This window comes from Scophthalmus maximus, chromosome 4 (genome assembly GCF_022379125.1).
Source record: "Scophthalmus maximus strain ysfricsl-2021 chromosome 4, ASM2237912v1, whole genome shotgun sequence".
NCBI classification, from domain to species: Eukaryota; Metazoa; Chordata; class Actinopteri; order Pleuronectiformes; family Scophthalmidae; genus Scophthalmus; species Scophthalmus maximus.
This window is the reverse complement of record NC_061518.1, coordinates 15,939,985-16,080,145: the sequence shown is the minus strand read 5'-3', so window position 1 is coordinate 16,080,145 and position 140,161 is coordinate 15,939,985. Positions and strand designations below refer to the sequence as shown.

At 41.7% G+C, this 140,161-nt stretch overlaps 15 protein-coding genes across 23 annotated transcripts in view; 8 read left to right on the top strand and 7 right to left on the bottom strand.

Annotated features, from left to right (window-relative positions):
• Positions 1–16,975, bottom strand: part of galnt2 (UDP-N-acetyl-alpha-D-galactosamine:polypeptide N-acetylgalactosaminyltransferase 2) — a 42,833-nt gene extending 25,858 nt beyond the window's left edge. The window contains exon 1 of one of the 2 annotated variants that reach the window (XM_035629095.2): positions 16,567–16,975. In XM_035629095.2, the coding sequence (XP_035484988.1) occupies positions 16,567–16,662 (96 nt within the window). In that variant the 5' untranslated portion in view covers positions 16,663–16,975. The remainder of the gene's footprint in view (positions 1–16,566) is intronic. The other variant, XM_035629096.2, reaches the window with a different exon arrangement.
• A 5,273-nt stretch (positions 16,976–22,248) lies between these two features.
• On the bottom strand, positions 22,249–35,003 carry urb2 (URB2 ribosome biogenesis homolog). Of its 2 annotated transcripts, none has more exons than XM_035629092.2 (12): positions 34,841–35,003; positions 34,260–34,405; positions 33,849–34,025; positions 32,504–33,654; positions 32,257–32,395; positions 29,560–32,059; positions 28,927–29,087; positions 28,701–28,811; positions 27,026–27,268; positions 24,969–25,065; positions 24,020–24,153; positions 22,249–22,953 (listed from the first exon to the last, which is right to left on the bottom strand). In XM_035629092.2, the coding sequence occupies exons 2-12, from the start codon at positions 34,383–34,385 to the stop codon at positions 22,756–22,758; spliced, it is 5,037 nt and encodes a 1,678-aa protein (XP_035484985.2). In that variant the 5' UTR covers positions 34,386–34,405; positions 34,841–35,003; the 3' UTR covers positions 22,249–22,755. The 2 variants fall into 2 exon arrangements, with proteins under 2 accessions (XP_035484985.2, XP_047187453.1); XM_047331497.1 differs by having other exon boundaries at positions 34,260–34,424; positions 34,841–34,934.
• Positions 35,004–35,344: 341 nt separating this feature from the next.
• On the top strand, positions 35,345–43,544 carry abcb10 (ATP-binding cassette, sub-family B (MDR/TAP), member 10). 2 transcript variants are annotated; one of them, XM_035629093.2, is made up of 14 exons: positions 35,345–36,158; positions 36,521–36,727; positions 36,857–37,059; positions 37,735–37,869; positions 38,308–38,454; positions 38,967–39,102; positions 39,260–39,355; positions 39,915–40,124; positions 40,264–40,343; positions 40,521–40,701; positions 40,981–41,024; positions 41,315–41,349; positions 41,531–41,589; positions 41,730–43,544. In XM_035629093.2, exons 1-14 carry the CDS (start codon positions 35,783–35,785, stop codon positions 41,921–41,923), a joined length of 2,103 nt encoding a protein of 700 aa, XP_035484986.1. In that variant the 5' UTR covers positions 35,345–35,782; the 3' UTR covers positions 41,924–43,544. The 2 variants fall into 2 exon arrangements, with proteins under 2 accessions (XP_035484986.1, XP_035484987.1); XM_035629094.2 differs by having other exon boundaries at positions 36,007–36,158; positions 36,909–37,059.
• Positions 43,545–47,926: 4,382 nt separating this feature from the next.
• Positions 47,927–52,061, top strand: acta1b (actin alpha 1, skeletal muscle b). The gene is made up of 7 exons (XM_035628114.2): positions 47,927–48,080; positions 48,957–49,093; positions 49,647–49,971; positions 50,308–50,469; positions 50,943–51,134; positions 51,245–51,426; positions 51,568–52,061. Exons 2-7 carry the CDS (start codon positions 48,965–48,967, stop codon positions 51,709–51,711), a joined length of 1,134 nt encoding a protein of 377 aa, XP_035484007.1. The 5' UTR covers positions 47,927–48,080; positions 48,957–48,964; the 3' UTR covers positions 51,712–52,061.
• A 1,027-nt stretch (positions 52,062–53,088) lies between these two features.
• ccsapb (centriole, cilia and spindle-associated protein b) lies at positions 53,089–57,201 on the top strand. 3 transcript variants are annotated; one of them, XM_047331417.1, is made up of 6 exons: positions 53,178–53,243; positions 53,927–54,058; positions 54,195–54,537; positions 54,630–54,728; positions 55,077–55,297; positions 55,405–57,201. In XM_047331417.1, the coding sequence occupies exons 3-6, from the start codon at positions 54,207–54,209 to the stop codon at positions 55,585–55,587; spliced, it is 834 nt and encodes a 277-aa protein (XP_047187373.1). In that variant the 5' UTR covers positions 53,178–53,243; positions 53,927–54,058; positions 54,195–54,206; the 3' UTR covers positions 55,588–57,201. The 3 variants fall into 3 exon arrangements, with proteins under 3 accessions (XP_047187372.1, XP_047187373.1, XP_035484009.2); XM_035628116.2 differs by having other exon boundaries at positions 53,179–53,243; positions 53,927–54,094; XM_047331416.1 differs by lacking the exon at positions 53,927–54,058 and having other exon boundaries at positions 53,089–53,243.
• Positions 57,202–58,270: 1,069 nt separating this feature from the next.
• Positions 58,271–65,600, bottom strand: rab4a (RAB4a, member RAS oncogene family). 3 transcript variants are annotated; one of them, XM_035628120.2, is made up of 8 exons: positions 65,464–65,600; positions 63,602–63,682; positions 63,170–63,284; positions 62,783–62,845; positions 62,521–62,675; positions 62,055–62,150; positions 61,468–61,613; positions 58,271–60,701 (listed from the first exon to the last, which is right to left on the bottom strand). In XM_035628120.2, the coding sequence occupies exons 3-7, from the start codon at positions 63,214–63,216 to the stop codon at positions 61,498–61,500; spliced, it is 477 nt and encodes a 158-aa protein (XP_035484013.1). In that variant the 5' UTR covers positions 63,217–63,284; positions 63,602–63,682; positions 65,464–65,600; the 3' UTR covers positions 58,271–60,701; positions 61,468–61,497. The 3 variants fall into 3 exon arrangements, with proteins under 3 accessions (XP_035484013.1, XP_035484012.1, XP_035484011.1); XM_035628119.2 differs by lacking the exon at positions 65,464–65,600 and adding an exon at positions 64,394–64,551; XM_035628118.2 differs by lacking the exon at positions 65,464–65,600 and having other exon boundaries at positions 63,602–63,719.
• Positions 64,824–74,584, top strand: phf10 (PHD finger protein 10). 2 transcript variants are annotated; one of them, XM_035628113.2, is made up of 12 exons: positions 64,824–65,004; positions 65,877–65,986; positions 66,653–66,783; positions 67,114–67,197; positions 67,311–67,435; positions 67,576–67,725; positions 67,849–67,958; positions 68,480–68,627; positions 68,796–68,948; positions 72,458–72,566; positions 72,981–73,169; positions 73,383–74,584. In XM_035628113.2, exons 1-12 carry the CDS (start codon positions 64,933–64,935, stop codon positions 73,478–73,480), a joined length of 1,479 nt encoding a protein of 492 aa, XP_035484006.2. In that variant the 5' UTR covers positions 64,824–64,932; the 3' UTR covers positions 73,481–74,584. The 2 variants fall into 2 exon arrangements, with proteins under 2 accessions (XP_035484006.2, XP_047187371.1); XM_047331415.1 differs by lacking the exon at positions 64,824–65,004 and adding an exon at positions 65,573–65,703.
• A 526-nt stretch (positions 74,585–75,110) lies between these two features.
• On the top strand, positions 75,111–77,397 carry psmb1 (proteasome 20S subunit beta 1). Its single transcript, XM_035628117.2, has 6 exons — positions 75,111–75,298; positions 75,653–75,760; positions 76,006–76,087; positions 76,236–76,365; positions 76,605–76,711; positions 76,879–77,397. Exons 1-6 carry the CDS (start codon positions 75,198–75,200, stop codon positions 77,062–77,064), a joined length of 714 nt encoding a protein of 237 aa, XP_035484010.1. The 5' UTR covers positions 75,111–75,197; the 3' UTR covers positions 77,065–77,397.
• A 1,159-nt stretch (positions 77,398–78,556) lies between these two features.
• Positions 78,557–80,842, bottom strand: psmc3 (proteasome 26S subunit, ATPase 3). The gene is made up of 2 exons (XM_035628109.2): positions 79,858–80,842; positions 78,557–79,013 (listed from the first exon to the last, which is right to left on the bottom strand). Exons 1-2 carry the CDS (start codon positions 80,800–80,802, stop codon positions 78,675–78,677), a joined length of 1,284 nt encoding a protein of 427 aa, XP_035484002.1. The 5' UTR covers positions 80,803–80,842; the 3' UTR covers positions 78,557–78,674.
• On the top strand, positions 80,832–86,729 carry LOC118302172 (TATA box binding protein). The gene is made up of 9 exons (XM_035628111.2): positions 80,832–80,971; positions 81,465–81,651; positions 83,137–83,299; positions 83,486–83,663; positions 83,982–84,069; positions 84,302–84,393; positions 84,533–84,700; positions 85,042–85,136; positions 85,464–86,729. Exons 2-9 carry the CDS (start codon positions 81,601–81,603, stop codon positions 85,541–85,543), a joined length of 915 nt encoding a protein of 304 aa, XP_035484004.1. The 5' UTR covers positions 80,832–80,971; positions 81,465–81,600; the 3' UTR covers positions 85,544–86,729.
• A 1,203-nt stretch (positions 86,730–87,932) lies between these two features.
• Positions 87,933–91,976, bottom strand: pdcd2 (programmed cell death 2). The gene is made up of 8 exons (XM_035628110.2): positions 91,639–91,976; positions 91,089–91,197; positions 90,787–90,843; positions 90,210–90,398; positions 89,687–89,845; positions 89,380–89,480; positions 89,134–89,247; positions 87,933–88,421 (listed from the first exon to the last, which is right to left on the bottom strand). The coding sequence occupies exons 1-8, from the start codon at positions 91,834–91,836 to the stop codon at positions 88,242–88,244; spliced, it is 1,107 nt and encodes a 368-aa protein (XP_035484003.1). The 5' UTR covers positions 91,837–91,976; the 3' UTR covers positions 87,933–88,241.
• Positions 91,977–93,067: 1,091 nt separating this feature from the next.
• rhoua (ras homolog family member Ua) lies at positions 93,068–100,931 on the top strand. Its single transcript, XM_035628112.2, has 4 exons — positions 93,068–93,699; positions 94,258–94,316; positions 95,419–95,607; positions 96,125–100,931. Exons 1-4 carry the CDS (start codon positions 93,441–93,443, stop codon positions 96,407–96,409), a joined length of 792 nt encoding a protein of 263 aa, XP_035484005.1. The 5' UTR covers positions 93,068–93,440; the 3' UTR covers positions 96,410–100,931.
• An 11,064-nt stretch (positions 100,932–111,995) lies between these two features.
• ppm1g (protein phosphatase, Mg2+/Mn2+ dependent, 1G) lies at positions 111,996–119,904 on the bottom strand. Its single transcript, XM_035628251.2, has 14 exons — positions 119,744–119,904; positions 119,314–119,450; positions 118,496–118,565; positions 118,119–118,204; positions 117,756–117,885; positions 117,503–117,614; positions 116,776–116,981; positions 116,366–116,547; positions 116,139–116,270; positions 115,918–116,020; positions 115,231–115,362; positions 114,908–115,037; positions 114,606–114,705; positions 111,996–114,061 (listed from the first exon to the last, which is right to left on the bottom strand). The coding sequence occupies exons 2-14, from the start codon at positions 119,422–119,424 to the stop codon at positions 113,864–113,866; spliced, it is 1,692 nt and encodes a 563-aa protein (XP_035484144.1). The 5' UTR covers positions 119,425–119,450; positions 119,744–119,904; the 3' UTR covers positions 111,996–113,863.
• An 831-nt stretch (positions 119,905–120,735) lies between these two features.
• mis12 (MIS12 kinetochore complex component) lies at positions 120,736–122,476 on the top strand. The gene is made up of 2 exons (XM_035628252.2): positions 120,736–121,174; positions 122,098–122,476. The coding sequence occupies exons 1-2, from the start codon at positions 120,755–120,757 to the stop codon at positions 122,365–122,367; spliced, it is 690 nt and encodes a 229-aa protein (XP_035484145.2). The 5' UTR covers positions 120,736–120,754; the 3' UTR covers positions 122,368–122,476.
• Positions 122,477–137,452: 14,976 nt separating this feature from the next.
• dld (deltaD) overlaps positions 137,453–140,161 on the bottom strand; it is an 8,736-nt gene continuing 6,027 nt past the window's right edge. The window contains exons 10-12 of the mRNA XM_035629260.2: positions 139,729–140,161; positions 139,223–139,550; positions 137,453–139,105 (exon numbers count right to left, since the gene is read on the bottom strand). The exon at positions 139,729–140,161 is cut by the window's right edge and continues 297 nt beyond it. Of these exons, the coding sequence (XP_035485153.1) occupies positions 139,100–139,105; positions 139,223–139,550; positions 139,729–140,161 (767 nt within the window). The 3' untranslated portion in view covers positions 137,453–139,099. The remainder of the gene's footprint in view (positions 139,106–139,222; positions 139,551–139,728) is intronic.

Genomic DNA, 140,161 nt, shown 5'->3' with positions numbered 1-140,161 from the left:
AATATACATATTGCATACATTTGTCCAAATTAAACTTATTTTCGTAAAACAATGACCTTTGTCGTGTTTGACCAAGTCATGACAATTAATAAGTAAAATGATTCGTGAGGTCTGTTCACCAAGCCCAAGAAATTCATCTGCCTCCCCGTCGATCAGTGATGGTTCAACAGGCACAATAAATAGAGCTCAGGTTCATGGTGTCAGTTACATGTACCGTTGTGTCACACACACACACACACACACACACACACACACACACACACACACACACACACACACACACACACACACACACACACACACACACACACACACACACACACACACACACACACACACACACACACACACACACACACACACACACACACACACACACACACACACACACACACACACACAGGTTCAGAGGGGCAGAGATAGGTCCCTCTGTGTTTCTGTCGAGGAGTTCACAAGGACATGAAAGAGATGGATAAAAATTGGGAACAAATTCAATAGAATAGAAAATGGAAAGCTGGCGAGAACAGCTGATTGTTGACAGAACCACTGAGGTAGGAAGAAATGGGGATGGGACACAGCCCAATAAGTCACTGCAGTTATCATGTGCTTTTCATCATTCCAACTGAATTAAAATATGATCCATTATATGCTGAAGACGTAGCACTCTGACCAGACTAAAAACAAAAATGTCCAATTTCCGTTCCTAAAATCGTTTGTCAAATTTTCACCTGGCGGTAATAATGATGATTCAGCATTGTGGAAGCTGCTCATTCCCCTGCTGTTAGACAGCAGGAGATTGAGATATAATTTGAACAAATGACTCCATATAATTGGCCAGGTTCAAATTCAATTTTCATAAAAGGAGGGGAGGCGCTGCTGGAGACACGAAAAGAGGAAATCCAAAATGAGATGAGGAAAGATGGGGGAGGAGAAAAAAAGTGGGGGGGGGTGAGTCAAGTGCTGAATCATCTGAGTGGGTCAGCAGAAGCAAAATGTAGATCAGGATGGTGACTCCTTCATCAACCATAGCAGTGGTGATTACTACTGCCAGAAATGTTCCTTCTTTCTTTAAGAGAATCTAAATGATGGAAGTGCTTTACTTTAATTGTTTAGAACATGGTAATGGGGATGACTTGGGAAAATTACAGCTCCTGATGTATTTTGAAGACAATATGAGGGGGTTTGAACAAAAAAAGGCACAAAGATCAAAATAACTTACAGGGCTGAAACCGTTACACTGCACATTACCTCATACCTCATACCGTGTGTGTGTGTGTGTGTGTGTGTGTGTGTGTGTGTGTGTGTGTGTGTGTGCGTGTGTGTGTGTGTGTGGTACAGGAATGAGCTTTAAATCTATAAATATTTTCTTTCCCATACAAGGTTTAGTGCAAGCCAGCAGGAGGGTGCATTTTTTTCGTGAATGGGTATCACATGTGGATGTGGGCAATGGTGATAAGCAAACGCTGCAGTGTGTGTGTGTGTGTGTGTGTGTGTGTGTGTGTGTGTGTGTGTGTGTGTGTGTGTGTACGTGTGTATGTGTATGTGTGCGTGTGTACGTGTGTGTGTGTGTGTATGTGTGTTTAGGCTGAACCAAAGCCAACATTTACAGTCTCTCAGTTTCCTCTACATGACCATGTTGAATGTGTTGCATCATTGTTTATGTAAATTCAAGACTGAATGTTGAAATGTAGACATGTAACCTTTGCTCTACATTTTAAAAGTCTACATACACATTATTACTTCTCATACACATCAATTGCTAAACTGAGCACACGTGCAAGCGCTGGATTCTAACTCGCACTGTGGGAGGATGAACTAATGGATGTCGTCACAATCCTGTTTGGACATAAACAAGACTTGTTCCATCCTTGGCCCAGCACCAATAACATCCTCTAAAATCACCAATGCAGCCTTTCAGTCATGCAGCCTGTACACAGTGCTACAGATCAGCAGGTCAGATCTATGATTACTGTTGGAATAAAATCTATGATTATCCAATGGGAATTATTCCAACAGTAATGTACGAATGTTGGTGACAAAACTTGACTGCTGAAACATGCTGCAGGATGTCCTGAAATCAAAGTCACGTACTCATTGAGAAAGGGGGAGTGTGGAGATGCAGCATTGCGATGATATGATACATTTGGTGGGACGAGCAAGAGACAGATGGAAATCAAACCTCAGGTCTTTAATCAAAGACCATATCTTTTAAAACTGTCTGGTTTTCTGTTTTTTCCAAGCCCAATCTGAGATGATACCCTGATGACATCACTATGGCATTATCAGGGTTGCTTTCTCAGACTTGATAGTACCAAGTGACAACAAGTGAACTGGTCTTTATGTGTAAATGAGGTGTAAGATTTGATGGACTGCTCCTTTACTCAACAAACACTGGTTTCTAAACACTTGTTTTTTTGTGCGTTGGTGTAGTATTCTTTTTGTCCATCATGAACACATCTGGTACTGGTTGTGCTGTTTGATGCGAGTGTGTCATGTTTCTGTGTGTTATAGAACAGACTTTCAGCTGGAAACATGGCAGGTTTGTGTCACAGAAGGGGAGCAGATGTGAGACTTTTAATGAAGGTTAATTACACACTCAAGCTCTTGTTCTGCAACTTTTCTGAAACCATTTTGTATCTATTCATGTATGTTTAGTCATGGCAGAGGGCCTCTGAAACAGCTTTGCAAAGTGCATGTCTCATTTTGAGACTGTTTAAGTAAAACAGACGGTGACATATTATTATCGAGCCATTGTTATGGACGGTCTGAAAGTACAGGGGTGTGCTCTGGTTTCAAGGTGCATTGTACATAGTTATATTCAATAATCATAAATGGTTGGCAGTGGCACATTTGAAAAGGATGCTTATCATTGTATTATACCTGTGAAATGCAAAAAGCCAGAAAAATGGCTTAATATTACATAGGATAAGTAAAGAATGCAGCATGATGCTGCACTATGCAGCACACAGAACAACTGCAAACAACTGTATTTCTTTGAAAGGACGGTCCAATTACACTTAAAAGTGTAAACCCAGCAGAATAACTGCTGAGGATATTGTGGTTCCTGCTCCAACAGTTAAAAAAAAAGAGTAAAACTCAGCAATGTAAATGTAATGTGATGCATATGTTGGATCTATTAACAGTCTGCTTCCCCCCCGACAGTGCCAGTACAGCAAAACAGTCCAAACAACAGACAGCAGAATCAGACATTACTACACTGGGTGTGTGCTGACACGAATACAGTCCATATGTAGCCAAATGTCTGACTGCGTGGATGTGAACATTACTGGAAATCTGGTTGATTTAGAATTTTGAGCTGTAGTTAAGAGCTGATCTTTACCTTAATCATGCCACAATGTGTCACAACAAATAAAGGCAGCAAAATACAAGAATCTAAATCTGCTACAAATTGAGTTATTAAGTGAACAGTCACAGAGAAACACAGAGCAACAGTGCAATAACAGAGTTTGATCCCATTTCTAGCGTGTCTCTGTTTCTTGGAAACGTGAGAACTGTAAGTAATAGAGTGTGAGAGCTCAGTTATCTGCCAACAACAGAAACAGAAACAACACAGACTTCAGTTCAGCAGGAATACAAATTCTCTGGTGCCACAATTTATCTCAATCCTGCCATTTCAGCTTAGAAAGTTTGATTTCATTTGGCTTCGGTCATACATTTTAATCAGCTGGCTGACACGAAGCATTGCACGCAGCCATCGTTACTCGCTGTTTACGGCTCCGGATCCTTGTGCTGCTCTTACACATTGGTGGGTAATTCATTCACGGGCAGGGTGCGATGGTGAACTCTGACCTGTGAGAATCTCAAGACGCTGAGGTGAGATGCACTGTCAGGAACACACAACGCTGACAGAAAGCAGACTGTACAATGTCACAGTCCATGCATTTACAAATACAGAGAGTGATACAAAGCCCGACAGTCTATCATACGGTACTCTTTCACGAAGTTCCCCTCGCAGCTGGCTGTACCTGCGTGTGTAAAGTGTATGATTGGCCGCATCTCCAGCGTGACGTTACGCTCCAGGTCATAATGACATGCAGCAGAGAGAGCATGAAACAATCCATTTTAAAACCAAACCCAAGATTAGTTGTCGGATGGTTTAGCTATTCTTAGCCCATCTTGATGGGGTCCAACACAATCACTCCTGCTCCACCCCCACCAGGAAGAAAGCACAGATAAATCAAACCTACCTTTTAAGGCAGAAATGCAGAGCCACAGAAAAAGGCATGAGGCCCTGTTGGCCCGAGAGCACATGATACGCTGTTACTCTCTTTATGTCTGTGGTTTCTAAAACTGTGGGTTAGGGCCCCAAAGTGGGTCACAGGCCTGTTCCTGGCGTATCTGTACATGACAAGAATAATGCGTTTCGGTTACTGTGTTTTCCTAATTGGCTCCCTGGGTAATCAGCTGACTGATTCAAAAGAACGAGCTATCTAAATTTAAAATATAAAAAAAACAAATAGTTTAACAAAGCAAGAATGACCAGCGAAGAGGGGGAAAAAGTGTGCTTGTGAAAGACAGGAACACACAAGAAAAAGCAAATAAGCACAGGAGAAGGGAAATAGAAGGAAAAGAAAGGGTGGAAGAGAGGAAGGGTAAAAGTGCATTACCATATGGCCTGTTGGAGAGTTTAACATAAATAAGCCCTGAGTCAGGGGACTGAACACACACACACACACACACACACACACACACACACACACACACACACACACACACACACACACACACACACACACACACACACACACACACACACACACACACACACACACACACACACACACACACACACACACACACACACACACACACACACACACACACACACACAGTTGGTTTTTTTCAATACGGATGTGAGGGATGCATTCATGATGTTGATGTGCTAAAAGACTGAGGCTTAAGCTACAAACCCAGACAAGCCAGAGCTAATCACACTCGCTGAGGGTCCATGTAGAGAGAAAGATGAAATAGAAAGAACGGCATTGTTCTTGTATTGCAAAATAAAGCTATTTAGTCGCAGTTGTATAATACAATAAATAAAATATTAGACTTAATTAACTTAATCATAAACAGCATGAACCCTTTATTTATCTGCTTAGCTTACACGACCTATACTTTATTTTTTTATTTGATGTGCTTTGTGTTTTTCTTTTTTTTTTAATACCGTCGATAATTATATTTAATCAATTATTAGTTATGCACTTTTTTCTTTAAAGCTGCTTCAGTGCACAAAGAGAAATGCAGGGGAAAATCTTACAAACTATTAAAAAAAATGTAAAAAAATAAATAAAAACACGGGCTGCCGGTTAGTTCAGTTGGTAGCACCCGCGCCCCACCGGAGGCTGGAGTCCTCCTGCAGCGGCCATGGGTTTGACTCCGACTCTGGCCACCGACTCTGGCTCCGACTCTGGCCACTATGTCCTCCCAACCCCCCCCCCCCCCCCTCCGCCCCCCGTTTCCTGTATTCACTATGAACTATCAATAAAGCATAAAAAATATCTCTAAAAAAAACAAGTATAGTGAGGTTAAAATAGAGAGGTTTGATGGAAACGAGGGCGGCGCAATGAAGAGTGTCGTGGTGACTCACTTTCGTCCGCTGCTGCGACACTCGGCTCTGGCGCTCAACATTGGATCAGTACTTCTGAACCAGGCACTGCTGAGACCCTGCTGCCCGGCATGACTCAGTCTCTGGCCAACAGAATAATGAAGTATGAAAGGGCCCCTTGCCTGGTTCCTGCTAGTTAGGACGACACACTAATGTCCTAACTTACCTCAAGACAGGAGCACACAATGAACTCAATTTCTTACTCATTATCATATGGCCAGTATAGGGAACCTAAACACAGTCAATTATCTTTAAAAATGTCGCTATAGTAGAGAAGTCCGCTTTGAATACGTTTCAGTATTTGCCGCTAAGCTGCAAACTGCTCATTGGCAGCAGTGGTATTCCTGAGTGAACTGACGGGTGCAGCTGCTTATTTGCAGTAACAAAGAATTTCCTACCATAAATCACTTTACATGAAGTCATACAATTACAACTGGCGCAGGCTCTACAGTCCTGAGGCAGCAGAATTAGCCTGGCATTGGAGGAAACACTGTTACACATAAACCTCTGCACAGAGGACGTCTGGACAGAGTCGGAGTTAAAATGGAGGGTTTATGTTAAAGCAGAGGCGGGCATACTTTACTTGTATGTTAAATTTGTAAATGCATGTGTCTATTTTTACAGAACGGCCTCGACTGAGGTTTCTGTCACCGGGGGAATATGCAATACAGTAGCAGTCTGTTTTTAAACACCAGACTATTCGCTGACTATTTACTTCTGCAAATGATTTGACTCTTAGGGTTTTTTCCAACAGAATTTCAACCACTTGGACAGATGTCTCCTACTCATGGTGCACTCAAGCTTCTTTTTTCCCCACTACAGATATTCGAGTCATCCAGGTCCGACGCAGCAACTTTTAAAAATGTTGTGTTGCCAAATACAGTAATAAGTTGGCATATAAACGCTTAACAGTCTGAGATGCAAACACAAAATTCCTAAAACTGCTGACGTGTCCCTGAGAGGAGAGACGAGGCCACAGGAAAAGCTGGCAAAGTGGGAGGACATGCTGTGGTCAAAAAACACCCACACACACGCACACACACACACAAACACACCAAGGCACTCTAATTATTTTATCCACTTGTATCCATTTGGTTGTGATGCTTACTCATACAGAATGTAAATCGCTGATCATGTTCCAGTGACGAGTTCGACTTTAGACAGTAAGTCATTCAAACCTCCATTCACACTGATTCTTCCTTGTTGTAAACTGGAAAAAGCCAGTAGAGCTAAGTCTGCAACTCTGCAACTCTGCTTCCTGAAACCTATTTCAACATCTTGTAAAAAAAAAAGAAAAGAAAAGGAGACTTTACAAGCTTTTGCTTTACTAGTATTGGCCAATAATATTATTAACTTATCTGTAGATTTGGCAACTTTTTAAGTGTTTGGAGTGTTTTTTTATTTCAGTCAGCTGTTAACAAGAGTGAAAAATGGTGACGAGGCAAAAAAAGAAAATCTTTGCTCATTTATCCTGACAGGCGGACACCAGAACCTGAGGTTTATGATTAATACCACCAAGTAACAGAATAGGCTGAGGAGCCATGCCAAGTTTATGCGGCCTCTAATCACTTCAATGAAAAATTGATGGTGCAACTGGTGCAGAGACTTCATAAAGCAAAGAAGAAAAGGCACATATGAAACTGAAGAAACGTGTGGAAGACAAAGTAGATCACAAATAGCGTGTGTTAACTGTGTTTTTTGGTAGACTAATCTCACAAGATAGCTGAAACAACCAGTTCATTAATGAATGGACAGGATGAGATGCAGTGTGACAAGTTAACACCTCCCACTAGACCAGTGTTAAAAAAATCTGTCTTCCCACCACTTTGGCACAAGGCCAGACAATATTTGGAAATTTTTTCCATTTCAAAAATCACTTAGAGTTGCTGAGTTTCATCTCCAAAGTGAGTTTGCGGTGCTGCTGCGATCACCATTAAACCCACCTAATGGACTGGCCCTCGTCCATACCTTCTCTGAAGCCTTTCAGTATTATCTTTCATGAATCATGTATGAAATAATACTTAACATCTGAAATAAAGTAGAGATTGTGTCATGCACCAAACATTGTATTTTACCGTTTGATTTCCTTTGTTGGCAGAAGTGATTATATACTAAAGTAATTTCTTACTATTGTGTTCTAATTTTTTTTATCCAGCCCAGAGGGAATGTAAAAAAAAGAAAAAAGAAAAAGAGATAGAGTATATAAAGATAAACCTATATTGACACGGAGGCCAGTGCACAAAGTTGTCATCGGGATTCTGTGGCCCACATGTGACACATCCACACACATCTACTGTGAATGTTTCCGGGGGAGGATGAGGTTGGTGGACAGGATGCCTGTTTTCATGTGCCTCAATCCACTCTACATTGTATTTGCTTTGTCACTTTGCGATAACAAATAGCTGAGAGTAGGGTGGATGGAGCATCCAGACAGAGACATTGTATCCTTCAAAAGACAGGTTGATCAAAAGTATTCCCTGTAGAGCTTATGGTGAAATAGGCTGTTTGTATTCAGAACTTTAAAAATGTGAAAGATAAAGAGCAATTTCAACTTCAAATTATAGCAAACGCAACATTCTTTTTGCTTGGCCAGCCCATCATCTCTTGCAAGGGTAGATCTTAACTTTTTTTTCCTTATTTTTTAAAAAGAAAATGAACATTAAAAAAAGGATTAGAGTAGTGAGTTCTGAAAATGACTTTCGGTTTGGACCTAAAATTGTAAAAAGCTTGAAGAGTCCATGTTACATTACCTTGCTAATAATACAAAAATAATTACACTATAACAAGCTTTATATTTTGTAAATATTACACATAACACCTATTTTATTGTCTCCCAAATGTGTGTGTATTGGACGAATCGAGTGGTCACACCTGCACTAAAAGTTCAGCTGGTTTAATTGGCTCAAGATGAATAAAAACCCTGAGATTGCAGAGCCACCGGCTACATTCAAATCAGCAGCGTGGGAACATTTTGGTTACACTTGTCATTTGTTTAATGATTTCAATGTCCTTGCCACAAACAGGGCACATGCAAATCACCATGACCACCTCTGCTTCACATCAGCCCTCCTTTAATATTTTTGCATGATAACCGGAACACAGATTTCTGCCGACCTGAGTTCTGAGGACAACGACTTCCAAGTTATAACACAGCCACAATAGTTTGTCTCAGTGACAAATTGAATAAAAGAGGGCTGCTCCGTTTTGCTCCGTGTGAAGGGGGAAAAAAACAGATCTTTGAATTGCTCGTCTCAGCGCTTGTCCCTTGAACAAAAGAAAGCTTTATCCATTTCAACTTTTCTATGAATGCACGTCGTCTGACAGGGAAGAAAATCATCATGAGAATAAAATAATGCAGTTTGCCGCACACGCACAGATGCATGTATGTTTAACCACAAGGAACCAACTAATGACCAAAAGAGACGGAAAGAGACTAAATTAACTCAGTAAAAACTGGACTTCTGCTTTCCACAGGTGAGCATGAAGTCCAGCAAAATGACAGCTTCATATCAAAATATATAAACTATTTTATAAAGGCCAACCTAAACATTTTGTCTTCATTCTTGGCAATGTCGCAGTCTATTTGCTGGTATCTCCACAGCTGTCTGTCTGTTCACCACGGCTGGTCAGTCATTTGGATTCAGGGCTGGTAGATCAGAACTAACTCCCTCTGACTGGAGGAAGTAAACGCTGCCAGACCCGACACAACTCACCACTCTCCCATTTTGGATTCAGCCACTCTCTTTTTCTAAACCCCCCCCCCCCCCCCCCCCCCCCCCCCCCCCCCCCCCCCCAGATCTCATAATGTTCCACCTTTACTATCGCCAGTCCCATACTTTCTTTTTCAAAATTACAGTAATTGATTTTGTTTCCTATGCGCTACCGTCCTTGTTGCAAGGACTGTCTAGACTTATGTTCTCGAGTGCCATAGATACTTACATACCTGCACAAGCAGGAAAATGGTATGCTTTACTGTTCATTTTTGGTGCAAGAGAAAAAAAAAGGCTCTTTATTTGTGCTTGACACCCCCCACCCCACTTCACTACGTTACTGTTTTAAACTTCTAGTTTAAACAAGCAAATTTCAATCAACATGAATAAACCATCTTGGATTTGGGGAAGTTATAGAGAGCAACTGTCCCTATTTTCCGACATTTCATGTACAAATCAATTAATCCATCCACTGAAAAAACATTCGGCAGATTAACCAATGGTGAAAATAATAAGAACTTGCAAGATTACTGTTGTAAATGGCTAGCCATCAAATAAACACATTAATAATATGTTCCATACAGTCTAGAAGGTGGGCTTGTGGTCCAAACTCTTTAAAAATTACAGTATCGCTCTAACTGCAGTCCGATGCACAGGACTGCAACGTCAGAGATTGACAGCTTTCCCCCCAGACACACACGTACTACTGTCCTTTGAGCAAGGCACTCCCCCGCCCGAGTGGAGCAGCCCTTTCTGAACAACACTGCCTTTCTCCTGGGCCTCCCGGCCATGAAATTGTGCAACACTAAAGTGACAGTGAATCTGCTCCTTGGTTTAAAAGAGGGTTTTCATTAAACTACAACCCTTGAAAAACAGAGACCCAAATATTTTTCGTATCCCTAGCTGAGCATCTGTCAGATTTGATCTTTATCAAAAACACTGTTAATACAAAACTAAGAATTCAGTACCTGGGGGTACTCCAGCTTAATTCAAGCCTTTTATTGATTAAGTGTTTTGCTCTGTGGAGCTGCATTTAGTTAGTTAGCAATAATGGATCTGCTTGCTGGCTGAAATGACAATGTATTCTGGCATTATAAACATATTGACCTGCCAAGGCCTCAAGTGGTTCCAAAGCCACAGGTTTATTTGCTAGATTACCGTACTGTAGTTACACAACTTGAGTAAAACAGTGTGTGGGTGTGTGTGCGCGTGTGTGCGCGTGTGCACGTGTGTTTGTAAGCATGCATGTGCAGTCCTGACTTTGCTGAAATCATGCAGATACAGAGACGTGTGCAGACTCCTGTGCTCCAGGAGCAGGGGTCAGCATTCACCTTGTTATGGACACTACACATTGAATAACAGGTCAGAGACAAAGCAGAGTCTAATCTACAACCATAATGCAATATCATCATTCTGCAGTCACTAAATGAAAAATGTTATATTCAAACATTTCAACAATTTCTGCTTTTACAACAGCAAAATGCTTTGAGGCAGTAAAGTCACACTAGGGTTCTCACACGATGAGAGACAGATGTATTGATAAAGCCATAGTTTGAAACATGCAGGGACAGGCAGAAGCTGAGCGCCCACAGCTCCAGATAACAGAGACTATAACTTTCACTCGTGATTTCTGGACCAGCCAGCATAATCAACTCTCTGAATCCCCCACTGAGACGATCCATTTTCTGCTCCTCCGCTCTTCAGCTTGCTGGAAGGAAAGCGCTGAATCATCTACCACCGACTAGAAACCAATCCAAACCTCTGGCTAATAACAACACACTGACAAATACTTGCAATTCAACACTGAGATCCACCTTTGGATGAAAGCTGAGCTCTGAATGTGTTTACTCCTTTCCTCATATACATTTTTATAAGAGACATGTGACACAGGATATCTCGACAAAAGCAGGCAACACACCTTATCCTAGGGGAAAAGAACCACACTGTTAACTACTTTGATAAATCCAATTATGCGTTAATGTAATTAACAGTCTATCCAGGGGCGGATCTACCGAGGTGGCATGGGGTGCCAGCTGCCACCCAAAATAAAAAAATGCTTGCCAATTCAGTTTTGGAAAATCAAAAAAGTTCAGAGAAAAGGACTTTATCCTGGAACATTGGCAACACTAAAAAGTGTAGCTTCAACAAGTATAATTGACACCATTTGTGAATGTAGTCTTTAAAGGTCTCTTACTTATGAGGCAGTTGTAACCATTAAAAAGCTTGCACTGACAGAATTACTGATGGCTTTGAATCTTATTTCACAAAACCTGTTGGGAAACATTGAGTTTGAAGCAAAAAAAAGGTCCATCCCTGCAACTATATATATAGCATTGCTCAAACAGCTGATAACTTTCTTAATAGAGTCTGTGTTTGTTGGTTCAGTGCCACCCTGCTCTAACTGCCATTTAGCTCCGCTCTCACACCACTGATTAGCAGGAAAAGTACACTGAACAGTGGGACGTTGGCTTCTTAAGAGCAGGCAGGAAAAAATCCCTCTGAGGTTCGTCCAACAAGGAAGACTTTAATGAGGCAACAGGCTTGTGTTTGCAACATTATCCTCCAGTGTACAACAACGCACTTACAGATACGTGGGTTTGTACCGAGTCCAGCTGCTGGGTGTCTCCCAAAGTTTTCTGTCATTCGAGATACCCACTGTGTGCTTTGTATGGAAGACGAGAAGAGGGGAAACTTCTCTTTCAGCCCATTAACTGTCCATCTGTTAGCTATACTGCTTATCTTTTAAGGGTCGGGGTTGGATGGGGAGCTGGAGCCAATCCCAGCTGACATTGGGACCTGTCCTTGGTTTACACCAATCTGTCTCAATATATCGAGATACAAACAACCACCCACGCTCACATTGACAGTGATGGGCAATTTATAGTCGCCTATGAACCAAACCTGCATGTCTTTAGACATTCCACACAGAAAGACCCAGCCTGTCCACCTCGTCTATCAACTACACATATACATGTACAAAATACACATTATGTGATTACATGAAAGGAGCAGACTCTTAGCAGTTACCATCATACAAATGTAGAAAGGTACAGTATTTCCAATTTTGAACCGATGCAAGGGGTTGAGAATATGAATTCATTTGACTATCATGAGCCTTGTTGCAAAGATTTCTAGTATGACAGTGACTTTATAAAATACCCATACTTGTGCTGAGTTTATCATATGAGAGAATGGACACATGGAAGCTCAAATCATTTCTTTTTACACGGCACATCAGTTAGAATTGAGGCCAGTAAACCTCAAAATGCGCAAGAACACCTTGTATCACTGTGTACACTAATTAAAGAGATACTTTCTCACTTATTGAAATTTCAGATCGAAGATATGTGAAAGGTTTTGTACAAAAGGTTTGCTCTTGACCGAGGGAGACACATGACATGTCAGTCCTTGTTTTATTGCCCTACCAAAAAACTTAAAGGAATATGTCAGGAATGGCAGAGTTCCTTTTTTGTGTGATGGCTTACAGGTATGGATACTGTGTTCAAAAAGTGTCTCTGAAGTTGGCACTCAGACAAGAGGGACACTCTTCCAAATGGGATACTTTTGAACTGATAATGCTATTTGGTGAGAGCTTTGAACTAAAGAACCACCACGTCATGGGTGTGTGCGTGTGTCAGTGTGTGTATGTGTGGGAGGGCCTGAATACATTGGTTGAGAGACTGAACTATGTATTTCAAAATACTGAGGGCCCAACTCCCCACTTACAAAAGCATCATAGCTGCCCACCGAGACTGCTTATTTATAGGGCCAAGAATTTAGTGCTACACCCCTGGGTAGAACCAACCCCTGGTACAGTAACTGTCCTTCAAGATTATTCATAAGTGGGAATTTGAATTAGCTGCCATGATAGCTCAGCTCAGAGTTGCTGGACTCTGAATTCCCCAAAATGCTTGTGGGGCAGAAAGGCTACGACGTGTAGCTTTGTGTGGTGTAAAGCTGGATTTCAGCAGTATCTGTGAACAGTAAGTGGGGCTTGTTGCTGAAATGTGCGCTACAAGTTTCTCTGTTAAAAATCCAACCACTGCTCAAGATTTTCTTTTTTCCTTTGCACCACTCAACACTAGGCAAATCGTCATAGGTCTAACTAATGAATGAAAGAACTCGTGAACCACACTTGGAACATGTTTGTCCATGTGTTGAAACCTATCAACATTGTTCCATAATTAGATTCACATAATTTCCAAATTTACATATCTGTCATCATGAGAAGTAACAAAATGAAAAGGGAAAGGAACAATAGGGAGGTCACTGAAGACCTGTGCATGACATTATTAGGAGATGATGTCAAGGGCACTAGCACTCAAAGTGTCCGTGGCAGTCGATTAAGTAGCCACTTACTCGACCAGCAGGACAGTGATTACGATACATGTTCAATAATAAATCATTCAAGTGATTTATTTATTTTTTAAATGTCACAAACATTCTCTGGTTCCAGACTCCCGAATGTGAAGATGTACTGTTTTTCTATAACAGTAAATTCTTTTGGTCAGATACATCAAGCAATGTGAAGACAAATTCCTTTTCACTAGCTTTAAATAAATGTTGACTGCAACCCTAAAAGGCAGAAAAAGAAATATCTGTAAAAAGGATGTACAGAAGCATAGGTATAAGGCATTGTTTAACACCTTTGAATTTGGTTTTACAATTGTCTCATTGGGTCTAGGTCCAGGGAATTGAGTCCATCTACGTTGAGCCTTGAGTGCTTTTGACAGGTTCACTAAATTATAGCTTCAACGTTTGCTTATTGACTTAAGAGAGAAATTGTTCAATGGGTCTTTCAAAGAAGAAGAAGGTGAGGTTGAAAACAACACTTTACCTGTGGTGCAGAACCACCTTTGTTTAAACAGATTATATCTCCCTCTGTGTAAAGACACTAGCCAGGTGCATCCGATCATCCCAACACCAGATTAATCCTGCCCACAAACCCACTCCAGAGAAAGTTGTTTATCACGAGTGTCACTTTGACCCCCTTACCACGCACGCACGCGCGCGCACACACACACACACACACACACACACACACACACACACACACACACACACACACACACACACACACACACACACACACACACACACACACACACACACACACACACACACACACACACACACACACACACACACACACACACACACACACACACACACAGCTATCAGCCTAATGGAAAAGTAAGAGGGCTGCTCTGGTTGACTGGAGCAAAGCAAACAAGGGGCAAAGATAGGGGCGAGACAAGAGACAGGTGGAACACGCACATGACCTTCTCGCACACCAACACATGCAAACACAACCAAATCTAGACGGGTTAATTGGGCAGTGTACACAACTGCTTGTGCAGAGGACGTCATACAGACAAACAGCAGGATACACACTGACATTTAGCACAAGCTGGATGGGCGCACACACACACACACACACACACACACACACACACACACACACACACACACACACACACACACACACACACACACACACACACACACACACACACACACACACACACACACACACACACACACACACACACACACACACAAACACACAGAGAAGATTGTCTACAACAGCAACATGTCTAACTCCTCTGATTAAAATTCACATATGACACTTTAACATGTGCAGGCCTGACATATAAAGATTCAAATTCATACCTTCATATACACCCCCAAGTCAATTTTACCAGCTACTATCATTATTACTAGTATAATTACTACTCTACTACATTATCACTAACTACTACTCTACTACTTGCAAACTTCTACTGACTTCTGGTACTTGTAGCGCGACAATAAAGTCCTATCAGTTGAAGAAGTTGCAGCAAACCAACTAATTGACACACAAACAGACAACAAACAAGAGATGTAGGAATAAACTGCTGTGTTGCTGAAGAAACAAATTGCTGGTGCACGCAGCTGAAACTGATGGTCTAACAGAACAGCGCCTTGCAATCCATCCAACCTTGGTGAAGTTTAAATGGTTCAGTTAGTGTCAAAACTGTTTAGTGGTGAGCTGTGTGGTCGTTTTGTGAGGCAGCAGTTTGTGATGCAGTTGAATTGTGCAGTTTATACCGACACGTGCCAGTAACAGGGCTGCTACTCACCTGTCAGGTCATTCTCAATGAATCATTTGCTCTATAAAACATCTGAAAATAAAGATTATTATAAAAAAACATGCTCAACAGTCTATTCAAAATAACAAATGTACTATCATTTCATAAAAGATCATAAAAGGAAAGGCAGATTTGTGAAGCTAGAGGCCTCACATGCTTAAACATTTAATCAGTTAATATATTTTTTTTTGTCAATTGACTAATTTGTTGCAACTGTAGTTTTTAATTGCAGTCCCTAATGATTGGTATAAATGGGACACCTGAAATATTAAAAACAATAGGTTGAATCTCTGAAACAGTTCCAACAGCAGGATGGTTTTTGTTTGCAGGACTGTTGAGTTACACAGTTAGTTTGAGCTCAGTGACGCGTTTCAAACGACTGAATGATTCCCCACAGCATCAGACACTCAACCTGGTCGCCACCACACTGAGTGTAAACCGAACCAAGGTTGGCTTTCCTTCCTCAAGGCAAAAGGAACAACAAGCGAATGTGAACTGGTGTCCTGACAGTCGAGCCGGCGTCTATCGGCACCACCACTTCCTGATCTCTGCTCGTGTCTAGGCAGCAGCCGCAGCTTGTGCTGACGCGCTCTACGGGCGACCCCCCCTCACACACACGCCCCCTCCACCCCCGGCCCTGCGAGCCAGGCCAGCTACCAATATTAATAACAATCCCTCGGCTTGCCTTCACTTCAACGCTGCTGTCGCATGAACCGGGCGCCGGGCGGCGGTTGACAGTCTGCCCGGTGCGGACGCGCTGCGCCCCGGGAAAAGGCGATCGCCGGCGCGGCGGGAGGTCTGTGCGCGCCGACCGGCGGCCAGCCTCGACAGCCCGCTGCCCTTGTCCGCACTCATCGCCAGCGAATCAATGCCTGCCCACTGATACTAGCAGGCCCCTTCATCTCGCCGCTCACAGCATCGGTGCAGCCGAAGAGGTAAAAGCCCCGAGGAGAGGCGAAGAGGCATCGCAGCCACAAATCACACCGCTGCATCTTCGCTTTGTCCCGCAGGGAGACGTCCACACGGACCCGCGGACGGAGCGCGGCGAGGGACACGGGGGACACGGGGGACACGGGGGACACGGGGGGGGGGGACCTACCTTTCGACTCAGCGCTGTCCCCGAGTAGAAGTAGTAGGCTATTCCCAACACCCACAGCACCGCAAAACATAACAATATCCTCGATTTCCTCCGCATGGCTGCCTCGGTCTTCGCCCGCCCGCCCGTGTGCGTGTGTCGGGTGGCGCTCCTCGGCTCGGCTCGGCTCCGGTCGGGCTGTGTCCGTGCGGGGCGCTTCGCCGTGCGGCTTCGGCAGGCTTCAGTCGGTCGGGGGGAGCGGAGGGAGCAGGAAGCAGCCAACCAACATCGGCGAGGTTAGAGGGCAAAGGCTAGCCGACTCTAATCCAATCAAACGCCGGCTCACGCAGCCCTGGAGGAGGGCCCGAGCTGGCTCTGCCTGCGAGTCGAGCCGTGCCGTGCCGTGCCGTGCGGCTCCGCGCTGCAGCCGAGGGGCGGGGGGTGGGGGCTGGGGACGGTGCCTGGAGGAAATGTGAAGTTGTAAAATGTCAGTAATGTGGCTGTGGGAGAGGAACTGTGATCATCGTGTTGTATGATTTCGCTGTCTGCTGTGGAGCCGCGTGTGCTCAGAGGAGCCACCGGGGGCGCCAGAGACACTGTAACCAGGGTTACATGGGATAAATCAAAGGCTTTGTCTTTCTCTGGTTCTCCTATCTAAACTAGATAAGGTACTTGTGATATTTTAGTTTCCTTTCCTTTTTCCATTTCCTGCCTCTTCCTGTTGCTTACTCTCCTGTTCAACCATGTGGTCAGGATGTGGCAAAGTAAACTTATACTGGGGAAGAGATATAAATCTGTATATGATATAAATATATAATTCTGTACATAAGTTAGTCTGATATGTTTTAGTATATATATATATATATATATATATATATATATATATATATATATATATATATATATATATATATATATAACTAGAGAGAGAGAGAGAGGTAAATCATATTTACAGTAATTGATCAATGGATTACTTATCGTCAGACAAATCTGCAGCTATATTGATAATCAAATTGTTCTTTGAATCAATTTGGATCAAACAGCACACAGTCCTGCGCTCCAACTTCTCAGCTGTGATCATTGGCTGCTTATCTCATGTGGACATCTTAATTGGACCAAACAAGAGGTTAATTGAGAGGAGTGTCAGTGGAGTCATGGAATTATAGATGTCCACTTGTCCTTGTCTCTCAGCACTTTAAGGGCTGCTCACCTACATTGACTCAAAACATGAGACTCAATTCTTGAGACTGGAAACAATAGTTGACAAAACATTCTCAGTTCATTTAGTATCTTTTGGTTTTTCGAATAAAGACAAAATGAGCATGACATTGCACTGAGGTTTAGGTGGATGGTGGGATGGATGGGCTTTTCGCCCTCTATTTAAATGATTCATCAAGAAAATAATCAGCAGAGGAGTCAATAATAACATGAAATGTTAGTTAGCAATAAGTAAAAGAACGAACCAAACTTTTACAAACTCGCAGCAGTCAACAGGAGCTTCTCAGCTCTTGATGTATGTACCACCTCTTCCTGAAGTGGGTCTGCTTATGCAGAGTCTCAGCAAATCATCTGCGTCACACTTCTGTTGTCAGACCAGTCTGGATCACACATGTCGGGTCCTGGAGTTGATTCGACAATTCAACTATTACCTCAGAATTACTGGACTCCCTGGGTTGGAGGGAAAATCTATGAATGTATAAGTAACTGTTTAGCAGGTGGTTGCTGCAGTGCAAGTTTTCTTTAAATGTCCTTTCCAGTATTTTGATTAGTCTTGATTTTATTCCAAAAGTCAGAGAAATCATTAAAGATCACTTACAGATGCGGTGTCTGATGTGGGCCACGCCCTGATCTCATTAAGGTTTATAATATGGGATACCATGATATGGATATTTATTTATTTTTAGACAAAATAGCATATGATACAGTTTATGAGTGGGGGTTCCCTTAGCAATGAAGTAAAGAAAACACAATATTGAGAGTAATGAAAAAATTTAGGTTATGGATTTTCTTTAAACTCACTGAAAATAAAAAATAAGATTCCGAACCACAGTCAATATTTAAAGAAAATCTCATATCTAATAAGCAAAACTGTCCTAAAATTGTCACTGTGTATTTATGTGGGACCAGAGCAGTTGACTTGGGAAAAAAAGTGATTTTAAATAATCACTAAATATCAGATATAAAGAAGAATAAGCCTTTTGTTTCACCTAAATCTGGTCCAGCTCATGTTCACTTTGCCTTATTCTGCCTCTGAAATTTTCAATTTTAATGGCGACAAAAATGAGTTTGACTGGAAAGCAAACTGCTCTGCAGTCTGGGAAAAAAAAACTATCAATACACACTTTGTGCTGTTCCTCCAGTGTCCCAGTAATATTACACACACACACACTTATTCATTGCTGCTTACACTACGGTGGTCTGAGGGACACTCAGTGTGTTTATGTTACCTACAGTAGTGTTAGAACATGGATGGAGGGAAGTCAAGCTGACGTTTGAGAAAGAGTGTAGGAGTCAGAGGCACAGAAACAGATGTTGAGCAAATTTAGGCGCACAGAGGTAAAAGAGGTTTTTATCTTTTGCCCTTTGCCCTGGATGTCCTGAACAACTGTTACGAGGGCCTCAAATTACCCCGAAGAGGATCTGTTTGGCTTTCAAGAATTCAACCCCTCTTCCAGAAATAGAGACCAAAGGTAACAAGTCTGTCTCTTGGCTTGTCCAACATGTCACAGGAGCAATAAAGAGGTAGTTTAAACAAAGTTAGGGTGTGTTTCATTACTAAAACGTTGTATATTATAAGCATATAATCAAAAACAAATTGCAGCAGCCTTTTTCTCAAAACTACAGGGAGGGAACATGTTAACATAACGTAGGCTATGCCCTCAAACGCAGAAGGAATGTTTGCAAAATGAGTGTGAAAGTTTTGTTTGTAACTGCACTAAAATGATCTGAAAAAAAAACTGTGTGATGACCTCTCCCCTTTTTTAAGTCATCCTGCTTCTGTCTGTCTACATTTTTAGGGTATCCTCTGGGTGAGGCAGGGCCTTACCTGTGTTTAAAGGTGACACATTATGCTCATATTCAGGTTCATACTTTTAACTTGGGTCACCACTTAAAAAGGTTTACATGCTCCAATGTTCCGAAAAGGAATCAGTGTTCTCATACTGTGCATTCCTGCAGCTCCTCTTTTCACCCTCCGTCTAAACACACCTGGATTTCCTCCCGATAAACTCGGGATTGGCCATCTGGCCCAGTCTGTTGTGATTGGTCAACCAATTTAAAATGTGTAGGGAATGTCACGCCCCTTCACCAGAAAAGTGGAGATTCTCAAATTGCAGACGGGGTAAACCCAAAAGAGTCCAACTGTGACATCACAGTGGGCGAGAAATCTGAAACAGTTATTCCGAGCCAGGCTGTAGGGTTTAGCCAGCTCACAAAATAACAACAGGATGGTCTATTTTCACAGTTTGTGGGCCGACAGGCTCCACAGATACACACATGTATGTATACAAACACTGAAAAAGTGATTTTTGCATAATGTGTCACCTTTAAGTCTCTGGTTTCAGCAGACAGTCACTCTCGCCCTTCCTGCGAGCAGCCGCTGGGTTATGTGCCTTTAGTTTTCAGTTGTTCTTTTTCTTGTATTTTGCTTTCATGCTCACACAACAGTCACACAAACACTTCATGCACATTCTAAACTTCTTATTCTATACTGACATGCACACTCCATGGATTTAGTTAAGTAAGTTTAAATTACTTTAGTTTTTTCATTAAATTGAATCCACTGCTGAAAAGTGTCTCTCTCCCACATTTGTCATGGCCTTACGAGCCGGGTTTTGACAACTGTCAATTTAAACTTTGATCACAAGGAAAGGTAGTTTCATAGCTGAGCAAAGAAAACGCTGCTGTAGTTGAGGACATGGTCTGTAGAAGCTGGCAGGCAGCAGACGTAAGACTTGAATAATAAATGAATTCAAGTCTTATAAACCTATGATGAAGTGTCAGTGAAATATAAGCCTGTCCACTCTCAAGCGCCGGTGTTTCAACATGAGCAAAGAACTGCTGCCAAGAAAAAAAAAGATATTTAGAGAGCAGGTAGAGAGCATCAATTATGCATTTATGTTTCTAGCTGACATTTGTGTTACACCAGGTCCAGCGTAGTTGTCGTACCACATACCCTCTTTCTAAGATAACAGAAGCAAACTAGAGGCTTCACTTAGCTGACGCATCAACAAGTCAGTTACTTTTATCATTAGTTGGTTATGAGATCTAAAAGAACATATAGGACACATTTTCTCATAAACTCCCATTTAGAAAAATATTTTTCCAGTTTCATAGTATTAAATTAATATTTTATAGTTACATTTTTGTGCAGAAGTGATCTGCCAAAGAGATGAGATAAAGCTCGACTCAAACTAAAGACCTCAACTACTTAAATCTTCTACAGTCTTAACATTTCAGACCAGCACAATTTTAATAGACACTTTTGAGGAACCAGTTTTCAGATACTTTGCTTACTCATTCTGTAAAATCAACATATTTTTCTTTAACTTTTTGACAATTGAAGGTAAAACACTGTTTTCAGTCTAATAAAAACCCCAGTAACAGTAGTATGAGAATATCTATACAGTATTGTAAGTGGCCAACAATCCTTTTGATTCATTTTTATATTTTTTTACTGAATTAATACTAATCAGGTTAAAGAAAAAAAACTGTACCCATATAAATGTGCAGTGGGGTTCAAAAGACCCCACTGTACATGAATCAGCTAAAACTGCACCGAGGAGTGAAATATCCATATACTCTTATTCAATAATATGAATGTGGACTTCTATTCTAAAGGAGCTTCAGGAAACCATATCCCCACATAATTAATATATTTCGTCAAGTACAGTAATAGTGTAAGTCACTGTAGTTTCTTCAAGAGCTCAACTTGATTCTGAGTTTTTGCATCAATGCATACAATGTCAGTTTATATCATGAATTTACAGCACAAAAAGCTGCAGTTGTCACTTACTGCCAGCTCTTGCATCAACAGCTGTTAGTCCACTCGAAGTAAAATAAAACAAATGTCACTTCAATTTATCTAGAAATAAAGCAACTGCTATTGGGCGACAGGTTTTTCCAGCAGGCGCGTCACAAATGACAGATTTACAGTAGGTTTTATAGACCTTCATTGGTAAATAGGAGAACTTTCCACTCATTAGATTAATTTGACCTTAAGGCTTGCGCATATACAGTAAATTGAAAAAGTTGCTGAGGTTGGCAGGATGTGAGCTGCAGATATTTACTGCCCCACTGGTGTAACTGAAGCACAAAAGATTGCACACAGAAATGTTGTCGCTTTTCTTCAAATCAATGAGTCTGTTTGAAGGTGGAGGGAATAGAAACCACAAGCTTCAGAAAGTAAACGCCCCAAAACCCATCAAATCTGTACAGGACTCTAAAAATCCAATTCATGTGTTCTCCATTTTTGTTTTTGCGGTTGACCTTTTCTTCAACAAAACAATATCGGGGGGTGTCGTGAGAACCTGGCCTTGTCAAAAATGCATATCGTATACCTGTAACATTTGGAATCAGTTTATTTGTTGCATGTCTTTCTCTAATCTCCCCTAATATTTCCTGTCCAATCACCTACCGTACTCAATCAAATAAAGACAACAATAACATGAAAACAATACTGTGCACAAAAAGAGGCCGGTGAGAAGGTTTGAGTCAGCAGATACATTTATCACCGTTAAATCATTAAGATCTGGTAAAAAACAAAACTACTAATACAGAAAAGTACAATTTACATTCATATTTCCTTCAGCATTTTAGTCAAATATTTCTCATATCTCACTGAAACCAGTTGATTTCAATATAAACAACACATTTTACACACCATTCACCTCAGTGAGCAGTTCTCATATTGACCCCATCCCACAGTGAGTGTTTCTCCTGTCAGCCATGTGGTACAGTAGGGTGTAACTAAGGTAACTAAGGTAATCCACTTGTAGAAAGCTTTGGTCTTCAATGTCCTTTTGCAGACAACAAATATTAACCAGTTATAACAGGCAGCACAATTTTGCCAGTGGGTCAACCCTCTCGATACCTACTGTGAGCTTCTTCAGCGACAACTGTTTATGTCCTATGATATCCACAAGCTGTTATGTCTCATTCAAATGTAAAAATATCACAGAAATATAGTCTATCTATGAGGGCTGTTGTGACAGTTCAAACGGTGTACTTGTCCTCTCCTTGCCTCTGTGCTTTGTGGTAGTGGGTGTAGCTGCCGTACAGATCGTTGAACACCTCTCTGACTCCCATCTGTAGTCCGCCCATCAGAAACTTGATATCCTGCTCCACGCACAGGTCCAGAATCTGATAGATCCCCTCAGTCAGATGCAGCTTTATGTCCGGCCGCAGGGTAACCTGGAGAGGTGAATCAGAGGGCAGTTATGAAAAAGGAGGAGAAAGATTAGGGGATCTTTGTTTCCCTGGTTGAAATCCTATCAATAAGTTTAGTTACGCCAGGAGGCAGCGATGAGGTTATCGGTTTTACTTGTTACACACACACACATATTTTAGCTTCAGCTCCACCCTAATCTAACAACACCTGGCTGCTGCCTGGAAAGTTCAAGAGCCATTAGAAACCATTCAACAGACACACCGAGAGACAACAGATTAAAGGCACAATTCAAATCCAATTCTAGGGATTGTTAGATGACTCACACAGAGCTCAAAGAATCCCAAACACATCTTCTGCACCTCTCTGTCTGAATGGGTACTTTCATGTATTCCTTTCAGTGTGAGACTCTGTGATGGAGACTGCTGAGTCAGGTTGGCATCATGTTAAATACAGTCTGGTTGCAGAGAGGAGCCACGTTCACAAACCAGACGTGACTCACTGCTCTGAGGGGACATCCAGCCCCAAACTTTCACCACAGTGACTTACAGTAATCCTGGACCTGTTCACTGGGATGTGTGAACATTTGCAATCTGGCCAATGGCAATACTTCCCATCTCTGCTCCTGTGCGTCAGCGCCTCCGTCACTCTGCTCGACTAAATCTCTCCAGCTCAGTGCTCACCACCAGACAAACTGGACGGGATCAAAGGATCAGCTGAGATGCTGCTGCCTTATTCATACATGTACGTGTGTGTGTGTGTGTGTGTGTGTGTGTGTGTGTGTGTGTGTGTGTGTGTGTGTGTCTGTGTCACTCACAGCTGTGAAAAATTAGTATCTAGTATAACAGATGGGTTGGAATGAGGAACTGTGCTGACTTTGTATGATACTATGCCTGCATGCCACTGAGCGTGTAGGTGTCCCTGAACATTTTGAGGACCAGTATGACTAGTAGACCTTACAGAGTGAGGACATTTTTAACCAGTCCTCACTTTCTGACACACCATCAATGAGTCGTTTAAGGATTAAAGGTTAGGTGTGTGTGTGTGTGTGTGTGTGTGTGTGTGTGTGTGTGTGTGTGTGTGTGTGTGTACCTTCTGGAGCTCTGTGACGTACTGAGCCACCATAAAGGCCGACAGCGTGGTGAAGCTCTCAGCTGTAGCAGCAATGTGAGAGTACATTCTCTCTATCAACCTGGAGCACTGGAGATACACGTCACCATCCGAACCTTCAAGAAAAACAGAGACTGGTGTTATTTATTCACTTGATTATATGTGGCACTTTCTGTTTAGGGATTTAGGGGTTAAGCTGCAGCTTTCTCTGCACTTAGTGTACTGCAGCAGCAAGCATGGAAACTTTCCCTTACGGCCCTGTAAGATGTTTTGGTTCCAGTGCCTGTTGTGCTTTGCAGCTGTCCCAGTTTCGCTAACAATGTTGCTACACAGTACTACAATACTGCCTTATTGAGACTCAAATGTTTTTAAGCCAAGACAACAAATTATACTTTAATTCAAGTTAACTTACAGCAAAAAAAAGTTGAATGTTTCTATATCATGCTTAAACAGCACTCTTGTTGCCGTTTAAAGAACAGTTTCTATGGTGACTAAGCAGAGCTTCCTGCACAAGATGTCAGCAGTTTGCAGTGGGTTTGAAAAATTTACTTTTGAGTATATTTTAGAAACTGCCAACATTGTTGACATGCGACTGGGTATGACACTGAGTCGCTGTCAGACCCAGCAAGTAGTAAAAGGGGAGAAATTTAATGAAAAAATTTAATCCAGCATTGAACTGACTGTAAAGTTAATTTAAATGAACCTGTTACATTTCAAGGTCCAGCAAAAATCAAACAATATATGTACATTTCCCTTGACACGCTGGGAATTTTAGACTCATATAAACTTTCCTCCTGCTTTCTCTACTGTACCTAGAGTTTTTCTTAATGTGCTCTTGAGTGAAACCCCTCAGAATAATAATGAAATCATAGTTTTTTTCCCCAAATGAATTAATGTAATGATTCTACTTGTCCAAGTCTGTAGATTTTACCAGTGTCACTGTTTCCTCTCTGCCGACCCTCCTGCATGATGGATGCCACCAGATGATAGAAGACATTTAAGAAGGATGGAGCTGCATTCAACATCGCCTAGACACACACAGACACACAAACACTGAGTAATGTATCACTGTATGTACATTTATCAGACCGGGAGGTAAAACTAATCTATATGATATGTTGGATTGTCATAACGTTGTCAACTTTTATTGTATTCACCGGTAAAAGACAGACAACCACTTGTTTGAAAACCTCTATGTTAAGTGTCTATGTTCAGTTACTTGGAAAGGTGGTGCATTTATTCTTGAGGATATCCAACTGACTTCAAAGTATATTACTGCTGTTACTGAAACAGCCCATTTTCTCATAATTCTGAACCTGAGCTAATGGCTCCATCAAAAAGTGCTTTACATCCTCAATAATTTAAATTCTCTAAACAGAGTGAGTTACCAAAATAATATCCAAGATTAAAGACATAGGACATTAGAAATTGAACAGAAATGCTTCTGACAAAACAATGCTGCAATATCCATCTATTACATAATTGTCACAGCCTGAGCCTCAACAGAGCAGGTATAAACTCAGCAGTTCAGTAACTGACTGGGGTAAAGTTGGTTTCCCACAAGAGCTACGTTTGCATCCCCCCCCCCCTCCACACACACACACAGTGGATAGAGGGGGGGATGAAGGGAGGATAAAAAAAGAGGGGGGTGACGCCACCAGCTCTGGTTGGAGCACAGTAATGGTTTCCATTGACTTAAACCCGCTCTTTGCCAACCTACACCGCATTCCAACTCCCTTACCTCTCCTCTCCACTTCCCACACCTCTCTCTACTTCACTCCTTCTCTAATCTACACTGTCCTGAAACTTTCTTCACTTTCTTTCTTTTGTTCTCCATCTCCTGATTCTTCCCTCATCTCTTTATCACTTATCTTTTATTTCCCTCTTGTCCTCAAGGGTTTTTAGTCCTCCTTCATATTCTGCCTCCTCTCAGTTTTACCTCCCACCCTCTCTGCTGCTCTCTTTTACTGCTGTCTTTTGTCCTAACAAACATCTGCAATCAGTTAGCTGACTCTCGGCCTGTTTCATTCAATGCAGCTGCCCTGTTCCAGTCCCACTCTGTCACTGTCTCTCAGCAAACAACATTTTAGACAGGGAGAAACGGAAACATTATCACATTAACACCAGTTATACAAAGGTGCAAACTAGAATGTAAAATCCCTTTTAAAATGTATTAATTTCCTGTAAAGTATAAGGAAAAAGGGGTTGTTTTGTTTAACACTGAGAAAAAAAGCTGAAAATGTAAATGTTATGAAATTTTCGTGCAGCTGTGACTGGTGAACTGCAATATCCTCTGGTTTAAAGCGACATTCCTCTGGGCATCCTGTGGACTCAGCAGCACAGATTCAGGCACAAGTCGCATTTTCTTCAAATCTTGGAGCGAAATCAGCAGCATTGACCTACAACAAACTAGGTCTGGTTTCATAAGTGGTGAGAGAGAGGTGGGGGTGCTAGAATTATCTGTTGCTATGGTTATGGTTATATGTATTTACTCCATTCCACCACTCTGTTCTTGTTATTGTCTTCTTGTACTTTGGATTATATCATATCCTATTGCAGAGGTCAAATGAAACCAACCATATCTTAAAAGTCAACTAGTGCTATACTAATAAATTAGCGCTACTAATATTAGCTGATATTACATTATTGCAGATATATTGGTATTGATAAGCAACAATAAATTGTAGTACAGATATGCCATGCTAGGTTTGATGATAGGCTGTCCACCAGACAGCACAGACAAGGTGATTTTTACACTGTAACATTTCTCACTTGGTGTGAATTTAGGTCACATTTCTTTAAAACGACAAATCTTGTATATCTATATTTTCGTTATGAGTAAATTTTAAGGAAACTAAAAAAGTTACACAATGCACACTTTATTGTAATCTGACTTATTTCATACTCCAAATACTCAGCAAACCTCTAAAATACAGTATTGTTGGGGCTATACTCTCCTGAAAGTGCATACAATCCATCTCTTCGTACCTGAGGATGACACTGAATGATGGCAAACAGCGCCTCATGAACAGCCAGGAATGCTGACTGGTAGACGAGTGAGGACAAGTGATCGAGGGACACCGACTGCAGCGCCCCAAGCACCAAAATCACATGGTGGGGGTTGGTGATGAGCCCTTCTCCCTGGCGCAGCAGTGACGTCAGCGACGTCACCGTAGGAACGGTGAAGGGAAGGGTCAGAGAGGTGTCCCGACCAGACGATCTTACCAAGAACTGTTAACATGGAGAGATAACACACACAGAGAGCAAGTTAAGAGAGATGAACACATGTATACAGCTACAAAAAGACACACTTACACACAAACGGGAAGTGAGATAACTTTTTTTAAAGCTTTCTGGAAGTAATAAACACTGACGACACCATCGGGACTCTTCCAGACAGTTTGACTCGTCACAGTAGGAAAGACACAGCTGTTACTAATAACATTAACTACGGTTTTGATCTGTTCAAGTGTCCCAGTGCCACGACAGTGAGAGTGAACCCGCCTTCACCAGGTCTCAGGACCTGAACCAGCTATATGGAATATATAATTGTTTTATTTATACCCGAGCTGATCCAACTGTCACTTGTCACTATTTATTTTGTGAAAAAAAATCCTCTTCTATTCAAACAAATTATGATTAAACAATATTGGGGTATTATACTACTTTGCCTAAGTCCACATTCACCACAGACCACCAAGAACTGCATTACTGCAAAATATAAGGACCTATAGAAATATTGTTTTGCCTATAACACATCAATATTTTTAAGCTATGAAAAAATCTGATGGCTTTAGACTTTTAAGTGATTCTTCTCACACATTGTATAAAGAGTGTGGAAGAAATGAATCAATGACATATGGACACTGAGAGATGGTAAAAGAGGAAAGAACAGTATGGTTAGCATATTAAAGTACTCTGTGTGTGTGTGTGTGTGTGTGTGTGTGTGTGTGTGTGTGTGTGTGTGTGTGTGTGTGTGTGTGTGTGCGTGTGTTTGTGTGTGCATGTTTGTGTGTGTACAATATGGTTAAGCAGATTGCTGTCTGTCTGCTCCACCCAGCAGGCCTAATTAAAAGCATATTGACCAAAGGAGCCTCAGTGGAAATTACAATGAAGAGGCATTCCGGTGGAAATCAGCAGATTGTCGTTTGGCTGCTGAGTCACTCAAGACAGCTGTCACATGTACTGTACTTCCAGCTTAAATATAACTGATGCCTGAAGAACAAATTCAAAATACTCTCAACATGGGACTATCCTTGTCTTGACACTGCAGTGCTGGTTACACTGATCCTTCTTTTTAAGCTTCTGATTCTTTTCAACTGTCTTAACGTCAATATAAATCTTTAGGTCCCAGGATTATCAAAATTTAAAGGTTAGGATTTGCTAAAAACTTTAAACAACCAGCATGTATACGGTCTGATGATTGGTTTAATGACGATTACAAAAAGACTGGATTGATACAAACATAATTTCAACAAAATCCACAAATCTTTTTTTCAGATAGGCAATATCTGTGTGCATATCTGTCTATAAGTAAGGTGTATTTTTGTGATGCTCACTGAAGCCTGCTCCTTCCTTTGCTTGCGGCATATGACTTTGTGTGGGTTTGTGTTTACGTGTGTGTGTGTGTGTGTGTGTGTGTGTGTGTGTGTGTTTTTCTCACCACCATAGCAGATATAATCTGCGGTGCAATGAGCCACAGAGCTTTAGCGCAGGGCTCAGGTAACTGACAGCAGAACAGCAGCTTAATGATGGTTACTGCCGATAGAACCTCCTGGGGAACAGAAGAGGTAGTGAGAAAAAAAAATGAGACAAATTTGAAACAGATTCTATTTAAACATGAAACAATAAAAGTGTATGTGATAAGTGGAGATGGAGTTTGGCCTCACCCTGTGGTTTCCAGCCCTCAACTTGCCAGCGTTCAGCCCTTCTCTGATCATCAGGAGCAGCAGCTCCAACTGACCTGTTGTACTTTTCTCCACAAGGTGGCGCAGCAGCTCCTGCACAGCTGACTGCAGCTCACAGACGTCTTCTGAAGACAGCCAAGGAGCTGCAGGCAAAACAAGTGTTTAACATTCAGTATAATGCTGAGTGACTAGAGTAAAAAAAAAAAATCAGCAGATCAGTCTTTTTGATAAAGAGGTGGGACCCACCATCACAACATAATCAATTAAAAATATCTAGCAATAAATATAATGATTACATTTTTTATAATATTGTTTGGTCATAATGCATCATCATAAATCTAATCTGATGCCACATTTTATGTAAATTTGTGTTGTAATATGTGATGAGACTTTGTGAAATATCACATCTCCTTTTTAAACCCCCCCACAATTAGACTGTCATATTCGTTTGCCATTTCAAGACAAATGTTTGTTATTTGAAAAAAAACAGGCATGGAATAAAATTAAATGTTACTGTTGTAAACATATGCGAGTATGTGCAATATGAAGAGGTAATAAATGAAAGGACAACACTGACTGTTTGCACAGGCGAATGATGTGTTAGTTAACGTGTACCTGCAATCAGTGTGTACACATTCTGCAGTATCTGAACATACAGTTCATCCAGCTCCTCTCCTCCCTTCTCCTCATCTCCTCTTGTCCTCTTCATTGCTTTGTAGAAAGTGGACAGGAAATTGAGAGAGGAAACCAGGGAGTCCATGGGCCTGGAGGCAGAGCTTATTTCTCTGAGGATCTGCTGGCACAAGCTCTGATAGAGGGGCATGTGGCTCAGGGTGAGCCTGGTGCCATCCTGCTTGTTGTCATCCTCCACTGACAGCGAGGAGAGCTCACAGTGCAACATGACGGTAACAACTTCAACCACAAAGGCCTGATCGAGTGCACTGGCTGACGGGACAGCAGCTCCGCTGACAGTCTGGGTGCTCAGGACCGACTCGATAACTGGTCCCAGTGTAGCAGTCACTCTTGTGAGCATTTGGGTCAAAGTTTGATCCATTGGTTTACTCCTTCCCAGGTTAGAGGTCATCGCCTGTGCGAAAGAAGTTAGCGATGCCAGCTCAAGATGAACTGACAAAATGGATGTTTCTGGATGTGGTTTACCTGAAACAGCTGCTGAACTTGGTGCGACCTTGAGCCTGCTTGCCATTTCCTTACTGGTTAGAAATGAGGCGAACTGCTCCAGGTTGAGTTGGACGCTGCTATTTCTGTTTATTATCAGCTGGACCAAGGACCTGATGAAGTCCTGCACTGCTTTGATCATATCCAACCAGTCAGGGCTGTGCGTGACTCGAAATCGGCCATTGTTGCTATGCCAGAGGAGAGAAGACACAGCAGCCTGCAGCAGAGTACCTGCATGAATGAGCTTCAAAACACTTTTTAAGTGTCTACTCTCCACAAGAAAAGTCAGGATCCTGAGCAGCTTCACTAGGAATACAACATCATTTCCACAGTCAGGAAGATCGACAACCACCCCGTCTGACTGACAGGAGGTGGAGGTGAGCATGAAGAAGAGGAGGAGGAAAACAGAGGAGAGATCCTCAGAGGTCATCCCATCTGGGTTAAGGTTTGATAACATTTGAATCAGGATCACCAGTTCCTTGGTCTGAGTGACAGTAAGCGATACAAACACGTCTCCAGTCTTAGAAGAGGCCAATATATCCTCAACTATGGTCTCGTTTTTCACCAGTTCAGAAAGAGGCTGACTGTCATTGTTTCCTTCTTCCCGAAGCTTTGGGAGCGTAGCACAAACCTTGGGTGCAGTTGCCACCGTGAGAACACCACGAATCCTCTTAGTGAGGGAACAAACGGTTGCAGAGAAAACTGAAGGCAACTCAGCAAGAATTGGGCTTTGGAGAAGCTGTGAAGATATGAGGAAGACGGTCATGCAGCTGGGTAGCTGGTCCATTCGTCTGCTGAGGAGTGAACCGACGAGAACATTTGCTATGCAGGCCACATCTCCTCCGCTCAGGTAGGGAGCAATCAAAGGCAGATTGGATGCGACAAGATACCAGTGTGCAACAACGTAGGAGCTGGGATTCACACTGCTTATCTGACCGTCCCACACCTGATCTCCATCTGGACTCACCTCAAGATTCAGTTCAGCTAAAATAAACTGTGCTGCTCGGTTTAGCGGTGCAGCAGTGCTGGGTTCGCTGAGTGAGTTGCTCTCTAACATCACTTTTTTCATCTGTTGTAAAGTGAGGAGTTTGAGCAACAAACAGCTCATGGGGCTGCAGGAGGGGGAGGGATGGAGACGTGCTGGTAAGACGTTACCAGAAACAAGACTATTCATGCGAGTTAGGTCTGGTGCATTAGAAAGAGCTTGGTCCTCAGTCTCACGTCCAGCTGTCATCTGAGCAGAATCAAGAGATATGTATTTACTACAGTGAATTTCAAAAAGCGTGTCCACTTCCACCCAGGTGTACCAGAGGAGCAGAGTGGCCTCCTGGGTCTTCTGTTCCCACCGTACCAAGACCTTCTCTGGCTCTTTCTGGTCCAATTTCTTTTTGCCTTTCCTTGGGGTCTTTTGAATTATCTTTGTTTTTTCAGGCTTCTTTTCTGTTGACATCAGCTGCAGTAACTCCTTGACTACCTGCTGCAACTCCTTCATCAGTGCTTGAACCTGCCGGACTAAAGGAAGAGGAGATGCATTGTCTAGTGTTTTCAGACTAAATAAAACAGCATGAAGGAGCTGGCTGAGGGAGAAGAGCTTCAGTGATGGATCTTGTCTCTCTTGATCCACATTAACGTCCCCTTTTTCTCCTTTACAATCTCCTCCTCCATCAATCTCCATCTTCTCTGCATGGCTTCCTTCCTTCACCAGGTCAGGGAGTATATATCTCCTCATGGTCTCCAACACTAATGAGCAGATCTCTAGGCCCTGGGATGGGGGTGTGTCCAGAAGACAAGTCCTGAGGGAGGCGGAGACACCCTCAGACAGCAGCGGAGGTCGCAGTTCTTCCAGAGCTGGCTGACAGACCACAGACAGGAGCTCGGAGAAGAGGCGAGGGAGCTGACGGAGCTTAGTGTAGGTCTGGAGGAGACTGCACACCATGAGCTGTGGGGATAAAAAATCCAGTCTCATTCAAAACTCATCTGTTTTCAAAGATTGTGGCAATTTATTTGTGTATTTATAAGTTATCAATTCACAGCCTGAGCTTTACTATTGATTGTTTATAACATTTTCATATGGAATACATAAAAATAAAATTTTATCATACAATAAAATTTGGGATTTACTGTTAAAATCATGACCTGTCTGGCCCGCTGCACTCGTGCTTCCACGCATTCAGAATCAACCCAGGCTGATGACAACAGCTGGTCCAGGTCTGGTTCAAGAATCAGATGGTTGAGACTCAACAGCACCTTCAAACAGCGGTACCATGCTGGGATGCTGAAAGACAAGATGCAATATTTTTACATTGGATGACAAATAAACTGTTTACATGAAAAATCCTGTCCTGTCTTGTGAAAAAACGCATCAGGATGAGGTAATTGTTACCTTGGCTGGGCTTGGTTGAAGAGCATTTGTGCCACTGCTCTGTAAAAGTTGAGTTGGACCTCTTTGTGTCGTATCCTGTCTGCTGCTACATTATACATATCTGCTGACAGAGCCTGGCTCAGCAGGGACTCTACAGCCAACAGAGCCAGGCTCCAGCTCTCTGGGGATTGGAGGGAGGCCGGAGAAGATTTCCGACCAGGGGTCTCAGACACTGCCGGCTCTGCTTTTGCTGGTGAGATGTAGTGATCAAGACATAGGTCCAAGGCTGGGACCAATCTGATGAGAAAATAGAAACACAGCATCTTCTGTTCTTCTTCACTTCCTCCTCTTTCTTTTCCATAGCTTTCCAGGAAAAACTTGAACAGCAGAGACAACGTGTTGGACTTTACAGAGTAGTGCATGGGGGGCTCGCAGTAGCCCTGAGCACTCAGTTTGGAAATGATGGCACTGACTGGCTTCAGGGGGCCTTTTGCCCCACCCGGACCGCGTTTCCCAGAATCACCTTTGGATGGAAGGAGCTCCTCCTTGTAGGAGGTCATGTGCTCAGACGGAAAGAGCGCAGACTGAAGGATGGCGTCTATCTTGACGCGGACATCTCTGCACAGCTGCTGACGGAGATGTGTGTGACAGGATGCTAATTCGCCAGAAGTCAGCAGGTGTCTGAGTAGCACTAATGGCTGAATCAGTTGGTTGGTTACCATAGTGAAGACTCTGTTAGGGTTGGCTTGTTGTCTCTGTACTGCTAAATAACAAGACAACACCTGAAGTAGCCCCTCAAACAAATTACATGAGGGTTTGCCATTAGGCTTGGAAGGGGATTTATTTGTATCTAACTCTAGGTGATCTGGGGGAGAGTCCAACATGTCCAGATTGGCAGCAGGTTGGTTTGGAAGACACTCTGTCATCACCTCATCTTGACATGCAACTGCCTCCGTCATGATGGTTTCTGTGAGCAATGGCTGCTGTAGCTCACAGCAGGCCATAGAGCAGAGCTTGACCAGCAGATCAACCATGAGTTCATACTTGGTGATGAAGACAGATGAGAGCACCGGAGAAGAGAGAATACCCTGACACACACTCAGTATGGTGGGCGCACACACCAGTGACTTGGAGCCAATACGTGCACACTCCTGGAGACGGTCAAGCAGCAGCTAGAGGCAAAAAGAGGAAAAGGGTGACATTTAAAAATTTAAAAAAAAACACACCCTCTTTCTAAAGTATGAATTTGCCAGAGCATTAGTCACATGATTATCCTGTGAACAAACACAAAAATAGAACATGCAAATTCATTCTGTCGCATTACAAACATCACTCATCCTGGTGTTTTATTTAATTCTGCATGCACCTGAGCCATGTTGAGCCTCAGGCTGATGGTCTTGCCCTGCTTGAGAAGTGAGTGGAGCTTCCGGCTGTGAAGCAGGTTGTCGAGGTAACACCACAGGCCTTCCAATACATTCGGAGAAAACTCCACTTTCTGATTGTACCAGCCTGTCAAAGCATGGGTGCACCAGTCCAACAGCACCTGCAGTGAGAAAAGGTCAAGACAGACATTAATATGCTGCATTTGAATTAATCTGATATAGACAGTCTTTCCTCAACTATCCCAGAACTGACGCTGAGGCAATTTTGAACAAATTACAGAATGAAAATACAAACTACAAACAATAAACAAGAAAAAATTAAAAATGGCATAAAGAAAATATCATTATGGTTAAATGAGGACACGAGCATCGTGTGAGACAGCTCCAGATGGTACCTGTTCCTTGTTGGGCAGCAGGCACTGAGAGGAGATCCAGGCGAAACGTGCCAGCTTCAGCTTGTCCTCCCATGGAGTCTGAGGACTCTTCAGTTTCAGATGGATACCGGAGTAGATGGCAGCCATCGCTGCAGCTGGTGCTACTGCTGCACAGTGAAGTGGAGACTTTAATAAAAACCATATTGTATTGTAAGCACAGTTAACTCGGATCTCATGCTGCTACAACTGAGTCACACACATCACATTCACAGTATATACGAACATCCTAAGAAACTGCTTAAATTTTTTAAATGTAGCTAATTTGCTCATATCTTTTTATTTATTATTTTTATGGGAGGGGGTCACGTGTACAACCCGAGGTTCTGTCTGGTCAGGTCCATCTGACTCTCACGACTCTACGACTTGAACAGACTGACATGCTTACGACACCTAGCTTGATAGCATGGTCTCGCTAACGTCCGAATAAGCTAATACTCGGCCTGTCACTCGTCTGCTTTCAAGCAAACCACAGGCGAGCTCCCACTCTGCTCGTTAAGTAAACGTGATATACATTTGAGTAACTGTATTTGTATTGGACTTACGACTTTTCAGTCTGCACGTGCCTCCTGTTTTCAGACTTGGGCGAACTTTCAACTTTCACCCCGCCGGGCAGCCCCAAGCAATCGAGGGTCGATCGACATTGTCGGGGAACTGTTGCCTCCGATGTTTGGCGATGTTTGACTCAGACCTCCGCAAATATCACATTTAAAGGAGGGTTTTAACGTGATAGTATCCAATATGTAATTCAAATGTCCTTTAATGGCATGAAAGTTTCACAATCAACGTTTCCACAGCCTCAAAATGTAATTTTACCAAGGGCACGGTGAAGAAAATAGGAGAAAGCCATTTGATAATAGTTCATAACACGTGTTTGTATGAGCTATATTAATACAACCTCAGTCTTTAAACTTGTTTTCTTGTAGCCTGTACGTGCACATTTTATTAGTATTTTGTCTTGGAAATGAATTCCCAAACCCAAAAGCTGGGCATGATTGCCACTCTGGGTTCGCTTGGTTATGCCTCGGGAAGTGCTCCGCCCTCGCCGTTCGCACCTGAGAGCGACGCCAGGGTCACCCCCTTCCGCCTCGTACCCTTCCGCCTCTCTTCGGGAACATTTGAATTATCTCTCGGTGTGGGTGTTGGTGTCGCTCGTGTTTCCGCGTCACCCTGGCGGCCAGTCGAATCTCGAGTGTCGAGCGACAGATGCCAGCGACAGGCGGGGTGTTGGTAGTCGCTCGGCGATAAGAGATATCAGGGCGAGGACGCCTGCGGAGCGCAGATAAACCTGACGACAACGGTCGGAGCTCGACAATGACGCTACAGCCAAGACGACAACTGGGCGACGGCGTGTTTACCTGACTGCCGCGGAGCTAGCATGGACCTCGGACGAAACCTCTCCTGTCACTGGATACCACCGGTGTCGGTGTTACTGTACGGTTCGTGTCACTGAGCTCGTGTCTAGTCTGTCGCTGACCACTCGCACAATGTGGCTTCTGATTCGCACGTCGGGCTGCACACGCGGAGCGCATCTGCACAGACGGACACTGACGCAGCCCTGGAGGTCGAACCTGTCAGCTGCCCTCCAGCCTGCCGGGGCCAGGACGTCCGTCCACCCGACAGCCAGGCCCATCGCGTCGCTCCTGCCCCATGCCCACTGTTCACACCTCCCCTGGTCGACAGCCCGAGCGCGGACAGCCTCGCACGCACCTGTTGCCTTTGCGAGCTCCTCGGCCGCCCCGACGCCTTCACCGGCCAAGACGCCGGTGGACACGGACAGAGAACAGACGCCGACCACGGTCCCACTGGAGGATGTGAGGAGGATTTTGCACCTCGCTCATCCAGAGAGATGGAGACTGGCAGGTAGAGTGTGTGTACAGCGTGTGTCAAAGGCACAGAGGGGCCCCCTCTCCACCTGTCCCCTTACACGAGCACAGTTATAGTAAGGAAGTAAGGAAGTCATCCTAATGACCAGTCACGATGACAAAAACAGATCTACACATCCAGAGCGAACCCTCGCCTACTCTTCCATAATAGATGTCTTTAATGGGAATCTTAATTTCCCCAAGTTTTTTTTAATTGCACTGTATTCTGCTCTGACCTTGATTGGAACCAGGTTACCTTTTAATCAACTGTTTACTGAATTACCCCTTCCAATTTTTTAGTTTAATACTTTATTTTTATGATTTGTAACTCTGCTTTGTGCTTTACTTTATGGGCCCCAGCTGCTTTAGGCTTCCTGACAGTCTCCAGTGCTGTAACAATGTCAGCTCCATTCCTTCTGGGCAAAGTGATCGACACCATATACGCCGCTGGAACGGACACAGAGACAATGGCGGCCTCCCTCACATCGTTGTGTATCATGCTGACGGGAGTGTTCCTATGTGGTGGAGCAGCCAATGCTGCCAGAGTCTACCTCATGCAGATCTCAGGTGAGACACGAAATGGCCAGGAAAAAAACTATGTGAATATTTTTCTGCTGATGTACTAATCATTGAATAACCTGGTCATTTCAGTGCAACTGTCTCTCACCTCTGTGTTCTTACATATTTTCTCTTCAGGTCAGCAGATTGTTCGTAATCTCCGTGCCTCCGTCTTCTCCTCCATCCTCAGACAGGAAGTGGCATTTTTTGACCGGAACAGGACCGGCGAGCTCATCAACCGCCTCTCGGCTGACACGGCCGTGGTGGGCCGCTCGATCACAGACAACCTGTCAGATGGGCTTAGAGCTGTCGCCCAGGCAGCTGCTGGTGTCAGTATGATGGTGAGTACGTCCCTCGGAGTTGTCCTCTGTGGCTGGGCAGGACAGGTTTCAATGCGGAATTAAGAGACATAATTTAAAACGTAAATAGATGTGTTGGGTGACAAAAATGAAATAATTTTGACACAATAACTGCAAACTAAGGACACACTCCGTATCCTACTAGCCACAAAAATAAATCTCTCCTAGAATGTGTGTATTGATTTGATCAAACCTGATTATGGTCAATTTTATGTTAATCCAAAATATCCAAACTAACCCAATAGGCTAGAGGATTGTGGGAAAACAGATTTAACATTTTTTAATGTGTAGATAATCTTGAAAGAGGGCCACTCCCACAAGAAACGTCACTAAGAGCTGGAGGTAGAAAACCTTGTGAGTGTGGAGATATTTACAGCAGGTTCTTAAAGTAATATATATATATATATATGTATATGTATATATATATATATATGTATATGTATATATATATATATATGTATATGTATATATATATATTTGTCAGCTATTTGTCAAAATCCACGAAAGGTTTTTTATCAGACTGATTTTTTGAGGGGAATTTCCCAAACAGGAAGATGATAATAAACATGACACATGCTGCAAAGACATTTTGTTTTCATACAAGGAAGTAAAATTGAATTTCTATTAACTGCTGCGTCTTTCTGTCTGCTCTTCTAGTTCTATGTGTCCCCCAGTCTTGCAAGCTTCGTGTTGATGATCGTTCCCCCTCTGGCCGCTCTTGCTGTAGGCTATGGGCGATATCTTCGCTCCATCTCCAAACTCACGCAGGATGCACTTGCTCGAGCCACAGAGGTACACTGACTGAACAAATAGACTGAAGACGTGAAGAGGTCCTGTTTCTGGGACTTGTGTGAACAGGAGTTGAATTGTTTTATCATGTTTTATTTATGATAACATTTTTGGTTAAGATATTAATAAGACAATTTTAAGAGTGTAGATGTTATGAACAAGGAAGCTGTGACAAAATAAGATTCCAAAGTTCTTTTGTCGATAAACCCATTGATATTGTTTTTGTAGTATAAGAATTTAATGAAGCTCTTTACTGCAAACAGCTGTTCATATTCATGGTTGGTGAGGACTTGCTGCCTGTCCGTTAGTTTCCTGTGTATCTGGTAGATGTTTCACTGACTGTGCTACCTTTATTAAATTTGCAGGCAGATTAAATTTGCTATGTTGATAATCTAATTTCCCGTTGTTAAAATACTAATGCGTGTGTATGTGTGTGTGTAGTTGGCGGAGGAGCGTATTAGCAACATGCGGACAGTCAGGGCTTTTGGTAAAGAGCTGTCAGAGGTCAATTCATACACAGAGAAGACAGACCAGGTCCTCAGCCTGGCCAGGAAGGAAGCTGTGCTACGAGCTGGTTTCTTTGGAGTGGTAAGTGTGTATGTGCGCGTGTGTTTGTGCATGTCCTGGCAGTGATGCAAACCAAATCCACTATCAGCAAATGAGCTATTGCACAAAGGCTTCTGCATTTTGCCAATGTGTTTTAGGTTTGCTCCACTACCGCAGTGTGCAAGAAATTTCACCATTTAAAAAGTATTTTACAATTGTCCATACATGGTCTTAGAATAGATGAGCCCACTTGTTGCAAGAACAACATCAAGTGACTAAATAGCATAATGTCTTGATTTTGCGATCTCTTAAAAGACTTTCCCTCTTAATATTCTATATCGTTTGGATATTTTTAATATGTCAGTGTTCAGGTCGAATTTAATTACATTCACCCTAATTTATGGTAAATTTAATAAACACGACTCTGACACTGTCAACAGAAACTATACACTGTATGATAAGGTAACATTTAATTTTGGGCTATTGTCTTTGATTAGATTTAACTCAGAGGATCTAATAAACTGACTGTTTGTGCGTGCGCATGTGCTTCCCAGACTGGTCTCAGTGGTAACATCATGATCCTGTCAGTGCTCTACAAAGGAGGCCTCCTGATGGCCAGCCAGCACATGACTGTGGGAGAGCTTTCATCATTTCTCATGTACACCTTCTGGGTGGGCATCAGTATCGCAGGTAACACCCACACATGCACATACACATAATTTCCATGCATGTGCACTTTCCTATTTTGTATGAATATGTATATATATCTTATCTTTTTACATGTACCATGTATTTCGTCATCACTATTCAAATAATATGGGTTTTCTTTCTTCTGTCTGATGCACAGGGCTGAGCTCATTCTACTCTGAGCTGATGAGGGGTTTTGGAGCAGGAGGCCGACTTTGGGAGCTGCTGGACAGAAAGCCGGAGTTTCCCCTCAATGGTCAGTACACAGATGTACACTCACACAGACAGGAGAGTTCCCTCTTTACTTCAATGAGTACTGTTTTGTCCTGGAAACATCCTCAACGTCTTACAATTATTTATGTATCCAGAAAAACAAATAATATTTGGTGTAGAATTGTATCAGAATTATAGATGAATCATTCTGTCCTTCGATCATTACTGCTAATGGAAAACTTTATTGGGTTTTATCCTCTGCTATGTTTAACTACATGAATATATATATCTGTACATACATACTGTATGTAAGATACTCTGCATGCTCCAAATTTGTGAAAAATATCTTTACTGCAAAACAGAAATTGACGGGATCAAACATCACTTGCCTTTCATTTATATTCATGTTTTTATTTACTCAGTGAAGAGACATGATGCACAGTTAGTATTTTAAGGTGTAATGACATTTGTGTCCTGTGCTGTTTTTTGATTCATCTTAATAATTGATTGTTTTATTCCTACTTATTTGTTCTTATATTTTATAGAGTTGGGCAGTGCATTAACAACATACTCATTCTATATATTGTTTCGTTCATCCACAGAGGGCCTAGTGCTCCCTCAAGAACAGCTGAAGGGCCAGCTCCAGTTCTGTGATGTTTCTTTTGCCTACCCAACTCGTAAGGAGGCTCCTATTTTCCAGAACCTCAGTCTGCTGGTCCCGGCTGGTACCATCATGGCTGTGGTGGGATCCAGTGGATGTGGAAAATCAACCCTGGTCTCGCTGCTGCTCAGACTGTATGACACTGATGCTGGTAAGAGGAGAGCAAGGGCTACTGCTACTGCTCAATCATTAGATCTTAAAGATCTGATGGTGACAAATTAATAAGTACAAATCTACATACTGTATAGCAAATGGTTGTTTGTTTACCTCTTAAATAAACCTCTCTCCAGGTATCATCACAATAGATGGTCATGACATCAGGGATCTAAATCCCTACTGGCTCAGGCGTCACATTGGAACTGTCAGCCAGGTAACAAGGGAATGTTATGCAACCTATACAACAAATCTCACAGCGCAGACACACAACATCTGTCATGCATTTCAAGTTACTGCAAGTGGCCAAAAATATTTAGTGTTTTGAGTGAAGATTTTCGCAGTCTCACATTCTCATATTCTCACACTCTCCATCTCCCCACCTCTCTCCCAGGAGCCAGTGCTGTTTTCTTGTTCCATCAGGGATAATATTGCCTACGGTGCAGAGGCCCCGGAAGATGTGACAGCAGAGGACGTCTACAGGGCAGCCAGAGTGGCCAATGCCTATGATTTCATCCAGACTTTTCCTGATGGCTTTGACACTATAGTGGGGGAGAAAGGAGTGCTGCTGTCAGGTGAGGGACAGAGACGTCCACTGTGGATTCAAGCAACTGAATCTCGCCATATACATATTATGCAATAAAGTAATATATTCTATATTACAAACAATACTGTTATGTCTATTCTTTTTTTATTAAGATAGTGAAACCCCATTTCAGCTTTTCTGCCTCTACCCTTCCATACAGTACATATGGATCATCCATGGATACAATATAAAAGTATAATAGACCCTTTGTGCCGTGTGCACTGTACATGTAAACACACTGAAGAGAGTATTTGTGTTTGTTTCTCAGGTGGTCAGAAGCAGAGGATAGCCATAGCCAGAGCTCTGCTCAAGGTAAGTACCACAGCACTGGTGTTTTACTGTTATCCACTCCTAAAGAAAGCACGGCTCTTGTCATTTATCTCATCTGTGCATAAGGTTTTGTCGAAAATATACCTGTTTACTATGAGCGGCAGGTATTTGACCCAAATCTGGACGTTGCTTTACACCGTAACCTGCCTTAATACCTGTTTTTAAATTCCTTAAAATTCCTCACTACATATGTTATATGAATCTGGACGTACCTGGATGTAAACTGCAACTTTCTTTAATATTATAACAATATTTGTCTTTTCCCTGCACAGAATCCCAAGATCCTGCTTTTAGACGAGGCTACCAGGTGAGAGTCTTGTGCCTGATTGTAAAGAATCACAGTAAAACCTTTGAACAAAAGAGCTTTACTTACAATCCTTTCACTGTCTTAACCCTTGTTGACTTCAATCTCCCTGGTTTTCATTGTGATTGTTAGAGACACGTTAGCTCAGTTGTTTAAACAATCCTTAACATCCATATTTCCTCAGTGCACTGGATGCTGAGAATGAGTTCCTGGTCCAGGAGGCCTTGGAGCGTCTGATGGAAGGTAGATCTCTCTGTCTTAGTCTTACAAATTGCGTTCACTTATCAAGAAAAGAACTATAATTCTAATTTAGTTTGCAGTGTTTTTTCCTAATGAGACTCTTTGGTCCTTATTTTGTTCTTCCCCTCTCACCCAATCAACAGGGAGGACGGTCCTAATCATCGCTCACCGTCTGTCCACCATCAAGAATGCAAATGCTGTGGCTGTGCTGGATCAGCGCCGTGTAGCTGAGTGTGGTCAGCACACAGAGCTGCTAGGCAACAGACAGGGACTGTTCAGAAAACTGATGGAGAAACAGGCGTTTCTACAGGAAGAACAGAAACGAGCCCTGCGCTGAGAGAGGGGCAAGTGGAATAAGAGGAGGAAGAAATCTGTGGGCTTCGCTCCAAAATGACTTGAAATGCTCCAAGAGACAGATGTGGAGGGAAAGGAGGAACAAAAAAATATGTTTGTTTCCTGGAGATGGATAAACGTTGAAGGAAAGCATAGGAGGACAACAGATGGGAGATGGGGAAGCCACTGAGAAAGTTAAAGGGATTTTGAATGTCCCTTTACCCCTGGAGTGACTCTGAAGCATCACATAAAGAGATGTTTGGAAAGGAAACCCAGGGTAATCTACAGCCAAGACCGAATAACTGAAATATGGATCAGTGAAGTAATAGAGATACTTTATTTTGAAACACATATATAATTCTACACTGAAAAAAAGGAGATGAGAAGAGAGAAGACAGACATTTCTCGAGGCTCGCGGCCAATATGTGATTTAAATCACTGTCACTACTGCGGCTTTGGAGAAAAGCTCCAATCCAATATTCAGACATATTACAAAAATGTAAAACCTCTTTCAGTCTCTGTTGTGGGACTCTTTAGTTTGTGATACACATATTTCTGTTTATGTATTACAGATTTTTTTTCTTTAAATTTGAAGCTTACAAACGAGTCTTTTCTGTCATTTTAGAGTTTAAACAAGCCAAATGAACCAGCTATTTGTCAAGTCTACACTGTGCTGTAAAAAAAAAAAACATGACTATTTTGACATATGATTAATGTATGAACATTTGTTGTGGGGAAATAAGAGCGACACTCCTGAAAGTCAAGGTTGAGGTGCTAACAAGGGACTTGGTGCAATTAGATTCAGTCACTCTTGAGTTTTGGATTTAAGTGACAGCCCTGAAACTGCCAAACGTAACCATCTTCATATGTCATGCAAAAGGAAATGTGTGCACAGTGACTTAAAGACACTTGATTGAGGCCTGGTAAGCAGCCTCTCCCCTGGAGGAGGAGCTGCTCCACGCGAGGAGGAGAGATGCTGGAGGCCTCTTCAAAGACAGACATGGTCTATGTGAGTCATCTTCACCTTTCTCATAACAACTGTCACTAAAAAAAGATTTTCTTTTTTGTTCCACACATGCAAATGCCTTGACCTATAATGCTACTTAACCTTAAAAAAGACATTTCAGCATCATGTTTTCGTGGCTGTCGTCCAATTGTATACGTCCATATATCCTTTGCTTAGGATATAAAACTTGAATCTTTTTGGGTGTCATTTTTAATTCACGTTTTGAAGGTGGTGTTGTATGGAATTAGTACAACACTGATCGGTTATAATCAGCCATTTCATTACTCTCATATTGTCATTATACTTTAGTACTCACTTTTTTAAACATTAATTTATTACAGTGTTTAGATTGTATATCAGTTAATGTTTCATGTTGATTTATTATAGCCAGTCATTGTTTTATTTTCTTTATTTCATTTATATTTTTGTAATTTCACCAAAAAATCAAATAGTTATTACTTGAGCAGTTGAGTTTCATGTCATTACGACATACTTGTCTCTAAACTTCACATGTCCAGTATTGGTTAATGTGTAGTGTCCAGTGATCCTCCCCCCTTTGTTGGTGATATTACCAAACCTTTGATCCACTGAAATAAAATTTCTGTTTTGTAAAAGATAAGATTGGCCTCTCACTCCGGTCTAAGATAACAGTGAAGCTGATCATAAATCACAGAAGACAGCTATCTCACATCAGTGTTGAGTTCTAAATAATATGACCAACATGATGTACATGTATGGTACATTTCTTATGATTTTGTCTTTGCTAAATTATTATACTTCTATGTAAAGATAAATAAAGTGAAATATCAAAAAACGCTGTTGTATTTATTTGGGATATTTGATTGTTTCTCTGAGTTGCATGGACCTTAACTCCAATTCTAAGCAGTTTAAACCTTCAATTCAGTTCTTAGGTTATAAATCACCATTCCACTACAGAAACGCTGAATCGATGAGAAAAGGAGCCACAGGGTGAGTCGTCCAATCTCATGACACATCTTATCAGTATCTTATCAGTCTCCCTGTTTGTCTCGTGCAGTGTGTCGGGCTGTCAGTAGGTGGTGCTGTTGCCCCATGCTCTGGGCCATAGCCATTTCCGAGGAAGTGTTCCACTGGTCACTGCTGGTTCCTGGGATCAAGGTTCATTCAGTCATTCATACTAAAATAAAACTTTGTTGTAATGTATTGTATTTAGCTGTTGGTAGGTTGTGATGACAGTCCGGTGAACTTGTCACATCAGCTGCCACAGGTCCACTGGATGAATGCATTCAACTGATTTATCCTCTGATGTAAGTGAGGGGCAGGTTCAAAAGTCTACCATGATTTATCAGGTAAACATCAACCAGTTTAGATATTTGAAATAAATTTACATTTTTATATTAAGATATTTAAAACCTTGTTTGGCTGTTTCTCTGATGTGGTATAAAAGTGTTGTCAAACAGTTCAGGCCCAAGATGCAAAGCCATGCTGCAAAAAAATCGTTTGAAATGTTCTATGAATTAAACTCTCTCTTTTGTCGTGTTTATGAATGTTCATTCTTCACATTTGGCAAACAATTATGATCATCACTCGCTTTGAGTCTTTTCACCATATCCCCTCTCTTGTTTGATCTCCATGATCATTAACTAACTTATCTTGCTTCTTCATTTCAGTGACATTCTCCAGTCAGCAGAGGGTCGACCCCCCCCCCCCCCCCCCCCCCCCCCCCCCCCAGCAGAGGCAGCAGTTGTGCTCCTGTCCTGCAGAGGACAGCTTAGCTGACCAGGTGCTGCTCAGCCCTGTGTGGGGTTTCTAATTCCAGCTCCCTGCGCTTCAAGCTCCCCTCACTTTTCTCTGTATCTACCCCTGGGCTATTTGAGGTACTATGAAAAGGGGTTCTTACCCCCCTCTGGCCTCACAATATTTTAAGCCACATCAGTCTATTTATCACTTGAAGACCTGACATAGAACCTTATTTGTTTCCAAAATAGGAGAGTGTGCAACTTGGCCAAAATGCATGAATTTAGAACCAAAAAATAAGTCTTTATAAATTCATGCTGCATTACTGTACCTCGAACATGGTTGGAAACCATGCAGAGCAACATGAGAAGAATGTCTTTAGCTCCATAAAGCAAACCAGACTTGCAGAGTTAACCTGACACATTATGTAACATCCCACAACTATTAAAAACTGATTCCTTCTGATCAGGTTGCTCCCAGCTCTGCCTCTCAGTAGTATGTAAACACTGTCCAATCCTAATGTTTTCCACCACGAAAACCATTGGGATTCTACTACAAATAAATATAGAATATAATTGTGCTTCTGGAGATGTTTGGATTGTCTTCACACAGGATGTGTCTGACACCTTTCATTCCGCTAGAGAGCGAGGCAAATTAAGGAAGAAACCTAAATTTTGCACCAAGTCAGTAACAAAATGAAGGAAAACATATTTGATTTAACAGTTTGTGTTTAGCACATTTAATTGATTTAAGTTTTACCTGTTCATTTAGCTACAATATCCACAGTATCCTCAGTAATTCTTCACAGCAGCAGCATTGATAACAAACTGAACTCAACCACGATCTCCAACAAGACGTCCTGACGGTTCTCTCTTGAACACTGACCTACAGCTATAGAGTAATGGCTCCAGCTATTTAATGCCTGTGCTTGTACTATTCTTACACTTTGCCTGACACTCAACCCCTGTGCTGCTCTCAAGAGAGTTATGAAAGTCCTGTCTGAGAGTGTTGGCTGAAAAAACCCTCACATCTAACTGATTAATGCTCTGACAAAAAAAAAAACAGAAAATGTTCTCCACCTGTCCACTTCCTTTATTAAATTATTTTTAATTTACTGGCTAAAATGATGGCATTGTATTTGTGTTTCCTTGATCTCGGTCTCTCTCTGCCGTCTTCACAACAGCATCTATGTTACAAAACAAAAACAAAAAAAACACTCTTTCCAAAGTCTCTCTTTTCTTCAGCTGGCCTGGTTAAATATCCTCTAACAAAATGAGCTCATGTTTTCTCCCACCTGCTACACATACGCCCTTTCACCTCCCTCCTTCTCCTCCCCTTTCCTCATGTAGACTCTACAGGAGAATCCCTCAACTATCCTCCCCCTTAGCCCCTCTGACCTCCCCTCACCTCCTTCCTCCGTTACCTCCCTCTTTCAGTCCCCAACAACCCAACAACTGCCAGCCCCTTTACATTTTAGGCGTTTCACTGGCCTACAGGCTCACAACAAGTGCATAAAAGTAGCTCAACCTTGCTCTGCTGCCCCTTCACTCGCCCCCTCCCACAAACACACATGCTTACACACACACACCCACACACACTACCTTCAATCTGCACCCAAGGAGGCCCTAGATGCATATGCTGCCATCCTCCAAGACTTCGAAGATTTTCCTCCCCTCCCTGTCCTTGTCTGGTTTTCCCGTCCCCTGTTAAAAATGAACCATGTGCAGGGAGGATACTGAAAACCTGCAGGACCAATTAATGCAACTAAGCAAGTCTCCTCAACCTACCATGCCTGATTAAAGACTGTGCCAAAGCATTTCATTTTCCCTGCCAAAGGTTTCCCTGAATTTTACACAGGTAGTGGAGATACTGTATGTCATAAACATCTCCTTTCTCCTGCTGCTATAAGGAGAATCCACGTCATGCAACGTCATACATACATAACATTGGCATGGTCACATGGGAATCCAGTTTTGGATTATAAGGAAAGATTGAAATTTGGCAGTCAGATTATTTTTGTCTTTGTGGTAAGCATTTAATATATTTCTCGAGTTCATTCTAAGCTTCCTCTTCCACTCCTTCTGGTCTCTCATGCCACGACACATTACATTACAATCATTTAGCAGACCCTTTTGTCCAAAGCGACTTACAATAAGTGCATTCAACCATGTGTGCGTAAACATTTATCAAATAAGCAAAAACAGCTTCAGATTTGCCTCTTTTTTTATTTTTTATAAATACATACAACAAACATACATGTGCATGCATGTACATACACTGTACATTTCTTTCTCCATTTGTCTCTGCTTCATGCACACCAGCTCCCCTCAGGCCTTGGAGTTATAATTAATCCAACTGCTCCAGTGACAGAGCAGAGTAGCCCAGATAAGGTTTCAGCTGTTAGCCGTTTCTGTGGTTCTCTCCTTATTTATTGAATGGGGTTCGGGCAGATTTGTGTAAACACCATGAGGTCTGCACAGTGGCACATTTATAATTGCTAATGTGCATGTAGAAAAAAAAATCTTAGTGTGGGATCAAATACAGTTATCCGATCTCTTAGTGTATCAGAGCAAAGTCTTATGTTCTCACTCACCAATAATCATTGTGGTTTTTATTATTACATGTACATTCATTTTAAGGCCGAAGATGGGGACAAATACACTTATGGTATAATTTCTCTTAACTCCATATAGTGCTCATCTTGGGGCTGGCAATCTTATTGCAACATTTAATGCAATCAACCTCAATTAACTATTGGAATTGTTATCACTTGAATTAATTGATTTTCAAATTTACTGCCCCTCCTTTCTGTTATGGCACTGATCACTGTAATTAGAAATTGACTCTTAATTGGAGGATAATGGCTGCAGCTCAGCTCCCGGCGGACCTGTCACTCAGACGTCTGTGGGCCTGCCTCTCACTGTGGCCTAAATCTGTTCAGATGAGGGCAGCATTTTCCCGTTTTAAGGCTGGATGAAGCCTAGTAGAAGCAAAACTGTAACCCTGCTTGGTAGCAACTGGCGTCTCCCCTAGAAACCCTCAGTGCCCTCGCGCTCCTTTTACGGCCCTCTAGGTGGGACCGCGAGGCTCGATGGGAGGTCAAAGCGACAGTTCCATATATGGCGCGCGCTCTCTCCTTGTCGGGGGCGCGCAGCGTCACTTCTGAGCCCCCTCCTGAAACCCGATGGATGGAGCTGTGATCCGCGGGGCGCGCCTCCTTGCAGCACACCCCCCACACCCCCACCCACCGCTCCTCCTCCTCCTCCTCGAACTGTCAGCATCCTAATATGGCAGAGGGCCGGGATGGGGGCCAGTGCTGAGGTTTGTGAATGGTGGAGGTTGGGTATATAAGGTGGACCAGCGGAACAGAGGACCGTAGCTGGTTCAGCAGTAGCACTGGTTGGGTCTTTCTCCCTCGAGCCGCAGACACACTCCTAAGGTAAGACCCTGAAGGGACCTGCCAAATACTGAAGCCTCTCATCCAGACCGGGACAGCAGACTCTAGGCCAGAACTTGAACACCACTGCAGCATCTACTGGAGCAGGAGTTAGACAGGACCGCCAGGGTCAGGACGCTAATACCACGGGGGGGGGCACATGGACAGCTCCTCTGGAAGTGATAGGCTCTATAGACTGTAGGAGAGGGCCGAGCTGAGAGAAGGAACAGCAGACTGACATGTGGCACAGTAACACGGTGCTGGACAGGAGAAGCTCTTATCTGCACTGTACAAGTCTGGACATTGTGGGTAGACAAACTGATAGATAGATTAGGAAAATGCAGTAGATTAACGAATCTAATTCATCAGCCTCACAGGTGTAACACTGAATCCTGGGCAGATGCTGATGACACAGTTTACCTGAGAAAGGTGATACTGAGACAAGATGATTCCTGTAGATTTAGCTGAATTGGAAATTGAAATATAAAATTATTATAATATAGTTAATAAGCTACAAAAAAAGTAATAATACATAATTAATTCTTTTAGTAAAGACCGTATCGTAGGTTATCTAAAGGAAATCAGTAGTTTAGTTTCATACAGGCTTGTATGTAGTGACGGCCCCGTGTCGGGGTGCCATGGATACATTGAGCGCAAGCCACGGGCTTCGTCGTGTTCATGCTCCAGTAAATGTTACAGTGTAATTATTATTTTTTTGTCTGTAACCAAAAGGTCATTCAGTGTGATCTTAAAAGTATCACAGGGTGAAACTAAGCTTTTGAAATAGGGAGTAATTTTGTCACATACAGTAAATTTTGCCATGTGGATTTGATTGAGTGATCCTAAACCGTTTTTTTTTCTTCCCCTCCTCTCTTACAGAAGCCAACATGTGTGACGACGAAGAAACTACCGCCCTTGTGTGCGACAACGGCTCCGGTCTTGTGAAGGCTGGCTTCGCCGGAGACGATGCCCCCAGGGCCGTCTTCCCCTCCATCGTCGGCCGCCCTCGTCACCAGGTAACCAGCGAAGAAAAAGCCTATGATAGGTGTGAGGGACCGAGTGAGAGGACAGACTAATTGGCAAAACTGAATAGTTTATAAAAAATCATTAATACACAAATACAATACTTGGTTTTGTCTAATTTTAAAACAATACATTCAATTATCATCCAGACAGATGTACACCATTTTTGGCAGAGGCATCCCGCTGTAGTGATAACATGTTTAACTGATATTTCATAATGGTAAATATAGTTTGCCTATAGGTGACAACAGTGGTGGAATAATAAATCTCGAGCAATGTACTTTTGGCTCCTGCAGCAATGTGTCCTTTGCCTCTTTGAGACTAAATTAGACACAGATGAGTTGTCAGTCACACAATTGTTCTCACTCTGTCTCTGTGACCCGTGCTGTAATGTGGCACATTTACGCAATGGTCACTATGCCTGTCCAAAGACTTTAATCTGACCAGAAGACAGTCACATTTCTGTGTGGATCCTTTGACGTCCACGTCTAACCTTTCCATTATCTTTTCCTCCCCCCCCCCCCCCCCCCCCCCCCCCCCCTTCAGGGTGTCATGGTCGGTATGGGTCAGAAGGACTCCTACGTCGGCGACGAGGCCCAGAGCAAGAGGGGTATCCTGACTCTGAAGTACCCCATTGAGCACGGCATCATCACCAACTGGGACGACATGGAGAAGATCTGGCACCACACCTTCTACAACGAGCTGAGAGTGGCACCCGAGGAGCACCCCACCCTGCTCACTGAGGCCCCCCTGAACCCCAAGGCCAACAGAGAGAAGATGACCCAGATCATGTTTGAGACCTTCAACGTCCCCGCCATGTATGTGGCCATCCAGGCTGTGCTGTCCCTGTACGCTTCCGGCCGTACCACCGGTAAGATTAACAACAACAAAACAGCTGCCACTCATGGCATAGACACAGACATTATATATAGAATCGGTCTTTTTTGATAATATATCATGTAAATGAAGAAGAGTAAAATTGCAACACATAACTCAACTAATGATAGCGCATTTTCCCATGGAAGCTATTTTACGCACAACATTTACGCACAGTCGATCGGTATTTTATGCCAGTTTATTAACTTTATAGAACACACATCTGCGTGAGTGTGTGTGTAGAGTCTCCTCCAAACACCTATACAGTTTTCCTCACAAAATGTATTGTCACCTGTCAAACTTATATTAAACTCTCCATGCCTCTCTCCAGGTATTGTGCTGGATGCTGGTGATGGTGTCACCCACAACGTCCCAGTCTATGAGGGTTACGCCCTGCCCCACGCCATCATGCGTCTGGACCTGGCTGGTCGCGATCTGACCGACTACCTGATGAAGATCCTGACTGAGCGTGGCTACTCCTTCGTGACCACCGGTGAGGAACTCCGCCTACACCAAACACAGAACACCAGACAGGAGAAACAACAACACGTTTTCTCTGTGTAGACGACTTTTTAATAACACGTTATATGGCAAAGTAAAATCTAAATTATTATCAAAGTTTTAGATTTATTTGACAGCAGTTTTGTTTTAATAGCCAAATTAAAACTGCCAGCAGCCTGACCCACAGTACTCGCAGATTTACTTACATCGTAAAAGCAGCATGCACAGGGATAAAGGATTTTGTGTAGATTGATATAATAGACACATACATGTGTTGTGCCAAACAATGTTGATAGGGCAATATGATATCATTTTCAGCTTCACCCATTTCTGTGATTGCGTAAGTGAATTCAGTAACGTTCGTAGCTCAGCCAACTAAATCTGTTCATCATTACGCACACGGTAGTTGTGGTGCCCGCGCTTTGACACATTCAAAAAATAACTCACAAACTTGTCCCCCCGCAGCCGAGCGTGAGATCGTGCGCGACATCAAGGAGAAGCTGTGCTATGTGGCTCTGGACTTCGAGAACGAGATGGCCACCGCTGCCTCCTCCTCCTCCCTGGAGAAGAGCTACGAGCTTCCCGACGGTCAGGTCATCACCATCGGTAACGAGAGGTTCCGTTGCCCCGAGACCCTCTTCCAGCCTTCCTTCATCGGTACTTAACGCAGCCGCGTAATTCTCTTAAAGTGTCCAACAATTACAAGCAGTGAGCCTCATGCCGACAACCTGCCGCTCTCTTAACACTTGTCCCTCTCACCTGACCAGGTATGGAGTCTGCCGGTATCCATGAGACCGCCTACAACAGCATCATGAAGTGCGACATTGACATCCGTAAGGATCTGTACGCCAACAATGTGCTCTCCGGTGGTACCACCATGTACCCTGGTATTGCTGACCGTATGCAGAAGGAGATCACTGCTCTGGCCCCCAGCACCATGAAGATCAAGGTACTTAAAACAAACTCAACTATGAGAACAAAAAACAAACAAACGAGTTTATACTCAAATGTTTTGTGCAAATTGACAATTACGCACATGGGTATTAGACACTGGGACCTTATACTAATTAACTCTCTCATCCTCCTCCAGATCATTGCTCCCCCCGAGAGGAAGTACTCCGTCTGGATCGGTGGCTCCATCCTTGCTTCCCTGTCCACCTTCCAGCAGATGTGGATCTCCAAGCAGGAGTACGACGAGGCAGGCCCCAGCATTGTCCACAGGAAGTGCTTCTAAATGCTCCATCTGCTTCTGCAGCTTCTCCGTCACTTTCACCACCAGCTATAAGGAGACCGGGCAAGGAGGAGGATCAACCTCTGCGGCACAGCAACACTCTGCTGTCAATGGACTTTCAGTCTGCGCTGTTGACATTCATATGCATTTTTTTTTTATCACTTTAAAAAATGTGCATATTTTGTAGCTGTCTGTTGTCTGTGTTGCACGGAGAAAGGCTGTGAAAATCCACCACTGAACCATGCATCCACCCAAAAAAGAGCTTTAATAAAATAATAACAACATGTTGCCCAACACATGTGAATGTAAGTGTATATACATATTGATAATTTATTAAAGTCCATTATTTGGTATTTTTGGCCTTGGCCTTGTTTTCATATTAGATGGAAATGGATTATAGCTGGTATTTAAAAGGTGACATTCAAATCTGAATCCACCCTGGTAATTATGCAAATTCAGTGTCATAAATTAAAAAATCACAACAAGAATTGAGGAGAGAAAGCTAAGCGAAATCCATATATTAATTGATCTAAGCCAAGGTAAACCCAGGCAATAAGCACAAATGACATACACACGCACACACGCACGCATACGCACATCACAGCTACTTGAACCAATCAGCGGGTGAGAGGGAGAGTTCTTGAGGTTGAACTGGGCACGGCTCCCTGGGTATGGGTGGGTGGGGAGTTGGGGTCTCTTACTGTCCCATAAGCCCCTGTTGGTTTGGGGGCACTGGGTGACTTAATTGATAAAAAGCGCCGCCTGCAAGCTTCGACAGTCGGAGTTTGACTTGCCAGGAATGTGCCAATGCAGCAGCAACGCCGCTTTAGAGCGAGTGGAGCAGCAGCACATGGACAGACACCCGACACCCGCGGCTCTGAATCCCGTTGAGCTTCCTGCCCTGCACCACCAGCCCGGTCCCCCATACCATCTTTAGACACAACTAGACCTCGTGTACAGTAGGGGCATCTCCGCAGCCAAACCTTATATGCATAGCAAACCCACCTATCCCGGGTGTGGGCCAGGGTCTCTCGCCTAGACGCACAAAGGGTTCTGACGCGCGCATTACTGTGTCCGCATAATTTACATCTCCGCACTGATTTATTGTGTAGCTTATGATAATAAGCCTATACAGGGTGCAGGTACATGGAGGAAAAACACAAAGGAAAACTTTAGTACAAATGTATGTGTGATACATTTTTGGAGTCATCATCACCATCAGCATTCATTATAGCCTAGCCAGAGCAACAGGTTCAGACATTGTATGAGTTGAATCAACAAATTCAGTATGAGTACAACAAAATCAATCATCTTTTAAAGCTATTTTTACCATCTGATAGAAATCATCACCTGCCACAGAGACATTCTTCGCATCCCCCCGGCCCGCGGGCCACCTGTTGCAGGGTGTGTTTGGCTTTTTAAAGGCGTCTTCGAGCGGGCGGAGCTTCGCAGAGAGAAACGAAGCCCTGCTGTGATTAGAGCAGCACCGTCAACGCCATCTGTTCTGCTCCGCCGCCGTGAAACCAGACTCCGGTGTGAGTATATATTTACTGTACACTAAATTAGACCCTCGCAGCCCCGAACACCTGACGAGCGTCGCGCTGCTGTCGACGTATATCCTCGATGCGATTTTACGTTTTTCTAGCCTGAGCCGTTGTTGATCTGCGAGGCGCTGATGTCACGCAGGCGATTATCGCTGCTGCACATTTACCTTATGATCAACACACATCTATAAATAACACGGACGTATTTTGTCGAGAGCAGGTCATTTATGCAACGGGCATTACATTGGCCAATAGAGTAGCAGTATGTCATAGTGTAATAACCTAATATCTCATATGTTACAGTACAAGATGGCGATTTATAATGTGCGTACTTTGAAAAGCGTCGAGGTACAGTAGTGTCGAGAAGCTGACAGACGACCCTGCACCGATGTACAGGTGAACAGCTGAACGGATCATAACGCTGCTGTGATTGTGTCTGACCTTTATTTTGGAATAGTCAAAGTCGTCAAGATCGTAGGAGCCAATCACAGCGGGGACAAGTCATTGCGTCATCACGTTCAAAAAGTTTCTGCAACCCGCGGCTTAATAACAGTCGGTTAGTTCTACACCCACAGGCCATTTTGACGGCAAATCGTTGTTTTTTTTTTTTTTGTTTTTTTTTACAAATGGACGGATTGACTTTATCAAAACTGGTCTTTTATTTTTATCACCAGCCTCACGGAGGCGAACTATCCCCGGGGAGGAAGTAGGCGGGTTCTCGCGGGGGAACCGTCCAGCTGCTCTGCCATTGGTTAGAAACGCTTCCGCGTTTTGGTTTAAATGTCTGGCGGTGACACCAAACATCAGTGAGATGAGAGACTTGTTTCAACTCGTAAAGCAACGTAATAGATGTTTCATCATCTATATCATAGAGCTGTTATGCGTGTGTAATATTGCTTGATTTCGGATGAGTTTAAAAAAAAGGGTTTTGTTGGATGGCAGGTCCACAGCGAGATGGTGACTAAGAGGATACGCTCGGAGTACATGAAGAAATTCAAAGACCCCAAATGGGAGACCTACACCAAGTGCTATGAGGAGATGCTGAAGTACCGGCTGACCCGCAGGCTGCTGGAGCACACGCACAACCCCTGGTTCTGGAACGGCTCGGACAGTGAGTCAGACTCGGGAGGAAGAAGTCCCCCTCCTCCCGACCACAACCAGGTAGGGCCCGAGACCCATGGGGGCGGGACGGGGGGCGAGCTGGAGGAGTGTGAGGGGGCGAGGACCACAGGGCCCGTACCCAGGCTTCCCCTTCAACAGGAGGAGGAGAAGAATGTGTCTGCAGGTAAACTGCAACATATGATTGTGACTGAAAAGACTGATCAATGTATTAGGGTTGTGTTTATGTCGTTCTACAAAATGTCGCTTACTTCTCAGGCTCACAGCTTGATGGTGTCAAAACGACGAGTGCACCAGAGGAGGAGCAGAGAAACAGCAGTAAACAGTTACCAGCTCCCCGCAGAGAGCGACGCCAAGGTAATTCAGAGTAGAAAGTGTGGTCCGTAGTATTTCGTATCCTGCATGACCTGTCAGATTTGTACTTTTACCCAGTAACTGGGTTAGAGTAGTTTCATTTTTTTTGAAACTACGATCAAAGACGATCAGAGACAACTATGACAGCTCTACCATATAATGGTGCAATTGGATTTAATCGGATTGTTTACTTGCTTGCAAATACTCTTTCTCCTTTCAATCAATTTGTATTTGGATATTTCACCATGAGTAAGTACAGAGTTACCATCCATACATTCTGCTTTGCACACCACTTTTGTTCCTGAGTTATTTTTGGGTACATCTTAATCTGTTTGTGTTTTCGTTTTGTAGAGAGAGACTCTGGACAACACAGATCACAGCAGAGTAAACCCTCCAAACCCTCCAAACAAACTTGGCACTCCCAACGGGTGAGACCTGCACCAGCACGACAGCCCAAGGAGGATAGTAAGGAGAGCAAACATTCTTTTGCTCTGTACGGTTCAGGGGAGAAGGCTGCAGACATTGGGGCCAGAAAGACACACAACGTCGGCCCAGCAGCTTCGACTAATCAGGTAATCTTTCTGTCATGTTTGTTCTGTGTAACTGTGTGGGACAAGCTGTGTTGTGACAGAGCAAAAGTGTCAACAGGAACTGACACTTGTGTCTGTTTTCCTGGTAGATCCATGACTCGGCTCTGCGTGCCAAAACCAGGCGGGAGGTGGAGCGTCTGATCCAGACCCAGAGAAGTGAGCGCCGGAGAGCCAAGTCTGCCGATCTGCACAGGGCCAGGAAGGTGGTTCAACCTGAGTTCAACCCCTGGCTCACTGAGTACATGCGTTGCTTCACTGCTCGCTCCCGATAGGATACACAAACACACACACACACACACACACACACACACACACACACACTGCAGAAATCAATAAATCAGGATAATTCCAGACACAAAAAAGTAAGTAAAGCCATTATTGCCTACCACCTCTGAGGTTTGAGAACACATTATTATCGAATAGAGCATGTGGTTGATTGAGCCATACAACCTTTTTTGACCATGAGTGTACTATAATGTTTTTATATATTAAACTAATTTAATATCCACAATGACACACATCAGACAGGGTACATTAGGCTTTTGAAGGAAATTGTTTTAAGGCCAATATATCATTACAGTATGTCTACTGTACTCAGATGTTTAGATGAGAAGGAACAAACATGCTGAATGCATTTTACAGCCTTACTTCAATGCAGTCCCTTTAAACTAATACGTGTCCATATTTTTATACATGGATATCAATCCATAGTGGACTCACATGGGGGTATTAGAGGCCCAAGGCAGCATGTATGAATAGATTCAATGATTAATATTCCGAGTTAAAACGGGTCCACGGACAGGGATGCAAAATACAGCCAAATACACAAGAAAAATGATTTGTACTCCAGTATCCATTGTGTGAAGTACAGGGTTTATTCAGTCATCCTCACGTGTGCAGAGCACTATGTTAGTTGACATACACAGATTAGCCTGTTTTACAGTTTTCACATCACTTAATGCTCTGGACTGGTTCTTTTAGATTCATCACTTTGTATCACGGCAAATTGATCTTCTCTGACTTGATGATAGATTGTGAATCTCTCACACACTGTACTGACACTCAAAACTCGGTTGTGTGATGCGGAAGTTTAGCTCATTCTAATTTTCTTTTATTAATGACTAGTATTGACTAATAGTTTTGTGACATGTGTTTGTTCTTCTCGCCTGTTCATGTGTGTATAATTTATAAACCTGGTGCTAACACAGTGGGAAAATATGTGACTTTTAAAGCCATGGGTGTGACTGTGAACAGTGTGTGTGCTATTCTGGATACTGCAGCTTTTCTTTTATACATGTTGGTTGTGTAACTGTTTTGAATACAGCATATTTAGGTTCTCTTGAGCACACAATTGTAATTTTACTTGATCAGTCAAAATGTTTTAGAGCCCAAAGTGGAACTTAACGCAAAGTTGGATATAAAGCCAAAGGCAAAATTACATCACATTTGAACTATTATTATAAATATAGTGAACATAACATAGGCACATATTGCTAATTTACTGCTTACCAGTTATTGTTATACTCTCTAAAACACGACCAAATCAAACAGCACTTTGATTTCTAGTCACCTTTCTTGAATAATTGTACAGAATTATTTGTTATTACTATTCTGTATAAAGTTTAGGTTTTCATGTAATTTGTTAATCTTTTAAATCTCTGTATACTTGTTGGTATGTTTTTGTGAATGTATTGAAGGTCAATGTTATTTGTACTTACTTGAGAAGACTAAAATGCATTTTTTTTATCCTTTGTGTGTAATGGATGTGATCTTTTCTTGACTGTTGAGACCATGAGAAATCAGATCCCGCGTTCCGTAATCATGATGAAATCAGTGCTGTGCCATAAAGATGTGAAAAATGTTATATTTTTCCCCTTTGCAACTCTGGTAATTGATGTTATGATTTGAATATTGTGCAGAAAAAAAGGAGACGAGCAAATAAGAGGCATGTGCTTCACATTAAGGTATCTCTGTTTGTTGTTGCAGCTCTGACTTCAGTATTACTTGTTTTGCTTTATAATGATTTACTGTAGTATAGTTTGGAGAACACGTGAACGTTTGTGCAATATTTTTACACATTTATCAACTGCATTCAATGTGTTTTTTAGATGTGCACATTGACTATCTGTGAAAACGAGATAGTTTATTTTACTTCATTAGTTTGTTAATAAGACCAAACTTTATAGATGAGATCCTGTTTATACTGTAGAGAGATTTTATTCTTGGTGAGGAGATGCCTTACTTGTCTTCATTTTCTAGGTTTACCAGGTAAGGTATAGCAGAGATCGAGAGAGCATACATTTACTATATATATAGTCTAGGGTCATACATTCATTCATTCATTCGTCTACCGCTTTATCCATTTAAGGGTCGCGGGGGGTCGCTGGAGCCAATCCCAGCTAACTAGGGTCATACAAAGGATCATCATACTACAAAATATTTAATCAAAGGTAATGAAGAGGTTAAGAATTACTAAATTATCAGTGTGAAAGGAAAGTCTGGTTTTAATTCATGTGCTTTTGATGTCCCCATGACAACTAACTAATTCAATGTAATCAATCGAATTAAGGATGTGACAGCTATACTGTTTAATATTCTACATATTTCTGTTTATGTATCGGTCCTTTAACATACTATATGTACATAATTAAAATTATTAAGAAGAAAACTGAGGTTAAATGTTGTGGTGCAAAGGTTCTAATAAATCACTTTTCTCAACACAATCTTTCTAAAGAACATTCAGTAGTTGTACAGTGAGAGAGCATCTCAGCAGTTGTGGCTCATTGGACAAAATAATACATTTACTGCGGATTTGTGTGTTGATCTACTAATTTTATCTGCCGCTGAATCTTTAATTCTGTCAATTAGAATTGAAAATCTTTCAGTTGGAAATAGATACGATACCTTGAAAATAAATGCTTAAGTGTCTTTTTTGGTCCAAGAATTCAAGAAAAATCAGCTTTTCAAAGGAGATGCTTTATTTATAGTCATTCATTTTTAAAAACATATGCTTTTATCATACACAATAAATTAAAAAGTCCATGATATTCATAATGACAAGAGAAAAACAGACAGACATAAATATAAACAAAAGGACTTGAGGACATAAACACAAGACAGCAACCTGCTTTGGAGCAGCCAAAACCACTATCAAACACATGAGGATATTCTAATCAGAAATTATTATTTATTTATGATATAGTTTGTAGTGTAATGTAATTTAAAAGTGTAATGCATAATTTTTGCGGGGCAGCATATTTCTTTTTAAATGATGAAATAATAAAAACAATAAATGGTATGCTTGTATACACTTTTACAAAACACACGTCTATATGACCACCAAAATGTGTATTTGTGTTTTTTTTAAGTTTCCAAGTTTAAAACAAGAGACAGAAAATATCTTTGGAGACAAAATAAAATAATATTCAATCACACGGCAGATAACTTCACACCATTGCTCAAAGCATTCAGTTAGTATTTTATGACAGCTGGCAGCCGTCAGTCAGATATTCATGTAAACAGGCAACATTTACTGTGTAGGTGAATGGTGAATGCTCAATGTGCCACCATGAATTAAAAGTTGACATCTATTTTTTTTTACAGTACAAATGCTTTAAATGACCAAGAATAGAAAACCAAATGTCTGCTCAGAACATTTCAGGTTGCCTCTGTCTGTTTTTTTTTGTTTTTTTTTTGGGGGGGGGGGGCAGGGGTCTATGATCTTGAACAAAGATGAAACAGAATTTTAACACATAAAATGTGTTAGTCCATGATGTCATCTACATTTACACATAAACATAATTGCTGCACTGTCAATGTACACTGCTCACAAGTTCCCAGTGTACTGTAGGTTGCCATAATAATAATACACTGGTGCATGAACGTGATACTCAATATGATATCTACCATAATATACATATTATATCTCTTCATAATGAAATACTCTGATATTCTGTTTGAGAAAACATGCGTCAGTCTCTATATACAGAAACACTGCACAGTGTGTAAGATGCTGCAGGGGAATAGGAGGAGAGAGGCAGAGGGCTGAGACAGGTAAGATGTGTAGCAATGTAACAGAGAGCATGATGGGATGTAAAAACTAAATGTAAGAAAAGTCGGCATGGAGTGCATGAGGCTAACTGAACTGATGAAGTGTATTATAGCCTCTGCATTGCCAAGGGGACTTTAGTGGGAGAGAAACTACATGAGAAAGGAGTGAAATAGGCAAACGGGAAGTGCAAAATGCATGAGAAGGTGAGCAGGAAGTTGACAAGCAATCAGAGTAGGTGGATGGAGAAAGAGAGTGGTAGGAAGAAAGGGTTTCAACAGTTCAACATTTTGGAGAATTCTTTTTCGAGGAAAAACGATACTTCATATTTGGCTTAGCATAAAGAATGAGAGTAGGGGAAAGAGAGAGGTGTGTCTGAAGCTGAGAACATAAGAACTTCATTAGTTCACTGCTTGTGAATGCTTATTGTGACGGCATCTGGAATTCCAAAGATGACGGGCAACTACGTAACATCTCACATATTTTCGTTGATTTGACACTTTTAAAGCATTTAAATGCTGCATTTAATTTAAATCGTGTTACGCTTAGGGTTGTGGTTATGGTTAGGGTTCATTGTCGTTGCACACTTAAGTTACCATGAAACAACAACTTTTTTGAACCTAGCAAAACAAACAATATTTTGTTTTTAAAAAAAAAATCACTACATCTACCTCACTTCTTTCGCTCTTCAAGCACATTTTAATATCCAGCACATACTGTCAAAGGAATGGGAAACCTCAGGAGCAGAAGGTGCCGATAACGCTGGTTGCAAACCGTCATTAAAAACGACGAAGGAGAGTGTACAACCAATCACGTTGTGATCTCTTATCGTGTTCTAGCCCTAGAACACGGCCTCAACTATGGTTTGAAAGAAGCTAGCCTACTTCACTCCTAAATTCTAAATATCCACCTGCCATGACCTTTACAGCTGACTACATCATGACCATTACATTTAGTTTTATTTAATTCAAACCCAAATTTAAAAGACAAAAACGTTGAGAGCTGGGAGTTAGCAGGTCAGGGTAGATGAGTAGAAAGGTAGGAGGAGGAGAGAAGTGTCAGTGATTCATTATTCTGATTGGAGGTGCTGGGTGGGTTTGGTCCAATAGTGGAGCAGTTTGCTGGAGGTGGGTGGTCTCTGGTTACCTTGGAGATGCTCAGAGGTCTGAGAGGGGGCGTGGCTCTCTGCAGGTACAGGCCATGACAACAAAGGTTCTCAAAGGTCCGTGCGAAGGTCAAGGATCAAAAGGTCAGAGAGTAGTCACCAGCAACGCAACCTAAACCCAGGGTCCACATGGCTATTCTTCTCCTGGTCCTCACAAACCTGTCTGAACCACACTACACACACAGAATAGAAAGAAGAATGGATTCCACTTAAAACTAGCTAATTCTGGATGCAAAGATCCTGCAAAAGAGTCAAGAAAGTGACACTTAAAAGGGGCAGGTTTCTACTACAGGACAATGATCCACAGACCTCAAAATCCTCCATGAGCTATTAAAGAAACACACGTGGTTGCTTTAGGAAAAGCCCCAGCATCCCCCTGATCTGAGCATCAATGAAAATCTGTGAGTAGATATCAAGCCTGCTGTGCTCGCCAGAGCCTAAAAATATCTCTTGTGTTTAAAAGAACTTGTGAGGTAATTGGCAGGAAGAGTGGGAGAACAATTCCTGAATCAAGAATAGAGGTGCTTCAGTTATTTCCATTCCTGCATGGATATAAAAGGGATGGACAGAATGTCTATCAAATAGCTATAAGCAGCAATATTGAGGGGGGTGGGGTGGAGAATAAGCTAAATGTATAAACAATTTGGACTTGTTTATGTGCAATTCTGATCATTATTTTGGAAAGAAATACCCAGGTACAGAACTGCAAAAGGCTGAATCAATATATTGCACATATTCTACATATTCTACCGTCAACAAATCACACAAGGACCAGAACTAACAATTAACTGATTCAAATAACATGTATTTTGTGTCAGTGTGGGCGAAACCTGACACAGCTTGTCCCTTTCTGCCATAGAGCTGCATTGTTGTGTATTAAACAAATTACACGTGTTAAACCCATCAATGAGCCATGACACGACGATTCTCTGGCTTTACCTTGTCTGTGTATGTTACACTACACGTCCACTAACAGCCACACTCCTGTGTGCCCTGCGGCTGAGCACGACGAGGAGAACGGAGCTGTCGCAAAGCGGCGTCGCCGTACTGGATACCTGATCCCATCCTCTCTGGATCCAGCTCTCCTGACCATGAGAGTGAGGGGACAGAAAAGTGAGACGATGGGGTTCATGTTGGGAAGACCACCATTTCCAAACACATGGCATTAAAACAGTAAACTGCCGTTCAGTCATTTCATGGCAAAAAGAATATGTAATTAAACAAAAATTATATTGATATAAATATAAAATTAAATAAAAATACAGGTACAACACATTTGCATCTGCTTTCCACCCTCCTTATGATAGAGTATTTATATTTATCTTGTAGCTGAAACTCTGGGTGTACAGTAGGGTTTTTGATTGGAACTTGTGAGTGCTGGAGATCTGCTTTGTTTCTGAACTCTACACTCAAAACAATTATTCATGAGAATGGCTAAAGTGCAAAGTCTGGAGCCACCGTGTTGATCCTGTTAGGATAAGGAAGGATTTAGAGTCTGGGGTTGGTGTCATGGGCGAGGATCCTACCTGACTCTATCTTGTTGAGAATTTTCCGCGCGCACTGAACAAAAGCCTCCTCAACGTTCTCCCCTGTTAGAGCACTGGTCTCCAGGAACATCAACTCTGAGAGACACACACACAGACACACACACACACACACACACACACACACACACACACACACACACACACACACACACACACACACACACACACACACACACACACACACACACACACACACACACACACACACACACACACACACACACAAATATAATAAGCAGAACTATCACATACAGAGTGAGTGTAAACAACTGCGTTCAGTTGCAGATACCATTGGGTATTCAGGCATTTGTAGTCTTAATAATTCAACAACTTTATTTTGAGCAAAACTATTTTTTTTTTAAGTAAACTGTAATAAATAAATGACAGTTTTGTGGAGAAAGAACCAATCACACAGACCCACTTGAAGACAAACTGTTGATCCTACCATTCTCCTGAGCAAAACGTGAAGCCTCCAGGAACGTCACCTCTCTGTCACTGTCCAGGTCCTTCTTGTTTCCACACAGGATGATGACGATGTTCTGACTGGCGAGCATCCTGGCATCGCTCAACCATGTGGTCAGAGCGTTGTATGTCTCTCGACTTTCAGACACATACACACAGAGAGGAAGTGGAAGCAGACTTAGATTAAATATCAAGGGTCTTGACATTGAGGTGATCTGAAATCATGTTCTGTTCTGTTGTTTTACCTGGTAATATCATAGACCAGCAGCGCTCCTGCTGCTCCTCTGTAGTAACTCCTGGTTACAGACCTGACACACACACACACAGATTAACAGACACAGTCAAGACTGAAAATGTGCGGTGACGTACTTTCATCTTTCAGCTTTTTTATAGTATTTCTCCCTTTGGAAGCAATAACATGATATTATGTCATATATTATGTCACCCTCTTTATTCAAAGCATGAGATTAACAGTTTCAGCAATTCCTGTGATGCAATACAGCAAATTGATGTAATTAGTTACACATCTGTTTGACAAGCTACGATGTCTGCTGTGAAAAAACATCAACATTCAATCTAAGTTTCACTCCCTAACCCTAAACACTGAACATATAACAAAACATGTTCCCTACCTGAACCGTTCTTGTCCTGCCGTGTCCCAAATCTGCAGTTTGACCATTTTATTGACCACACTGAGGATCTTGGACCCAAATTCCACTCCGATCGTGTGGTTGGATTCATCTTTAACTGGAAAACACAATGAAGAATGGAATCTTCCAAATATTAGTATGGCTGCAATTGCGATGACAGCAAAGGTTCTTATTTTATTTCAGTAGAATAAGCGCTGTACATAACAAAAATGTAATTATGGAATGTAACATTTTGTTTTTACATATTCTATTTTGTGAGTTTGTTTTTGAAAAATCAAGTGTCATTTCAGGATTTTGATAGTGCTTCAATAATAACACATACAACGTACCAATTCTACGATTTTAACTTCATTACTGAATTAATATTACAAGTCAGAGAAACGGTGAATAATGTGACAACGCTTTCAAACTTACATCGCTTTTCTATGAACTGGTGCAGCAGACAGGATTTTCCTGTTCCAGCATTTCCAATCACAAGGAATTTAAACAGGAAATCTGAGAAGGGAAATAATGACATATATAAATGCCCAACACAACAACAACAACAACAACAACAACACATTTGTGTATAGTTACAGCAGTCATGATTAACTGTATTAATCTGAACTGAATTGTGATGTGTCACATTAGCACCTTACAACTCAATACATATCCTGATCACACTTATTTTTTAATTATCCTCGATAATGATCCTGATCATCTGTGGTAATATAAACACACGTCGTTGTGTGGAGTGGAGGGATGTGATAAACATGATGGTGGTGGTGGGGCTGTACAGTCCCTACTGCCAACCCTAAATCTTCTTCATTAGAATGTGTGAATGTTACACTAGGACACCAACCACTCTCAAACAATGCATATCGAATTAATATCCAAGCTCCTGCATTTCACAAGATGCACAGCTCGGTCAGATATTCAGCTCCACCTTCCCCCAGTGTCCTTCCCAATTCCGCAAACCTCCGTGGAAATGTGTTAACAATAAAATCCCCCAATAAATTGAGTCCGCACAGCCGAAGTAAACCCTGCTGTGTAACATCTGTAGATCTTCCGACGCTGACACGACGGTCTTGAGGCCAGGAGCCTCGATCAGCAGCCGGACGAGCCTGTCTGTTCACGGGGAGAAACCCCCTCGACACACCTGCCTCGGTCCCATCTGTGGTTACATGACGCTGATAATGGTGGACTTTGAGGAAGCAGCCTCCTTACCGTAGGATTCCGACATCGCCAAATGTGTCGGTTCGACAGATTGTGGGACGAGGGGGGGAAGTAGGAGTTGACAGAAGGTTAGCTAGCTAAGTAAATGAAAATAGTCTTGTTGATGATTTCCGCGGATTGTCGACGATTTCCCCTCCGACTTCCCGTACGTGGTTTGACGTTTCAAAATAAAAGCCCGAACAGTGTAATGTCTTATGACTGCGGCCAGGTGGCGCCTTGTTTGGAAACGCCGCCTTTAATTTCAGAAAGTTCGTCGAATAATTGTGTAAATAATTGTTTTAATTCTACATTTAAATCACCAACGAATTTAATAAAGAATTGTATCAAACATGAATACCGACCACAAATCAGAAGGTAAATAGCGAGGTAATACCATAGACTGCATGGGTAATACACTGTTTCCAACCTCCACTCCCGTCCACAAGATGGCGGTTGTGTCGCTGAACGTTTGCCAACGGCCACACAGCTTCACAAGAGGAAGAAGAAACGGAGCGTAGCTACTGAGCTAGCTCAACTGTATTTAGTGAAATATGGCTGCTGTGCTCCCCGTCAGACCGCCGTGCGACAGCAACCCCGCTACCCCAGGAGCACAATCCCTAAAGGTGACGTTCATACTACGTGTAAACACGGAGCACACACACCCGTGTTGCCGGAGCGTTGTGCGCGGGCGGTTGTTTAGCTAACAGCTAACAGCTAACCGATTGACCAGCGGACCCCCCCCCCCGTCTGTGATCGACGAATTGTTTTGGCCACGTTAGGGTCAAACTCCTTTGTTGTCAGATGTGCTGAATGATGAGTTATAACCTGCTATTAACTGGGAGGATTTATGTTTTCCTCGAAACTCGAGGTCTTTTGCAAAGGTTCAACTCAGGAATATTAGCACGTTAATGGTTCGGCTGCACTTTCCTGTCTCCTTCCCTCCTCTCAGTCAGACTCTATTTTGGCAACTGTGCATTTAAACCCTTCCTTGCTGTTTAGTGTGGACACATACGTGTGCTTATCGATTATAGACAGCTTGCATTATTGATGCATAATTAATAGAAAGAACTACCACAACGCACAATTATAATGTCATTTGGCCTCAGACTTGACTCTCATGGATCCAGACTAGACAGGTGATCCGGTCCCTCCCTGCGGAGGATGATGACTGAAGGTGCAGATGTGCATGTTACTCATGGTACTGTGTCCTGAAGCCTTTTGTTTATAGAAATGAAGCTGAGATCACTGCATCACAATGGAGGTTCAGTCTGTGATTCCTGATACTTCCATCCCTCCCTATTGATGTTGGTTGTACAACAAAGGCATGATGATGTTTTGAAACTTTACTGAAACCGATTTGTCTTTGAAGAAAGTCCTGTGAACTATATCATTATGCACAAATGGAGAAAAATATAATAAAAGTGCTGGCATGCTGTTAACTTCACATTATATCTTCATTATGAGTTATAATTGTGCCATTTGTTTTCCTCTGCAGGGGGATGTAACGGAGGAAGAGTCCAATGATGGAAGCCAGCTTCCCAAAAGACGGAGGATGGGTTCAGGGGACAGCTCTCGGAGCTGCGACACCTCCAGCCAAGACCTCGGGTAGGTTGGCTCGGAGCTTCGCGTGAAACAGTAATTTGCTGTGTGCAGTTTTCTGGTATTCTTCTAGACAGTCAGTTACAGAAGTTTTCACAATGTTTTGGTGTTATTATATGTTTTTGATTATGAAGTCCTTTTGATTATGAAAATAATAATTTTCAGCTTTTTTTGGTCTACACGTCAAAGTATTGTTTGGCAGAACACTGAACCCCAATTTGCTTCTGACTGAGCACATCAGTATGTGGGTGGATGAGTGACAGAGAAGCGCTGTAGTAGCACTTTGAGCCTTTAGGTCAGAAAAACAAACAAAGGGAAATTTTCCAACAGTCTGTTTATTTTTTTTAACTAAAAGGGATATTTGATCATCTTAACTTTATGGATATATGGATACCTCCCACCTAGTAGTCAAGTTAGTTTTATTTATATTGCCCAATCACACATATCAGAAATTTGCCTAAAGGGACCTGTGCAGCATTCGACACCCTCGATCCTTACAACTGATATATCAGTACAAAATAGCTTGGGGTTGTACTTTTCTTATTCATGAATTTAAACAAATGTGAAGACATGTTAAACTGAAATAAATGACAATTTTAACAGTTAATTTGACCTTGTGTAGATAGTATTAGTAAAGTGAAACTAAGATGTTGTTCCCCTTCCCCCCACCAGCCCTACATATTTCCCAGCAGAGAACCTGACAGAGTACAAGTGGCCGACAGATGACACAGGAGAGTATTACATGCTGCAGGAGCAGGTCAGCGAGTATCTGGGCGTCACATCATTCAAGAGAAAGTATCCTGGTAAGAACTTTAGAGGAATGTGAAAATAGTAGGCAACCTGCTTCATATTTATCTTTTTTTTTTAGATTCAAACACTATTTAACTATCAGTTTGAAGATTATAGATTATGATATAGTGTGAAATCAAAGGACAAAATGTTCCAAGACATAATTGTATTATGTTTGCATTGCATTAATTTGCAGAAGACAACCATTCCAGTAATACTTGTTAATTTCAAGCAAAGGCATTGAGAAAGTGTAGACCTTGCCTCTGCAGCCATATTTTGTCTTCTGTCATACTACACTGTTCTGTTCATGCATGTTCTGAAGTTGTTCTTTTGTCCCTCTGTAGATATGGAAAGGAGAGACTTGTCCCACAAAGAGAAACTTTACCTGCGTGAACAGAACGTCATCACTGAGACACAGTGCACTCTGGGTAGGAACCAAATCTCAGAACTGTTGTGAAATGCACATTGGTTTCATGGCAGTGCACAAAATCGCAGCATTTTGTTAAGAACCTTGTTCATGTGATTGTTTGTTGTTTTCCAGGTCTGACAGCTCTGCGGAGTGATGAAGTGATAGATCTGATGATAAAGGAGTATCCCCCCAAACACGCAGAGTATTCAGTCATCCTGCAGGAGCGAGAGCGACAGAGAATAGCTAAAGAGTACTCTGTGAGTTCACTAACAACAGAAATACCCTGTAGAACAAAGGGCTGGTGATTAATGAGGAATTCTATTTTTACAATAATTCATTTGATCAAAATAACACGACATACTTTATTTCTTTGTCTATTGTCTTTTTTTTTAAATAGCAAATGCAGCAGCAGATTCCTCAGAAGGTCGAGGCCAGTAAGGTTCCTGAGTACATTAAGAAAGCAGCTAAAAAAGCTGCAGAGTTCAACAGTAACTTCAACAGGGAGCGTATGGAAGAGCGGAGAGCTTACTTTGACCTCCAGACACACGTAAGTCCCGCCTTGGATATGCATGATACGAGATGGGGTTTGATAAAGAGCCAACAATGTAACCACTGGCTGTTTTATCATAAGAGCTTTTTGAGATGCATTGTGTTTTATGTGTTCTCTCAGATCATCCAGGTGCCTCAGGGAAGGTTCAAGGTGCTGGCTCCGGAGTTGACCAGGACAGGGCCCTACCCTGTGGCTCTTATACCAGGACAGTTCCAAGACTACTACAAAAGGTACATTACGCACTTACACACGCTGTTTTTAGGCATGCAAATTCAGTCCGGATATTTTTCGGAGTTTGCCATTCACACATGCAGAATGCAGAAGGAGATGGTCCGAGTCAGATGCGTTCACAACAGCAGGAACATTTCCAGAACATTATGGTGAGGGAATGGTTCCTGGGCCATTAATCTTGGGGATATTTTCCTGCTGTATTCTCACATGAGCTCACTCGGACATTTCCTGGAAATGTAACTAGGGGGGTGGCAGGAAAAGATCCGAAAAATATCTGGAGCAACATTTGCAGACATTCACGTTCTCACACACAGCCCCTCTGGAAAAGTCTGAAAGCAGCTTAAGATGAATGCTTTTGCCCACATTATTTTTTGCGGAAAATAGGCCACTTTTGTATTCAAGGTAACCATTGCAAAATATGTGGTGATCATTTCCTTGTAGAAACTGTATTCTCAGGCTATATTTCCTATTGCTGTACTGAATGTTTTGAGCTGATGCGCCTTTGTGTTGTGCATAACAGGTACTCGCCCAATGAGCTGCGATACCTGCCACTGAACACAGCTCTGTTCGAACCGCCTCTGGACCCAGAGCTCCCTGCACTGGACTCCGAGCCCGACTCGGATGACGCAGAGGATGGCAAAGACGAAAAAAAGAACAAGAACTCATCTGTAAGACATTCGGCTGCTACTCTGGGAAAGGGTGTCCGATCACACGTCTATCATTAAACTCTGCTATACTCCTAAGACTCATGTTTCTACACTGAAATACAGTAGTGTATATTACTCTTTTAGCCCTTGTCATTCACTCTTACTCCCCCTCTTCTTTTTCCCCTACAGGACAGTTCTTCAGGCAACACATCAGACGTGGAGAGCCAGGAGGGAGGAGGTGGACAGGCCCAGAAGTCTAAGGGCAAAGACAGGACATCCACCCCGGGCAAAGATGGCAGCCAGCGCCTCTCAGCCTCCCACAAAGCCCCCCCAGGGTACAAGGTAGAGGACAAAACCACCTGAACTCTTCTCCAACAACAACAGCAGCACTTTTCTACCCCCTCCTCCTCTTTCTACTACTACTACCACTCCCTTACTCCATCCATCCCGCCACCCCTCCCTAGCTTTCTTCACTTCACTTTTTTCTCCTACTTCAACAGTTTATTAGCACTTCAGCTGAGACCACCTGGTCCACACAGACACACGCACACACATACAGACACACACTTGGGGTCCTGTCTTCAGTTTTTGTTTTTATGATTGCCACTTGGCTTCCCCCCCCCCCCTCTTCATACCAGACTGTGAGCAATAAGAACATTTTTAAAGGAACAGTTCCCTTGTTTCTTTTTCACTGCACTTTCACATTTTTGTCTTTTCAGCGAAGACAAATTTGAACTTTAAAAGTTTTTCCTTTTAAGTGTCTTCAATATACCTCTTGTCTGTCCTCACTTGTCAAAAGAAAAAAAACATACTTCCAAGACAAGTAAGTGGATGTTTTGGCTGCTAGTTTTCCTTTTTTCCTTTTTGAAAAGTCTTTTTGTTACTCTGATATAGAAAAATATAAACCACAGACGTTTTGTGGTTGCTTTTAAATTAGTTGATGTTAACACTAGAGAATTTTGACATTTATATCTGAAGTGTAGAATGCACCTAACGTTAATGTTTGAAGTGTGTATTGGTATAATACTATACTTTGTTTATACACCATGTGATGTACTGTTAATCTTTTAATAAGTATCAGACAGCTGTTTGACATGGGTGTTAACTGTCCTTGCGAGATGAGGACATGCTGACTGTGTTCACACTGTTGCTGAGCTGAGCTAGAAGTAGTCTGCATGCTATCTGTCGGGATCTGGACTCCACAGGACAAGACCCCATTAGCGCACCTTCGTTTAACACCCAATCATGACATATTTTTGGTAGTAGCCAAATTAAATGAATGTCTTGAAATTCAAACATTTGAGGCACTGTAGATGGGCAAATAGTATTATAAGAGTCTACCACTCGCTCCCTAAAGCCCACTGTGTTATGCACTTTGACTTTTATTTATTTTTCCAATCCCCAACCTTGCAGAAGGAAACACACTAAAATATTCTTATTTATCACATTAATCTTTTTTTTTTAATGAATAATAATAAATTAACCTCAGTTAGTCCAATTGAGTTTGGCTCAGCTATGTGGTGTGGACATGGTCCTTTTCTAGTGTTTGTTTTATTGTGCATAAGTTTGATTTAACTTAAATTTTTACTCTACCTTTATTCATCAGACCATTTTGCGTATTCGTTAAAGCCTGCAGACATGGTGTGGCAGCATGTTGGTAGCCAGAATTAACTAGAATTAGTCAGTAACATAATGTACCGTATCAATTTTCAAATACAAAAGGACTTAAGTGCAGAAGTAAGTACAGAAGTAACCCTGTTAAATCAGCCAAAGTAAATGCCCGTAGAGTTATAATGTGCCAGTCTTCTTTCAGTGGTACATTTTTCATATAGTTTCCCATTTTCAGGAAATCCCAGTAGATAAAAGATCTGCTGATTTACTAAAGATTTTTTGTCCCAACACACTACATGTGACTGAAAAACTTTCAGTCAGCGACCGCCAGTTGATTAACGTTATTTCGCTCTGGTCTGGCTACCATCTTCAGTATGTGCAGTGGTACATGGTGAAATCTCTCCAAAGCTTTTGAGTAGTGTGGTGTTTCACGAACAGCTCATGAATAAAAAACTAAATATGAACAACAAAGTTGGAATTAGATTGACTGATTGCCTCTATAGCAGTGTTTTTTTTCTCTGATGTGATCCATGTTGCATGTTACATACATGTAAAATCTATGTTGCAACAATAACATGACATGTTCAGTTTAATGTTTAATTGCTATGAACGCTGTGACTGTGGCCTTTCTGTAGCTTATAGATGGGTCATTATAGAGTAATTGTATTCTCTGTGATGCAGTTTCATACAGTAATTAATTAAATTGATATCAACTGCAGCAGCCTATACTGACTGTCAGTGTTTTTGCCATTGAATCCATGATTCCTACAGCTCAAGACAAGAATGTGAGGTGCTAGTTTGATCCTCAGAAGAAGCTCAGAAAGTTTCTTTTTTTTGTCAGCTGGATTTATTGAATTTGAGGACCATGATTATCACAGCGAGTCGTAAGGTTGAGCAGAGTTCAGTTTGGATACTGTACTTGGAGTCCAAGCAGGCCAACATGTTAACATGTAGAACAAAGCTAATGAAACTCCCTGGATTCAGCCTCATGAATTGCTTTTTTGACTGTTCAGACATGAAGCAGACTTATTGGACTTAATAGTGTTTGACTATTACTAGTATATGAAAGCGTTTCATGTGCCCACAAACACATTTTTATCATAGTTGTGAAGAGTTAGTTCATGACAACCTTAACTTTGAAAGAGAATTTCTGGTGGAGAATATGTTTAAAAAAATGAATTTGAAAAATATAAATAGTGAATGTGTAAATGTGCAAGAGCTGTTCAACGGTCTGTGTTCAGCTTGTCCCTTTTCCTACCCCCTTTCCTGCTGCTGTCTTTCTCTTAGTTTAGTTCTCTGCCTCGTTTTTTAAAATATTCAATCATTACTAAACTGTCCTTTATTGATCCATAGTTGTGGCCCTTGGCTGTGTTTTAATGATGAATGGATAATCAGAAAAAACATGTAGTTGACCCATGCAAACAAAGACAATTTTGTTTCATGAATGATCAGATTTAGTACATTTTGTCCTGATAATTGCCATAGCACACACCTAATGTGTTTCATGTTCTTCAGTTAATATTTACATGAAGATCTGTGCATGAAATAAACAGATTTAGTTGATTGGATAAAAATTAGGGTCACAATATTCATATTTTTAGCTCCTGAACTAAGTGTTCCGGGGCCTCCTTTAAATGTTCCAACTCTTCATTGTTCACCTGTGGGACACCCTGATTTAGGTGTCACATAGTTTCATTATATTCCTGCTTCTGGTTCTTACCTTTTTGTCCTTTGTTTAAGTCTTTAAACTATTTGTTTCCTAGAAGGCAACTCTTTAAATGTCCATATTTATACAGCGTAGTTAAAGAAGGGAAATAAAGTTATCAAACTCACAGACGAGGCAGAGGTGGCGCTTGTGTCCGACAGCATACTGATTCAAGTTTAAACCGAACGATGTTTTTTGGATCATCATTTTAATCTTCTTATGTGATTTTTCTTTAAAGAGAAAAACAACAGCGCTGCAGGATCCTTAAGATCAGTCTGCTATGAAGTATGCCTGGAATATATTTTAATATCTCGGCACAATGGCATCTAACCTAGTGTGTTTTTACCTGGCATATAAACCAACCAACGAATAATCCATGTATTGTGCCTCTAAAGTATAGCCTTAGTAAAGCCTTTACTAGCCAAGATTAAGTGTTTTTCTTCAGATATGTAACATTTGTGGAACTGCGTTATTGTCCATGACTACAGGATACCCGTGTAAGATTGTTTTTTATAGAATTATTCTGCCCTTGCAGCCTAAGGTCATTCCCAATGCTATATGTGGCATTTGCCAGAAGGGCAAAGAGGCCAACAAGAGAGGCAAACCAGAGGCTCTCATTCACTGCTCCCAATGTGATAACAGTGGTAAGTTCACACACTTCATTTAAAAGGACAGTTCTCTGCCTTTTTTTTTGGGGGGGGGGGGGGGGGGGTTACCACTTCTAATGCAAATTGTGCTCATATTTTGTGCCATTAATTTAAGTTAGAATCACGGGTGGTGTATATATAGATGTTTTATATTTTCAAGCAAATGTTGATACTGTCTTGTTGTCTACACACTAAAGCTTGTGTAATTTCAGCTAACTCATAATGATCGGGGGCTCATCTGTAGCAACAGGATGTGTCTTCACGTGTGGATGGGCGGGCCTGTTCACATCATGTCTGTTTTTGTCTCTTTGTGTTTGCGTGTGTCTGTCTGTGCATGTGTTGTGTCGTGGCTTTGGTTATGTGACCGCATGTTTGCTTCTGTGCATGTGTCGCTGTGTTTGCAAACTTTAGGCCACCCGTCCTGCTTAGACATGAGCAAGGAGCTGGTGTCTGTGATCCAGACGTACCGCTGGCAGTGTATGGAGTGTAAGACCTGCACCGTGTGCCAGCAGCCCCACCACGAGGACGAGATGATGTTCTGCGACAAATGTGATCGAGGATACCACACATTCTGCGTGGGCATGGACTCTATACCTACTGGTGAGTGGATGCCCATATATACAGTACAGGGCATGTGCAGGGGACTCATTTGACTTGACCTACTGGTACAGTCTTGATTGGCATCCCAATTGGTGACTGGACAACAAACACACTACAAAACTGAGAAAAACAGACTTGTACACAGTTACAGTTGTTTATGTGTTTGAAGTTGTTTCTTTCATAGTTATTAATTCAGTATCTCTGTGTCCACAGGGCTTTGGGTGTGTGAAGTGTGCGACAAAGATTTCACCACACCCAAGAAGAAGGGAGGAGCCAAAACACCTAAGAAGTCCAAGTCAGCTAAAAAATGATCAACGGCATCTTTGACCACAAATAAACTGTTATATTTCAGCTGTAATAAAAAGACCAGATCATTTGTCTATCGCCAAAGCTATAGGCACAGATTTTGATCCAAAAAAATAAACAAACGTGTAGCCTCCCTACCAAATACCAACAGTCAAACATAAGATCCTAACCTGCTTTTACTTTTAATTGATTGGCAGGTTTTTTTTTTAATAAGCTAATGCTCGAAAAGAAACATGGGATTTTCTGTGTAAACTGTGATGGCTTCACTAATGCAGACCTAATTTCCCCTATTCAAGCCAAACTTAAATGTTTGTGATTAGGGCTCAAAAACCCCCAGATTAGGCATTAACTTAAGCATAGCTGTACTGTAACTGATCCTCATACATTATATTAACAGGTAACTGTAAAACAAACTCATCCAGATGTACTGCACTAAATCCTGCTAACTGCTAACCACTAACAGTATCAGTGTTTTCTACGTCATTAAACCAATGAATCTGAGTAGTTTCTTAACTGTTTGATGGGAAATTATTTCAGTTGAAATAATGGTGCTTTTGACGCTGTACTACTGAAACAATCAGGGTTATCAAGAGCTTGCTGATGTAATTCAGTTTCTTTAAAAACATTTCAAATGTTTTTTGTGTCTCATAAACTACCGTTTAAAAAACTTTTATCGAATGAGGCAGGCCAGTAAAGAGCAGTCTTATTTAAACAAAATTTTGTCTTGTGTAATGACCTGATGCTTGTGAGCTGTTGTAATGGACGTTGGCTGTTTGACCTCATGGCTGCTGCAGTTTTCAGGTATTTGTGTGTCAACCTTGTTTCTCAAAATTAAGTATCTCAACTCTTCACTGTTGACAAAACCACTCATTGTGATAATTCAGAATTACAATGGAACTGGCATCTACCAGTTACAGTACGATTATTCAACTGATGTTTTTGCATTCACCTTAAAATATTATTTTTTTATTTTGTTTTTTCAAATAATTTTTTATGTAGTTTGTGTTGCCTTGCAATGAGAAGGTTGTTTAAGGAATATTTGTTGCTAATATTGTCATAGTCACTGAATTCTCTGGTGTTTTTTCCAATAAAAGCTATTAAAAAAAAGATTCATTAATCCATATATAGTGTTGATGTGTCTCATAACAAGGTTTACATGAATTAACCTTCAAATATAGTTATTGGCCATATTACTGTGTAATTATGTAGAATAAAAAATTAGAACTGTCACAATAAAATTTGTGGCAAATGCCATAAATAAGTAGGCTATTTCCATTTCTTTCATTTGCAAACATGCAATTGAGTGAACAAAAATATCTTTTTACTGTATTTTTTCAGTATGTGTGTGGTCAGTGTGGTGTTCTAAACTCAATCCATCAGAGGTTGATACCAGAAATTATGGAGCAATCCCTTTGAATTTACAGTACTTGATTTTTTAAAATCTGTTTTATCCTTCCCCTTATTTATTTTTGTTATGCGCCAAATCACCAAATCAAATTCATTATATTTGAGAACCATAGGTGAGAACCTACTTGGCAATAAACAACAATTGTGATTCTGACAAGACCTGCTCTTCATGGAACAGCCTGTGGGGGCGCACTGGCACAGAGTCCGGCTGAACACGCGGGTGAGCACACTGTAGAAGAAGAGGTTGCCATATTGCAGTGATACAGCGACTTTACCCGACAGAAGACTAAACACCGCTGTTTCTCTCGAACGAAGATGATTTCAGCGCAGAGTTTCGGAGACTCGGGGAAGATGAAAGAATACCACTACACTGGTCCAGTGGAGCAGCGGTTCTCACCGTACGCTTTCAACGGAGGGTGAGTTTAATCTCCTACGTGCTGGCTGAAGTCAGTTGGCTAGCTAACATCTACGTCCGACTGGACTGTGCTACCAAAGCTAGCCGTCTTAGCAGACGGAAACAAACAAAGGTGAAGTTAATGAAAACTTTGATAGCAGACCGGGATCGCTTCCTGTTGGATGTTATGTATTTTTTATTTTTATTTCATATGCAGCTTAATCTTATATTTAAATTGAAGTATTCAAGTAACTGATACAACAGTTTCTGTTTCGAATCAGTAGCTTAGCTTTCGTTAGCATGTGTCATGGATAGCAGTGAGTTGGTTTACAAGATAAATGAACTAAACGATGTTGTCTTTTTTTTTCATTTTCAGAACTGTACTAGCTGTTGCTGGGGAAGACTTCGCCATCGTAGCATCAGACACCCGGCTGAGTGAAGGCTACTCCATCCACAGCCGGGACTCACCAAAATGCTACAAGCTGTGAGTGTTCGGTCTCCTCCCTGTACCGTCAGCGAGGGGCAACAGAGTTCAAAATGATAATACGACTTATCACCTCTAATTAATCTGTAATGTCTACTCTAGTAATTGAAGTCTTGACCAGTGATGCTTCACTTGCTCCTCATTTATCCACATAGGATGATAAACCCACCGACTTAACCACGTGATTAATTGAAGAAATTGCTGCTGACTGTGTTTGATTGTTGTGCTTGTTTCTCACCGTACAGGACTGACACAACTGTCATAGGATGCAGCGGTTTCCATGGTGACTGTCTGACTCTGACCAAAATCATTGATGCCAGACTAAAGGTGAGTCTTTGGTTTCACTCTCTCTTTAGAATTAGAAAATACCTAATTGCTAGGTGCTTACTGTCACGAGTCTTTTGATGAATTACATTCAGAATCCAAAGGTTACTTGTTACTAACATCTGATCTGATGTTCCTTCTCATCTCTCAGATGTACAAACACTCGAACAATAAGATGATGACCAGTGGAGCCATCGCAGCCATGTTGTCAACCATCCTGTATGGCAGGAGGTTCTTCCCCTACTACGTCTACAACATCATTGGAGGACTTGATGAGGAGGGTAGGTTCTTAAACCCATCAGACAAACATACTTATACATTTATTCTCTTGTGTTGGGTGTAGGGACATTATGACATTCTGATCTTGCAGAGAACAGTCAAGTCTGTGGTTTACTTATATTGTGTGTCATTGTATCACAGTTAGATTGTATTTGACTTTGATTTGTCTAAGTTTGATACTGTATTCACTGTGTTGTTGTAATAACTTTTTTATTTGTAATATTTAATATCTGCAATGTAGGCAAGGGAGCAGTGTACAGTTTTGACCCAGTGGGCTCTTATCAGAGAGACACCTACAAGGCTGGAGGATCAGCAAGTGCCATGCTTCAGCCATTGCTTGACAACCAGGTAGAAAACACATACATATATACTAATCTGTTGTTGCTATATTCCCACAATTTTTTTCTGCCATCGAGTATGCAGACAGATAAATGTGCAGTGCTCCTTCCACGTTTCCTTATCGTGGCCAAAGTAAATTCAGGTCTCACACTCTTTCCATAACGTTCTGTCCCTAGATTGGCTTCAAGAACATGGAGGGTGTGCAGCATGTCCCTCTGTCCAAGGACAAGGCAGTGCAGCTGGTCAAAGATGTCTTCATCTCGGCCGCCGAGAGAGATGTCTACACCGGAGATGCTCTTCGGATCTGCGTCATCACCAAGGAGGGCATTGATGAGCAGACAATGCCTTTGAGGAAAGACTGAGGAGTTAAAATGATATTTCCATCTGCCTCTGCTTTCTTCCTCGGTTTGTTCTTTCCACATTCACCCTGTTGGTTTGGACCTTTTTACATCAAGTTTCTTAAAACAGGAGTTTTGATTCAGAGGTTGCTTCAAGAGGCCTCTTGTGTTAGGTTTTTACTGGGGGCTGGTTTTCCTATGACTACACTGTACATGTATGATCAGCTCTCCTGTTCTGAGAAGCAAGTACTAAACTCAGCCTCGCCTAGACAGCTTCTGTTTGGATTTGTCGTGTTTTGGAAAGATACATACTCTGCTATTCTTTTTACATTCTTAATAAATGTAAAGAACTGAAAAGTCTGATGTTTTTCTCTGCATATGTTGAGACACTTCACCTCAGATTGACTTACAATGTTGCACTTAATTTTGTCCTCTTTTTTTTTTTAGCAAAAATAAATAAAAAACTGCCAACAGCGGTGAAAAGGCAAATTTGTGTGTTTAAGGATTCTTATACAATTTAAAACAAGGTGGTAGCCACCACAACTAATAATGTAAATTAGAATGCTCAAGATAAGCGTTGACTTAAATAGTTTGAGTGAACTTTTTTCCTCTTCCTCTTGCCATTGTAGTACAGTACTTTTTATATCTTTTTCCTAGTGTCCCTGAGGGTTAAAAGAACATTTTGCAAAGTATAATGACATTTCAGAATGTGGAAAAGGTGGGAAAACACCTTTGAAAATAGAACTTGTTTAATGGGAGATATAATTAGTCTTCATGCATCCTTCTTTATAGCTTACAGTTCTAGCAAACTTGAACAAACCTCAGAAGTGAAGAATAGTTCAGAAATCAAAGTACAAGAAGTTACTATCTTTTGCAATAAATTAATGTTGTGTATAATCTAACTGACCAAAATCAAACCACTTTTGACTTTTTAGGTTTAAATAGGTGATGAATAATTTCAAAGTAGTTTTTAAATGGTGAGAGATGGAAATTATCATTTTTGAAACAGTAATTACAATGATCCAAAGGTAAAGGACACCAAAGCATATTTCCACATTGTGAGACAGGACAGATTTTGTTACAGGGTAACTCAGAGCTTCTCTGTACAGCTTCCCGTCAAATTCACAACAGTGAGGAAAGCAGGGGGTCCATACTTCAGTGATTGTATTTGTTTGTGGGTCGACTTCTCCCAATTACAGATTCACCATCCAGGAGCGTCCACCATCAGGACTGTCAAAAAAAAAGTTGTTCTGTTTTGACATAAATATAATGAACAAACATTTTTAGAATTTTCACTGGTGATATCAACCGAAGGATTTATTTTGTGAACGACGTGACAAAAATGATACATTCCAACCAGGCCACTTCTAAATGCATGTTTGGATTACAGAATTTGAAGCATTAAAATCCACAGCAGCAGTGAGATTATGCTGCACCATCTGAAACCAGGAAAATTCTTGTCAAACACACTCAACTCTGCTTGTTAAGCTGGAGGAAACACGACAACACTCAGTGATGACATTTTACATCTTTTTTTATTAACTCAAGTTAATCTGCAATTTTAACAAGCGTTTACATGGCAAAGGTTTTAACAAAGACTCTCTGACTGACAAGCACAGACACGGGCAGTGTCCTCAGGCGTAGTACTGGAGGTTTGCTTTCTTCTTGGCCTGGACCTCCAGGATTCCCTCCATGTAATCCTCGTGGTTCAGCTCTGTGGCTCCACGACGCAGGGCGATCATACCTGCCTCCACACACACAGCTTTGCACTGGGCTCCGTTGAAGTCGTCGGTGCAGCGGGCCAGCTCCTCATAGTTGACGTCGGGACTGACGTTCATCTTGCGGGAGTGAATCTGCATGATGCGAGCTCTGGCCTCTTCATTTGGCATGGGGAACTCAATTTTCCTGTCCAGACGACCTGAACGGAGCAGTGCAGGGTCCAAGATGTCCACTCTGTTGGTGGCAGCAATCACCTAAAGAAAAACACCATTAAGCAACATTATACTGTCGTCATCATACTGTAGATCTAAAGTGTGAAGCTATTGTGATGAAGAAAACAATATTTTTCTTTTCTTTTTTGGAATTGAACATTAACTTGTATATTTTGTAATCAGTTAAACAATTCTGATGTGTAGTTTTGTATTCTTTTATTTTGTCCTGTCTTTACATTTCATGTCTGAATATTACATTTTTTATTTTGTGATGATGTCCATCATTTTGAATGGTTCATGTCCTCTTTGTTTGATAGTAGCCAAAGGTGAACGGACACTGAATGTACTCGATTTGAGTAAGGGATGGAAAGGTGTTTCTATTCTAGTACAGTTTTTTCCTATTTTGTTGGTTTCTCTGATATAATGTTAAGTTAAAATTAGCAACAATTGTTAAGTGTTTATCATGCAAGTATTCGTATATTAAATATCCATGTATGTAATGAGAATAGATATCTTGTAATGTTTCTGGTTAAAGATACAGCTTATTTTTTGTCTTTGGCATTTCGGGAAAGCAAAACAATTACAAACTTAACTGTATATCTTTTTACTTTCCTGTCTTGTGTTTCACATTTTGTCTGATTTAACACTACGGAACAACCAGAAGCAGAAAGTATGATTTTATAAATATGTGTGAATGCCATCTGATGTGCAGCAGCAGTTTGACTTGACTGGATCCCAGTGTGATGAACGTTTTGCAGACAAATTTGCACACAGACTGTATATCAAAATATATATATATATATATATATATATATATATATATATATATATATATATATATATATATATACGAGTTGTACACTACTTTTGATGGCGGCATCCTTACCTTGACCTGCATGTTGGGCTGAAATCCATCCAGTTGGTTGAGCAGCTCCAGCATGGTCCTCTGCACCTCTCGGTCTCCCGCCTTCTCGCTGTCGAATCTCTTGGTTCCGATGGCATCGAGCTCGTCGATGAAGATGATGGAAGGGGCTTTCTCTTTGGCCAAGGCGAAGGCGTCTCTCACCAGCTTGGCTCCGTCTCCGATGAACATCTGGACCAGCTGTGGACCGGCCAGCTTCAGGAAGGTGGCCTTGGTCTGAGCGGCGCAGGCCCTGGCCAGTAGGGTCTTCCCTGTTCCCGGTGGTCCATACATCAGGACCCCCTTGGGTGGCTGGATGCCCAGGTTTTCAAACTTCTCCTTGTGGTTCATTGGCAGGACTATGGCCTCCACCAGCTCCTGGATCTGCTTGTCCAGCCCTCCGATGTCGCTGTACTGCTCCGTGGGGCGCTCGTCCACCTCCATGGCCTTCACCCTGGAGTCGTACTCGGTCGGCAAGGTCTCCAGGATCAGGTAGGAGTCTTTGTTGACACCCACCAGGTCTCCGGGCTTCAGCTTCTCGGCGTCCACGAGCCCGATCACCGGCAGGAAGTAGGTCTGCCGAGTGGAGGTCTTAATGACGGCGCACTTCCCTTTCCTCTGGGAGTCCAGGTCCACGTTCGCCCCGTCCTCCTCCTGGTCGTTGGGGTCCACATCCAGCAGCTCGATCACATTGGACACCAGATACGGAAGCGTTTTGTTCACTTTGATCTTCTCCGTGTTTTCCTTGATCTTGTCCTTCATGGCCTGGAGCTCGTGGGTCACCCGGAGCACCTCGCTCTTCATGATCTTTATCTCGCTGTCCAGGAGCCGAGTTCGCTGAACTATCTCCTCCGTGGACATTTTTAACACTTCTTCGCCGATGCCATCCTCCACCTCGTCCCAAACTGACTTGTCACTCAGCGACGCCATTTTTGCTCTGTCGACAATGACCTGTGACGCGGCGGAAAATAAAGGTTCCGCTTCCGGAAGTGAACGACGACTCTCTTGGGCGCCGAAGAAGAAGAAAACTGAGGATGGCACGAGCCCGAAGCTGAATTAAAACTCTTTCTGTGCTTGTTACAACTGCGAGCAGGCGACTGTAAGTTGACGGGCAGCGCGCCGCGGTGCAGCGGCTCACGGCGGAGTGTTTTGAAGCTGGGTACAGCGGATGAAGTGGCTTGTTTCGCAGCGCAGCGCGTTTGACTTGCGGCTCCATGTTAGCTGATGTAGCTAGCATTAGCGGCGCGGCTAACTCCTGCTAGCCACTGTGTTGATGTGTTACATGTCGGATGCTGCCTAGACTTGCTGCTGGAGGACCGCTCGGGTAGTTGGTATATTTGTCATCCGTGTTCTGCACACGAACACTTTACGTGACATGTAATGCACAGGGAGGTAAAAAAAAAAAAAATACTTCGCATGCTAAAGTAACGTGAGCAAACACGAAACCTGAATGTGGTAACTCAGGTAGCAAGCGGTTGGTGTGTTGGCGCCACAGCTGCGGCTTCGTGTCATTTGCAAGTTCCCCCCTTTGTTTTGATGGAGCGGGACGATGAATAGTCGTTTGAGCAGATCCCCCCTTCTGTCTTTTTCAGAGGAGACGGAGTCCTGGAGTGTTCCTGCAGAGTCCAGTCCACTCCGGTTGTGTCTGTCTGCGAGGCACCTGCTGGGTAGACATATCCCCGTCTGTGTTTCTGCCTGCTCCTGGGTGGCAGGGACCTGACTGACGACATGGACCAGAACAACAGTATATCAGCCTTCCAGGGGCTGGCCTCCCCTCAGGTAACACTGCTTGATTCAAGACATCATCCTGTCACCAACGCGAGCTCCCAGCTTGTCCTCGGTACGGGGTCAGATTTTCCACCCCAGATGCTCACAATCCTTGTGAAATGGGCTTTGTCATATGATGTGACATATTGGAATGACGCAAATATAACCAAGACATAGCTCCACACCAGAGGCCAGGGGCCTGTACAACGAAGCAAGTTCAACATAGCCAGGATATGTTTTCGTTATCTGGTTTGACTTAACCTAACATTGACCATCCTAATAACCTTCACTACGAAGCAGGATATCAACCAAAACCCTGGGTTTTCCTATCCTGTTACAAGCACATTCATGTGGATGAGGCAGATTATTATAATATGATAATTACAAGCGCCATCGTCAGAAACATGAATAATGTTTTTAATATGATACGAGGAGAAACGCTGATTTTGAGCGACATGTTGAAGCGACACTCTACAAAGTGAAATGTTAATAATATGATCAAACAATTAAAATAGAAAATAACCACTCAATTGGACTGAACTGTTCATTCGTGAACATGAGAAATATTGATAGGTGTGTGCATCAGTGTTCCAACAAAAACAAAGTATTTTTCGTTTTTGTTACTATTTATAGTCACACTCTCCTCCTGTTGTTCTGAGCTGCAGTAATTAAATAAGAAAGAAAGTAATCAAATAATCTTTATTGAATTCAAATTAAGCTCTAATATTAATGAGTCATGTCATGTGGGGTTTCTACTTACACTGCCTAACCAGTAGAACAGATGACACAATATCTGTGCTAAGAACTTGAATTAGTTCTTTGATATTATTAATCTCATAGTTTAGTATATTGGAGGGGGGAAAGATTTGTAAATGGACCAGTTTTATTTTTGACAAATGTGAAAAAGATAAAGCCAAAAATGGTACACAGAACAGACAGGGAGGAGTGAATGGGAAATTCACTTCCGGAACCAGAGCCGTTCTAAAAGTGGGCAGTCACTGCTGGGCTTTATTATTTGTGGCGTTCCTCTAAACTCTTTTGGCCCAGTCAGGATCATGTAGAATGATGATGCTGGTTTTCCAGTGATCTGATTGGTCAGTAGTTGGACTGGCTTTGATCTCTCATGCCCTGGAGCATGAGTTACCATGGTGATTTACCCCGGTAACAAGTGAACCATCTTCGTAAGTTGGAAAACCCAATTCACCTGAAGTTACCTCGATAACAGCAAATCCTGCTTCTTAGTACAGGTCCCTGGGCAGTGAGCTCACAGCTTGCAAATGAGCCTGCAATGATTATATAAGATTATCAGTATCCTCTCAGGGCCCAAACATAGTAGTACCATTACTTTCACTGGTGAAAGGTATTTGTGCAACCAAAAAAATGTATAGCAAACTGAAATACATTGACAATTGTGAATTTGTTTTGTCCGTGTCATTTGTTCCAAATATGGTTCCTCTGCTCAATTCACGTTGTTTATTATGGTCTCGTCTTGTGCAGGGTGCCATGACCCCAGGCATGCCAATCTTCAGTCCAATGATGCCATATGGCTCAGGACTGACACCCCAGCCAGTCCAGAACACCAACAGTCTGTCTATACTAGAGGAACAGCAGAGGCAACAACAACAGGCACAACAGCAACAGGCGCAGCAGGCCAACACAGGTAAAACACACACTACTGTCATATTCCTCTCCTTCCTCTGCCAGTCATATGATGTAGGATCATAACCTCATGTCCCTGCAACTGGTGTCTTGCCCTTTATATTGACAAATGAATCTTAATATTTATCTTAAACAAATTGGAACTTTATCATCACTGCAGAAAAAAACAACTTTCTTTGCTCTCCAGGTCTTCCAGGGACGTCGGGGCAGACCCCTCAGCTTTTCCATTCCCAGACAGTAGCAGGCTCAACCACCACAGCGCTACCAGGGAACACCCCGCTCTACAACACCCCACTTACTCCCATGACCCCTATCGCACCAGCCACACCTGCCTCAGAAAGCTCTGGAATAGTGCCACAGCTACAGTATGTTTCACAAACACACATTCCCAATATTTCATTTTAGTCTGTGATATCTGTTTAAAATTAGCTCACTGCATGCAGTGACAGAAGTTGTGCTAAAGGTGCATTAGAATTATGACCACCACAAACCTAAAGGGAAGTGACACTCAAGAGACTGCCTGATTCTGTCCTGGGGTCATATCCATTTCACTTGAGAAACAAATGTTTTTTTAAATTCTTCCCAAAATTAACTACGTTGCCATTATTTCCACACAAGTGAAAATGATTCTGAGCTACTGACCTAAAAGTTATCTGTGCTTTTCTCATTCTTCCTACTATCAGAAACATCGTATCTACTGTAAATCTGGGCTGTAAACTGGACTTGAAGACCATCGCCCTGAGAGCGAGGAATGCAGAGTACAACCCAAAGGTGAGACTGAAGCACATTAAAGCTCTCTTTTGCTTAACAGTGATTTCTGTTGTTCCTTTTGATGAGGCTTAAAGTTAAATACTATATTCTTATATATAAAAATAACAAAACCGAGTGGATATTTCTAACATTAAATGTAGTGGATATGTTTATGCTAAACATCCCACAGAAGTACAATGGTAAGCATTGCACCAATAATGGGGATCCCTATTCTCTTACATTATTTTTTTAGCGTTTTGCCGCTGTCATCATGAGAATACGAGAACCCAGAACCACTGCCCTTATCTTCAGCTCTGGGAAGATGGTTTGCACTGGAGCAAAGAGGTGAGAATATAGCTGGTTTCTCAAACATTCTCAGCAACAGTATGAAATAGAAGACACACACAAGCTTGGCATTTCTTCACCTTAATACTTGTCCAGTTTTCTTCTTCATCTTTCCCTCATCAACTTGCCTTCTCCCCAGTGAGGAGCAGTCGAGGTTAGCAGCCAGGAAGTATGCTCGTGTTGTGCAGAAGCTTGGTTTCCCTGCCAAGTTCCTGGACTTCAAAATTCAAAACATGGTGGGCAGCTGTGACGTGAAGTTCCCCATCCGGCTGGAAGGATTAGTCCTCACACATCAACAGTTCAGCAGGTAATTTATGATGTCTGTTGTTATGTGCATTGCAGCTAAGAGCAATGGTCACTCATTTCTGCTAAATACATATTGCTGTCTATAATATGTGGCAGTTTCCTATTCTGCCTGAGTTTTGGTCAGACTGAAGCTCGGATGACGTTTTGTGAAGAATCAGATGAAGATCACCCTCTGAAAACTTCGACCTGGTTGAAATCTTAACATTTAGAATAAAGTTAGACGTCAATATGCAGATACCTAATGAAGGAGGCTTGCTGTGTTTTTCTCAACTTGAAATTGTTTTTCATGATGATTAGTCTTGATCGTGTAACGACTGAAACAAGATGACTTGTCTGTTGCAGTTATGAGCCGGAGCTGTTTCCAGGGCTGATTTACAGAATGATCAAACCCAGAATTGTCCTGCTCATCTTTGTTTCTGGTAAAGTTGTACTCACAGGTAAGACCTGCTCCGCTTGACTCATTATTGGTTATAGATCAGAGATGGAGATAGTGATATTAGGTCTTTGAAAATATATAGTCATCAGTGTATGTCAGCTAATGGGTAACGAGAAAATGCAGTACACGAATGGCAAACTAGGTTTAAGGTACAAACCATTGAATATGTCCATCAGAGAGCATAACAAAAATCTAAGGGATCCATATGCAAATTGTTTCTCATGCAAATGTAGAACAATAGAACTTTAAACATAATGGAAACGATTATCCAAAAACATGATATTTCTGGGTATAATAAATTGTATTTAATGATATCTGTGTTGTTAAGGTGCCAAGGTGAGAGCAGAGATCTACGAAGCGTTTGAAAACATCTACCCCATCCTAAAAGGCTTCCGCAAGACGACGTAGGAACTGTTGTTCCTCCTTTTATCATCTCCCCAACACCCTGTCTTTTTACTCTGATTTTTTTATTTTTTTATTAGACTGCTCTAAGGGCTGTCTGTACAGGGATGTGACTTATTCACTTTTTTCTTTTTGTCCCTCTTGCGTTGTGGATGTTTTTTGAGAGGACCTTTTTAATTACACGCAAGCCCTTTACATTTATTTCCAGCTGTTTTCAGTTTATGCTAAGCTTTCAGATTTGCTTTTGTTTGTTTGTTTGTCCCAATCATGTCCCTGATTGTACATAAGATTGTAAAGAAAATGTAAAAATCGCAGACTGGGCACTTGTTTGTGTCTGGGGGTGTTGCTGTTCTCTTTTTAATGCAGTTTTAAATAGTTTTGTACATTGCATTTTTAGTACTTGTCTCCCAGTTACATTAAGATGTGTTCGGGTCTGTCAGCCACACATTCCTATCACAGTATTTGCTAAGATTTTAGTTTCTCAGACTTGATACCAAACCAAGTCTGTCAGTTTTTGAGAATTTTATCCATATCCATTTAAATTAATTGGATCTAGGTTCAGCATTGTTCTAATCTCATAAATGCTGGAAATAGATTTCTCATTGTGACAAGTCTATTCCGTTAGTCGGTAGTCTGAATTTTGATGCTCTTAAATTTTGAAATGAGACAAGTTCAAAGTTAAACTTAACATTTAAAGATTTTAAATCCTGAATTCGTAAAAAGCAGTGAGATGGCAGATGAACTACACATCACGATGCCATGTTTATGTATTATGTTTAGTTTTTTTATGTTTCAAATTATTTTTGAGCGTAGGCAAATGTGAAACGATCTCAGTTGTCCATGCTCTTGCTCAGCTGCACACATAAAAATCTACAAACAATTGAGTCACAATTTTGGGCACTTGTTTGTGTTTAGCAATTAACAAATTCAAAGATTTGTATTCACAATGCATTTGGTTTCACCACTTGTGTGTCAGCCACTTAATGTCTGCATGGACAACACTGGTAGAAGACACAAGGCTAAATACTACTTAACTTTTAGTATTTCTCAGTTCATATCTGCTTAACTCTGAGTTTTGCAGCGGTCAGGCAGAAAACCACAAAGCCCTGTCACATGTAAATGCAGTTGTGCTTATTCTGAAATGGTTAATGTGCTGTTCTGTGCATTAATAAATATGTACATACTGACTATACTTTCATAGTTGCTTCTTTCACTATAATAACATTTGGACAGATGGATTACTGAATGGGCCTGGTGGGCACAGGGTCAGTGGGGCCCTGGTCTTCACTTGCAAACTATCACAAGCTGTTTTCAGACGTGAACTACAGAGAGTGTCTGCAGAATTGCATACGGACATTATCTGGAGTTTTCCGTTCACATTTGACAAAAGCAGCAGGAGATTGTCCGAGTCAGACGCCAGCAGGAAAATCTTGCATTATTTTGTGGCCTCTGTCGAACAAGCAGGAGACGGGACGTGATAATAATTCTGCTGTGGAAAGCAGGAAAAGTTCCAGAGAATTTCCAGAGAAATGTCTGATGATATTTGCGTCCTCATGTGCATCCCCCTTTGGAGGAAGTTCAAAAGACCACCAACACCACAACGGAGTGGTTTGTTAGCACTTTGTGTCTTTTCAGGCTGGTTGTCTTGTTCCTGTGTAGGAGGGGGCTTTCACATGTCTGTGCCCAGGGGTCCATTACATCATAATCCACAAATACAGTTTGGTGCTTTTTTTATTTCCAACAGCATCTTCTGTTGACTGGTGAACATGCGGAGATTTGCTATCCTAAACGATGTGTGCTCAGTATTTGTTGCTCTACTGCGTAAACTTGATTACAAATGCACAGCTACACTACAAAGTTTGCTTTGTAACTAACTTTATTTAGCCAGTTTACTTAATATCACTTTTATACTTGTGCATGTGTAAGAACTGTCTCTTGTTTTGTCATTGAAAAGTTGAGTCTCACTATAAACTTCATGTTAAAATAATAACCACCTAATGAAAGTTTACATGGGCTTTTTGTTTTTATAAGTACACATCTGATCAATATTACCCTTGACAGTCTAAAAAAACAGGAAACAAGGGCAGAGAGAAAGGTTTGATCCTCTAAATGGAATTCAAACCATGGTCCCTGCGGGTATATAGTATGACTTAACCAGTTGGCCATTTGATGGCCCACACATCTGATCTGTGATTCATGTTACATTGAATTTAATGCGTACCGGTTAGTTGAATATCAGTCCCTGACGCACTGAAAAATGCAGAAAATCAGATGGACATTTAAAAAACTATATTTAAATATTTAGCTCATTTTGGTTTGCTCATTGTCAGTACGGAGCACTGAAAATGAACATGACCTACTAACCACAAAGTCAGATACTGGGCAGGATCCAGAATCCCTGTTTGAATATCTGAACTTTTAATGAAGTGATGGTTGATGTGCCGACACAGAACAATACATTTACAACTGTTCCCAATGATGAGATACATCTGGGTCAAATCCAGACCGGAAACATCTTCCCTCTCCTTGATAGTCTCAGGAGGAGTTTCATCCCCGTCACCTGAATTTCACATTTGATCTGTGTGTATCATCAGTTATGTAACGAGAGCTGCGGCACATGTCCAGTTAACTAAATGGGAAGTGACATCACTGCAAGTGTGACAAAACCAGTTTCCTTTTTGCTCAGTATGAGCTGTCAGATCCATCACGAGTGTTTTATCTGCGTGTGTTGATCGGGGCTGAAGTCCTGCTTCCAGATGAACTCTTGGCAGTACTGGTCGTCATGGCTACAGCTGGCAGAGCAGGTGTAGATGGCCAGCGTACCCCAGTCGATACTGGCACCTGTCGAGTCCACACACAGACTGTTCAACAGCTGGGGCATCACCTGCAGACACACACACAGTAATTACATGTATTAGGCTCCAACAGATGTAAATACTGTAAACTGTGCAAAGACACATTCACATATAATGCAGCACCTGGGTTGATTAAAGAACTTTTAGCATTAAAAAAATGTAAGTCCATTTTTGATTGTAGTGTCATTTCAATTTTTAAAAAAAATATATATATACATATATCCTTATGGACATTTTTAATGGATTACACAACATGTATGTTTTATATGTTGGCCATTTACCATTGGATTTTGAGGTATTAAACCATCATGTAAATGCCTAATAATGAGAAACATTTCTTAATCTTTAGGCTGCACTTTGAGGTTCATCCTTTTCGATGACCTGTGAACATACAGTGACCTCTGGAGGGATAGCACCTGTGCCTTTATGTGAATTTGGACAATTCAACCGTTACTACAGACAAATTAGGTGAAATCTACTGGATCATGTCCTGCACCACATCTAGGACATATCTGATCATTTCCTAAGAAACTGGACTTGGTCAATGTGATCACTTCAAGTCATAAAATACTCTTCAGCTTGGCTTGTTCAACAATCGATTTGCATCACCAACGTGCATACACACCTTTGTACATCACACAATTGCAGACTGTCAGTGAGAAAATTAAAACTATGGAAGGAGAAGAAGAAAAAAAGTATTTTATAGGGTGGATTTCTGAGCAGTTAATGAGCTGTGATTACCTGCAACTCAAAAGCCCTCTTGGCGCCACAGGTGCATGGTGGGATATCCTGATCTGAAGGGATGTGCTGAGAAGAGACCCACACGGGAGAACCGCCTCGACTGTAACGCAGCACCTAAAACACAACACACACATTAACCCATCTGTGTAGACCTTTCTAACGCCACATCGTCAGTGTGAGGAGAGTCTCTGCTGGTTCAGGAGATCAGGATTGTTCAATAGAAGTTTTTCTAAGTTTTATTTTTACCTGGTGTGGTTCTTGTGCAATCTTCTTTTTAAACCTCTGAAACACTTTGTTGTCTTGGGTCTCACACATCGCCATCTCCTCCAGGTCGGTCTCTGCCAGTGCTGAAGACAGAGAAAATAAAGTCAGGGTAAAATTAGAAAGACATGCGGACTAAATAATAATTTATAAACTGCAAGAAAGGCTGAATTAAAAACCCTGATGAGCATGTGAACAGTGGTAGTTGTCAGAGTTGGTACTAAATCCTTGCATTATGCATTATGTTTCTATATGAATACAAATTACTTCATGTGACCAGTGTAAAACTCACTGTCTGCTAAAGAGGGACAATCTACCCCCCTTTGAGCACTGCCTACTTCCTCTTCTCCTTCAACCTCCTTTGTGTCGTCCTCTTTCCCCTCTTCTTCAGGCTCAGTGACCAGCTCAGACTCGGGGAAGAGAAGGGTAGACGTTGTGACAACGGACACTTCTATACAGACGGAGAGAGACAAGAGACACAGCAGACACATTTGGTCTCCCTTGGATCAGGAATTTACAAAACACTGGCTCAAAACTCAAGATGGAATATGACATGTTAGATGTACGGCTGCTCACGGTAAAGATGCTGTCATGGTGCATTTTTGATCCCTCATATGGGACATTTCAAGTTATGTTGATACTTTAAAATGGCAAGGCCATTCACAAATCCTTCAGTGTTGGGAAATCCCAACATCATATCAGAAACTTGCACAAATTACCACTAGTTTCACAGTGGCAGCACACAACTGCTCAGTGGATGGAGGGGAGCAAACAATTTTTCTTTTTTTTCCGGTGCATGACACAAGCAGACAAACCTTGGCTGCCACACTCCTGCTTGTGTGTTTGTTTCCAGTGGAGGGTCTGGTGGTGTTTTCCACAGTAGGTCACAGTGTGACACCGGGAGCAGCCTTTGTTGCCAGGGCAACCACACACCCAACACAATTTAACTCCAGAGACGGGCAATACACTCTGGTCAGGTGCAGGGTCGCTGAGAGGTTCATCCTCTGAAGAAAACACAAAGAAAGGAAGGACATTTCATCACAAAACAAGTTCAGTGGTGAAGCAGGGACTACACTCTTCTCAATAACTTAATTATGGAAACTATGCAACAAGAAAATATGAATATATCATACGAAAGCAAAGCGACTGGTTAAACACAAGAAATGACAAAGGCAAATCTAAAATAGAGCTTCATGAATATCATCTATCCAATCATACTCTGCCTCGTCTTTACAGTCTCGCCGAGAGGAGAGAAGTTCCTCAACAGTCAACAGTGATACATTATTTCTGTTCAGACATGGAATACATTTACATTTTCAACACATCTGGAATACTTGACATTATGGGGTGATGGATCAGACTTTTCACCGACGTCCAGGCAAATGCACAAACCTGGTGGAGGGTCGTAAGGATAGAACTCATTCCTCCTGGGTAGTTGATTTCTGAAAACTGAGTGGAAAAGAAGAAGAAACGGGATCAGTCAGAAAACTTGATTGAGTCTGGTTAAAATTTGAAATTAAACAAATGCCCCAGAGAACAGATGTAGTAATCTGGGCAAGGGAGGAGAATAAAAGAAAGCAGAGCAAAAAAAAAAGACTGAAGAGAAGATGTTGAGTGCAGATGCAAATAATGGTTATGTGAGAACAAAGATGACACATGACGAACACAAAGGCTCCAGTGATGGCTCCACGTACCTCTCATACAGCGGCTGTCGTTGTGTGCGTAGCACTCAGAGGTTTTGCAGCAGAACAGAAAGAGTGACCTGTGGAAACTCCTGTCCTGACCAGAAATGGGCGCGTACACCTGCCGAGGAAGTGGCATCACAACATCACAGCTCATTCAACCTCTTCATCCACTTGTATAACAAATACGACTAGGGATGAGTGTGTACAGTTGTCAGCTTCAGTTTTACTATTTCAAATGACAATTTCACCAACATCTAAAGAGTCAAATAATTCTGTAACATCTGTCCAATCATATGATGCCCCTCAGAAATGTTAGTCAAAGAAAAACAATAGATTAATGATCTACTCTAATGTCCACTCTAAATAATCTGTTTAAAGGTATTTAATTACGTTGTTCCCTGACTTTATTACGATGCATGAAACGTGATGATTCTCCGGGAGGTGGTGAAACTGTCAGCTCTGAATCTGATCACACACACGCCCCTTGCGTTGAAACTGAGCTCCACATGATCAAATCTAGCCATGGTTTATGTTTTATGCACCACAGCTGTTCACTGACCTGCAGCAGAAAGGCCATGGGCAGGCGGCAGGTCTCACACTCCAGGCCAGGCAGTGAGGGCAGGCCTGTCTGGCTAAGCCACGCCGGCTTCCCCCCGACTTTACTGGGGAACTGCGGGGACCGAAGCCGCCACGGCTCCGCCTCCTCCAGGAAACCGAGAACCACCTCCGCCGCGCACACGTTTGTATCGCTGGACATGTTGTACTGGAAGCTCCTTCTGCCCGGTGAACAGGTTGTATTAATGTATTAATAACTGTACAGTAGAGGAGATTAACCTCCTCAATCTGTCACAACATAAGACACATGCACAGCCGGGACGGTTCTGATAAGCGTCCGTGAGGAAACAAACAGCCGCTGTTTTTGTTCCGCGTTCCTCACAGTGGAAACATTACGGTGCTAAACGGCTCATCTACATTTATATTATGTATGATCATACAATATTAAACACGGAATTTAGCCACTTGTCTGAAACTCATAACCCCTTAAAATATTGTCAGTTTTTAAGATAATGTTTGAATTACATTTTATTAAATGTTATGTTTCTTTTTTCCCTCGCTAGATGGCGGACGTGTCCGGTCTGTAGTATGTTCAGAAGTTCCTCAAGTCAAATTAAAATCTAATAGTATGATGGAAAGTAAATAAGTGCATTAGTCAAGTAAAGTACAGTTTTAAGTTACCTGTATATTGATTAAATATTCAAGTTTACGGTATATTTCAAAGGGATCTATTGTTTTTCTACTCCACTGCAGTTATTGAAGGCTGGATAACTTTGGGGTCAAAATGCAATAGGTTTACTTAATGTAATTTGGGGTCTACCTGGTTTGATTAATCACAAATTGGATTGAATATATTGGGTTTACTATTTTTTTTTAAGTAGTGGAAACTGGTAAAAGACATTTTGCTGTGACATTGTCACTTCACTAATCAACTATTCAGGTAATAATTGCAGCTCCAGATAACTGGTTGATTTTTTTGTACATAATGAAATAATGCAACTGGAATGTACAATTAGGGTCAATGGCTACATTTACTTGTAACATTGCAACTTATGAGTTTTCACCCAAAGCATTTAATTAGTTAATTAAGTATGATGCATCCTTATGGATTAATCTTTCCATCAATATGACGTCAGGACATCAATTCAGTCCCACCTCGACTAGCCACATTACCAAAGGTGTTGGTTCAGACGAAAAAATAGAATAGAATAGAATAATAGGCCTATATAAGAGATAAAAAAACAGTGTCTGGAAAATCACGATGTCAAACTTCAAAACGGTTTGAGGAAAAAAGAAATAAAACAACCCCTGAACAGAAAATAAAATCAAGGGCAACTCTTGGAAAGAAGGGGAGGGAGGGGAGGAGGGAAACGAGGATCAAGTAAGTTTAGCAGTTATTATTATTACTATTATTATTTTTTGCTGACCCTCTCTCTCACACACACACACACACACACAGTGATGTCATTGAGCGGCTCTGTGCTGGATGACTGACCGGGCACAGACTGTTACAAACGGACAACTGACGGTGGCGGAGCTGCTGCTCCGGTTCTCGAGCCCCGGTCAGTCACGTGCTCCGGACCGCGGAGCTCACGGTGGCCTCGGTCTGGTGCTGAGGTTTAGACCTTTGTCATTTCACCATGGAAACTCAAAGGAAGTGGACGACAGTGGAGACGACGACTAAGTCCTTTGACAATCGTCTCTGAAGGCTCCGGACTAATGGACGATGTGAGAACTGGACCACAGCGGGACTGAAGCTCCTGCCCGGGTCTCCCGCAGCGCTGAGCCCCCTCCTCCCCGGGGCAGATGCCTCCGCGGGGCGATCGGAGCCACAAGCCGGCTCCGGTGTCCCCTGCTCCGCCCGTCCCGCCGCGGAGGGTCCGGAGCCGGGACAGGGGCTCCGGCAGGACGCGGCGGTCCGGCAGCGAGGCAGGGGCAGCGGAGAGGCGGGTGAAGTGCGTGCTGGTGGGGGACGGAGCTGTGGGGAAAACCAGCCTGGTGGTCAGCTACACCACCAACGGCTACCCCACCGAGTACGTCCCCACCGCCTTCGACAACTTCTCAGGTAGAGGATGGAGACTCGTTTGACTTGAGACACTTCTCATGTAGATCGAATATGCTTCATCCTTGTAATTTCTAAAGCGTGTGATTGGCCATGAGGTGATAAAGTGATAACAGCTGTGGGAGACATTTTAGAAAGAACCAAAAGTTGTGATTATTGGTCCATCTTTCAAATGTAAAATGAAAACAAAGAAAGTATTTTTCACATTATTTCACATAACCAGCATAATCTATTGGAATCTGTCACCAGGAAGAGAATAGCCTTTAACCGACTTGATGAATTAATACTTGAATGGGAATAGATTATTTCTGTTGGTGGACCAGCCGTTTAACTGAATATGTTCTTTCCCTATGTTTACTGTGAAGTGATGAAATGGTTGGTTGGTTTAAGACTGTTGCCAGAACATTTACTTTCTTCAGTGAAAAGCTCCTCTACACTTGTTATTGACCGTGTGTGTGTGTGTGTGTGTGTGTGTGTGTTTGTGTTTGTGTCTGTGGTTGTGTGTGTGTGTGTGTGTGTGTGTTTGTGGTTGTGTGTGTGTGTGTGTGTGTGTGTGTGTAGCGGTGGTGTCAGTGGACGGGCAGCCAGTCAAACTACAACTCTGTGACACAGCTGGACAGGTCAGCAGCACACACACACACACACACACACACACACACACACACACACACACACACACACACACACACAGAGGCACAGCAGTATTTCCTGTTGTTGTTTCATTTAGGTAGGAGACAATGCCTCAAGGGAAGTGAATTCTTTGTCAAAACTTAAACATCATCTTGACAACTCAAAGGAGTGAATACAAATAGACCCCTTTGAAATATTCATATAATTGTAATAGCTGTCATTAGCTGGTCTCAGAAGAGAATCAAGTTTGACCAACACTCGGGTTGTAATCTCCAGGGGCCACAGTGGATAAGTGGTACAGAGGCTAAGACTATTTTTCAATCGATACCTCAGTTCAATTAAGAGTCACTGTAAATTGGCTCAGTCTTTGTGCCTTTGGTATCCGATTGGTCTTTCCGAGGAAAATCTCCGGCACACAGGAAGTGATGCAATTGTTTTTAAATTTGCAGCAGCTGTTGTTTGAAAAAAGAAAAAGAAAAAAAAAGATAGTAGGAGACTTGTCACGTCAGGATCAGTCACAACTAGTCAGACAGAGAGCTGATGTAAAAAGTAAAACAAACGGAACAAGATGAACAATCACAAAACCACTTGGTATATAAACACGTAAGTTCACTGCTACTGTCAGATATGTACTGTACCTTGGTTTAGATAAAAGGAATAGACAGACTGTGAGCTTCTCTCGGAGCCTCTGTCAGGGAACAGCAGCTCCAGCCACAAACCGTGGGATATAGGATTCACGAATGCAAAAACAATAGCCATTGCACGAAAAGAAAATGGAGCTGTAATTCTATTAAGCATTGCTCAATAACATGGCAAGTGTTGAGTTCAAGATCATGTAAACGCAAGATGTCATAAGTCTAAATAAAGGAGAAATCGTCATCATCCTCTTCGTCATTGTGTTTAAAGTTACAAAGACAGAATTAATGGGAGGATCACAGGCAGAGGAACGACAGACTGGGAGATGGAGGGAGAGAGAAAACCACGTATATCATAGTTTATTATCACCTAGGAAAGAACGGATCTGTCAGAATCACTACACAACACCTTTTCCTCTTATAACACACTCTCGATCTCTCCCAAATATTTCCCCAGGATGAGTTCGACAAGCTCCGTCCCCTCAGCTACACCAGTGCAGACGTGTTCCTGCTGTGCTTCAGTGTTGTCAGTCCCGCCTCTTTCCAGAACGTGCCTGACAAGTGGGTCCCAGAGATCCGGAGACACGCCCCCTTCGCTCCACTCGTCCTCGTCGGGACGCAGTGTGACCTCCGAGAAGATGTCAAGGTGTGGAGAATCTGTTTGTTTTTGATTGTAAGACATTCTTGTCACCCTGGGAAAAAAACATCAGACCAACAAATTTAAAGTTGTAATGAAAAAAGAACCTCTTCACACGACATTTCCGAGAACGCAACATTTCAAACACACAACAACATTTCGTAAAAGCTTTACACCTTTTAACTTGACAGCATTACTTTGCCAATGTTGTTGTGCTTTGAGCCTCAGGGCCACCGTATTACACAAAAAATCACATGGAGTCTGGAAAAAGACTTAAGAAACCATACCTTTCATGATTTCCAAGAAAAATACCCAGATTGTTTTGTCAAAGGCCCAATGTTTTGAGAGTTTTATGATCTTTCACAATGTTTTATTGTGTAGACTTTTGCAACACTTTCTTTGCTGCTGTAGCCGTTCAGATGGTGCAGCAAATTGAATTATTAAAAACACGTTTATCAAATGCTGTGTGATGTTATCTAAAAGAGTATAAGATGCAAGTATGTATGGTTTTGCCTCCTCTGTTTAGGTTCTCATTGACCTGGCTAAGTATCGGGAGCGACCCGTGGACCCATCGGACGCCCGGGACTGTGTGATGGAGATTGGAGCTGTGGCCTACATTGAGTGCTCCTCTTTGACCCAAAAGAATCTCAAAGAAGTGTTTGACACAGCCATACTGGCCAGTCTGCAGAACCACAGCTCCCAGAAGCTCCCGAGGGGAAAACAAAAACGGCGAAAAAAGCAAAGGCAGACACCGGACAAGATGAAGAGTCTGTCAAAGTCATGGTGGAAAAGGTACTGTTGTGTGGCCTAGTGCAGCAGACCTGTGGAGTCTAAGACTCTGATCCTCCACGAACTTGATGCTGGTCTGGATTCAGCCGGGTTTGGGTTCTGCCAGGACTCGCTTACCGTCTGGGTTTCTCTGTAATGGAGCCTGATGTTGAGCGGGATCTCAACTGGAGTGCGGCTGAGAACCAAAGTAAGACTGTCATGCATCTCAAATATTTTTGTTTTTCTTTGGAGATGGGTTTTTGGTCTTATTATAGATGGGATTGACCACTGAGCCCAGCCTGGTTCTAGCAGAACCCGCTGTCAAACTTCAAGCAGTTCTCCCGTGTCCCTGAATGAACCAGGGATTTTGTGCTGAAATGTTAATCTTAGCCTGCCTCCAGTATGAGCGCTCTACAGGAGAACCTGCTCCTTGCTCTCCTGGAATTTAACTGGCATGAACCAGAACTTTTTTTTATGTGTGATAAAGCTTTTTAGACTGTTCGAAAATTGATCAGGAGCAGAATCTTTCATTTTCTGCTCTGTTTTTTAACACATTGGAAAAGGTTATGTTAAATGGTAAGTCTGATAAAAACCTTTCCGTACTCGTATGGATTTATGTAGCCTTGTTGTGTAGGTGGAAGGGACCTGGACTGTCTGCAGACGAAACATTTGATCGTTGGTGACCTTTTCTAACTTGTTTTTGACTTAATCTGGTTTCAATTACTTATGATTAGAAAGAACCACTGACTGAAATAGAGTGTCTGTCAAAGCAAACCATGTCCTTATTTACATAAGAAGAGAAGACCAGATCTAATGATTTCATCACTGGACGTGATTTACGTCAGAACTTAGTCAACGGGTCTAGCCCATGATTCATTTCAGAGCTGCTTTTTTTTTTTTTACAACTGGGGTGATTGTTTTCTAATGAAAGAACTTAATTCATTAAGCAGCTAATAATTTTATCCTAGTCACATGTGGTGCAGCCTGCAAACCTAATCTGGAACCTGCACCTGGTTTATATTTGGCTTGGTTTTTGGTGTTATTTAATTTTCTTCAGCTGTTTGGCCTTGAATGAAGACTTATATCTCATATCATGTCTTATTTTAAAAACAACTAATGTTTTTTTTTGGCCTCGTTTAAAATTAACACCTGCATTTCTTTACTCAGGCAAAATTACCAAAAATATCTGGACAGCGAAACCCATACTGATTGTAGAAGCAGCAAAGGATGCTGAGCAATGAAAGATGTCAAGACTGTGAGAATATCCATGTGAAGAAAAAACACAAAAGCTGCTTTGTAAAAGCTACAGTTGTATTAGTAGTAGTTGTATCTTTACCCAATACGACACAAAAACTGTATCTACAAGTCACTGACATACGTCAGGTTTCCACTGGCAGCTGTGGTGGTTTATCATCCTAATCTGTCTGATGTTAGTACAGAAGTATTGTACAGACAGAGAAATGGACTAGTTTAAATGTGGTTTTGTTCAATGTAAATCTTTCTACGCTGGTGGTTGGTGGTTGGCTGAAGCACTTGATCGAGATGGGACAGATGGATATTTTGCAGTTTTAGTGTTTTGCTTGTCTTCATCATGATCACATTGTTCCACACAGGCCACAACGTCGTTCAGTACAGTGGCCAGATAACTTCTCTCGTCACCATTTTCACATCCAAAGGTAGAATTTAGTCTAAAACTCAGTTTGTTTTAACCTTCGTCCTCTCAACCAGAAACTAACGTCTCATACAAATTGCAAGGCAGTTAAAAACTGTAAATGAGGTTCACATATTCGTTCTGCTTTGTGCATGTTTGTCTTCTTCGTCTTCCAGATACTAAAATAATCCTTATACGTGTGAGCACGTAATAACCACATCAACACAGTGCTCTTTGCATGTGTTTGATTTTGTCGTAAGAAAGGAGCAAATTTTAATAAACACGGCTGTCTTTTTTCTTAACCCATCAATGCAATTGTGTACTGTATGTAAACTGTGAAATTCGAATCATGTACATATTCAATGAACTCAGTAGTTTGTTGTTTGCTTGTCGCTCTGCATTTGCTCGATCAAGCCTAAATTTGATCCTCTGCTCTAGTACAGTGGCAACCGCAGGTCATTTCTACCACTCTGCCTTCATACTACAGAGACATCCCTTGTCCGTCCGGTGTCTGCTGTATGCTCAGTTAGCTCTGCTGCCGATTCTCCCTCGAATAGATTCACTTTTATATGATGTAACACAGAAATAAATAAACAGACTGGAACACAAAATGTGTGGCTGTTGGACACTCCACTGCCACACCTTCCTTTGTACGTTGTAGATACTAAAAGCTAATAATTTAAAACTATCTCTCTGCAGTGCCTACATCTTGAATGGCTCTTTGTATTAGAGTCTCTGCAGCAGAAGGAAAAAAAGAGGTTGGGGTCTGGGATGGACTGAAGCAGATCTGCTGTGGTGGAGTAGATTTGCAACACAATCACACTGTGAAGTCCCGAAAGGTCAAGTTAATGAACTTGTCCACGCAGGAAAAAACATATTGTCTTTCAGGACTTTCAGGGGCTCTGATTCAATCACACTGATCTGACCAAAAAGGATTTTCAATCTTGCAGATCCTTAACTTAAAACCCTGTCTACAACAAAGTTTAAACCTTTGTCTGACTAGTACAACAACTTTTCTGTTTCTGACTGCTGAAATGTACAAGTTCAGGGTCAACATCTGCACAGTGTTCATTGTTTAACTGTCTCCACCTCACAACATTCTGCAGATTTAGTGATTCACACCAGTAATCTAAACTCTGTTTCGGACAATATCTCTTTTAAAAGTCAACGCTAACCCTGATCCAGAGGATTTAGGAAATCCTGGGCTAGAGGTGAGGAATATCGAATTTTCTGAAATAGTGAAATAAATGTTAGCCCTGAGTGTTTCCCTGGTGAGTGCAGCCTGAAAGCCTTGTTAGTAAAACAGGGAAGCAGTTTTCCACATGTATTCTTTCTAACTTTGCACCATCTTATTTTCGAGAGTGTGGTTCAAAGTCTGTTTCTCCAAATACTCGGTCATGTTGAGTTTCGGCCTCAGTGTATACGTCGCTGGGACTCCAGATTTCAGAACTGCGCTGCACTGGAGCGGTCTGATTGTTTTCTGTTGAAGATGTTGCCACTGCGACTGAATGGGCTCACTGTGTCCATGTTTTACTCATGATAGCAAATGTATTGTTTCTTCCTGGGGGAAGAGGCATAAAAGGTTGTTTGTCTGCAGCCTTGGGTGAAGTGGATTAAATTAGGCTAAAGGTCACGCAGACCTTTATGACAGCTGGCATTTCCTCTGTCAGGTTGTATCAGTCTTTTGTCATTAAGTTCCAAATTTATAGAGTGAGTTTGTATGCACGCAGCATGTGATCCATACCTGCATTCAAACTGAGAAAAATATAGATCTGGGTCGATTTATTTTCAAAACACCATGAATGGTGTCTTGCCATTACATTAGTAAACAAGTTTAACACCTAACCCATAAATTCACTTTTTTTAATAATCCTTAAAAGCAAGTAAACTTTAAGAACAACCTCCACACTGGCCTCCATTGTCATTTTGAACAAACAGCAGCCAACATAAGCTGACAAGAGCTACTGGCCAAACTAGACCAAGTGAGGCTGTAGCAGCAAAAGCCCTCATATAGTGTCGATTTGAACAATTAACATTAATCATGTTTTTTGCCTTCAGATCCAAATTGTGTTATTTCTTCTTTCAAAGTCACTAACTGCCTTTTAGGAGCCAGACAAAGCAGGTTGATCCTCAGCAGTGTGTCTCCTGTGTGACAGATGTATGGCTTTGTAATGTAGAACAGACAGGTCTCTGAAAGTGAACTGTCCTGTATAATGTGGAGACGCGACAGGTGATCGAGAATTGTGCCGAGTGGTTGGTGTTTTGTTGAAGGTAACAGAAATGTCATTGTTGTGTGTTTGGGGGAAAAGCAAAGTCTATGAGGATGGCAGGCTTCATTTTGTTTGATTTATCTGCTGCTGGAACACGATTTCAAACTGCCACAAAATAATAAACCACAGGTTTACTGATAATTAAATGAACTGGCCATATTGTGATGAAAGTTTGTGCAGGTATGTCTGTGGGCCACACACATACGCACTGTAATCATCTCACTGTGAATACTTCAATGTTTAATGGTGAAAAGAAAGACAACAAACAGCCATCTAGATTTGCACATGATACAAATGTGAGTTTATACAAGGAGAGACAACCTGGGGGAAAGAACAAAACAGTTAATTCTTGAGATTTAATTCTATTTTCACTGACGTAGATACTACTCCCTTGAGCACACCTGAGCTGGCTCACATGGGACACCAGCTGAGAACGTCTTTGAGGAAACCAACCCACTCAGCCTGTGTGAACCATCACTGTGTTTTCATTTTCTTACTGCAAATGAAAACATGGTAACAGATAATACGCTGCTGCGGTCTGCTCACGTTGAATTCTCCTTTGAACTGAGGATGTCAGACAAAGGAAGATGTGTTTGTAGAAATGTTTTATACCCTGAGAATTAAAGAATATCTGGTTTACGTAATACATGCTGAGATTTGTTGATTTTGTGGCTTGGTGCTCAGTGGTGGGACTGGGAATGTGTGTGAGTGTGTTTAAATATAACCCCGGGTCGCACGGTGTGTAACCTCGTACGTTGGCCATGTCACAAGGCTGTAAATGAGAATATTGTTTTGTTTTGAAGTCACATGTACAGAGAGATTGTCTGTATCGTATTGTGTATATTTCTATTCACCAACAGGATTTCATGAATTTTCTGAGTGTTCCTTCATGTTGCTGTGGCTGATTTGATGTTTTCGCTTTGTGATAAGTGCAACAGCCATGCTGTGCTCAGCTGATGCACATCAAGAGAGAGGTGATGAGACGTGAGGACGTTTGGGGGCATGGAGACACACTTAGAATCATACAAACCCAAATACAAACACTGCCAATTCACACACACACGCACACACACACCCACACACACACACACACAGTGCCCATACAAAGTCATTCAACTTCAGACTGGATCATTGTAAACAGACTCTCTGCTTCCAGGCCCTCATGGTTATGCAAGAGCTTTATTTTGAAGGCCGTCATGTGACATTTGGTAAGTGGCATGTCTCAGTTTGTCTGTGTATGTGTGTGTGTGTGTGTGTGTGTGTGTGTGTGTTTGTGTGTCTGCATGCCCTGACTATACCTCTGTCTGGGATACAAACTGCTTTGCTCTACCTGAAAACAGACTTAGTACATAACGAGTTAGATCAGCTGCTCCGTGACTCATGCAGTGCCAGGTCCTGTTTGATGATATTATTCAGCCGTTTTTCTCCACCATGAGTGGGACGGAAACTGACTGAGACGAATAAAGGTTTATCTTCCAAAATGTGATAGTCGTGAAATGAAGTCTGCTGGGAAAACAACCTCAGAAAGACTATAAATGTGATGCCACAGCCACAATTTTCTTACCGTCTTTGTTTTCAGTTTTGACGTAGTACTTTTTATTTGTGAGCCAAACGAAACAAGAGTTGCACGGTGCTGTAGGCTCCAATAGAAATGGAAAAGAAACCATAAATAGACTTTAACAACTTTTTGCTGAAGAAATTAACAAAAAAACAACAGCAAAACAAGTTCAAACTGCCCTGAAGGCAAACACACATTACTCAACAAAGTGCTTGTGAAACAAATGAGTTTTACCAGCTTCTTTAAGCAAAGCCTGTAACAATCTATTACATAATAATGAATTTTTATAACTCAAAATGTTATAAAATGTTCCACCACACGGGTTTTAAATCTAATGTGCCAATGAATTAAGTCATTAATAACACAGATGTTGATACAATGAAATGCACCACTGGACTGAACTGTAGTTTGCGGATGCTGCTAACGTCATTATGTGAAATTAGGCCATATATGTCTTTTTACTTTCTTTGACAATCAAATACTTGTTCAGATCCTGTGTTTGACTGTTGCCAAACATATAATTGTGAAAACATGTTCCACAGAAAATAGTTTAAAACCACACGACAATCTAATCAAAGAATATTGCATTGTAATTCATTATTCGGATGTTGTTTATCAAATTAGTGTTTTATTATTAGGGTGATATTCAGATATGAAGAAGGGAAAGGAAGAAAAGCGGATGGAAAATCTGAGAAAAAGGTGTAACCAACAGGATATGTCTACTTTTCGTGAAATGTTACAATCATGTTAACTCAAACAAACATAAAATGAAAGCTAGTTCACAAGGCATTGGTTTTAGGCCCAGATCCAGATAATTCTATAATTTTATAGCCTTTCTCGTTTCTCGTGTGTGTGTGTGTGTGTGTGTGTGTGTGTGTGTGTGTGTGTGTGTGTGTGTCTGGCACCTCAAACATAAAGTTTGAGGGGCCAGAGTGACATCAGTGCTGACTCATAATGAGTTGAAATACAATCTCCTCTCTCCTAACAAGCTGTAACCCCAATCAATGTGTGTGTAGACAGCTGCTGTGTGTGTGTGTGTGTGTGTGTGTGTGTGTGTGTGTGTGTGTGTGTGTGTGTGTGCGTGCGCGCGTGTGTGTGTGTGTGTGTGCATGCGTGTGTGTTCACAGTTAAAGTGAAGAAAAGAACATTTGATTATGACAGATGGGGAAGACAGAGAAAAACACCACCAAATAAATAATCTTATGGAAAGTGACAGTTATAAAGGGGTGATACAACATGCAAAGCACTGCCTGTCAGACTGGGACGCTGATTTATTTCTCTATTTATTTTATTTTTTACAGTTATTTTATGTCCTGGAGGTTTAAAAATACACCAGTTTAATCCACAGATCTTCTACCTCTAACATCAGACAGTGAAAGTGTAACTTCCCTCCATTCGATGGAGACCTGACCACCACACGGAACCATTTCCTTCCCTTCCTTATCGTTTGTCTTTCCTTTTCTGTATTTCCCTGTCAAACACATTCTCTCCTTCTCTCTCTCTTCCATCATCTTTCACCGTTTATTCACACCACCTTCTCTCTCTTCATCTTGAATAATCTAGTGACGAAGTGTTTGTTTTCGTGTGTGTGCTGTGTTTGCGATTGCACGTGTTTTTTTGCAGGTGTGTTCAAAGTTCACCTAGCGTGTCATGTGGAATTTACACAGTCTAGAAACAGTGTGACACATATAGTCTGCTCTCCCACAGCTCCCTCTCTCTCTCCTCCTCTGCCCACATCTCTCCTGTGGACGTTGCTCAATCACATTCCTGTAAAGTGAATAGATGCACCAGTATTTCAAATTTCTCTTGCTAAGTGTAAACAGGATAGGTGATTTTTTTGAGTACGTTTGATCGGACTTTGGCAAATTTATTTAATTTTCATAATATCATTGGGGAAAATTGTGTCAGCAGAGCTGCGTCCCAATTCATGAGTTGCAACCGCCACAGGACTGTCTATTCGCACTACGAAGGCCACATCTTCATAGCATTTACATGCTCATGGAGTTTTTGTTCCATTAAACCTTTGTGTGATTAAGGTTTAGTAGGTTGTGGAGTGAACAGAGCTGTCCAGTTCAACTTGTATGCGCTCAAGTTAGCCGTGTTTTATTCAGTCTGGAAAAAGTCGTAATTTATACAAAATTTGCTGCAATTTAATCCTGCTCAAAATAGCTTGGCGCAACAGATGACGGTCGAGGGGAAGCCGTTACACAACGAAGAGGTTGTCTAAGATCAGGCCGTCGTTATTATAGAAGTTCTGCGTTGCCATGACCATAATCTTCAAGAGAATGTCCAAAAGCCAGACTCTGGATCACCCACCACATTCATTACAGTTCAAAAGAAAAACCATAGGCAGCTCCCCAAAGGTGAAGCCAATCTTGGTCTTGATTGGCTGCAGTATAAGTCATAAACCCCGCCTCCTCCACGTCAGTGGATGGGACATGGACCAAACTATAAAGTCAAGAGCAATGTTTTACACATTTTTCTCAAAGATGGTTTCTGTCAATGAAAGTAGTTCTTGTCACACCGAGGTCAGGATCAAGACTCACAAAGTGGACGTGCACGTGCGGCTCCTCCGCTGTGGTAAAATGGCAGGTGTGTAGTATTGAATTAAGAGTTTAGTATTATCACAAAAAGATTATTAGATGGACTAGATAAACTGTAGCCATGACATTGATTAAATCAAATTTAATTTAACAAAAGTAAATAAGATTTTGTTGTTGTAAAAATGTTTTAATTCACATTGATGAATTGCTCACTTCACAACAGAGAGAAAGTAGAGAAGTCCGACACACACACACACACACACACACACACACACACACACAAAAGCACACTTCTGGGAAACAGGGATTAGTAACTGATATTGAAAGGTGGCAGACGGCAGCCTTCCTCCCTCCGTGGCCTCTTAAACCAGATGTAACCAGCTGGCACACACACACACACACACACACACACACACACACACACACACACACACCCACACACACACACACACACACACACACACACACACACACACACACACACGCACAGCGCCCATTGAGTGGCTCGTGGCCAGAACTTTTGTCCTTTTCTCTACTGTGTGAGGTGGCATATAATGGAAAGGGAGAGAGGGTGTGTGTGCGTGTGTGTTCGGGGGGTGGGCGTAACTTTAGAGAGTTCAAAGACGCTGCTTCAATGTATTTCTGTGGTCAATGAGTGTCTGTGGTAGAGGACCCTGAAGGTCTTTCACTGGGAGACTGTTCATCTTGCATTACATTTCACATCAGCTGCTTAGATTAAACATTTGAATCTTTACCTTGATATCAGAATATCAGACCAGAAAACCATGGTCCTGTTTCACAAAAATAACAACCAGTCAGACATTATCACCTCAAATGCAGGTCAAATGAGAGGACTGTCAGAAAAAGGGATGAAATATAAAAGTGTGCTTGTATTTTTTTAAGTAAGGACAGATTAATAAATGTGTTTGTTTAAACCCAAACAGACAGTGGGGGAAGTGTGTGTGTGTGTGTGTGTGTGAGTGTGTGTGTGTGTGTGTGTGTGTGTGTGTGTGTGTGTGTGTGTGTGTGTGTGTGTGTGTGATGTTGAAGTAACTGTGGGGAGTCAGGTTCATCAGATAGACACCATGAGTCATGGGAGGCTCATCCAGAAAGTAGAGGGAGGATGATTCACCAGTTTCTGTAGAAAATGTTCTTAGTTTGGATCAATGTAGAAACACCACGGATGACGATGTGGTTCTGTTCACCATTTAAGCCCAGACCAAAACTTCACTCCAGCTATTCGGTGAATTGATCATTCATTTTGTACCGACATTGACGGTCTCCAGGTGACGAATCATCACGACCTTGGTGACCATCTGACTTTTGTGTGAATCTGTGCCACATGACGTCGACACTGGAAGCTCTCGGGGAAAAGTCACTTTTCATCAGTTGGATAGATTGCCATCAAATCTGATATTCTAGATATCTACATTTAATCAATATAAATGTATGAGCATTGTATTGTACACTGTGGAAACAGATTCTGCTACTTACTTTATAGTTCTGTAATAATATTCCACAGATTTTAGACTTTAGTGCATTTGTGACAGTGTGTGTTGGAGCTTGGGAGAGATTTGATCTTTCCAGTTAATATCACATCTCTTGTGTCTCGTTCTCTCTCTCTCTCTCTGCCTCGTTTACACATAAGCATTGAAGAGATGTTATTGTTAGTTTTCTCGGTTGAATAATTATCACCAGCGATGTCAGACCAGCAGTCATGAGATATTAGGCATCTGTTCATGTGAATTAGACACAATATAAACTGCAGAGCTTGTGTTGCTCTCACAGTCACAAGACGATACAGCTGTGGGGAGAAGAAAGCTTTCCTCAATCACAAGATCCGTTAAGACTCTTCTATTTGCAGTTGGAGAATTTGTCTTTCATTGATCAGTATTTGTTGAAAGCTGTGTTCTTGTTGCAGTTGTTTTTACCAGTTTTGAGAAAACACGTCCCACATTGCAAAAAGCTCCTGTTGAACACAGGAAACTTTATTACCGCAGGAAGAAACAGTCCATCTCTGAAATAATACACATGACAACCAAACAGCAGCTCTTTGACAGAAGGCAGACGTGGGTGACAGGGAGCACTATCTCTGTCCACAGTCCAGACATGGGCTCAGTAATGATGAGACAGTAAATATCCTCAGTGTGGAAGCTCATAGTGACTCCACAATAATGTATATATTAGGTCATGATAGACTTAATCCTTAACATAAACTATTGTATGCAATGTTATGGTGTTATTAACTGTGGGTTTACAGTTTTTTGTATTTTCACTGGAAGAATTTAAAATGCTATATGTTTTTCCCCCCAGAACCCCATGTGACCTTCTCCGTGACTGAGTAAATAAAAGAGATAAATGAAGTTGAAAGGCAAAAAAAAACCATGACAGGAAGACGTGTCAACATGATTTAAGGGTCAGATGGAAAGAAAACAGTATAAACTTTTAGAGACAAATGAAAAGAAGCATGAAAAACAATCCTCTGTCCTTCTCCAACGAACAGAGGTTGTGTTCAGCCAGATTTACAAAAGATTTCTAATAGTGGACAGTTCTCACAATAAAAAAAGATCTGCAAAATATCTGTAGAGATTTCTCAATCCACTTCTCAATCATAGTCCACAAAAAAATATTTCCCAGTCATATTTTGCAAACTCCTGATTGACCACACTGCAGCCATCTCAGTCCGGAAGCGTGTCTTGGTTTGCACACATTATGATGCTTTCTCCACTTAGCACGTGTCACTGCTCTCGTCCATTGTGACCATTATGAATCCAAACTGACCGCAGACTGGGATGGAAACTAAATTTTAATGAATGTTTAATACTCAAAGGATAGATTTGTAGGTGGAGTATCACGTTAAGATCCGGTGTGATCAGCTTATATACCATGTGCACAACTTTAAAACCAAAGATTACTTTTAAAACTTCAAACAACTTGCCAACACTTCAGCCCCCACATGAAAGACAAATCCAAACACTCATACAATAACAACAGCATTTTCAGGTGCCATTAATTTCTTTTGTTTACTACTGTACTGTTAGGATCATCTTTGTAGTGTACTTAACTGTTGGAAAGAGGAAATGGTTTTTGTGAGAAAAAGAAGATAAAAAAAAACAGAAAACAGCAGAGGAGAGAAAGAATTTATTTTTGTGGGAAAAAGGGAAAATATGCCTGATAAACATGGAAACTTCAGGGAGACTCAGGAGGTGAATGTGAGGTTGAGAAAGACTGAGAGTGAAAAATGTACGGTGATGTAAGAGCAGCAGTATGTCCGCTGATCAGACAGCTGCTTGTTTCCACTTCGCTCTTATCGTTGACCACACCCAGTGTGTGTGTGTGTGCGTGTGTGTGATTATACTGTACATACTGACGTTTCATATGTATAGTTCCTCCACGCACACGTGTGTGTTTGTACAGGTGTGTTAGTGAATGATCAGCTCTGTTTGAGTGTGTTCCTGGTCTTGGAACGCGTTGCCCTGATGAACCCTGATGTTATTGACTATGTTTATATTAATTGCATATTTGTACCAACAGATTTTAAGTCTGCACAGATGTGCAATCACATGCACAGTATTTGTGTCTGCATGTGTGCTGACCCGTGCGTGTTTGTGTATTGCCGTGACTAAGACCATTGTGTTTTGAATAAACTCTGTGCTGACGGTGTGCAAAATTCTACTTCTTCCTTTGTGGATGACCATAAAAAGATACAAAATTTGACGTGGATGCTAGAGCTATTGTATGACAGAATGACCGGATGGACACTTAATAGAGAGATAACAAGTGATGCATGGATGTAGTGAAATTTGTTGAAAGATGGAAGACAAGAGCAGCAAATGAGAGACAAGTTGAAGGGAATAAAACAGAAAGGAAATATCAGAAGACTGAGAGGAGGGGAGAAGAGAGCGTGGAAGGAAGCGACAGTGGGTGGAGAAGAACAATGACATGAATGGAACAACAGAGGTGGAAAGGAAAAGAAGAAAGGATGTGGGCAGTTTTCCTGTTTTTCTACATCATACTTTTTTGCAACATGCTTAGCCTGGTGCTAATGAATTACAGATGAAGAACACACACACACACACACACACGCTAACACACACACACACACACACACACACACACACACACACTCTCTCTCACACACACACACACACACACACAGGAAATATGAAGATGTCACCGTCAGCTGTTCTGTTGCTGGCAGGATGTACCAGCATGTCAGCTCCAGACACATCCTATAGTGTGTGTGTGTGTGTGTGTGTGTGTGTGTGTGTGTGTGTGTTTGTCCCTGTGCCTGATACATGGTTAAAGGGTCATGCTGATTACAGGAGGGTCTTGACATATGTGTGCTCTTGTACCTCTATCTTGGTAAGGACCAGTTTTCAGTTTCAGCGAGGATGTTTTTGGAAATTTGGGATATTTTGTCTCATCCTCACTTCCTCAAAGCCCAAGGCTTTTTATGTTTTATAGTTGAAGCTAAAATGTTTGTGTTTTGATGGCCTAGTGGTTGAGGCGCTAACTACATACTGCAACATTCTTCTTTGTCATTTACTCTCGCCTATCTGATAAAGGCATGAAATAAATCAGGTTAAGATTACGGTTGGATTTAGTCATGTAGTTATGATCGTTTGAGTAAGAAAATCCATTATGTCAGTGAGAGTCCTGACAAGTATTGAAGTTTGTGAGTTCTGTGGATTCGGTGTTCAAGTTGACGACGGAAGAAAAATTAAATAATTAAATATTTCCTGCCCTTGCAACATCTATTTCAAGGAAAATGTTGGCCTTCTACTGGGCCTCTCGGGGAAGCCTGTTCCCTGAGCCATCTTATAATTATAATCTATATTTGTTAAAACAATATTGGAGGTACTGTCAATGAATATAACATTAGTAGTAGCAATGAGAGGTGTGTGGCTAGGAAAAAGAGCTATGGTAAGCAATTCTTATATTGTATGGTAAGCTATTATCTAAACAACTTCTGTGATCACTCTCTGTGTGAGACAGAGACATTTCAATATGCAGTTTTAGGAGTGAGGGCTTAAGATCGAAAAAAAGACTGCGTGAAAGTCTTTATGAAAGCTTACAGTGTCCAACTACAACCTGCTATTGTGGTCTAGCTTTTTTATACAGAACCTGTTGGCTAGACGACACACACACACATACACACACACACGCACACACACACACGCACACGCACACACACACTGTTTTATATGTACAGGTCTCCTGTGGTTCTGCTCCACCGCCATCAGTCAAGTTTAAGAGTCTGGAGACAGAGGCGACTCCCCCTACACATACAGTGGGACAAGGCCACCATTGACCTCAATAGTAGTGGCCCTTTAGAAAAATTCTTTTACAGTTACCGCAGTGAAAATTCAGCCTGGAACAGCTTCCTACAGTGGGAGGAGAATTGTGTCAACTTGTCTTCCATTTAGAAATCAATATATTATTTGTATTAAATGGTGTTCAGTAACCAAAATCAACGGATGCTGCTGTGGATATGGTGCAGAAGGACACATGGTTCTTATTTTAGGGATAGATATCTGACCAAAAACAGAGCAGAGTCATTTTAATCATATTCATTATAAATCCAAGGACAAACAGTCACATTCACACACATACACAAAGGCTATTTTTGCCCCTCTGTAACACAAGAACAAACACCCATAACTAATGAACTTTGCATGCACACACACGCACACACACACACACACCACATAAACCACTAATCTACACTATGAGAAAAAAAACAACAACATCCTGCCCGTAAAAGACAGGAACAAAATGTATGTATTCTGGTGTGTGTGTGTGTGTGTGTGTGTGTGTGTGTGTGTGTGTGTGTCTGTCTGCCTTGACATTTTTAGATTCCAAGGACAGTGTGTGTTTCCTCTCTTGCTTTCTATTGTTCCTGCAGCAACAGTGATCCTCTGGGAGGTAGAGCAACCGCCACCGCTGTAGAGCAGCAGCCAATGACAGGGCAGGACAGAGAGGCCCCCGGGGCTGATGGGAACTAAAGTCTGTCCCCTTTCGCTGTGCTGTTTCCATGGAGTTTTAAAATATAACTAACCCTCTGCACCGTCATGAGATGGACTGTGATCATGTGCCGTGGACGGCAAACAGGAGGTGAATGTAATGAGGCCTGGTTACAGGTGTGTGTACAGTGTAAATCAAGGAGTTCAGCAGCTGTACTCTCTGGCTGGGATGAAATCTTATCTTTACTATATTATCTTGTGGGATACTAAAACAGTATATTGTATTGCCTGCCCTAAATATCTTTGCTGCCACCTGCAGGGATTCCTGTGATCCTACATCCTCAGAGTCGAAACGTCTCTGAAGGCAGCGCACTGTTTATTTCAGAGGGAAAAATGCTCCACCATGAGGCACATCTGTGGCTTAACGTAAAAACTACTGGATGATGCTGGATGCAGGATTGATAGCACCCTCCAAATGAACTGTAATATCTATGATGATCATGGTGAAAATGTATGTTTCAACCTGAGTGGCCATATTTTGATTTTGACGGTTCATTCAACATTTTAGCTTCCCTTGTGTACAGACTGTTCTTGAAATGTTACCATGTTACATACTTCACAGTGTACAGTAGCTTCACCCAACTTCAACATATGATCAGCCTGATCATATAGGCAGATGACAGACAGGAGGCCGCCCACAACCTCTGCAAGAGATTTCTCCCTGTCAAGAGCTAGTTTTTTTCTCTCCAGTCGCCAAGTGCTGCTCATTGTGGGAAATGTTAGGTTCGTCTCATATTGTGAGGTTGTGACCTTTATAGGTAAAGTGCCTTGAGATAACTGACCTGTATTGAGGTGAACCATGTTTTATCCTTGTGAAGCACTTTGTGACTGGTGTCTGTGAAAGGTGCTATATAAATAAAGATGACTAACTCACTAACATAACAGGTGAAAGCATTTAATTAGCTACCTGCTCTCATCCTCACATGAACAAATAGAAAATCAAATCCCTGCCCAGCTTTTAAAGATGCCATAATCTTTGCCTCCCATCTCAAAATTAATATGTATGTGTAATGTGGTTTGTACAGCGATTGTTAATTAAATTTCTGTTGTGTAAAGAGGACATGTTGGACCGACAACGGGACAAAAGAAAACCTCATAATATGTCAATTTTAACCTCAGAGGAAAACAAGGGTGCTCAAGTTTCCAGTCGGTCAAAGTGAACTCAGAGCAGTTCAGAATTGTGATGTCTTGTTTTTGACAGATGCACTTTGCCATGCTTGGTCACTGCTGTGCTTTGAACTGCTACACACTGTTGCTTTGAGAAGAGGGATAACATTAAAAGTAGTTAGTAGAATTATTACATATCCATAACAGGCTGTGGCAACTTTGTCATGTCGCAATATGAAGTTAATAATTCAAGAACACATTCACTGAACTGTGTTGACATGCATTCATCTCATGTGGAATTTAAATTATTTTTTCACAATTAATGGAGCACATTGTGAAGGAAATGTTTTTTTGTCACTTCAACATAAATCTCACTTTTTGAAAAACAATTTCACAATATAAAAAAAACTTCCCCCAAACCTGTGTTAACAAAAAGGCACTGGTGAATTTAAGAAAAACACAGGAATGCATTTGTCTAATTATTTAAAAAAATGTATTTGTATGTACTTACATACTGGTGTCAAAAGAGTATGCACCAAAAATGTCACATTGACTCACAATTACAAAGAAAAATCATTTTCTTTATCTTCAGTTACAAGTATTGAAAAACTATGTACAGAAAAAAGGGCATGGTGATGAGATAGAACACTAGAAACAAACTAAACAGTCACACAACAAGGTTTTAAATGAGACTTCTGAAAATAAAGAGGCAAATCATCTACAGTTACACTGTCTTGGTGCTCTGAAATTCAAATTGTATTTCCACTCAAAAGAATGACCGTGTGCATCCTCTCCACAGTCAAGATATTTTCAGACCGTGCTCACAAAATGGATTTTTTTTCTTTCAAACTGCCAGAGGATTGACTCATCAAAAAGGAAAAGATATGAACACTTGAGTGGAAATACGTTTTAAATAAAACACATGTTCAAGAGATAATCTTAAAAAGGTGTTACGAGGGAAACGGATGGAGAGTAAATGTGGTGGAGGCGAGCTCGTCCAGATCGACACCTCTCTCTGGAGAGACATATGCGCCTCCCGTCCGTTCCCCTGCCATCATCTCTCACAGATGAAAAGTTTACCCGTTCCCTAAACCCTGGCATCTTTTCACACAAAGACACAAAGTAGAAATCAAAAGAAAGGCAGGATAATGGTGAAGTATAGGGGTGTCATGTGACCAGCAAGACTAAAAAAAATTTCAATGGGCGCTAATGAAAAGAAATATATATATAAATGGCAAAGTAGAGCAACTGGACCCTTACATCCTTCAGTTCTTCTGAGGCGTGGAGCCAAACTGTGACTTAAACAAACTCCGGGTGAGCTGTCAACAACAGAGAGGAGGCCGAGGCTACATCCACACTAATATGTTTTCATTTCACTGATTGTTTTCATTCCAAAATGTCAATCCAGACAAGCGTTTATCTGCATATCAGAAACAAACTCCTTCCATTCTTACATTCACGTACAATGGGCATGTGCGTGCCAGCATGAACTGGAAGCATATTGTCGACTGCAGTTAATAGCTTAGTTGCAGTAAATACTACGAGTGAGAAGCAGCAATGGCAACAAAACGACCATGGATTTCTTAGCTTGGACAGTCGATGAGGTGGAACTGACAGTAAGGATTAGCCATCCATGTTGCATGCACCACTATAGGTTTTTGCCTTTTTCTTCAGCAAAAAGATTACGTGATAAGAGTGTGACCAATCGAAGGGGGAGTCTATGTTAAAGTAAGTTCCTACCAGACTTAAATGCAAACCCCCAGTTTTCAAACTAAAATGGGACCGGCGGTGTTTCCAAAGATTCTCTGGTTTGTGGGCTCAAAACATTTTTTGGAAGAAGTGATGCATTTCAAAATAAAACGTATTAGTTCGGATCTAGCCTGAAACGGGGCATTGACACATTCAGTGCAACACTAGACTAGCAGTTGCTGTGTCACGCTTTAAATGGGCTACAAAGGGAAGTAATATCATGTCAATCAATCAGTTTTTCCTCATGTTTCCTCAACACAATGCGTTGAGTACAAATTCACGGGAAGTGATGTTCTATTCAGTGTGCCAGTGAGCCTGCCTCCTCTGAATTTAAGAAGTTTAAGTGGGGCCAGCTTCTTTCCAATGACGTTAAACTAGAGAAACGACTGCAGGGGCTGTTAAAGGGAGACAAAAACTATACCGATGGCCGTAGTTCAGCTGATCTTTGAGCATACATATAGCATTTGTAATGTCTGTCTTAGGGGGAATTGTTTGTTTGTGAGGTATGGATTTAATTTTGAACAGAATGTGTCTCTGGTGTATCTGGGCTAGTCTGGGACCAGCTGCTGCCCGGCAACGTTTCTATTTTCCCTCTAGTCACTTTTAGCCTTTTTGCTGTTGTTTCCGTTGTCCTCCGGCTCCCCTTCTGCCTCCTCCTGGAGCTTCCTCTTCTTTGTGTCATCTGAGTGAGCAGGTGACGGGTGTGGCCGGAGGGTGATGATGATGCAGGTCATGTTGTCACATCCTGTCCCGTCTCCAGACGTGTCAGGGGCCAAACAGTGGTCCACCAGCTGTCAGGAAGACACAAGATATTTTAAATTAAAGATGCAAACTATGGGTGATATTTGAGAGTCAACTAGAGGCTACAAGTTAGATACAGAGTGCCTACAGCTATAAAAGAGTTAAATCAAAGACTTTTTAATACCAATTGAAATCAAATTCATGGCTAAACTTGGATAGCGTAGTTTATGTAGATAAACTAGTAGCAGGCGGGCTAGAAAAGCATTAGTTAAATAAATAAACTAAACCATGAATATACAAACGATGCAACACATCAAAACTAGTAATTCTCCCTCTTTGGTCTGGCAGAGTGGAGACCATAATGCTTTCATCCGAAAAGTAAGTAAGCACATTAACACAAGGTGTAACAGAATAAAAAGTTCAAGATGTAATTACTTTCTACACTGAGAATAACTTAAGAAAGTAAAGTCTATTTATTTGCATGTCCAACATACTGTTTTGATCATTTGTCTTTAAACCCAGTTACAGAAACTCAACTCCTGAGTGATGCACCAGTGTGGATTGTGAACACGTGTGTAACAAGAACTCTCTTACCTCCTCCACTATAGAGGAGAGGGGTCTGACTTTGCCACTCTGGTCTGGTTTGATCCTCTCGCTGATGAAGTCCACCACCTCCTGACTGCTTAGCACATTCCTGCTCGCACACAAACACACAGAGACAGAACAGGTTGGTGACAAAAGGACAAACCACCTCAAGCATATCAAGTGTAAATTGTCAGCTACCAAGAGTGTTTCAGTGATCAAGACTTTAGAACATTTATCAGCCTAACAAGTGTTAATAGTACAGAAGCTGAACACGGTACTGGGACTCAATTCTACCCACCACCTTTACTCACCAGATGCCGTCACAGGCGATGACCATGAAGTCGTGATCCCCGTTAAGTGTCAAAACTTTGACGTCCGGCATCGCAGAAATCATCTGCTCCTCTGGGGGCAGAGTCTTGTTCCTCTTATAGAAGTGGTCACCTGAGGAGCAGAGTGCACATAAAACAAATGTTAAAAAAAATTACAAATATGGCCACCTCAGAGGAGGAGAGCACATGCAACGGGGATTTAAACCTAAAACCAAAAATATAAATTTTGACCAAGTGCTGCCACTGAGTTTAATTCTGATGCTCCTCCCAAGATAAGTCTAAACGTCACACGCACTCTGCCATACCAATAGCTCTGGACAAGTTCAGTCCTCCGTTGACCCGTCCATCCATGGTGACCTTCCCTCCAGCGTTTTTGATGCGAGCCAGTTCCAGCTCGTCCTCTGGCTTGTGGTCGTATGACATGTCGACAGCTTTGCCTATAGCAAGAAAAGATTATGGCAAAGCTTTTAATTTATTAAAATTAATTAATTAATTAATCTGCTTCTTCACATTTCTGTGGCAACTTTGACTAATGACCAGAAAATAAATAGGAATTTAGAACATGCAATGGAAAGGAATTGTCTACACAATTCTCTTTAGCTAAACAAGATTAACATTTAATTAGATTTAAAGCATCCAAGTGACAGTGAAGTAAAACAAATGTTGTGCTCCTGCTGAAACTATATCTAAATGTGTTACATGCTTAGGAAAAAACCCAGTTCAGGTAAGTTCAAACTTAAGGTCACCCTGCATCCATGTCATTGCAGGGCGAAATTTTGTACAGGGAATAAAGAAGAAAAATAAGTAAATAAATAAAACAATAATTTTTTTTTTTGACGGTCCACTCATTGTCCTGGTTTGCTCGGGGCCGGTCCTGACCTCCCTGGGAAACTAAAGAAGATTCTGCTGGGGGGTCCCTCCAACCTGAACCGTGTGAAACAATTTTAACAACAACACATCTGTATGATAAATGTACACTGGTTCTAACTTACCGCGCTCAGACACCACACAGCGAGAGTCTCCAGCGTTGGCAACAATCAGCTGCTTCCCTCGGATCAGAGCCACGACAGCCGTGGTGCCGCTGTCTGATCCAGGCTACAAATATATTAAACAATTAAAACTTTAATGAGACCAACATTTGAAATACTATGTACGCAGTCTGCAGCAAAGTCATTCTGCTGATTTGTCAGTTGCACAGTCCCCGTGTACGCACCTCCTCCTTGCCATCCATTCCAGGTAGACACATTTCCTCCTCCTCTTCCTCCTCAGAGTCTTCCTCTCCCTCCTCTGAATCTTCCTCCTCTTCCATCTCACTGCTGTCCCCTTCTTCCTCATCGCTGCCATCCTAAAAAAGAAGAAGAAAAGTTTTTAGAATGCTTTCCAAAAAGAGAGTGAGCTTCCACAGCCAAGCAAAAATATATTCTGGGCTCCTGCTCTCACCTCTTCATCACTGCCCTCTTCTTCCTCTCCTTCCTCAGACTCCTCGCTGTCATCAAAGAACCGGGACTTTGAATCTCCTCCGGCCACGGAGGGCAGAGAGGAACAGGATGGACCTGCATCTCCTTCAACCTTACTGGCCTTTTCTTTTCCATTGGAGCTTCCTGAGTCTCCACATTCTGCCACTGTTGAGGAGAGGAACGGGCGACATGGGGTGTTTAACAAGAGGAAAGCGAGAGAGAAAAAATATCATAAACTTTAAGCGAATCCACTTCTACACACAAAGATTTCCTTAAATGCACATCAGCAGACTGAGATGTTTTTTAAACTTCATTGACACAATAAGTTTTTTCTTCTTTGGTCATCTTTTTGCAGAGAAAAATATTCTTGTAAAATACTTTATAGCTCTGTACCTGCACCGCTGCCTTCACCCCCTCCGGTTCTCCGGCAGGCCCGCAGCTTGGATCCACACGCCGCACCTTCACCTTCCTTCACCTTGCCGTTGCTCTCCTCCTCCTCCAATTCTCCGTTCAGCCCCTCCTTCTTCTTTTCTTCCCCACCATCTCCTTTGTCTCCTGAGGCCTCAGGGTGAGGGCAGCATGCCTTCTTAGCAGCCGCACTTAAAACAAAAAACAAAAGAGGAGTCAACAACGTCATTCAATTTTAAATGCTGGAAAACAGTGGACTCGCTGAGTTACAACATCCAGGATAGAGGTATCTGGTGTAGAAGAAGTCAATAAGCTCTAACACGATCAAACTCTTGATGGTCTGACAATCAAGGTGTGAATCTGCACTGGAACATTGGATTTTCACAAATTTGAACATTCTCAACCTCATGGCCCCAAAGTAATTAACACCATGTCAAATAAGCCATTGTTGTGACCAAAAAGCCGAGTGTCAACTCTGCAAACAGCAATTTGTTTATCACTGTTCAACAGTGAGCTTGTCTGTGTTAGGGTGCTCCCTCAACTTTGTGTTTTATACTGTAGAGTTGATATCAGAATTGGCACATTTTAATATGTTTGGTCTTATAATTACATTCAAATTATTTAATATGAGGCCAAAAGATAATCTACAGATAATGTGAACTCTCCACTTAACTGCCACAAATTTCAAGTCCCTTTCAAGTTTGTTGACTACCTCATGGCAGCAGCATGTTTGACGGCGTTGCGGTTCTGGCCGTAGCGTACCAGCAGCTCCTCTATGGTCATCGTGGCCTCCTCATGGAGCAACGCTGCCTCCTCTGTCTCCACTGAAAGCAAAGCAGAAATACGGAATAACTCAGTACTTATTGTTCAATTACTTGTTTCTTAGTATATCTTGTTGAACTGGATATTCCTGATTATGATCCTTACAACTGATACCACATAAATGTTATAAACTGTGTACTTACAATCATCCTCCTCTGCCACCTTCTTGGTGGGCGGCTCCTCTGTGGGTCGCCCAGCGATCTGGACTAGCTCCTTGATGACATCCTCAGTGGTTATTTTGCCGTCAATGGCCAAGAAGGCATCTTCCAGTGCCTGGAAACAACAAACAGAAATGTGAGTCAGTCAAAGTCAAGTGGCACAGTGTAACCTTGGCTTTACGATTAACGAGATTCATGTTGGAGGTTGGTTCAGAGTGTGTTCTGAATGTGTCAGATTCTAATCCCACCCATGAACTGCGACTGTGTCAGAGTAGAGCAGCACCCCTCTGGTCAGAGGATCAAACTTGTTTAAGATTAATCGAAGCTGTGACTTCTACAGCATCTCACCTTTTGCAGTTTGCCGTCTTTGTAGGTCTTCTGCTCCTTGATTATGTCAGGAAGGTACTTTGAACAGTACAGAGCCACCTCTTCCCCTAAATGGGAACAACAGGTTGTAAAATGCCTCAGGGTGTGTGCGTGTACTCAGAGGTGTGCAAAGCAAACAAAATACAGAGACACATTGAAACACTTTAAGATGAGTGTATTTGGCTATGGAAAAATAATCAAAATTTCCCTGGCTGGTGTTTATGAAATAAGTTTTGTGAACAGTGTGCATTGTACCCTGCCAATGTTATGAACACTGTTAAATGTTTGGCAAATAAATGCCTCAAAATGCTACAATATCGCTGCATTATACTATAAATAGCACAGTATGTGTATGTTACCTCCATGTCCGTCATACACAGCGAACATGGCAGTCTCCTCGTCAAACTCTGGAATACAATTGTGAGCATCCTGTGACAAAATAAAGACAGCATCTACAAATTAGTACAATAGCGTAGTTATCAAAGTTTACTTCTGGTGTTGGAAAAAATCAACTTGTACATTTAGGAAAAGTGAGTGAGGGAATAAGACGACAAAAAAGGGACCCCTGAATTTTATCTTCAATCATTTGTGTCACAAAATAACATACAATTCTGTGGTCAAGCAACAAAGTTTCTGTTCTCGAGCTTATCATTGCACAAGTTCGTAACCGTCTTTGGACATATTTACTCACATGCGTGCATTTATCAACCAAATGATATGCATTGTTATTCTGTCGATATGTGATGTATTACATCCAGTTGGCTCATACATAATAAGACCATACATCTGATTTTCTGGTCAGAAGTTACTTGACAAAACATGAGATCTTCAAAGGGTGCAATAAAGTACTTTTCTTCACAAGAAGAGTCACACATCAGTAACATCTACTGGACTCTGTCTGCGTGAAGATGGTGTAAACACGCTGGGGAGGAATTATCGATTTCAACACATCACTGCAGCTGATGCCGAGAGAAGCTGCTCTCTGAGTGTGGTGGACTCTCGCTGCACTCGGGGCGACATCAACTAGCTGCATGCAAACAAAGCCTGCACGCAGAAAAGTCTCACGTCTCATGCATCCCGCCATTTACAACTCGAGACGTAATGTTCTGCTCGACGCGCTCAGGACACACGGCGGCAACATGGTTGTCTCTGGTCCGGTCTTTTTTTTCCGCCTTACCTCCATGGAGATGCGCCAGCCTTGCATGGCAGAGTAGCCATAGCTCATGTTGCTGTTGCCGCCATCGGAAGAGGTCTTGGTCGTGTTAGGCTGCGACAGATAAGCCCCCATGGTTATCGGATTGTGTGGCTTTACACCTAAAGAGAGGACGACACAATAGAAGCATCACATTATAGAGAGGCACACGCCACACTGAACATGTTGTAGATGGACCGCATTTATATAACTAGCCTGGCTAGTCACAGTTGCTAGCTAGCTAACGTTAGCGACACCACAACAAAAAGTAGACGCATCAGCAGCTAGCTAACATCACGGAGCTAACGGCGGCGAACCCGGCTAAACTTCCAGGGACCGCAGCCTCTGCCCGCGCCCGGCGAGCGGCCGCGCAGATGGACAGACACCACACAATCGCCGCCGACGGTGGATTTACCTGTTGTGAAGGAGCAGGATGAACTTATGAACGGGTCCCGAAGAGAGAGATTCTCATAGGAAGGACCGCACGTGTGGGAGCAGGAGCCGCTATCAACACAGTCAGACCGAGAGGAGCATCAGCCGAGCAGGAAGCAGCGCGCTCGCGCATGTCCCTTTCCACCCAACGAGGGGGCGTGTCCGAGCCGTGCGTCTGACGTCATGGTGTGGCGAGCGAGGGAACGATTTAAAAAGACTAGTCCCTAGTGGTGGACAGTAACTAATAACTGTAGTTAGGTAGAGATTTGAGGTACGTTTACTGTACTTGTGTGTATTCACTCAATGCTACTTTATATTTTCACTGCACTACATTTCAGAGGGGGAAAGAACAACATAAACAATAACCACAATTTTTTTTTACTAGTGTACAGTAGTTAAGTAAAGGTACTCTACATGCTGTCTGTGCTTGGCAGTTATTACCTGACAGCCTATTCTTCTGTGCCATTAAACTCAAAACTACTAAAAATGCATATTCCTTAATTACCATGAAAGTAGGCACAGCACTTTGGATAGAATATAGTTATTTTGATAGATAGATAGATAGATAAGATAGATAGATAGATACATAGATAGATAGATCACTTTACCCAAAAGTGCAAGACTCAAAACAACATAAACATTCATCAAATAGGCATAAAACAGCTTCAAGTGTTTTTTTGTTCTGTTTTTTTATTATAATAAATTCAGGGAGTAAGGTTTAGTATGAACAGGTGAGTTTTCAGTCTGTGACGGAAGCATTGAACTTTATTAATCCCCGGGGAAATTAATTTATCACAGCAGTCATACAGTAAGTTTGATTTCGGTTGATTCCATATAATAAGATTTACAATAATTTTGATTAAAGTTGTTAACCCATTACTATTTATTCTCGACCTAGACTCCCCACCGGTTGGGGGCGGTAATGAGCCATTTCGTTGAAAAAAACATCCTACGACGTCACAAGAGGTAGAAGAACAAACGTCATTGATTCGACATGGCGCGGGAAGCGCGGGAAGAGATGCTCATGGATGTCGGCGGAGAAGTGGACGCGGAGGCAGACAGTCTTCCCCCGTCCTCTTTGAAACTGTACGAGGCGCAGTTCTTCGGCTTCACCCCGCAGACCTGCATGCTGCGGGTCTACGGCGCCTTCCAGGACTGCCTGTGTGACATCCTGCCCGTAGTGGAGAAGGTGTGTGTGAGGCAGCTGAGCAAAGGCGGGTCGGACGCGGCCGAGGAGCTGCTCCGGACCCGGGCCCGCGAGTGCAGCCGCAAGCTGCAGCAGTTCCTCGAAGACCGCTTCAAGCAGCTCTCGGAGCGGATGGAGGCGCTGCTGGTCAACCGCTGCCTCTCCGTGCCGCCCAACGTCCTGCTGCCCGAAGACCAGTCACACAACAACTTCCCCCAAGACCTACAGGTGAGAGGAGGGGGAGGGGGAGGAGGGGACTGCACCGTGCATGTGTTCAACAGCCTGAGGTGATGTCTTCAGATGTCTTTTTCTGTGACCAGACCAAAATTCCCAAAAGATATAGTTTACTATCATGTTAAGGCGTCAAATCTTCAATTTTTTTTAGAGGATGTTACAAAAGATATTTGGAATTTTTGTCCCCCAAAAAAGACTACATCAATTATCAAAATAGTGGCTGATATATTTTCTGACCATTGATTAATCAACTAATCATTGCAGCATCAGGTTGTTGGTTGAATGTGTATCGGAGCCAGACTGATAATGATTAATTGGGTATAAAGATATGTTGGCCAACTTTAGGCTTTGCAGATATATCAATATATATATACATACTGTATGCCAGTTGAAGAAGTAAATGTCTGTACAGAAATGCAAAAGGCGTGTTCATGTTTTATGGAGATGGCTCAGTTGTCAACACATGACCAACGTAAAAAGTCAGTCACATGATATCAGGTTTTTTGGGGGGTCTCCATCCACTGATGAAGACTGTCAGATGTGGTTGAAATGAACATTAGAGTTCATCACTTAATGGTCATAAAATTATCAAAAACAATTATCTTGAAGGTCAACATACTAATTTACTATTGGCTGATATATATTGGATGTTTTCCCCCTAAACTCTCAGGTACTAATATTGGTGTCATCTTAAAAAATCCCCAAATTGACACATTGCAACTATTTTTGGATTATTTATGTCTGTTGCTCCATTTTGGGTGGTTCTGTAAATATATTGATTGGATTTTGTTTCATTTTACTGTGCAGTCATTATGAGGTGAGATTTATTTCTACAGTTTTCTCATGTCTGCAGTTGTCATAGCAAAACGGGATTGAAGTAGAGTATAATGGTTTGACTGTGGTCCTTCTTCATCCAGGAGGTGCTGAGGCTGGAGTCGTCCCTGACAGACCTGCAGAGAGCCTATGAAGCAGAGGTGTGTGCCAGACAAGCCCTGCTTGGCGAGCTGGAGGAGCAGAAGGAGGTGCAGAAGCAGCTGGATGGGATCCTGACGTGGGTCAGGGAGCTGCAGGCAGCCTGGGTGAAGGAAGGTAACGGCAACTTTAGTGAAAGTTTCCGACTGGTAATGGAGTCGGTAAAGAAACTGCAGGAGGCTGTCGGAGAGGTCTACAAGAAAGCTCCTCACTGAACTGAATTCATATTTTTTTCTATTTTGTAACATACATTTCTCCAGAACTTTAGTAGTGTGTTGTTTTTTTTCTCATCCTTTAATCTAAATAATAAAAAAGATCATTTTATTTCTGTCAGTTCAGCTGATTTATTCTTAAAAGTCGATACTACATGTATATGTACATACCTTCTCTTACCTTCCTCTTTACCGCTGTGTAACATGTGGACATAATGATATCAACTCTCTACATTATATGATAATGCAGCTCCATTTTCTGTTATCTTCTTAACTTTATTTGTAACTCAAAGGTGGTTGTATTTGTTACAATGTCATTTCACTGGATTGTATTATGTTGTTGAGGTATTCAAGTTAGAAGAAGCAGAGGTTGACAGCAGAGGGCGCTCTTGGCATTTAACGCCCTTCAGCCTGACATCCACCTGTGGATGGATTGAGGATGGAGAGCATTGTCTCCGTAAGTAGGCACAAGTACATTTACAATTCCGGAGAAATTAGTGTTAGAAAAGCTAATACAAATTGTCTAATTATTTTCATTTATTTCACCATCATATTTTTAATTATTATAATAAAATGAGTACTTTACTGCACTCACTAAGCCATGCACTGTGCAAGATCAATTTGGGTTTTTATGTTATGAATATCAATACAACATTATCAGTTTATAACATAACTATTATAGCTAATAAAGCTGCAACAATGACTTAGTTGAGTGTAACTATTGTGATAATGAAAATATAATTTATAATTATTAAGCAAAAATGACAAACATTTACCGATTCAATATTCACAAATGTGACAATTTGATTTGTTTCTTTGTCATAAATGATCGTGTTTGGGTTTTGTATAATTTTATACTATTTATGACATGTTCATAGCCAAAACTATTTAGTGTAATTAAGGAAGTAAAAATAGATGAATCAATAATGAAAACAGTATCAGTTATATTCACATATTAGTTGTAGTCCTGTTAGAAACTGTAGAAAATTCTATATTTTTTATTAATATTAATCAGTTTACTGTTTATAAAATGTGCCATGTGCATTGTAACCGTTAGGGGGCAGCGCATACTTCAATTATATTTGACTTCACTGGCACACTGTTATTTCTTTACTGTTACTTCTTTTTCCACAAAAAATGAAAATAATGCTTCTGTGCTTCTGGACCACTACATGGATTAGACTGGAAAATCTACTGCTATATGAAATAAATTCCCTTTGCCATTTGTAATATGATGCATTGCAAAACTTCACCCCGAAATATTTTCATATTAATACTACAAGGCGACTGCAGCAGAGTCACACTGTGGAGTTATAACTGCTGAGCAGCAACTCTAGACTTAATCATTTGTTAGAGACTGTTATTTGTGGCTGAACCTTTTGACTGGTAAGCATTTTTTACTCTCAAGGCTCAGATCTAGATATAGTTGGTAAAAATATATTTACAAAGGACTGAAATTAAAATTTTAATGATGTGGAATCAAAGGATGATGATCTGTGACTGTGTCTAAACTCTGGGGGCAAGTGAAAAGAGCCAAAACAAAACAAAAAGCCAGATGAGGGTGTGTGTTTCTGTAGCCGGAGCTGTGATTGGTATCGCTGATGTCAGATTTACAGCCACACCAACAACAATTGCAACAGAGAGAAAGTACATAAACAACAACAGGTCCAGTGTCAACGGTAAACATTTGTTTAAACATTCCTACAACGTGTGTGTGTGTGTGTGTGTGTGTGTGTGTGTGTGTGTGTGTGTGTGTGTGTGTGTGTGTGTGTGTGTGTGTGTGTGTGTGTGTGTGTGTGTGTGTGTGTGTGTGTGTGTGTGTGTGTGTGTGTGTGTGTGTGTGTGTGTGTGTGTGTGTGTGTCCCCTTAGTACTTGCCTGTTGTGATAGCCTTGAGGAATGGCCAGTCCAGATGGAGAGGTGTGAGGACTAGTCATTGTTTCTGTTTGTGTGTGTTTTAATTTGGTATTTAGACCCGGACTGGCAGGGCTGTGACCAAACCATTTCCTCCAGGAACTTGTCAAATACAGTTTCAAAGAGAATCTGTTTTGTTTCTAGCCGTTTGAAATTGAGCGAAAGGATAGAAACACAATAATAATCTTATATGAACAATGACACAAACAAAGATATCATATTTCTCATTTTCTTATGCCATCGCAATAAAAAAAACTAATCCTGGAGTGTTGGTCTGTGGTTTCTATGACCAAGCTGTTTTGAATAGAAGGCTTCAACATGGATATAAAACATGAAACAGGCTTTGTGTTATGACACTATTGTGACACTATGCATGTATGACTGTTGCCACAAATTGAGAACAGAAAGTTGAAAAAACTAATAATATGAGACAATCAATAAATAGAAGCAAACATGCTTTGTAATACCCACCATATAATATACAAACAAGATGACTGGTGTCATTAGTAGTTGACTTTGTCCCTAATATATAGGTAGATTCTCAGGGGGAATTGTCTTCTATTGACATGGATTCAAAACTTGCCCAGTTTACTGTTGGTTTGACCGATATGAGACATATTGTGGAATTTGATATGACGAGTACAAAAGCATGGAACTGCAGAGTTGTCACAGTTACAACGTGGAGATTTCTCTCTTGAAATTTCCTGCTCAGAACCTCCTCCACTGTTTGTACCTTGACATCGTGTGTTGTATTTAAAACTGCCCTCTTGATTTGAGTGTGTGTGATATCTTCTAAACCCTGTAAAAGATGTTGTCAAACACTACAAGCACACATCTGTATACAGCTGGCTGTACGTCCGGATGCTGCTGGCAGAGGGAGAAAACAGAGTAGTGTGAAGGGAGAAGAAGCATCTAATTAGCAAGAGAGAGCCAAACAGGTGTCAGCGAGTGTGTTTAAAAAGTGAGTGTGTTTGAATTTGAGGGGAGGAGAGAAAAGAATTGAGATAGAAGGTCGTGGAGGGAAGTGTCCTCGTTTTACAGCAGAGTCTCAAGCTTTCACGCTGCTGCTCTAAACAGCTTTTGCACTGAGGCTACATCCACACTGAGCTGTTGATCTGAGAGTTCTGTTTACACGTGAAACCAACGTGTGTCCACATTAGCTTTTTCAGGTTGATTTTATCTGCTCGCACAGAGAACAAAACATAATACAAGAAAAAATGTCTAAATCTCTTCCTTTGTCTCCCATTTCGGTTGGTAACTCCTAAAAAAACTGTGGATCACAGCCAACATGGTGAAACTCCTGTTCTTTCCATTCATCATCTCAACACTTGTTCACTTATTACTCTGTTTCTCTTATCAAACAACTGAGTATAAAGTAGGATTGTATGGTAAAAGCATCTTAAATACTCTACCTAATGTAAAGCTGCAAATAAGCATATTAATTAAGCAACTTGTTGATCAACAAAAAATTTATTAATTAATTAAACTTCTTGAAAAGATATCACTTTCTTTAAGTCTGTTAACAAGCAAAAAGTAAAAGAATCAAATTGGAGGATTTCTGCTTTTATGTGTTATACCACTAGAATTGTATTTATCTTTATAATATCTTCCGACTTGGTCCAACAAAACATTGGATCAACTTAAGGTTCACTGACTGATCCAAAGAATAATGAATTATTGTGGAAACAATCTTTAGCTGCGGCTTTAAAACAGGTGTCTCCTGTGCTGCGGACACATCAATCAGATCATAACTGTATGATCTGTAAGTCATCTGACAATCTAAACTTTAGATGCAGGTTGTGGAATAATCATCATCTGTGACATGAGTGATCACAGCAGAAACAGGAAGTCGTCTTCTTTACTTTACTGAAACACTGATCTGATCAGACATGAAGCCTCAGTATGATTCTGACAAAACAAGCTCAACTCATGGTCCACTCCACTTACTTGCTACTGCCAGAGCTTTGAGGCACATTTCTGTTTTTGTTTCTCAGTAGATGAAGTTTTCCTAGTTGCCACCATGTGATATAAGTATGGATCTTCAGTTAACTTTGGACAACTTGAAATTGAACAAAGTCTTTCTAAACATTGTTTGAAACATTATTAGGCCTTTACATCATACTTTTTCAGTAGTTTCAGTTTACATAAAGCTAAGTTTGGCTTAATGTGGAATGTGAATAAAAAGCCACATTTTTTTAAAGTTGTATTTTCAGATTTAGCAAGCCTAGTGCGGATATAGTGTGAAAGTGTGTGTGTTGTGTAAAAGGGTTCTTTCTTGTTGGTAATACAGTGTACAGTACATGTATTCATAAGTGGATCTGTGCGTGTCAGTGAATGTGTGCCTATAATGTGTGTGAGTGTCTGTGGGATTATGGGTGAACTTAGTGTGTAGTTGCGTGAGTTCATGTGTGTACCTGTTGGAATTTGTGACCAATCTGTGTAGTGTATGAGCATGTGAATCTATATGTGTGTGTGTGTGTGTGTGTGAGAGTGAAGACAGCATATGGACAGTGCCCTCCCTTCCTGTTGAGAGGGGAACAACGTGGCTCTCTGTGAAACACAGCTTGACCTCTGACCTCTTAGGATCACACAAAGAGAGAGAGAACACACACACAATCATGAACCTAGATACCCATGTACGCAGATATACATCCACCCTCAGCCAGCCAGCTGTCCTCACCGACTGACTGTCCCACACAGAGACACAGAGGAGGTGAGAGTGACAGTCGGGCAGACAGACAGGATTGTTTTCTCAGGCTGGAAATTCGCTCTCATTTTTTCAAACCCACGTGTAACCCAGCAGGGAAACCAACACACAGCTGACCCTCTTTTCCCCTTTCAGACATTTCTTCCGACTGTAGATCACTGTGACGCCAGGAATTAGGAAGCAAGAGCATGTCCTATGTCCTGAAGTAAACAACAGACCTGAAGTACCTTGTATAACGATTGCTGAAATCTTTCAGTGGACGCGTGAATTTGCTCCTGAGGGTGTGACAACATCATGCGATCAAAATAACTCCTTGAATCTTTCCAATTTGAGGTGAATAAAAGCCATGTTGCTTTATGAACTAAAATGTTGTCTATGTTCCCTGCATGAATTCAAATGAAACTTCTGTCTGCACCTGCGAATGATGTTATTGTGTTTCATTGCCTGAACTAAAACTAAGAAGAAACAGTATCTCAAAGCAAACTAAAATCACTGGCGGAAAACACCAGCTGTTTGCATCCTATCTCAAAGTGAGGTCATAAAATTGTACCCTTCAGATTCTGCAGCCTTTGGTAAGTCTGGTACGTTGTTTAAATAAGACTTTGCTCAAACGACCCGAAAGCTAAATGGTTAAGGTGCATACTCAATTCCCGGCTAGTTGGACCATTTACTGTCACCCTGTTTCCTGTCTCTATCAGATAAAGGGAAAAGGCCAGAAAGATACACTTTAAAAAAAATATGGCTTTGGTCATCAGTTTTTGAGCTATTTTGAGCTTTCTAGGGAAGAACTTTGTAGAATCTGAACCTCAAACATTTCGGTCCACCATCAGCTATGTTATATAGCTTACACTTTGTCCCTCATTGATTTATTGTACCATTACTCTGCAGCTACATACGTTAAGGATTGATTGGGCACACCGTATGTTAATGTAGTATTAGTTAACCCAATTTTATGTGTAAGAATTTGAAATCCTACCTAAAGTTTTTTATTCCACTCTTTAAAAATGTAGGCCAACTTTTTACTGGCTTAAAACACAAAATATGTTTAGCTGAATAATTTAGTTTATAAATACTGTCAGTCCAAGAAAGGACTCCACAAGCAATGCTACATTAACAGAATGTGTGGATATGGATTTTTCCTCTAACAACCATCACTAACCCCCAGATGTCCTGACTCCTGTGCACCGCTTTCCTCCCAGTCCGACTGTTTGATCCTTTCAGTGAACGACGGCTGAACGTAGAGGACAAAATGAGAGGAGACGAACAGACTAGAGGTGGACAAGAGGATGAGCAGAGAAAAAAAGAAATGAGGTGAGAGAAGAAAAGGAAAAGAGGTGAAGAGGAGCACAGCGGCAGCTGGCAGGTGTCAGGAGTCACAAAGGACCATCTGTCCATCCAGTGGTACCCCCCCCCCCCCCACACACACACACACACACACACACTGAAGTTTGCTCCTAACAGCAGCATGCCTCAACACAGACGTTTACCTTCATGTCTCCTCATTTGTCTTTTTCTTTGTATTTTCATTTTCAGTGAGTGTTTGTCTGACTGTTAGTTCTAGCTGGCTGTTTACAGTAAATTATACTGTATGCTTTGAGTTCCAGAGAAACTAATCCTGTGTGTGTGTGGGGGGGGGGGGGGGGGGGGGGGGCGGACGACAGAGTTGACAAGTGGACATTTGCTTTCCAGAGATTTGACAACAATACACAGCCAAAACTATATACAATATGTATATCTATACAGCACATTTTCATTACATCAATGTCTGCCTGCAATGCTAAACCCAATGGCCTAAAACTTAGTTACAGAGCAGCCGGAGAAACAAGGCTCTTGTTGATGACAACAGTGGAGATGTGTTGTTCTTTTAGAACGGGTCAAGCGTACTTTGAAACTCCCTCACACTGACTAACACACTCCGTTGCTCGCTCCCTTCTTCCTAAAACAACTCTCTGATTGAAACCCCCCCCCCCCCCCACGCTCCCCTCTCTCTCCTTCCTTACCCGTCCAGCAGACAGAGGGCGGATGCTGGCAAACACTTCCTCTCTCCATGAAGTTACTTCCTGTCTCTGGGAATCCATTTCCTGCTCGGAGGTACTACAGCACTAAGAGCATTCCTCAGGAGTTTCTCTATCACACACACACACACACACACACACACACCGTGCACATGCACTTAATGACTGTTCCTCATGACTTGTTTGGCTCGTAGCTCACTTTGTGTGTGTGTGTGTGATTTGTTTTCTCTTGAGTCAGGGTCAGTTGTGTATGTATTGGCAGAGGTTCTCCTAGTCAGCAGTCCTCTACTGTGCCTCATGTGTTTGTCCCATCGGTCATTCTGTGACAATGAGCTTATTTTCATCTGCTATATGTAGGTTAACGCCGAGACAATTTTGCAATGGTGACGAGCGACAGGGAAGCTTTCATGAAACATCACTGATTTCGCTTGCTGCATGCTGCTTATGAGCATGATACTGCACAGGTGAGGTCCACAGTTAATGGCCGTTTTGGGATCACTTCTGGCTAGAAGAATCTGAGGCTTAAAAAACACTGAAATTGAGAAAAAAAATTGATTTAGAAATAATGGGGAGAAAGTGTGAGGATGAGGAAAGAAAGAACAAAAAAATAAAAAGAATTCTTAAGGAAACAGACATGGTTTTCTGTGGTGTTGCATTAGCAAGCATGTTTTATACTGTACATAGGCACTCTCTCTCTCTCTCTCTCTCACACACACACACACACACACACATTTAGACACATTCAGGATGCACTGCCTTCCTCACCTCAGCCTCCTGTTTATCGTCTTGCTTCTCCTATTAGTTTTAATTAGTCAATCTTTTTTCATACGACGTTGTGTCACATGTTATCAATTCTTTTGTTTATAATTTTTGACCAACTTTGGGGGCAAAACACTGTGTGAACATGGGACTGGGCCAAACTATTGTACGTTTCCTGCAGAAAAAAATGCATGTACTTAAATGGGGAAATGAACCTGTATTTATCACGTGGAATAGTCTGTACAAGCCAAGACCTGTACAGGACAATGATTAAATGTCAAAAGACCATAAATATTATTCTTTAAGACACTCGACATTGAACTTTTCCTGTATGTGTTTCCCCAGTCTGATTAACTCTCGGTTTCCATTTTCAGGACAGTATACTGCCTTAATCTTTAAAATTGATTCATGCGCTACAGAAGCTTATAATAGAGTGTATTAGACATATGCTATGCTGCTCTTCATCAAACTATCCCAATATGCTATGATCATGTTTACAGTGTTAGATAAAGTGTTAGAGCATTTGTGTGTGAGGAAACACACTCAGGAGGGCCTGTTTGGTCTTTAAGTTGTACGGCTGCTGGTGTGTTTGTTCATTGTTGGTCCTGCCTCCTCTCTCCCATCTGCTGGTACTCATTAGCATGGAAACAGGACCGGGAGCGGTTTCACACATACACACACTGGCCATTAATCAACAAGTCAGACCAAGGTCCATTCCCACACATACACTCCACACAGATGAAAACAAAGACCCTGCACACAGACACAGGACCCAACCACAGCAACATCCCAGAGCACACTTTACTAGATCTCGACCCCACCTGTTGTCTCAGCGGATCAGACCTGATCCCGACCCAAATTTTTGTCTATCAAATCTGGCAACCTAGTGATGTCTCAATTGCTCTTTCACTTAAAGGGATGACCGCTCCCTCGTGGCACCGTCAATGAACACAAGGAGATTTGTTCCCATCAGCTGTTCTCTCTTTTTGTCTTCATGGGATGAATTGGCAAGTGTTATTGTGTGAATTTGCTGTCTAATTTGTCTAGCCATCGTGAATGGGCATATTGAAGAGAGGACTGTATTCCCATGAACTGACAACCTTGTATAAATGTGAATGGTGTGTAAAAGGCCAACCAGCAAAGCATGCCACAGACGGCAAAGACGATGCCTAATTGCCTCCATGTTGGGGAGTACAAATTTATTCTGCCCCTTAAGGCAATTATACAACAGAGTGTACGTTGGTTAAAGGATACTGGAATACATGAAGAGGCCATTAAAGTCAGTGAGATCATTAAAAAGATTAATTGATGGGGGAAAAATTGCTAAAAAATCTTTAAAATTGGTAAAGTATTGATTTATAAAATAATTGTTATTGCCTCCATCTAAAGTCACATTCTGAGGTGTGATTATACATAGTTGCACAATCTTATTGATAAGCAGTGGAAACAAAATGAAAGTGGATTAGAATTTTATGGCAGTTTAAATCATGACCGTGGCATTATGCACGATCTCATTGTGAGTAGTTGACGCACGTACAAATAGATATGCAGAAAAAGAAAATAAACAAATGAACTATGTAAAAGAAAAACATAGCTTAGACTTTCCATTGTGTAACAAGACTACATGAAGTTTCCTCAGCAGTCCTTCCAGAGTCCAGTCACTTTAAATACATTCATTGTGCATTTTAGTCAGTCTGTCCAAGTCTCCATCATTATACTCTTTCCCCCTAAAGAAACTAGAACCCGACTGCTCCACTGTCAAAGCAGTTCACTCACAGAAGAGGTTATATTGATTGTTGTAAAGCGTTTTCAGGGAGAAATCATAAAGCTTATGTTCACGCTGTGCATCAGACATATAATTCCATAAAGCACTCGAAGAAGTCGAACAAAAAATGTAATAAAGTGTTCCTCTTACACAGAACTTGATGATAAAAACACCACATGTAAAGACACCAAAATAAGTAGCCTAAATCGATAAACAGCAGTAATGTTCTGTGTGTACACAATGATGTACAAAGCATATACATTTATCCATTTTATGATGACACCATGCACACAAACCAAAAAATGTGAGTTTGAATATTTTGATGTATGATTATATTTCAAACATTGGAAAAAGCAGGTGAAGGATACAGGCAGATAGGTAACAAAGAGTAAAAAAAAATAAAGTAAGAAAGATGTGAACTGATTTTTGGCTTAGATTCTGTAAGTCCACTGCTTCTAAATACACACAACTGGAGGGACGATCACTTTTCTTTTGAGAGCGCTGTCTAACACATTGGTCATTGTTGGAGCTCATTTTTATATACACACACATACTCCTTGTGCCTTAGATGAAAGCATCACCCTGTCTTTCTTCTTATTCCAGGCTGGACTAACTCTGGACTTTCACCTGTTGAACAGAGCTGCAGCTTGTTTCTGTCAGAAGCAGGTTAAGCTGTTTCTTCTCACCTGCTGTTAAGTACTGTACAAATCAAGCTCACATATACACATACACAGAGAGAGAGAGAGAGAGAGAGAGACATCTGCTCTCTCTCTCTCTCTCTCTCTCTCTCTCTCTCTCCCCCCTACCGTGTGTCCTCTGTGGCAACATCTGCTTCCTCCACTGCTCTCTCCCATCATGCCGTGGGCGTGTCCTTTGTGTTGCCCCCAGTTTCATTGTTCTAGCCAATCATTGTCCTCGCCAAGCTGTTCCCACCATGCACCAGTAATGACCAGAAGGCACTGATGGGAGCTGGTGACTCTGAAGGAATGGATCTCTTTACAAGTGCTATAACCCCCAGGGGGAAATGACAAAAAGCAAAATAAAAACAAAAACAGTGCTCTGTAAGAGAAATGAGAAATAGCATTTGTTTTTAATTGCTTTGACTTCCAGCGATATCCACCAAGGATATGACTTAGATTTATTTTAAATATATATATGTATGTATATATATATATGTATGTGTATATATATGTATGTATATATGTGTATATATATGTATGTGTATATATATATGTATATATATGTATGTATATATATATGTATATATATGTGTATATATATGTGTATATATGTGTGTGTATATATATGTGTATATATATATATGTATATATATATATATATATGTGTGTATATATATATGTATATATATATATATGTATATGTGTGTGTGTGTGTGTGTGTGTGTGTGTGTATATAAACCTTAGAGCAGGAAAAATAAATTTAGTAGAGTCATGTTTTGCCGATATTAACAGAGACAGAAAAGAGAGACAATCGGGGACAGAGGAATCAACAAGGGGGGAGAAAGAGTTAGTGAAAGAGAGCGATGGAGCACTGGGAAAAGATCTGAGCCTGGTCCCTTGGGAGCTACGACAGATGAAGTAGCTGAATAAGCTGTCTGTCATTGTGCGACTCGGGCTGCTGTGGTCACATCGTTTCTTTCAAACTCAACAATGGAGGATGGCTGAGAGAGAAACGTGTGTTTTCCCACAAGATTTAGCCCCAAAAAATCACTAGTCAGAGGTGGTGACTAGGTGGTGTGTGTGTGTGTGTGTGTGTGTGTGTGTGTGTGTGTGTGTGTGTGTGTGTGTGTGTGTGTGTGTGTGTGTGTGTGTGTGTGTGTGTGTGTGTGTGTGTGTGTGTGTGTGTGTGTGTGTGTGTGTGTGTGTTGGTGGGGAGAGTAAAGTCAGTGAGTCACAATATTATGTTGTTTGTTTTCCTGTGACTACAACAGAAAATCAGCAAAAAGACATGTAGAGAACAAAGGCTTCAAATGTATAATCTGTGATTATACAAACTGAGGTCCGTCTAGTAAAATGTTTTTGTGCAGTTATTTTATGAGTGGTCAAGTGGCATTTGAATTTGAATTTTAAACTTCCGTAAATAAAGCAATTACAACACATCAGTCATTCAGAAACAGCAGAACAAATCTGGATGTTCAGAATCAAGTTTCCCACATTATGAAAGGGGTTTCCAGATAAAAAGTGGGTGAGGTTGGGGGATGGGGTTCACAAATTGAATGTGTGAACTATGTAAACTGATAATTGCATTATATAATATTGATGCCGGTGGTCATTTGGTCGGTAAAGTAAGGCTTAAGCGTGACTATGTAACTATACAAAAATCTCAACAAATCAATCAACAAAAGTTAGATTTTCTAAGTTATATAAATACTACACCTACCATTACTTTCATATTAGCTCCTATATTCTACTTTTTCTAAAATGTCAGGCTGAATGTACTGAGTGAGAGAAACCATCATGTTTCCAAGCAACGGGGTGTGAACAAGTTAGTGTTAGGATAAAAAACGACCACACAAGTGATGCTCTCCATAGCAGTGGGTGACAGTAGTAGGTTAGTTTGCCAGCTGCAATTCAACATTTAAAAATATCAAAAAGGAAGGAAAGGAATGTGACCACAGCAAACATTTATTACATCCTTCACAGGCCAAAGTACTGAAAACATTCAGTATATCACACTAACCTCTCTAACGTGATGGCCAGAGCTGCTTCTCTATGGCAAGGTGTCGGATGTCAGATGGTAGTGATGAGGATGATGATGATGACGCTTCCCCAGTCTCTCAGACTATATCCATATGACTATGTTTTCCTTTTAAAACAGCGTTTTAAAACTAAAACAGCCTTTGTCCGCAAAAGCGTTTGAGCTCCATATCAGAGCTAACCTCCGTCCATACTGACATAGCTGAAAATTTAGATATCACGTGATCATTTATGTACGCTGTGCATGTGTGTACTGGTGTAAACAGGAAGCAGACAGTCTACTCTGCAGGAGGTTGCTTGATTACGGGAAATACTAATAACCAGAAACAGCAACGGTGAAAAGTAATATGAGGGATTTCCTTTTTTTTGGATTGACAACGAGGTGTATCTGTAACTGACACTAATTATTCACAAGACTGAAACCAGAGACAGTATTGTCCTTGATCAGATGTTAACATGCAGGCCAAAGGGTTGTCCCTGTTTGTCCAGCTTTAACATGTTTTAGCAAAGTCCTGTTGTTTGTCTGCTTGTGTTTGTCTGTGTCTTTCAGACTTATTACCCTTTAAGTGAAGACAATTGGTCTGATTGGGGACAAAGTCTTGGTCCCCGATTGGAGAAAGCAGCGGTTACGGTTAGGGTAAGGTTAGTGTTAGACGGCGCCAGGAAATGAATGTAAGCCTATGCTATTTCCTCAGAAGTGTCTTACAGCAATGTGTGTGTCTGTATGTGTGTGTGCACATGTCTTTCTATTGTTGTGAGGTCCAATTTTAGTTTCAAAATCATTGTTGTGAGCCCATTTTGGCCACTCTTCACAGCTTCAAAGGGCTTTTTGAGGGTTAAGACTTGGTTTGAGTTTGGAGGAGGTAAGGATTAGGTTAGGGTTCGAGTGTCCTCACAACTATAGAAAAATAGAATATATTTGAAGTGAGAGAGAGAGAGAGAGAGTGTGTGTGTGTGTGTGTGTGTGTGTGTGTGTGTGTGTGTCTGTAGGTGTGTGTGTGTGTGTGTGTGTGTGTGTGTGTGTGTGTGTGTGTGACAGGTGACCAGAGTATGGACAAAAGAAGGGTCAGTGACCAAGTGTGGGCTCCATTCTTCCCCTCTTGTTGTCCTTTTCCAAGCAGTCTCTTTCACACACACACACACACACACACACACACACACACACACACACACACACGGGCACGGGCACGGGCACGGACACTGACATGCATGCTTACACATGATCACACTGACACACACATATACATTCAAACAAACGTGTGAGAGGGAGAAGTGGGTATGAATGGACAGATTAATCAGATTATAGCAGAGACACACTTAAACAGCCTGTTCTCTGGATTAGATATGGTCCTGCCTACTCCCTGTCAGAATAAAAAAGTGTGTGTGAGGAGAGAGGGGAGCGCAACAGAGACAATATATTATCCTTATATGCTATATCTAACATGCACTTAGAGTTTGTGCGGAATTTGTCTACTTTTTATAATATTTTTCCGTCATTGTTTTTTGTGTTTACCTTTAACAGGCATCCTAAATCATATATCATTTGTAGATATGATATGATGGTACAACTTAAAAGGTGAACGACATGGAAACAAATGTTCACTACAATAGTTCCATATAAAAGGGAACATCGAGCCCATGGGAATATATGTCTGATATAAGACGCACTCCCCTGTATATCTTAGCAATAAGAAGTTTTGATTGCCCCCCTCAGAAGTGCAAAGAGGCTTGTTCCTTATGTGTGTAGGAGGGCATATGGCAGACAGTGACCAGGGCTTTGTCTGACTATTGACACCAGAGAGATGCAGAGAGGGAGGATGCGAAAGTGTGCGACTGTTCAGTGGCTGGAGGACAGCCTAACAACAACAAAAGACCAGCTTTAAGCCTGTCTCCTGTGATTTTCCAACTCAGCGAAAAGCTATTGTGCCCCTGAAAAAAAGTTAAGTTAAAAAGCTTAGCATGGTATGCGCTAAAAAACGCCCGCTGCTTGCGCAATACAAACAAATACTTTCTGAGTAGTCACAGTTGCAGTCACTGGAAGGGCAACTGTCCCTGTGTCTCCAACCAATGGGCAGGTCGCAGCTACGATCTGTTGCTCTGTAAAGTCTGTTGAACTGTCGAGGATACTTCACTGACAGAGTGTGCATCAATATATAAATAAATAGATGTACTGAACTAGACTTTCTTTTATTTTTCCCCTCATCATGTGAGTAGCCTCAGTTTGTGAGGCCACAATCTGTGTGTGTGTTTATAGAGAGACTGTGAACCAGATGAGCTTCTTTGATGACTGCTTCTACACTCCCAGTGGTCACTAAATGACACACGCACACACACACCCACATGCACATGCACATGCACACGCACTCTCTCGCATATACACACACACACACACACACACAGTAGTCAGGCAGGGGCAACCAGGACTAAATCCAGACTGGTGGTTTCTCTCCCTCGCTATAAATACCCCTCTGCTTAAAACAAGATCACACACACACACACACACACACACACACACACACACCCACAGGCACAGGGAGAGGGAGAGACCCCTTTAGTGAAGCTAATAGAAAAAAAGCCAAATACATTAAACAAGACAGAGTACAAATGCACACCTATACAGCCATGCACATACAGAGTCTCTCTCTCTCTCCCTCTCCCTCACTCTCTATCTCTCTCTCACACACACACACACACTCACTCACAAAGAGATGGCTCTGGCCTCAGAGCAGGCTAGCTAAGCAGTCTATGATTATGGGGTGTGTCTTTGTCTCATTTAGTGGTTCCACAAGGAGACAGTCTTCTGCTGCGTCAGACAACCCCCCCCCCCCCCCCCCCCCCCCCCCCCCCCCCCCCCCCCACACACACACACACACACATGCAAGTACCATCACTGAGGGACAACAAATCCCTCTGCTTGAATTTGTTCAATCATCTTTTAGAGGAACTATAGATGAGACCCTTTTGCAAAAGTTTTGCTTTGCCATCCTCTGAGATGATGCAAAACTCACTCACTTTAGCCTGAATATGGCTAAATCAATAGTTATGCAAGCTAGATATGAACTCCTATTACTGTGAGATGAAGCCAAGGCCAGTATAACAACAACAACAAAGGCACTTGTACAGAGTAAATTTTTCCCTCATCCGTCTATTTCGTAAGTGCATGTGATTTAGATTTTTTTTTTTATAATTAAACCACTCAACAACAGATGTTCTATATTTCATTCCTCTTTTATTTTGGAAAAATATTGCGCCGTTTTCCAGTAATAAAAATGACAGACTCTGTACATACGACTTTTCTCTTAAATACAACACAGTCACAGTGGTCTCAAGTGCCTAACACATACATGCATACATACAAACTTACATACACACATTATCTGCCAAATAAAATCAGTCCAACTTAAATTAAAACAGTTTTAACAAGAAAAATCACAACAAAATGAAACACAAATAATTACATCATTAAATTAAAAGAATACATCTTTCTTTAGATAACAAATAAAATAATAACAAATGATCCTAACCAATGGCAGGCAGGGTGATGGTGTCCTTCAATTGGCTAATAGTGGAAGACTGGGAGTGAAGTGATTGGGCAGTGCATACATCTGACACCACACTAAAGATCATCACCTAATCTGTGCACACACACACTCATACACATACACACCTCCATAGTGCAATGAGGTCTTGGCAGTTAAGACTACTCCGTTATAGCTCACTTGGAAACATGACAGCATCATCAGAGGTCGGGAGAACTTATTTTTTTTGTAAATTGATAAGAAGCGAAATTGAGTCTGATACAGAACAACATATATCACAGATTAATTCACATTAAATTCAATTTATGTTTCGTCTGATTTGTTTCTATTCGTTTGTCCTCTAAAGCTGAAAGTGTTTCCTGAGTCGCCCCGGCCCAAAACATTGCCCTGTGTGTCAAAACCTTCAGGGGTCAGAGGCCAGTATGGCCCAACAGGATCCATGTTGGATCGATCTGCAGTCACTACTGGAATCTTCAGTTCTCTATTTTCTGCTGAGAACCAGCTCAGCCAACACAGTCTCTGTCAGTGCTGCACAGTTAAAGACATGTAGCGCATACAGCTGTTTTTAATTTACAATTTTTGCTCCAATTTGGAAATTTTTCACTGAATTCTTAGCAGCTGCAGATTTTTAAATCCTATAACATCTCTACAGCGCCACCCTCTACTCCGCAGCACTGCACAGAACATGAACTGTCCAATATCCATGACAGCTTTTACACTGCATTGTACAACCACAGCACATAACAGTACTACAACAGTACTTCAAAAGTTCTCGGTACTCCAAAGGTACTAAACTGTTCATTCAATCAGTACTCCATGGTACTACAATATCATTGGTCAACATCCAAGTCAATACTTCACTGTTGATCAGGAGAGAAGAGTCATCCTGTTAGAGCAGTAAATCATCCAGTACTGGAACGGACATTGAACAAAGCTTTTTATCAGTTCTCCAGCAGTAATCATTTGACTGCATGTCTACGTGTTCAGCACTGTTTCTGTACAAAGTTTGTACAGTTGCTAGCACTGTTTTTTTGGTACTTTGTCCATTGCACCGGGTCAGTATTATACCTACATCCTTTGAGGGTCAAAATTGTCTCGTATTCCCCCCTTAGTACTAAGGCCTTGAAATATCGGTACTGACTCTGTGCTGGCTCAGCAGCACCTTGGCTCAAAGTCCTCCAGTAAATCCCAGGGAACAGCAGCAAACAGCAGGAGTAGAACCTCCCGGAGACAAGCTGAGCTCTACTGCTCAAGGCTGGTGGAGTCGGACCGCCGTCAACCAGAGGACACTGGTCCGATCTCATGTGGTCTGGATAGGTATCATACCTGTAATACAGAAAGAAAAACATCAGGGTTTTGTGTCTTTTTACAAACAGTGTCAGGGCTGAGGGGATATAATATTATATATTTGCCACATAGTTAAATCTTTTTCTATGTACTCACCTCTGTAGCGATGATACATTCATCCTTCTGGTCCGATATGACGTAAACGGACTGGTATTTGGAATCAGTGGTGCATTGGTATCTGCTGTCACTGGGACAGTGGTACTCCACATCACTGGTTGATGGGTATTTGACGTCACTACTTGATTGATATTTGACGTCACTGGTTGACTGATATTTGACGTCATTGGTTGACTGGTATTGGATGTCACTGGTCGACGGGTATTTGACGTCACTGGTTGCGTGATAGTTCAGATCGCTGGATGACTGATACTTTGCTTCGTTGCAGCTGGGTGATTCTTCCTCTTGTTTCCTTTCTGATGCATCACTGTAGGACAAATAATGAAAACAGATTACAAACGGATTCACAAGCTGTGTCCTTCAAACAACAAATGCTAGGATGATACATGTACATTTTAAAACTTGCAGTGCTTGGCATAAGGTATGCATGATACAACATTTCCAAGCAGTGTACATATATAAGTGTATGTTTGACAGCTATTTACCTTTTTTGTCTCTTCCTGTATCTTTCATCTGAGTCAAACTCATCCAGCATTTCACATTTGACCTCTGACTCATTATGTTCCTCTTCTTTACACAGCAGCATCTCTTCAGGCCGGACCTCATGTACAAGGTTGTACTCCACACTTGGATAGCGAGTCTTAAAGCCATTCTTCTCTGATCCGTTGAGCCCGCTGATTCCACTCAAACCTCCCAATGACCCAGTGAGGTCTGAATGGTATTCTGCTTTCTTGTTGGTGTTTTTAATTGACGTTGTCATCATAGGTCCAAGTTCCTTGTCACTGCGGAGACAATTATTGGTGGTCGTCAGGTTGTTCATGGTCTCATGGCTGTCACTGTGGACACTGTCACTGTGGTGACTTTGCCGCTCTTGCAGTTTGACCCGAATGTAGACAACCATCACTGAGCAGCCAATCA

Coding starts and splice junctions, on each gene's coding strand:
- urb2 (XM_035629092.2), bottom strand. CDS start 34,385: ATGGCTGCCATCTACTCCGGTATCCATCTGAAACTGAAGAGTCCTCAG. Junction 29,088..29,559: donor TGTGTACACACTGATTGCAG/GTACACGTTAAC, acceptor TTTTGCCTGCAG/CTCCTTGGCTGTCTTCAGAA. Junction 27,269..28,700: donor AGATTATATCTGCTATGGTG/GTGAGAAAAACA, acceptor CCATGTTAACAG/TTCTTGGTAAGATCGTCTGG.
- abcb10 (XM_035629093.2), top strand. CDS start 35,783: ATGTGGCTTCTGATTCGCACGTCGGGCTGCACACGCGGAGCGCATCTG. Junction 36,728..36,856: donor CTACCTCATGCAGATCTCAG/GTGAGACACGAA, acceptor TTTTCTCTTCAG/GTCAGCAGATTGTTCGTAAT. Junction 39,356..39,914: donor GCCGGAGTTTCCCCTCAATG/GTCAGTACACAG, acceptor GTTCATCCACAG/AGGGCCTAGTGCTCCCTCAA.
- acta1b (XM_035628114.2), top strand. CDS start 48,965: ATGTGTGACGACGAAGAAACTACCGCCCTTGTGTGCGACAACGGCTCC. Junction 49,972..50,307: donor CGCTTCCGGCCGTACCACCG/GTAAGATTAACA, acceptor GCCTCTCTCCAG/GTATTGTGCTGGATGCTGGT. Junction 50,470..50,942: donor CTACTCCTTCGTGACCACCG/GTGAGGAACTCC, acceptor GTCCCCCCGCAG/CCGAGCGTGAGATCGTGCGC.
- ccsapb (XM_047331416.1), top strand. CDS start 54,207: ATGGTGACTAAGAGGATACGCTCGGAGTACATGAAGAAATTCAAAGAC. Junction 54,538..54,629: donor GGAGAAGAATGTGTCTGCAG/GTAAACTGCAAC, acceptor CTTACTTCTCAG/GCTCACAGCTTGATGGTGTC. Junction 55,298..55,404: donor CAGCAGCTTCGACTAATCAG/GTAATCTTTCTG, acceptor TTTTCCTGGTAG/ATCCATGACTCGGCTCTGCG.
- rab4a (XM_035628118.2), bottom strand. CDS start 63,704: ATGTCATTATTTCCCTTCTCAGATTTCCTGTTTAAATTCCTTGTGATT. Junction 62,151..62,520: donor ACGTTTTGCTCAGGAGAATG/GTAGGATCAACA, acceptor TGTGTCTCTCAG/AGTTGATGTTCCTGGAGACC. Junction 61,614..62,054: donor TCTCAACAAGATAGAGTCAG/GTAGGATCCTCG, acceptor TCTCATGGTCAG/GAGAGCTGGATCCAGAGAGG.
- phf10 (XM_035628113.2), top strand. CDS start 64,933: ATGGCTGCTGTGCTCCCCGTCAGACCGCCGTGCGACAGCAACCCCGCT. Junction 68,628..68,795: donor AAAAGAACAAGAACTCATCT/GTAAGACATTCG, acceptor TTTCCCCTACAG/GACAGTTCTTCAGGCAACAC. Junction 68,949..72,457: donor AAGCCCCCCCAGGGTACAAG/GTAGAGGACAAA, acceptor CTGCCCTTGCAG/CCTAAGGTCATTCCCAATGC.
- psmb1 (XM_035628117.2), top strand. CDS start 75,198: ATGATTTCAGCGCAGAGTTTCGGAGACTCGGGGAAGATGAAAGAATAC. Junction 76,088..76,235: donor TCATTGATGCCAGACTAAAG/GTGAGTCTTTGG, acceptor CTCATCTCTCAG/ATGTACAAACACTCGAACAA. Junction 76,712..76,878: donor AGCCATTGCTTGACAACCAG/GTAGAAAACACA, acceptor TTCTGTCCCTAG/ATTGGCTTCAAGAACATGGA.
- psmc3 (XM_035628109.2), bottom strand. CDS start 80,802: ATGGCGTCGCTGAGTGACAAGTCAGTTTGGGACGAGGTGGAGGATGGC. Junction 79,014..79,857: donor AGCCCAACATGCAGGTCAAG/GTAAGGATGCCG, acceptor GTTTTTCTTTAG/GTGATTGCTGCCACCAACAG.
- LOC118302172 (XM_035628111.2), top strand. CDS start 81,601: ATGGACCAGAACAACAGTATATCAGCCTTCCAGGGGCTGGCCTCCCCT. Junction 83,664..83,981: donor GGAATAGTGCCACAGCTACA/GTATGTTTCACA, acceptor TCCTACTATCAG/AAACATCGTATCTACTGTAA. Junction 84,070..84,301: donor ATGCAGAGTACAACCCAAAG/GTGAGACTGAAG, acceptor TTATTTTTTTAG/CGTTTTGCCGCTGTCATCAT.
- pdcd2 (XM_035628110.2), bottom strand. CDS start 91,836: ATGTCCAGCGATACAAACGTGTGCGCGGCGGAGGTGGTTCTCGGTTTC. Junction 89,846..90,209: donor GCAGGAGTGTGGCAGCCAAG/GTTTGTCTGCTT, acceptor CCGTCTGTATAG/AAGTGTCCGTTGTCACAACG. Junction 88,422..89,133: donor AGAGGGCTTTTGAGTTGCAG/GTAATCACAGCT, acceptor GTGTGTCTGCAG/GTGATGCCCCAGCTGTTGAA.
- rhoua (XM_035628112.2), top strand. CDS start 93,441: ATGCCTCCGCGGGGCGATCGGAGCCACAAGCCGGCTCCGGTGTCCCCT. Junction 93,700..94,257: donor CGCCTTCGACAACTTCTCAG/GTAGAGGATGGA, acceptor GTGTGTGTGTAG/CGGTGGTGTCAGTGGACGGG. Junction 95,608..96,124: donor ACCTCCGAGAAGATGTCAAG/GTGTGGAGAATC, acceptor TCCTCTGTTTAG/GTTCTCATTGACCTGGCTAA.
- ppm1g (XM_035628251.2), bottom strand. CDS start 119,424: ATGGGGGCTTATCTGTCGCAGCCTAACACGACCAAGACCTCTTCCGAT. Junction 117,886..118,118: donor AAGACGGCAAACTGCAAAAG/GTGAGATGCTGT, acceptor TGTTGTTTCCAG/GCACTGGAAGATGCCTTCTT. Junction 115,038..115,230: donor GAACTTGTCCAGAGCTATTG/GTATGGCAGAGT, acceptor TCTGCTCCTCAG/GTGACCACTTCTATAAGAGG.
- mis12 (XM_035628252.2), top strand. CDS start 120,755: ATGGCGCGGGAAGCGCGGGAAGAGATGCTCATGGATGTCGGCGGAGAA. Junction 121,175..122,097: donor ACTTCCCCCAAGACCTACAG/GTGAGAGGAGGG, acceptor TTCTTCATCCAG/GAGGTGCTGAGGCTGGAGTC.